Source organism: Mytilus californianus, unplaced genomic scaffold (assembly GCF_021869535.1).
Source record: "Mytilus californianus isolate M0D057914Y unplaced genomic scaffold, xbMytCali1.0.p SCAF_10, whole genome shotgun sequence".
Classification (NCBI taxonomy): Eukaryota; Metazoa; Mollusca; class Bivalvia; order Mytilida; family Mytilidae; genus Mytilus; species Mytilus californianus.
In genome coordinates, this window is record NW_026262582.1 from 35,592,430 (window position 1) to 35,721,878 (window position 129,449).

Below are 129,449 nucleotides of genomic sequence, written 5' to 3' on the forward strand. Positions count from 1 at the left end.
GAAGTACTTACAGTTGAAAAAATACGCGAGCATTTGCGTTTCATTTAAATTCACGGATACTCTGATATTTCAGAATTAATTTATGAAATTTAAATTAAAAGCTACTACAGTGCATTTTTTTGTAACGTTCGAGCCACTTTTCTTCCATGTACAGGTAGAATTAGAGAAACCGTGGCCTATTCATGATGTTTACCAAGCTGTTTAAATATTCGTTTGCTCCATTCATATGAATCCCTTGCATGATTGTCACATGTTTTGATACTAGATATTCAGATTCGGTTTATAATACAGTTTTCAGTAACATACCTTTGCAAACAGAGAGCTCCAGAAACGGTAAATATTTGACAACGTAGCATTTGATTGCTGGTTTTCCGAACGTAGTTATTGTTAATGCCAATAATTGACAAAGTTCACGGCAAATCATCTCTAAAAAATATGTCTGCGATAATATTTGAATGATGGCGGATAAATAAACCTTTTATAGTGTTATAATTAATATATTATAAAAAAGAAACTCATCATAGATACCAGTATTAAAAATGTGTACGCAAGACGCGTGTTTCGTCTACTAAAGACTCATCAGTGCCGCTCGAATCAAACAAAGTATGATGTTGAAAAGCATTAAGGACTCAAAATTCCGAAAGGTGTGTCAAACACAGCTAAGGTTATCTATTCCTGGGGTAGAAAATCCTTAGTATTTCGAAAAATTTATAGTTTTATAAACAGTTAGTTTATAAATATGACCATATCAATGATAATTCATGTCAACACAGAAGTGCTGACTACTGCACAGTTTATATAGCACCGATTGTGTTCTAGGAAGTCAATGTAGTTTTTGCGAGTCAAACCAAAAACCCATAGCGAAAAGTCGCTGAAAACTTTTATCGTCAATTCGTAATTAACAGTCTGATAGACATACATCTAGGTATGCAGCACATAAAGTTATATCAATTGTTACATTATTTATTTTTACCTGATTGAAATGAATAAGTTGAAAGTTACCTCCACATCGATAATCATTTCAAAAACGTAAAAAACAACAGTGATACAGATATCGTTAATGTATATCAAATTATCGCAATTCCTACAACTTACATAAAACCACAGACACTTGTCTCTGTTAAATTTTTTTTTATCAATATACCTTTAGTTAATACAAGGTACTCATCCTATTTTTGAGAAATGATATTCGGTCGCGAACTTTCGCTTTTGTCGATTCAGCATGTCTATTCCGCTGAATGTTTAACATCGTTTATCTACATAAATGTATCTGTAGAATTGTGTATTAAATATTGAAATTCCTACCTTCATCGAAGGAGGCCTTCAAAGTTGATCATCCATTAGCCATTTCCTCATCTCACAGTTGATTGGTAATTTCGGAACGCAGTGAAAGAATATTCTAAAAAAAAGTATTTCCTAATAACCTATCGTTTTTCCCCTAAATAGAACAGTTCACCTATATAGTAAATATATAAAAGTTATTGCAATAAAAAAAAATCTTTAGCGATATCTTATGTTTCTAATTTGTACAGGGCTATAAATTGACCAAATTTTCAAACATTTATTTTTAGCCAGAAAACTGCCCATTAAGAATCCTCTATCCATCATTGCCCATTTACTGTCAAATCACGGCATAGAGTTTGCTTGACTTTCTTTAAAGTCTTCCTCCGAATGAATTCCGACATATACAATAGGCGAGTCATACACCATTGTGTAAATAAATGTATATTTAGACAAACAACGTCAAACGCTTAAACAAAGAAAAGCGAAAGTTTGCGACCAATTGTCAATTCCTTAAAATGAAAGATGAATAACTTGTGTTAAGTTAAGGTGTGATACTTAATTTTTTTTAACATGGACAAGTATCTGTGCGTAAAACAAAGGAAACTGTCCTTACTTAATACTCAAAAAAGAAATTAACCAAATACAGCAAACAAAATACAACAAAGAACAAACAAAAAAACAAAAAACACAAAACAAAACCCCCAAGAACCCCAAAAACAGACAACTTGTAAAGCAATCCATATGTGATAAGGGAAACCTTAATTATTCAAATAAAAATTGAAATCAAAGTGTACATTTTCAAGGGCATATGTAGTATAAGATTTATGGTAAAATTTTTGTAAAATACAGTCATATCTTAACCACGATCTTGTAATTGGAGTACATGTTAATTTGAACAAACAGACATAGTTATCGTTTCAATGGGCCAGGCGGAGATGTATTATAATTAGATTAAAAAATATGTCGTTTTTTTTATCTGATATGGTTGTTTCTCTTTAACTTATATATTATATAAATTTTTCCTAATTTTCTGACGTGTGGAAATAATTACTTAGCGGTCGTCATGGCTAATTCATTCTGATTTTGTCCAACTGTTACAAAACATGATCCATTCTATGACATTTGTGAATTCAAAGAATCGATTGAAGTGACACCTGTGCTTTATCTATAAATCATGATTTCCAGTTTACAACATTTCTTGGAACTACGAAATAAAAAAAATTATTATGTAGAATTCCTAAACCTGCATTCTTATATGATGGGGAAAACTGTCATTTGATTAACATAGTTTATCATTTGATTAACATAAATTATCATTTGATTAACATAGTTTATCATTTGATTAACATAGTTTATCATTAGATTTACATATTTTATTATTTGATTAACAAAGTTTATCATTTGATTAACATAGTTTATCATTTGATTATCATAGTTTATCATTTGATTAACATAGTTTATCATTAGATTTACATATTTTATTATTTGATTAACAAAGTTTATCATTTGATTAACATAGTTTATCATTTGATTATCATAGTTTATCATCTGATTAACATAGTGTATCATTTGATTAACATAGTTTATCATTTGATTAACATATTTTATTATTTGATTAACATATCTTATCATTTAATTAACATAGCCTATCATTTGATTAACATAGTTTATCATTTGATTAACATAGTTTATCATTTGATTAACATACTTTATCATTTGATTCACATAGTTTATCATTTGATTCACATATCTTATCATTTGATTAACATAGTTTATCATTTGATTAACATTTTGTATCATTTATCTTTGGCTGTCAGGGATTTTCGAAATTAAAACAAAATATGTTGGAAAAACAGTTATTTTCCTTCACGATATAAAATAGAATTATTAATCAAACATATACAGCAGATATTGTCAATAATTGAATAATAACACTGATGGTTAATTTATGGGATAATTATAGCTTACAATAATACGATAGAGAAAACTCCCTGTGGTTTTGGGGTTTTCGGTATTGTTTAACTTTGATATTTTCGGATTTCCGATATTAAATTGACCATTGACTAGAAATCATTTTTCAAAATGTCGAACCAATCATCTCCCATTCTGCCTTATTTTGAATTCTGAATTAGAAAGTGAGCGTTGAACAGACAACCGAGGAAATCTCGTTTAACAGTGCTTTATCAATGCGGCCAGTGTTTATTGGTGAAAGAAGCAGGAGTACCCAGAGAAAACCAACGATCTTCCACATTTAAACGAACTATTCAAGTCAATATAGATTGGAGTAAATTGCAACTTGCTTTGAGCGGGGTTCCAACTCACAACACACTACAAAAACAAAAGTCATTCACACACAAATTCAAATTTCAGATTCCACCAAATTGTATACAAAAAATAATTCAATGCATTTTGTTAGCTCGATTTTATCAATTCCTGCCTCCATACAAGACTAATTGCCAAATATTCAAGTTTTGTTTATACATTTAAAACTTTCCGAGCATATGTTACAGGATAATATAAATTAATTGAAATGTGCACCTATATAATTGATCGACGCTGACATAATATTATGAATTTGAAATTGATACCTTTTGGAATGGACAATAACCTTGGCTGATTCCAGATACAAAACGTGTTTTCCCTACCTAGAACAGTAATGCACATTGCTATATAAAATGCATTTACGCTTCATATCAGTTCAGTGTTCATTAAGTTTGATATCAGCTAACTGAAAGTCACTGTAAGTATTACATAAAGTACATTTAAAAATATTTGCGTCAATTTCTCTTGTATGTGTTTTACTAACAGGGTTTAATTTAAAAAAGTAGTTGACACATAATTAAACTTGAATATCTATTAACTTAAAGATAAATAATATACTAACAACAACTTCTTTCCGATTTTGACAATGTTAACATTTACCCTGAACCGTTCTTTGCACACAACATTAGCAGGTATATTTTCGCACATCAACACACTACTTTTGCATCAAAAACTTTCAGAGAGAAAGAAGAATATGTGAACAAAGTAATATACAAGATCTTGGGGATAAATTTTAACATTATGTAATGAAATTTTAATTACGGCTGTATGTGCATGTCTCAAGTCGAGAGGATGTAGTTCAGTAGTTGTCGTTGGTGGATGTCTGATATATTTGTTTTTCGGAAATACTTTTGTTGTTAATCATGCCGTTAGTTTTCTCGTTTGAATTGTTTTACATTGTTCATTACGGGCTTTTTAAATTGAACTCTGATGGATAGTTGTCTTATTGACAATCCCTCATCATCTTATACTTATATGGAAAGCCAAGTACAAAATTAAAAATTATGAACCTTACAAATATTTTTTTTCAGGAAGCTTAACATGTCGATTTTTCCATTGTTATGTCTTGTTTTGATTGCTTGTGTCTACGCACAGAGTCCTGACAACGTAGACGATGAAACAAATGATCTGGTCAAAAGGCACAGTAAGTTGAAGCTACAGATCAGATATATCGCTTTCGAAATATCAAACATTACTTGTGAAGCTCTTTGCAGAGTTACAGTAATTATTGTTAAACTCATATACGTTTTCACTATTCATGCTATTTATACAAATATATTATTTCGACTCAAATGATTTGAATTCCATGGAAAACAGTTGTCACTGTAATAAAATGGCCTTCATTTACTTTACGGGACCCTGTACCCCTGGGTTAGGGTTCAGTTTAAATGTAGATTTTGGGTAAGTTGTGTGTTTGTTTTCGATACGGGTAAGGGTGAAGTACAATGTCAGGTATAGGTTAATTTTAGGATAAGAGTAATTTAGTATAGCCCTTTAGAATTGGGTATTCTTAAGCACATGAGGGTTAATTAAAAATAGTTTTTACATTGACGTATCTCTGTTTACAAACGAAACTACATATAAAACTAAAAAAACTAGGAATACACTTTTTATTCTTAATCGCCAAAATTATGTTTGATGTCGTGTGTAAATTGAAGTAATTTAAGTGTCATTACGATACTGTACATGTGGTTGCTTTTTTTTTTACAAGACTTGATTCTTGCGGTAGTGAATGCGTATTTTCATGTTTATCTCTAACGTACAACAGACTACTCCTTATATAATGATATTTATTTTAAATTCAAACAAACAGACCAACATCAACAGACGGAAATATAGCAAGTTCCTGTTGTCTATGATTGGTTTAACTTATATGGGGCACGTGAAACCTAGTTTGCAAGAACAACTAAGAAAAATAGACACTATATCTAGCTTAAATAGATACCAAGTGACAAACAAAAACCACAATTCTACGTTTCAGAAACCTATGGGTATGGATAGATTCATTGGTCGTACCCTTAAAGTTAATAACGTCACACCACTGTCTGACTTTCTATTGATGGGAACACTTTAACCAATCAAAACGATTCGGAAACATTACACCGCTTTAGATTCTTAAACGGCGAACTACACATACTGATATGTCATGAGATAATAAACTTTCAATGCTATTTTATATAACGATTCGTTAAGTTTAAGTCGGTTTAATAGCATTTAGATTGAAAAAAGTAACAATTCTAAATGGTATTGGTTTGTCTTCATACTTAATGTTGCTTCTCCTATAGACAAGATACATCCGGTTTGGACATTAACAGTGATTAAATTGAGCTTTCAGAAAGCAGAAAGTAACATCTTAATAAAACAGCGTTCATTTTGCAAACGTTCAGATAACCAGCAATTATGATATTAACTTCCATTTTTTTCCTGTGATGAGGAGTTTACGGCGATTTAAGAGTTTTTATAATTTCTTATTTTTTCCTCACAAGGGATTCAAGTTAGCGGTCATTATCAGTCTAGAAACGGATGGCGTATTGGTGGCCATTTTCATCATGGATGGGGAGCACACCGTGGAACAGGAGGTAAGATAAACATTTTTCAGCTAAAAACAACAGGCGCTTTGGGGTATTGGCCTTATTATTTCTTATCTTTATTTAAGTTAAGACGTTTTGTAAGTGTCCCTTTGATATTTCAACTTTTTTTCTTTATTTCATGTGTTCTTGGTTTTATTCTCGTACAATCGTACAATAACTGTAACTAAAGAAAGCGTGAAGAAACTGCCCTTATAAGAAAGATTTGTGGTAAGATCATTATATGGACTAAAACTATAACACTTGTTTGAGAAAATAAGTTCCAGTATTAAAGTAATTGTAATAAAAAATCTGAGACAGCAAAAAATAAAAGAAAGAAAATTAGAATAAAGAAGTTAAGAATAAAAGAAAAACACTGGAAAATAATTTGTGAGTCCTCGCCACAAACGCTTTTGCTTAAATTATCATTGAAGACTTTTCTGTTTTATTGAATGAGATTTATATCTCATTTGAATTCGTCCATTTACTTTTCTTTCTTCCTAATTAGTCTTTTGAGAGGATCAATAATGTCGCAATCTTGTTTTCCGAGAAAGAAAAAAACGACTGTTAAGAATCCCATGTTCCGTGTTTTAGATCTTGTATTTTTTTGTATACGATTTCCGTTTTGTTTTCATTTCACTTCATTGTAGACGAATGAAATACGAGAAGATACAAACGGACAATAAAAATCATTAGTCGAATGCTAAAAGAAAAACGACGAAAATGCGACAACATTTTACAAAACTACACACAGAAAACAAACGATTAACCAATACGAACCACATCAAAAACAACGACACTACGCTTTTGATAATAAAAGTTGAAGCTGTCTTGTATTACAAACACACTGAATCGGTCGTAAAATAAACAAATCGAAACGGTTTTATAATGATCACACTGAAATGGTCGTTGAATAACCATACTTAAATGGTCTTATTCTAAACACACTGAAATAGTCGAATAATTAACACACTAAAATGGTTACATAATAACCACGTGCAGACTGAAACAGTCCTATAATAAAATTATCACCAGTTTAAAGAAAAGAGAGAGCTTATATACGTATTTTTTAAACTAACAATTACCCTATGTTGAAGGTGGCATTTCAATCTCTAAGTCCTGGGGCAAAAAGAGAGCATCAACTGTCTGCATGTCAAGATGTGCATATGCCTGCAGAAATTCTACAGTTAGATGTATGAAGAGCTGTCTTATGAATATGTGCTGATATGTTCTCTAATGTTTTGTTGTGAAATAAAGAATTACTGAATCTTGAATATTTATTGCCTGTATGTATATAAATAACAAACCAGCCCTAATGTTTGTTCACCTTAATAGCAGCAACTGAACATTCAGTAAATTCAATATGACGCTTTGCCAATCTGGTGGTTTCCAAAGTGCTTATTTGCCTTTAAAAAGATGGGCTAAATTTATCTATGATCAACTATGCCAAAGGGTGTTGAAACTTTATTTTTTTTTATATTATCTTCCTGTATCAACTGAAGTCAGTCCGTGTTTAATGCTAAGCAAAAACAGGTGGATCGATATTCTAAAGTTCAACATGTAATTCGGCATTTATAAAGATAAGAAAAAAATCCTATCGAAATAATTTTCCTTTAGTCAAACTTCACCAAAGGAGTAGGGCCATAAATGGTTAAAAACGGCCCTGTCTACGAAATTGACGAAATTACTACAGAAGGATCACTAACTAGTGTATTTCATAAAATGATAATCATTAGACTTGTAACTGTGTTTGTATAATTTTCCAGAGCGTCAGAAAAGACAAAGGTACATTTGTATCTTAGCCATTTGCGCGTAACGTTAACATTTTGTTCATTAACGTTCTCGTAACTTTATATTCATTTTACCACAAGAATTTACAAACATATTTCTTGAATCTTGTCCATATACTAGTATCGTGTTTTTTAACTATATTAAAAGAAGCTTACTAATATTGAGGTTTAAGCTGCACATAAGCTCTTCAATTAAATTTTGTATCAGTGGCCCGAATACTCGTTTTCTGCATTGATATTCACGAAATAGAAATTGCAGAGACCATGTTAACAAACATAAATCTATAGCATAGATTAAATTAAAAGTCCTAAAGGATTTTAAAACATAAGCAATGAATGTCTTCTACTGGGAAGACGGAATTTAGATTGAAAGCTGTAAAATATCATGGTGAGCGAAGTACTGTCGTAAAAAATGTACGATGATAGTTGATTACACCACATCATCTTATTTGTATATGGAAAGAAAACCCGTGATTCACTTAAACACAGAAAATTTTATTTTCTACTAAAGAAGTAAAAGATGAAAACACAGATAAAGATAAACAATGTGTATAGACAGTGCATAGCATTACATGTACTTCAATAATCATATAATTCATTACAATTGTACAAAAGTCATCAGACACTAGAACTAGACGTGCACTCATAAAAACGATTTTGTTTACAGATATGCAATTCAAAACTGACTATTATTTCAAAAGCAAATTTATTTATAACATTTTTGATTTTGAAGCTATGTATTTGATTTTTTAGACTGTACAACGTTTTATCAAATCTAAAAGCTATGAGATTTTGATCATTCATTTTTTAACAGCATAGTTTAAAAAACTGAGACTTTATGCTTATGCATACATGTAGCATTAAACTGATTTTAGAAGGAATTTCAACTACATGTTTTGATATGATTTCATTGCTACAAATGGATCCTCAATACTTTTTATTTTTATTCCTTTTTACAAATTCTTATTTTCACTTAGACTCATAAATGTTTTTAAACGATTATATGTATCTCAAATATTGTGACACTGATCTTATTAAACTATATGTGGAATAATTATTTGATTCTTTTATGTTGACAATGCACATTTTCGTAGTATTTTTCAAAAGTAAATATTAAAATTAAAGAATCATAAGATCAATAAAATTATACAACACCATGAACATATAGAGGCGACAAAAAGAAAAACAGCAATAACATAATACAAAAACAGATTACTATAGATAAAACACGATCCTCGGACCACAACAATGACCGAAATAAATCAAAAATATAAAGATATCTCATAGATATTTCATTCATAGTAAGCAGCCATTTTTTGTTGGTCTCTTGTAGCATAGTCTCATCCAAATTTAAAAGAGACCACCAAAAAAGGACCAAATAAAAAATGCATTCCGACAAATTATGCACGCTATCCCGCGTGAATATCAGATATTTATTTGAAGATACCCAAGCTTTATCATTGTGTCGGATAGTTTTGTTTCATCTTTATTTCAGTTTTCATTGCAAACAAATATTTGTTCTGGTTGAATGTCACGAACAGTATACACCATGCCTTTTCATGGCGTCGTAATCTTTATTTTAATTAAAAAAATATTGACAAGCGAATTTAACCACTGTTCAATATGATATCAAAATTCTCACGTGGTTACTTCTTATATCCTACAATTTTCAATGCATCTGTAGTAATTATTTAAAATGTTAACTTGGCATGCCATACTTGATAGAAAATGTGAACGTGAAAGAAAACACATCATCAAAGCGTCAACATGAGATTACATTCCACGGAGGTTACATTTCGACGATATCGTCTTTATAAACGATATCGTCTTTATAAACGATATCATCTTTATAAAACAAAATATGTGTATCTAAAAGGAATTTGGTATTATTAATAAATTTTAGTGTTGACACTCATATCGATCTGCTGGATGTAGAATTTTACGGAAAAAACTACGGCTCAATTTAAAGCTGTCCTATTTTTGTTTGCATAGCACAGACCGGTCTAATTATTAGGTGACACGGTAGTATTTCCCTGCCATAGGCGACAATAGTAACATATAAAAAAATTTCATTACTTTCTAACACTCCCCAAGACCCAAAACCTACTGTAAATTGAAGTACTTTCATTCAGATATTCAGAAATAAATGAGAAACATCATCATGACCGTTTACTTTTTTAGCTATTGTCACCAGTCTAAGGGAACCAGTCATTTACATCATATTTGGCCGCAGTAAATGCATTATTTCAAAAAAATTGTCAAAAATTTATTTCTATAGTTGGATTTAAAAATAGGTATTTTTTATACTCATTAGTGGTTAAGATACTTGAAAAAAAATGTTTCTGGTTGATAATCCATTTCAATGTCCAATCACAATGTTCACCTAAGTAGGGTACACAAAGGAGCAATCTAAAACGTGGGAAGCAAATACTACCGTGCCAACATGACAACATAACGTGGGAATGAACTTAAAAATAATTTGCAAATTCACAAATATTCATTTCCACCAATTTGTCTTGTTTTCTAATAAAAACAGTTTTGGGGACGTATCTATTCGTGTTTAAAAACTTCGCTGGGTCGGCAGTTAACGTAGTTTCGCTAAAAATAAAGACATGTTATTCAATTTTCTTCTTTTATGTTTGTTAAAAGTAAAAAAAAAATAACTATAGAATTTATTTCTATTTATAGCAAGTTCTTGGTACAGTTATTTCATCACATAATCTATCATACCTCGGAAATGTTGCGTTGATAGATATAAGAAGATGTGGTATGAGTGCCAATGAGACAACTCTCCATCCAAGTCAAAATTAATAAAAGTAAACCATTATAGGTCAAAGTAGGGTCTTCAACACGGAGCCTTGGCTCACACCGAACAGCAAGCTATAAAGGGCCCCAAAAATTACTAGTGTAAAAACATTCAAAATTCATTGAATCAGGATTTGCTTGTTAGAAAAAGTTAAATTTTCGATGTGGTCACAGACCGCGACCACGCTTAATATTGTTGCAAACTGAGTCAAAGTATCAAACAATCAGAATAAGAGTAAAATTACTTTGGTCGAGGCATGTGGCCAATGCGAAATTTAACCATGAAGTGTGAAATTCTTTCAGAATTTGAACATTTTGAGCGTTCCGGTTTGAATCCGGATATTACGTCACATTAATGACGTCACAAAAATTTGATTTTATACTATAATAGCAAATAACGTTATACGTATAACAGTACCCAAATTGCACCGATATTATGTACGTCTTTCAACATAGCTAAATATATCTAAATATTCACAAAACGTTCACAGTATATATAAACAGACGAAGTGCTTACCGGAAAAAGTAAAATCTACGAAAACGTCGATATGCGACGTCCACAAAAATGATCAATTAAAATATGTTACAGAAATCCATTTCTTAAAAAATGAATAGTAAGCATGGACTATTGTCAAATTGTTCTGGATATTTGGAGAAATAAAACAAACATCAGTTATTCGATTTTAACGTATGTGAATTTAAGCATTGGTGCAATTTGGATACTCCTTATTATAGAGTCATGGATCGTTTGGAGGTCGGTTCAACCCCATTTTTCTATGATTCAATATGGATTTAAAATTAAATTGGTGAAACCATATAGTAATTTAGGATACATCTACAAAATAAACACAGAATGGAAACTTTTGCCCGGGTCATAAATAAACGTAGGTGAAAAAACTGTTAAAATAGGTGTAATTTAGGTACCCTCACGTTATATGTTTAAGCTATAAAGGATCCACCTTATTTCTCTTTTATTTTTTGTCACCTCACAGGGCCAATATCGACACTTCGTAGCCATACTCCTTTTAGTTGACCAACCATTTAAAAAAAAAAAATCGGCAAACACCAATGAGCCAATTTGTCAGTTTGATTGCAATCATCTTTAGACGAGAAAAAGTGTCAGGGATATACTAGTATATGAGTAAGGCGGGCTGCAATAAACAAAAATGTAAAGAAAATTCTGCGTCCTGTAAAATATATACTTATAACAATGAAAATATTATTTTACTTTGATGAAAAATAGATAACTGAATGAAATAAGGTAATATCATAAAAAAAAAGCATTTGGGAATGGATACATACAGAGGAAAAACATCTCTCGAGCCAGCTGGGATGCCCAACATAAGGTAAATTGTTTTCAAATTTTGTCCTAAAGAGTAAAAGCTGATGATAAGATACTATAAGTATTCAGGTATCGGCAGAGTAATAGCAATTTTAGCAATGAAAAAAATCTGGTAGCAACACATAAAGTGACACGCAGGATTTTCAAAAAAGGCTTAAACTGGATACACCACAATTGCCAATTCAAAATGCAACTCATCAAAGTTTTTTTTAATGAAAACAAAATATTGCATTTTCTAACAACATAACAACTTTAAAAACAAACTTAACTTTCGAAATGTTGTCACATTGTTTTTGAACAGTTCACGTAATCATTGAAATTGTAGATCAGAAAACAATATAATGTATTTTACACTATCTATGCTTTAAATTCTTTTTTTGAACACTCTCAAAATACGAGTGTGAGTTTTTTGGCTCTGGAAGTTGAAATTTTCCATTTTCCTATATATTGACACTCGTTTTGCTGTTGTTCGTGTTGCTTTTTCAATTATATTCTATAGACCTTAAAACTATCATTTCACATTGATACAAATCAATTAGTTTCATCAATCAGTTGTCAAATGTAGGAAAAAATTCAGATGTAAATAAGACAAAATTGCACCCAAAGAGAGGATTTAGAGAACAAATCACACGACTAAAATATTGTGTAGTCTAAATAAATTTTAAGTCCCATTTTATGCAGGTAACGTTTCAATAAAATATACTTAGAATGTGAATCGAAAGTCGAATAACCGATTTAAATTTACTTACAGGAGCACCTGAGATCATCCTCGTTTGTGGGGTTTGTGTTGCTCAATCTTCTTTTCGTTTATTTGCTATGGCATTATCAGTTTCTTTTCGACTTATGAGTTTGACTGTTCTTTTTATTCTTCCAACTTTCTTTTACAATCTCTTTGAAAGCAATCACATATCAGCAAAGATGATGTGTTCAATTAATACAACATTTTACTATTTTCGCTGTATGAGGTTTTGAAAGAAGACATTCCTTGTCTCAACAAGCAGACACGTTTCCTGCTTAATACACACCTCCCTATATACACACATCGACCTGTTGTGTTTGTGTTCATCAATAAAAATAATAAAAATTATCAGAATAATTTACGTTATAATATAAAAAATGGAACCTATGTAAGAAGTCCTGTACAATAAATATAAAAAAGGAGATGTTGAATTAATGTCAATAAAACAACTATTCACCATTTTTCAAGGCTTTTTTGCCTTGCATCGACTAGATGGCAGGGGCTAGCTATATACCGGTGTCACACTGTTATTTCCATCGGCTGCATAAACATTTTATTAAGGAAGTTTCCTCCGTTTAGCTAGCCCAAAACGTGGGTGCAGCTATCATCTGTCCTTTCTGTGTATCCCTCTGCTAACAGCCTACTAAACGCTACATAACAAGACACAGGCTAAGCAACACGAACCTCATAAAAAAACTGCGAATATGTCAGGTGCTCTAGTAGGGTAAGTAAATATTGCTCAACATGTCGCATCCATCGTTTTTCTCATGTTGAGTCTCATTAGATGATGTCACAATCGAGTAAAGAAACATGTGAATATGGATACGACAATTGGAACATATCTTATGTCACAGATATTCCATAACGGTCAACCCATCATGGTGTCCGGAAAAAAATCGAAAATTGACTTCAACTTTACCACTGGAAACCCTTGATTTCATAGCATCTGTGTAAGCAGCATCCCTCTATCAATGAAAGCATGAAATGCTTGATAACTGTGAGATATATACGCCATATGCCTGCACTCCTGAAATGTTACATAGAAGTGGAAAGTTTGCAATTTGAAAGATAAAATGATCTCTTATGTCATTTTATTTTGATCAAATTACCCTCGTTGTCAATTTCTAGATGTAAAACAAAATATGAAGCACACATTTGAACTACTAGTTCATTTTTAGCCGGATAACTGCCCTTTTGGAATCATCTATCAATCATTACCTATTTACTGTCAAATGAGAGTATAGAGTTGGTTACATTTCTTGGAAGTCCTCCTCCAAATGAATTTCTACAACTAAAATAGGCGTGTCCTACACCATTTTATAGATGAATTGGACTTCGAGAAAACAAGTTTTATAAGGACAGACAAACGCTGAAACAAAGAAAAAAGCAAAAGTTTGCGACTGAATGTCAATTCCCAGAAAATGAAAGAAGAGTACGTTGTGTTAAGAAAGTTATGATTCGTATTTTTTTCAACCTGGAAAAGTACATTGTGTGTAACAACATAGGGAAAACTTTCAAAGTATTCAAATAGAAAAATAACTGCCATAAATACATGTACAACAAACAATTTCAGTCAAGAACACAAAAAAAACCCCAAGTAACCCGAAAATAAAAAAACCAATCCAAAACAAATTGAAAAAAAAAGAAACACTAATACAAAATGAAAAAAAAAAAAAATGAAATTTGAACAAATAAGATAATTCTCACACATATATACATGGCTCATATGTATAGACGCCAAAGTACATAGATACATGTAAAGCAGTTCATATTTGATAAGATAAACAATAATCAAAATAAAAAAAATAAATAAAAGTGTACATTTTAAGGTAATAGAAGATTTATGGTAAAAGTTTCAGTCACTTCTTTACAACGATCGTGCAGTTTGAATAACATGTTAATTTGAACGAACGGACACACCACTCATCCTTTCACTGGGCCGAGTGAGGATGTATTACAATTAGTTTGAAACATAAGTCGTTTTGTTTATCTAACATGATTGAGTCTCTTTATTATATGATTTTTTCAAAATAATTTTCGTGATGGCCAATCCATTCTGATTTTGTCCAGCTGTTACAAAACATGATCCATTCTATGACATTTGTTAATTCAAAGAATCGATTGAAGTGACACCTGTGCTTTATCTATAAAACATGATTTCCTGAAATCGAAGCAAAATATATTCGAAGAACTGTTATTTTCTCTTACGGTATTATATTTAATTATCAATCGAATATATACACCAGATACTATTGATAATTGAATTACATGTATAACACTGATTATTGGTTCATGGTATAATAATAAACTGACAATAACTCGAAACCCTCTGTGGTGTTAATTTAGAGTTGTTGTTATTGTTAAACTATGAAATACATGTATTCAGATTTTCGACATTAACCATTGACGAGAATTTGTTTTGTCAAAATGCCCAACCAATCAGCCCTAGTTCCCCTTAATTTTGTATTATGAATAAGAATCAAAGTGAGCATTGAACAAACCAGCGAGATAAAACATCTTTTAATTAGTTGTTTGCTCTTTGTACATGTTGAACATCTTTCAATATGTGTAATGGTCTTCGAACATGTCGAACACCATTAAACATGTTCAAGAACTAGATGTGAATTTAATTAAGGCTTAAAGTACTACATGATTGATTGACAGTGTTCAACGCCACTTTAGCACTCTAGACTTTATCACTGGGACAAGTTTTTTTTGCTGAAAGAAGCCGATGTACCCGGAGAGAACCAACGGCCTTACACAGGAAAAATGACTATTCAAGACAATATTTATTCGAGTCAAATGTACCCTACTTTGAGCGCGGTTCTAACTCACAACGTATTACAAATAAAAACAAAAGTCATTCACACACAAATTCACATTACAAATTCCACCAAATTGTGTATAAAAATGAATGTTATGCATTTTGTAAGCACGATTTAATCAATACCTGTCTTGATACATTACTAACTGCCAAACATTCAAGTTTTTCCTATACACTTAAAACTCATCGAGCTTTTGTTACAGGGCAACATACAATAATTGAAATATGCACCGATATAATTGATCGGCGATGATATATTATTATGATTTTGAAATTGATACCTCTTGGAATAAACAATAACCTTGGCTGATTCCAGATACAGCATGTGTTTTTGCTACCTAGAACAACAATGCACATTTCTATATAAATGTCGCTGCATAACAGTTAAGTGTTCACTTGAGAAAGACATCACCGAACTGTAAGCTGTAAGTATTACATAAACTATAATTAAATATTTTTGCGTAAAATATGTATAGTCAACATCCACTGTATGTCGTATCACAGGGTCAAATTCTAAAAAAAGTATTTAATTGGATTCTAATATTAATTAAGATATATAACATACTGAAAACATTTTAAAAATGTCTCTTCGATTTTGACAATGTTAACATTCTCCCCGAACTGTTCTTTGTAAAAACACTCAAAAAGAAATAGGTTGATAAACAGTAGATTACTTTTATGAATAAACCCAAAATATACTTGAATTTAAAGAAGTTTTAAGGAAAATTATAAGAATTAACGGAAGTGTGTACCTTTATACTTATAGGTGTATTCTCCTGATTGAATCTTTAAAATTATATTTGTAAAACAATTATATACTTTATTTTCTTTTATTACTTATATCTGTACTATTTATTTCTTTCGAATAACTGTTTTGGATTATATTGACAAATATTTATCAGAATAAAAATATAAAAAAGGAATGTGGAGTTGGTATACAAAACAAAATATGCAGCAATTATCCACAGTGATTTCTCCAACATATGTAATACATACAATGTCTTATCCATGAATGAAGGTATTAATTTGAATATTTTAACATTAAAATCTTATAAAGTAGGTTATTCTCAAATGTTTCAAAACAGAAGTTTAGCAGTACTACAAGGTTACATAACCAACAAGCAAAGTCACGTGAAAAATTATGAATTTTATAAATGTTTTTATTATTTTAAGGAAACTAATCATGTCGATAATTCCATTGTTATTTCTTGTATTGGTTGCTTGTGTTTACGCACAGAGCCTTGACAACGTCGACGAAGAAACAAATGATCTAGTCAAAAGGCACAGTAAGTTGACACTTCAGATGAGATGTCTTACAGCTCTAGAACTATTTAATGTTACGTGTTAAAAACTATTTGCACTTGTACAGTAATTATTGTTGAATTTTTATACTTTCTGCCGATTTATAGAAATATATGATAACGGTTTCAGTGATATGAGTTCCATAGGAAAGAGCTACCATTCTTATAAAATGACCTTCATTTCTATTTAGTGACCCTGTCCTTCAGGGCTAGGGTTTGGTGTAGGATATGGGTTAGAGTAAGGGTTAAGTGAGTTTTTATTTTAGATGGGGATTGGGATTAGAGACTTTGGTTAGGTATAAGTAAAGGTTACTTTTAGGATTAGTTATCTAATGTAGCCCTATATGGTTAGGTCCCCTTAAGAACAAGAAAGTTAATAAAATAATAGTTCATACTTTGGTGTATCTTGTTAGATCTTAGGTGACGGGCGGAAATAAAAAGAATACACTTTTTATTCGTAATCGCGAAAATAACGTTTGATGTTGTATGTAAATTATGGTAATTTTATGTGTCATTTCTATCCTGTACATGGCTGCGGCAATTATTTTTACCTGCGTCGCCGAAGGCTAAAGCAGGTTTAGTAACCGCGGTAACCCGTCCATTCGTCAATCCATCCAAATGATCAAGGGTAGCTTTTCTGCCAATTTTTTCTGGGCATCTATAAAAGGGAAAAATTTGATATTTGGTCTGAAACTTGATAATGTTGTGTTGTAGCGAGTGAGCAATTTAATATCCGCCATGCAGCCACGTCTTGTTTGCCGATCGTTTGAAATTTCACAACACACATTGTACAAGGAAAATATTCGTTTAATTTGTCTTGGCTTTTAGTTAGGGGAACGATTTAATATTTGGTCTGCAGCTTGATAACATTGAGTTGTAGCGAGTAAGCAATTTTCATATAAGCCGTGCATGTATTTCCTCTTTGTCGGTATTTTGAAATTTTACAACACTCATTTTACTAGGAAAATTTCGTAAAACTTCTCATGACTCCTTTTGAAGGGAATGATTTAGTATTTGGTCTGCAGCTTCAAACTGTTGATTTTTAGCGAGCAAATAATATTTACATCCACCGTCCAGCCACTTGCTGCTTAACGACGGTTTGAAATTTTACAGCAATCATTGTACAAGGAAAAACTTAAAAAGGTTAAACTTCATTTGAGTCGTAACAAAGGGGCTAATTTTATTTTCCCTCTGCAGCTTAATTATGTTCAGTTGTAAATAGTAATCAAATTTTACATCCGCAATGCATCCACTTCCTCTATATTTTGAAATTTTACAACACCAATTGTACAAGGATAATTTTCGTCGCATGTGTTTGTCTTTAATGAAAGGAAATGTCAGTTATGCTTCATTATACATGTCCCCTCAATCAATTGGATGCAGCAACGCATGTTCAGACCTTGTATTGGTCTAGTTACAAGTCTTGATTTATTCATAAGAGTATGCATATTTTCATCGTTTAACGCTCAAACAACTTTAGTTTAATTTCCATTGCTGAGAATATTTTAACCAACCATAACGATTTTGAAATATTACACAGTATCCATTATAATCTGAAACGGCGAATTACGCATTCTGAGATAAAATTATTTTTAATACTATTCTATATAACAATTCGTTCAGTTCAGTTTCTTAAAAGCATTTAGACGAAAATAATTATGTCAGAATACTAAATGGTAATGATTTGTTCTCATGCTTATTGTTGCTTCTGATATAGACAAGATAGTTTTGGCATTAGATTAAGCTTTCCGATAGCAGAAAGATTTTCGGGATACAACAGCGTTCTTTTTCTTACGTTCAGATAATCAGCAATAATGATATTAATTTTCCGTTATTTTTCTGTGATGAGGAGTTTACGGCGATTTGAGAGTTTTAATTTCTCATTTTTCCTCACAAGGGATTCAAGTAGGCGGTCATGTTCAGTTTAGAAACGGATGGCGTGTTGGTGGCCATTTTCATCATGGATGGGGATCTCATCGCGGAACAGGAGGTAGGATAAACAGATTGCCACTAAATACACAACCATTTTTGGAGATGGACCCTCTTTTTTCTCTCCTTTTTTATGTTAAAAAAATATTGTTAAATTTTCTTAAATACTAAAATTTGTACTTTGTTCCTTTATTTCATGTATTATTGTATTCATTACTATTAATCTTACGCGCGTCTTGCGTATTAAACTATAAACCTGGTACCTTTTGATAGCTATTTTTTGTGTGTGTCTCTGTCCTGTATGTTCTCCCATTTATTTGAATTGTAGTCCTGTCATGTAATCTTGTCATTTTAATGTTATATTTAACATTGCCATAAAAGCGGGAGGTTTGGTTAGCCACAAAACCAGGTTCAACCCACCATTTTTTCTTAAAATGTCCTGTACCAAGTCAGGAAAATGGCCATTGTTATATTATAGTTCGTTTCTGTGTGTGTTGCATTTTAGTGTTGTGTTTCTGTTGTGTCGTTGTTCTCCTTTTATATTTGATGTGTTTCCTTCAGTTTTAGTTTGTAACCCGGATTTGGTTTTTTCTATCGATTTATGAATTTCGAATAGCGGTAAACTACTGTTGCCTTTATTTACAATACAAGTAGTGTTTCTTATCTAAAATTAGAGTAGAGGGACAGGCCGTAAAAACTAGATATTTTTGTAAATGATATGGAGAAGAGATATATTGATAACACTGAAAAGGTCGTGAAGTAACCACAATGAATCAGTCGTATAATGAACACATCGAAACGGCCGTAAAATAAACACACGGAAACGGTCGTATAATAAACATACGCAAATAATAACCATATGCACACTTTCACGGTGGTATAAAAATCACACTAAATTATTACCAGTTTTAAAGAAAAGAATTAGTTTTTTAGTTTCACCACTGTCCTAGATTGGGGAGGGCTTGGCGACAACAAACTAGTTTAACACCGCAACATTCTGTATGTGCCCGTCACAAGTCAGGAGCCTGTAGTTCAGTGGTTGTTGTTTGTTGCTGTTTATCATATTTCTTTTTAGTTCATTGTTTTGTTCATTAATCAGGTCGTTAATTATCACGTTTGAATTGTTTTACATTATTTTGTCATTTATGTGCCTTTTATAGCTGACTGTGAGGAATGGGATTTGCTCATTGTTGAAGGTCGTACGGAGACCTATAGTTGTTAAAGAGACGCGAAAGATACAAAAGGGACATTCAAACTCAGTCAAAAATAAATTGACAACGCCATGGCTAAAAAAGAAAAAGATCAACTAAAATGTTATTTGGTGTCTGGTGGAGAGTTGAATCATTGACAATCATACCACATCTGATTTTTATATTAGATATTTATTTTTTAAACTAACAATAACACTATGTTGAAGGTGGCATTTCAATCTCGAAGTCCTGGGGCAAAAAGAGAGCATCAACTGTCTGCATGTCAAGATGTGCATATGCCTGCAGAAATTCTACAGTTAAATGTATGAAGAGCTGTCTTATGAATATGTGCTGATATGATCTCTGATGTTTTGTTTTGAAATAAAGAGTAATCATATGTTGAATATCTTTTGCTTGTATGTATAAAACTAAAACAGTCTACATGTTTGTTCCCCATAAGAGCAGCAACTGAACAATCGAATGCATAGAAAGTCTGTCTTGAATTTTGCTTTTACTTTTTTGCCGAGTGTGCGTTTTACGACTGAAAATAAATGCCCAGCTAAAATGTTAAACTGACTAGCTGCAATTTAAAAAAAAAATTTCTTATTGCAGTATTATTCTACTGATTGTTTTCATCTTTCAATATGTCCCTCCAGCACTCAACCCCTAGTTTGGAAACCATCACTGTTTTAATATTATGCGAAGGCGGAAATCTATTGACGTCATCTGAAAATTTGATATAACGATTTGCCAATCTGGTGGTGTCCAAAGCCGTTTTCTGGATTTAACAACCTGTAACACAAACTTCAAACTGATGCAGGATTGAAGAACAGACATACTAACGGTCGGTTGCACAAACAGGAAAACGTAGTGTCCCTTTTTATCGCTAGGCATAAATGGTGGATCATTTCAAACTTGCAATGCCTTTCTTGCTCTTTTTAATCACTTTCAAATACCGAGTGTGAGTTCATGTGCTCCGGAAGTTTAAACTGTCCATTTTCCTATAGTGACACACGTAATGATGTTGTTGGTGGTTGTTTAAAAATTCTGTTTTATAAATTCAAATCACCATTATTTCACATAGATACAAATCAAGTTGTTTTATCGATCATTTATCAAATGTAGGAAAACTTATGTATTGTAAATAAGACAAAATTGTACCCCTAAAAAAGAGGATGTAGATAACTGTTTCACACACGACTAAAATATTTTTTAGTCTGAATTAATCTTCAGTCCCATTTCATGCAGGTACTACAGAGGTTCAATAAAATATGCTCAGAAGGCGGACCGAAAGTCGAATATCCGGTTTAAATTTGCTGAGGGTAACACCTGAGTTAATCCTCGGTTTTTGTGTGGGTTTGTGTTGCTCAGTCTTTGGTTTTCTTTGTTGTGTTCTGTAGACTGTTGTTTGTCTTTGTGCCGTTTTTTATTTTTTTGCTATGGTATTGTCGGTTCCGTCTTATGAAGTCGACTATTCCTTTTAATTTTTCCGCCTCTCTTTTACAATCTTTTCGAAACAATCACATAACAGCAAAGCTGACATGTTCAGTGAATTTAACATTTTACTAATCTATTATCGCTGTATTAGGCATTGAAAAAGGACATTCCATGTCTCAATCAGAAAATATTATGTACCCTGTTTTTAGAATGAAATCCTAAGTCCCCTAAAAAAGAAATAAACAGTAAGGAGATGTTGGATGATTATCAATAATACAACTATACAAAAAAATTTGAATGCGTTTTTGCCTCGCCTCGCCCAAATACCGAACTCCAAGTTAAATTAAAATCGGAAAGTCCGTTATCAAATGGCAAAATCAAAAGCTCAAACACATCAAACGAATGGAAAAAAAACTGTCATATTCCTGACTTGGTACATGCATTTCCTTATGTAGAAAATGGTAGATTTATCTCGGTTTTATAGCTAGCTAAACCTCTCACTTGTATGACAGTCGCATAACATTCCATTATATTGACAACGATGTGTGAAAAAAACCAAAACAGACATAATAGGTAAAAATGTCAAAAATAGGGGTATAGCAGTCAACCTTGTGTTATAATCTTAATCACTATAAAAATAAACAAATATGGCAACATAGAAAAACAAAATGGCATATAGACAAAGCACATACGCAAAATGAAAGACAAGAATACATTAAATGACCATAGCACAACAACACATAGGCGGGATGCATAAGTACCGAGCCATGCCAAATGAATATTACCAAAAATGGACTAAACAGTAAAGGTTATTAATTTACAAAGACAAATAAAAGAACACTATAACACGTAATTAACATGATAAACAACGTCAGTACCTAGAATCTATACTTCAAGACCATCATGTATTATTTGTGAAATTGATACGGAATATTTATCAACAATGTCTTGGTATCTTCCGATAAACTTTTCTTTAGAAAAAGGACGAGACGTTCTTTGACATAACACTGGTTCATCAACTTTCTTCTCAGACACCGGTGACGTTTTACAAAGTCTGAATAGCAGCTGCAAGCTCTTGAATACCGAATGAGTTGGGAAATGTATATCCCATATGCAGGTGAAGTTGGTATATTGCTACTAAGGTGGGGGAAATGGATAATTTGAAAATTAAAATCGTCTCGTTTGCCATAGATTCTGGTACTGAGATGACCGAATATGTCAAATTCGAGGTATAAGTCTAAAAATGAGGCAGAGAAAGCTGTGTCTGTTGTTTCTTTAATTTCTAATTTTGGAGGGTATATTAATGGAACCAAATAAGAAAAAAATGGATTGTTAATGGAGAGAATATCATCAATATATCTGAATGTGAAATTAAATGATCTGGCTTCTTTGATCTTCTTGTTTTTGACAAATGTCTGAAGGAACTTCGACTCATATGAAAATAAGAAGAGGTCGGTAAGGAGAGCCGCACAGTTCGTTCCCATTGGAATGCCGAAAATTTGTAGAAAAAATCTACCTCCAAATTCAAATAAGAAACTCCAGCATACTTTGATTTATTAAAGCAGTGTCTTATGTGTAGCTAGCCCAAAATAGAGGGTGCAGCTGCAATCTGACATTTCTGTTTATCTCTATGCCAACAATCCACAAAACACTACTTAAAAAATCAAAGGCTGAGCAGCACGAACCATATAAACAACTTGGAGTGATGTTAGGTGCTCCGGAAGGATCAGTAGATCAACACTTTGCACCCGTCATGTTGCTCATGGCTAGTACAAATGCGGTGGTGAATCTCATTCCATGATGTCACAATCAAGTAAAAAAATACGGGAATATGGATTCGACAATTGAAACCTATTCGTTCTATAAATGACAACCAACTCATGATGGCGACCGGAAAACTTTCAAAGGGATGACTTCAACTTTACCACTAGGAACCCTTTGTTTCATAGCTTCCTTCTAAGCAGCATTCCTTAATCAAATGAAGCATGAAAGGAAAGTTGTGATAATTGTGAGATATATAAATGCAATGCTGGAATGTTGTGAATATAAATTAGCAATTGGAATGATGACATGATCACTTTTGTCGATAACATGTTGTTCATAAATAGTCCTGATTGTCAATTTCTAGATGTTAGTCAAAATATAAAGCAGACTTAAAAGGTATATGTGGTAACCCTTTAATTCAATTTAGATAGGATAGAAACACCTTCCTCAAGCAATGTCCGAATTGTTATTGCAAAAGCAGACCCATCTACAGAGGAAATCAATTACTTAAAAGTTGAACTGCACTGTACATATCTCAGATACAAACTGTTGTAAGAGTGCAATTACAATGTTATAGGTGTCATGCGACAGGTCAAAGTATTGAATCATTGAATTAAACCACATAAAGCTTCGCTCTGTATGAAGCATCCTCTAGTTTTATATGTATGTTTGCAATAATATTCTAATATTTATCTTCAGATTTAAGTGGTGCCCCCTACAAAGATAAGGTAGTTCCATGAAACAAAGAAATTGTAAAACATATAATTTATAAACGACGGAAATTGAAATCTAAATATTGTTGATATTGTGACGACTTCTAAGAGGAGGGCCATTGGATTTAAGGTAAGTTGAGAAAAAAATCAATCCTGGTAATAATTATGATGTAAATAAATAATTTGATCTAAAAGAGATTTAGTATGATTGTCAATGCGTCAACCAGTCACCATAGACCAAAAGACGATATTTGTCCATTGTTTTTAAATAAAAAGTTTTGTTAAGGTTGATAAATAAACGCTACAGAATATGAAATGGAAAGAGTTTTGTGAACTTTCCTCATGAAACGTTGCCTTTAACACCCGAAATAGGCCAACAACAGAGATGTTGATGATATATGACATGTATATGTTATCTGTTATAACAAAGTTTAAAATAAAGTTTCTAAAATGAAAAAAAATAACATGTTTCTATCAAGTCATTGTGTCATCTATGATTCGTTGTGCTAATAGTAATTAGACACTAATTTGAATGTTTGGCTAAAATAGAAACCATGTTTTGGTCATATATATTATTCCAGTTTAAGCTGACAATATTGTTCTCATACTTTCAAGAGGGATCAAACCAACACATGTGATGCCTACATGTAGCAGCAATGTATACAACATTAGTGAATTGAACGACTATTTAAAATGTATTTGTATGAGCTTAAGAGACACAAGCGAAGCTCGCAATCTTTTATCTGTCTTGTAGCGAGTGCAAATATGAATTACCTTTTCCTCAGAACATGTATTCTATACAAATGTTCCAGTCAATGAACCATGACTATGAGAGTATGGGCATATCATCACCATAGAAATAAGATATACCGCCAAATTTAATACCACTGCATACCAATCTTATCGTTAATGATTCCCTTTAAACTGACCTGATAAAAATATGTAAAATTTACCGTCAATAGACCCTTACTGAGGGAGTGGGGCCATTTAATCTCCATGAAAATAAGATGTACAAATTGTAATACAACTGCAGATCAAATATTATAATTCTATCTTAAACTAGCATAAACACAAACTAAAACAAATTAATGACGTCGCCGCCGCCGACCATGACACAAGAAACAGCATGCCAGAGTCCGATCTACGCGACTTCTTCAAATAAGAATTAACGAAATTATTACCTCGATTTAAAATGCATCTATTGATTGATTGAAGCCCAGTTCCAAATATTTTATGCCTATTCAAGACGAGAACAAATTAAGACTTAGCTTTCATAAATATTTTGAAATGGAAGCGTTTGAATACCACATGCAGCTCGTTGAAATTTAAACTGTTGCATTTTGATTTAATTCGTGCAACGAAAATGTTTGGTATAAATGTTTGTTGTGGGTATACATGAGAAAACAATATCATAAATACTTTTTTGACAATACTATTGTGTTAATAACAAATAGATTTAAAATCTTTAATGGAATTTTGGTTTAATTTTCGGATTGTAATAAATATAATACGGCAGGGAATATACTTCTTAAGGAGGGTGAGGTTTTAAACGAAGCAACTTAATAAAAATGGCCAGGTCGATATTACATGAAGGAAACGCATTAAATAATCGATGCCATTGACTATTAACTGTAAAATGGCAAATATTACAGTTATATCGGCTATGTTTAGTATCATATTTATTCATCATAAAGCATTGTTGATACGTGTTTTATGTATCAAAAGGAAAGTCTTTCTATACCAATGCAAATTTGCCTTTTATTTAACAAATACTCCCGGCTCACAATTTCGTACGCCAGAAGCGCGTTTCAACAAAAGGTTTATCAGTGACGCTTTAATAAAAACACCAAAAAGGCACAATAAAGTACGAAAATACAGACCCCAAATTTCGAAGGTTTTACAAATACAGTTAATGTAATAGTTTCCTGTGGTAGACAAACCTCAGTATTTCAAACAGTTCAAAGTTTTTTTTTAAACAGCTTATTTTATAAATTTGACCAGTTCAATAATGATCCAAATCAACACAGAAGTGATACTGATAAAAAAAGTCTGGATGAACTTTATTCGAGATCCTTAAATGATACATTTAAGACTGTTCAGAAATTCTCCGTTAAAAGAGTAAATGGTCAGCTTGATCTTATCATACAATCCCCGGATTAGTGGGGAGAATGTTGCGAAAATGAAGCAAGCCAATAACAAAATTAAATAAAAGAAATTAAAATTATAGACTGAAAATTCATTTTAAATATTTAAGGTGTGATTAGAGGGTACAACTTTATGAAAATGAAAGCAAACCAATAACAAAATTAAATTCTTTAAGGTTAATTTTAAGTTATCAACTATTACAATAAATGTTAACATGTTTGTGACATCAAGGAATCGATAATGGCGGCATTTGTGTTAAATTCATTATACAATGATTTTATGTTGCCAACAATTCTTTGAACTAGAAATTAAAAAATCGATTATGTGAAGTTCGATGACCTTAACTCTTGTTTTATAAAAATAAAAATGTCATAATTAAATATTGATAATAACTACAAGTAAAACATTATTGTATGTATATTGACATATAACATTTCAACATCTAATTAACATATGTTACGTCAAAATCCTTTGTTGTCGAAAATTTTCCAATCGAAAACAAAAAGATTCAATTCACAGTTTTGTTAACCTTATACTATATAACTATATGTTCAACATATAGTATAGTTACTGTAAATAATTTATCTAAAAGACTGATTTTTTTTTGTTCATGTGATATTTACCACTGAGTAAAAACCTTCAATACCCTTTTCACAAGTTAACTTGTTTAAGAACTAACTTCGATTGCCGCAAAACCAACTTGATTACGTCGGTAACTAAAAAAAGGACATGTTCATACAAATCATATTACAAATTCGTCAAAAGAAACATCAAATTTTATAAACGTTTGCATCGGATAGATATTTGAAGGACCATGTTATCAAAAGATCATATCTCGACACTGATGCATATTCAATTAGTTTTAGTTTTTTCCTTAATAAACTGTCAGCTTTTTGTGATAACGTGAATTAATTGACTCGACACATGTAATTGATCGACGACGAAATAATATGAACTCGAAATAGATACTACTTGGAATGGGCAATAACCGAAGCTAATTCCAAATACAGAACGTGTTTTTCTCTACCGAGAACATTCATGCGCATCCCTATATAAATGTACTTCCACAGTATATCAGTAAAGTGTTCATTTTGTATCGTTGAACTGTAAGTCGCTGTAAGTATGTACATAAACTATAATTTAAAGTAGATTTTTTAAATGCTAAATGTTTTCAACTGTGTACTTTTTTAAAAGTGTTTCGTTTTTCAAGGGGTTACGTTTCCTTCAAAGTGGTAAAGAAAACTTCCCCTGTATTTCACATCGAAATTTAGCATGCAGTTGAAATATATTGAAATTTGAATATTAAACAGACTAATTAATATTTGTACTACAGTAAATGTTTCAATTATCTCTAGGAGACCATTGGTGGTCTACACATTACTGGACTTACAATACATGCATTTCATGCATGAATGAATGTCATAATTTTATCATCTCTTACCAGATAGGTACAAGCAAAGTCAAGCAACAAACTATGAATTTTAAATACGTTTTGTTTATATTAATATTTTCAGGAAATTATGTCGATTATTCCATTGTTATGTCTTGTATTGGTTGCTTGTGCTTCCGCGCAAAATCATGACAACTTCGACGATGAAACAAATGATCTGGTCAAGAGAGGAAGATGTAAGTTTGATAACTATGAAGCTATATCATATTGCTTTTGAAATATTTGAAGTAACTTGTGGAACTCATTCTCTTGTACAGTACAATTGTTGAATTTTTATACTTTCTAACGATTTTTATTGTTTTTTTAAACTAATTATAGATATAAGGATTAAAAGTGTGGACGCCAGACGTGTGTTTCGTCTACAAAAGATTTACTTATTTGAATGTATTATACCGATTTAGTGATAGGATTTTACTTTTTGATTATGGTTTCTTCAATGGAATCTTTAAAAGTATCGTTAGTGGTATCTCTAAGCGCGATATATTTCAAATTTGCGTTATATCATTGACCGTAAAGCTTAAAAAATAAAATAAATAGAACTCATGAACATGGTCCTGCATGATATATAAGGTATTCTGATAAAACGTAACATGTCAGTATTTTCATTCAGAGTGTTCGCGAATCTAGAAGTTTTATAGGATTGTCATAATACAATAATTACTTTTCTTGTGAAGCAGAATTGCAAAACTAAATTTGGTCACTGATTTGCAGTATGGTGTTGCTCTGACGTTTTGAAATCATTGGTTTCTTCGTTTTTCCTTTGAAGCTGTGCATGAATCGTCACAGTCAACAACGACTTAGTATATTCGTTTATTTTTTTTTATGGTGGTTTTGATTCAAAATGTGAATGCTCTATCATCACATAACACCGTATTTCTATGCTCATTTGGTATTGTTATATCACATTTTTCAAATTTATTGCAGATAATGATACACTTTATTTCATTTTTACCATTTTACATATGTTTTTAATACTATTGATTTCATGTATAATGCTGTATTTTATTTTACTATTTATCCAAATAAATATTTATTTAGACTGTCTAACAACTGTTGATAAATGATAAACCTTGCCGAGTGTCAATTTGACATATGATATATTTTACATGTTTTAGGGACGCCAACTTTTCAGCACACAGGAGGTTTATCTGGAAACGTTGGAGCAAATTACAAATCTAATAAAGGTCATAATATCGGTGGATACGTTCATGGTAACTTAAACGGCCGAGGCCGGGTAATAGACGGTATGTACGAGTGGTATGCAATACATTTACCTAAATCACTGACGTAAAAACATAAAGTCTTCTCGTTTCAATCCATATACAATATCTGTGAAAGCAAAGAAAGTTGAAACATTTGTAAGAAATGAATTGTATTCAGTTTTATATTGATGATCATTGTTTATTATCGGGTCGTTCCCTTCTACTGTTTATACATGAGCTTTGTCGGATGGAAATCGACCTTATGCAAATGAATATAAATACATACGTTAGCTTATTTCGAGTTGAACAAATCTCTATGTTAATTATGTAACTGTTTGAAAATTGAGTTGATGTAAGAACCCTACAAAACAGACCAAACTTTATCTTTTATTTCGTATTTGAATGTTCCAAAATCAACATGTAAATGTATACATGCTCTTGCAAAAGGTCGATTTCCGTCCGACACAGCTCACATATACAGTGGATTTATCATTTTTCGTGGGGTACCAATTTTTGTGGGTTTCGTTGGTGTTGGTGAATTACGTAATTAATGTTCTACAAAGTACAGATTTTCTACAAGCTAGTTTTCAAACTTTGGAAAATCCACGAAATCAAATATCCATGAACATACAATTTTTCCTCAATCCACGAAAATGGGTACCTACGAAAATAGGGAATCCCCAGTAGATGAAAAAAGTATGCAAAACACTTAATGGAAATATTTTGTTCTCATTTTATTTTTTCTGAGTTTTGCTTTCAAGGCGCTGGTCTTCGCGGTAGTTATAATCTTGGAAACGGAATGCGTATTGGTGGACATATTCATCATAATTTTGGGGGAGGAACAGGAGGTAAGATTGTTAGAAATTACATCTAAATACACATGAGAATGAAGTGGGAATTCATTCAAAACAATGCAGCTCGTTACTACACTCTTTAAAAGTCTTTGACACTGAAGACAGTGTACTCTTCTGCTGCATAAATACTTACATGTATACTGACTCTCAAGTAATATTTTAAGTTTTTAAGCATTTTTGTTATTCATTTTGTTATTATGTAATATTGCAACGGAGTATAAGAGTGCATTTTTATAAAAAATATTATCGAAGAAGGTGCTGTTTTTATTGAGATGGTCATAAATGAGTTTATCCCATTTCCCTTTAATTCTCATCACTGACGCTCGAATCAAAACATTTAAAAAAGACTAAATAAAGTTCGAAGTTGAAGAGCATTGAGGATTTAAAATTCCGATAGGTTTTGTCAAATATAGCTTATGTAATATATTCCTATAATGAACTGCACCAAAATTTTAGACACAGAAAAAGAGAAGAAAGCCAAAGGATTCGGCTCTTATAATATATGATTATAAGCCTATTATCATACTAACAAATGACCTGGTCGTATTATAATCACACTGAAGCGGTCATATAATAAACACACGGAGACGGTCGTATAATAAACACATTGAAATGATCGTACAATAACCACACTGAAACCGTCTTATAATAAACACAAACTTAAACGGTCATTTGATAAACACACTGAAACAGTCTTATACTGAAAACAACAGAATTACAATCAGTTTGAAAGTATAAAGTGTATTCAAATAAATATATTGTAAACTAAACTAACAATTACACTTTGTTCAAAGGTGGAATTTCATTCTCGAAGTCCTGGGGTAAAAAGAGATCCTCAACTGTCTGCATGTCAAGATGTGCCTATGCTTGCAGAAATTCAACGGTTAGATGTATGAAGAACTGTCTTGTGAATATGTGCTGATATGATCTCTAGTGCTGTGTTATGAAATAAAGAGTAACTGTATCCATCATCATGTCTTTGTCTGTATGCATGAAAATAAAAAAAAAAGTTCAACACGATTTTTACCCCAATAGAGTAGCAACTTACCACTTATACTTATAGTTTGTTATTAAATGCAGAGTAATTTCTTTATTGTATTTGGTCTTTGCATGACAACAACCAAAAGAGTAGCAACTGTTTACCCAAATAGTAATTTCTATCTTGTATTAAGTCTTTGCATATCTGTATGGAAATTAAAAAAGTCCAAAACGAGTAGTAACTGAATAACCAAAGAGTTCGAAACGTACCAACATGAATCTCGCAAGTTCCAAATACAATCGTTTATCAAGATTGCATATAATTTGACCAAACATTTCAACAATAGAAAACTGTGTTCTGTATAAATTTCTCTCATATGACAATCATATATAACTATAAGGAGATGTAGCATCATCGTTAATGAGTCCAAAATACGTGAATGTTAGCAACTGCAGGTCACCGTACGGCATCCTGACATGAGCAAAACCCATAAGATAAGCTATAGAAGGTCCCGACATGACAAATGTAAAACAAGGCCTATTATATGTACAAAACAATAAACGAAAACAAAAAATACGATAGACAGCGACTTTCGACTAACACTGAATGAATGTCTTCTAGCTTGGGACAGACACATACATGATGAGGCAATGTTATAACTTAATATAAGAATAAGGAGATGTGGTATGATTGCCAATGAAACAACTATCCAACAAAAGTTGAAATGAAGTGGATTTTGATATTCAACCGTACGACCTTCAACAATGAGAAAAAAAATTACCGTAAAGTCGGATATAAAAGGCCCTGATATGAAAAATATGACACAATTTGATAGAGAAAATTATTAAAGATAGTTTCTAGTGCTCAAACTCTCCCTAACTTGGGAAATTGTTATTACAGCACAACATAATAACAAACTGTTAAAATCAGTCGGAAACGTCTGTTTGGCCATGTGATGCATGATATATATAGATAATGTCATTGTGTGTTTGTCTTTGAAATACACCCAGCATATTGATTTATTCACTTCTATGTCTTCATTCTCCCATGTTTTGTTTGCTAACATCGAACATGTTTTCGAAGACTGTCACACATTGTATTATTTTTGAAAGTCTTTCTTACTTCAATTTTTCGCGTTATGAACTTTCCATTTCTATGTAACTATTGAAATTATAGTTTTACGTATCTCCCAGTTGATACAATACTTTTTTATCATGATTTCAATAATAGAGAGCTGCTGTCTATATATATGTATATATAAAAAAGAAGATGTGGTGTGATTGCCAATGAGACAACTCTCCACAAGAGACCAAATGACACAGAAATTAACAACTAGTCACCGTACGGCCTTCAACAATGAGCAAAGCCCATACCGCACAATCAGCTATAAAAGGCCTCGAAATGACAATGTAAAACAATTCAAACGAGAAAACTAACGGCCTAATGTATGTACAAAAAATGAACGAAAAACAAATATGTAACACATAAACAAACGACAACCTCTGAATTACAGGCTCCTGACTTGGGACAGGCACATACATACAGAATGTGGCGGGGTTAATCATGTTATGTCCATTTAGGGTGGATAGACGTTCAATTGTTCTCTGTCCAATTGGTTTTAAAAACATTTTCTTCCGCCTAATGTTTTTCTCGAGCTGTTTTGTTTTTTTTCAAATTAGGTCGTTTATATATTTGATTATGATATTGAACAGTTATGGAGCTTTTCAAACTGACAACGCTAAACCGAACACATTTCCTTGTAGGACCTATCTCCTCAAACACTGTTTTTTTTCTTTTTATGACTACTTTCTCCCAACAGTAAAAGAAACGGATACATTTGTTTTTCCAAATTGCTCGTTATATCCTCAGAGTTTTACGTATAATAATGACCGAAGCTTTCCCGGGACTCCATATGAGAGTAAATTCCCCTTTTTTATTTGAAATAAGTGAAATGTAATTGTAACTGGTAAACCAAAAGTTATAGAGATCTAGGGTCGTTTGATTTGATGTCCCTGGTCCACCAAAAAAAAGTCAAAGGTCAAGGTCAAGTTCTAATTTTTGATTTTGGATAATTATTGCTTCTCTTCACAAACCGTACAAAATATCGACCAAATATTTTTTACTAAACGGTGAGTTGCAACATTTCGTTACGTTTTGGTATAAAAGGTGCGTTGACATTTAATGAGAGTTTCGTCCCCTGTAATCTTTTAATTGAGCTGTATTGTGAAAAAAAAAACCTCATCAACCATGTATAGTAAAGACATCGGGTCTCTTGATTCGAGGTCCTTGCTCTATGACCTTGCAATTGAGGTAAAGGACAAAAGTAAATTTGATGTTCTAGATTTTGACGAATGATATAAATTTATATTGATATATGATAAAACCATAAGGTCTTTTGTATTTGGTAGGAAAACATATGACCTTGAAAAAGTCTACCAGAAATGACCGTAAAAACTGGAAGTAGCAATTTTTTGGCATGAATTAAATGTATAAGTATCTTGAACCATATATTGTTGGGATCAATGTCAAGTCACCTATTATATGATACCGGTAGTGATATTTTCCAACTTGAAGTATAAATTATCTCCCTTATTTTAAGCAAAGAAGTAAAGACACCATAGTTTATTTTAGAATCATCTTTCAGTAAGCTATCATCTGATACCAGAAATGACATTTTCAACACTAAGCAATATCTTCATATCAAAATATGTCCATTTGAGGTGGGAAGACCTTCAATTGTTGTAAGATCTTGAAAAAGTCCACCAGAATAGACAGTAAAAAAACGAGAGTAGCAATTTGTTTGCATAAATTAAATGTATAAGTATCTAGAACCATATATTGAGGTCATTGGTCCACCAAAATAAAAGTGAGGTCAAGGTCAAAGGTCATGTTTTAAATTTTGATTTTATTGTTTCTTCTAAGAAACTATACAAGATAGCGACAAAATATTTTAGATAAACCGTTAGCTGTTACATGTCTTAACATATATATTTTGGTTAAAAGGTTTCGTCGAAATTTAATAGGAGTTTCCTCCCTTCTTTTGTTTGAAATTAGCAATATTGAAACTCATTAACTATATACAGAAGGGACTAAGAGTCATTTGATTTGAGGTTCTTACTTTTGAAATTTAGGTCAAGGTCAAAAACAAATTTGACATTTTGTTTTGAGCTTTGCAATAAATTCACATTAATAGGTGATAAATCTATGGGGTCTTTTGCATAAGGTTGGTAGACACATTACGTTGAAAAGGTCAGCCGAAAGTGATAAGATATCGACAAAATATTTTTACTAAATGTTTAGTTACGATATGTTGCAACACATGTACTTTGGTTGAAAGGGTACGTTGACACTTTCTCCCCTCTTATATTTTGATTAGCTGTATGGTGAGAGCGAAGCTCGAATCCTCATATGGAATTTACTGACCCCATATATATCGTATTAGGTCACTAGCACACCGTGTAACGAATTCATCTTATCGACTATCTTCCCATGTGGTATTAAGACTAGCAGCCTATCAAAGTGATTTAAAAGACTTCAATACTTAATTTTAACATGTTTAAGAACCTACTTCCATTTATCTGTACAAAAAACAAATGCCAACAATAACAACGTGTTAGCTTTAAATTTGTTTTATGAATGTATTTCAATCGTTTATTACCAGTTTCTTCGTCTGTTTATTAATAAACCTTTCAGATGTCATTTTTGTTTTAAAAGGGAAATAACCCCTTACTAACCCCATATGGTTGCTAACCGTATATGGTAACTTACCATGTATTTTTTAGGACACCCTATATGAAATATATATATGGTCACCACGTGTAGTCGATTAACCAATCATATCCCCATAAATCTATAGAAGGTAATATTAATGGGGTCAGTAAATTCCATATGGGTATTCGAGCTTTGCTCTCACCCCATTTGGAATTTACAGACCCCATATATATCGTATTAGGTCACTAGCACACTATGTAACGAATTTATCTTACCGACTATCTTAACATGTGATATTTAGACAAGTGGCCTATCAAAGTGATCAAATCTTCAATACCGTTAGTATTAAGAACCTACTTCCATTGTTCTATACAAAAACAAATACCAATAATAACAACTTATTAGCTTTAAACGTGTTTTATGAATTTATTTCAATCGTTTATCATCAATTTCTTCGTTTGTTGAAACCTTTCAGATTTTTCCTCCACACCGTGTTGATTTTGTAAAGGGACGTTACACCACTACTAACCGTGTATTGAAATAAACCCCGCCTACTAACCTAATATGGAACCCTACTACCTAATATGGAATATACATGGTCTCCACGCGGTTGCATTTAACCAATTATATTCCTAGAAATATACAAGAGGCAAGATAAGTCGCAATACATACAATTTGTTTGAAAGGTAACGTATCCCCTCTTATATTTGACATTACAAAATGTAGCTGCATGGTGATATAACTCATTGACAATATAAAGGAGAGACCTATGGTATTTTCATTTTAGGTTCTTATTGTATGGCCTTGAAATTTAGGTCAATGTCAAAGTTTAATTGGACGTTCTAGATTTTGACCTTTGAGATAAATTCATATTTATACATGATAAAGCTATGGCGTCTACTGCATTAGGTTGTTAGATCACCTTGAAATGTTAAGTCGGAATGATCTTTTGTAAAACGGAGGCTGCAATGTATCTCCCTTATTTCAAGCAAAGTATAGAAACCATATATTTTTGAATCAGTATGACAGGAGCTATCATATGAAACCGGGAAGGACATATTTTAAACAGGAAGCATCAAATGATATCCCTTATTTCAGACATTGATGACACATGTACTTATGTTGCTATTCTATGGAACGAAACTTGTTCTTATATCTTGAAATCTTTATTTTAGGGCAGATAACTTTTGAACACACTGGAGGAGCATCAGGCAAATTTGCAGCTAATCGTCATTTTGAAAATGGCTCTATTAGTATATTGGTGATAGTATCTATAACTTGTTAGGGGGTAACCACTTCATCATTTTTAGGCAGATAAAATACTGCAGAAACCGTGTAAACACTTTCACATGTCCTTTTTAAATGAGACGTCAGGTCACATGGTCGCCCGCCAAACTCCCAAGATTGCAAGTTTGATTTAACCTAGTCCAAATAATTATGACGTTTTGAAAGGCTATCTTAATTTTTTTCTGTGACGCCTTCCTGCGTCATAGAAAAAAAAATTAAAATAGCCTTTCAAGACGTCAAAATAATTTTGACTAGATTTTACCATGTTGTAGCCCTTTCAAAAAAGAGCAAGCAATGAAACATGTAAGGTATTAACCTATAGTGTTCACATGTCTATAAAATAGGTCAGATTTGTGTTAGTTCCGAAACAAGATAATGTGCGAACCAATAGACAACTTTCGAGTTCGTTGCATTTTGCGTCAAAAACTTTGGTTTTAGTGAATATCATTCGTGCGTTAAGGGGCGTCGGCACTTCCGTTCTCATGTTTAGCGAGTGGTTGGAAAAATATGATGCTATATTGCAAAAATTATTCGACAAATGAAATTCTTATCATTGACAATCAGCACTGCTGGCATTAGGGAATTGTGATTAAGTACCTACGGAACAAACATTATTTCTAGTGTATCCTGCACAATGATAAACGTTAATAGTGCAAGGATACAGGCGATACCCTCTATCTGGTAAATGACGTCACAAAGGCGCGCATAATTAACGATTTTTTTTCCCGGTAAAGGACATAACTCGAAAGTAGTCTATTCAATGACGAATACAAACTAAAACAAACTTACAGCTATCATGTCAGATATTGCGAGTCAAAGACTTTTCAAATCGATTCGCATTGGAAAAGATGAAATCAGAAAAGATCCTTTTGAAAAGATTTTCATGCCAACAAATGTCCCGATGCTATCAATTTGGGCAATATCCTTCAACAAAAATCAGTTCACTCGAAAATACTCTCCTACTTTAAATATCAGTTTGCATCTATCATCTTTTGCACCTATACCAAACTAGATGTGACTAAAATTTTCAATTACAAACAACGTGCTGTAGGGAACTCAATATTGACGACTTTCTAAATTTCCTGATTGCACCTGTGCTGGGTCCCCATTCGTATATAATCCGGCTGGCAACATTATTACTGGCGATCTGAATATTGTCATTAACAATTTTTAACGAAAAGTGCTATCCAAAGGCCCGTAATGACGAATGGATTTTTTTACTAATTGAAGAAACACCGATCAAACCGCAAAGGTCATAGATAACTTTTAATTCTTTTCCATCACTTGTTTTTTTTATGAGAAAAAAAGTCAAGAAATTACATATTGCATTTTGTAATCTTGAATTTCGCATTTTTTTTATTGTAGATAAATGAATATTTCTATTTGCAGGTATTGGCATCCAAGGAGAGGTAAATTTAAGAAAAAGGATGGAAAGTTGGTGGCGAAATCAACCAAACTTTAGGGCCAAATCCTGGGACTGAAGGTAAGAAATAATCGTATTCTTATATTAGTTTAAGAGAGGTCTTTTTTTCATTCTTATTTATCAAAATATTATTTTGTCAGTTAACTATACCTTGGGCTTTGCGGGAAATCTAAACAATTATTATAGAAAAATCAGTGCGTAACAAGCAAAGGCAATCATAAATATAAACAAAAACATATTAAAAATTTGATTTTTGCATGCTTAAAATCAAACGGAAAATATTTCATGTATATTCAGAGGATGAACCAACAAAAAATGCTACAATAGGTTAGTTTTTATGGTTGGTCGATCGTGATGAAGGGTAGAGAATTTGGACTGCCATTTGAAAACGAAAGTATTTTGTATAGAGGCAGATATTTTGCAGTGCAACAGGCTATCTATGAATTCCTCATAGAGTTATTGCAAAATAATTTCGGTGCGTAGAGCGTAAAACTCCCCGTTTACGATTCATCGCTAATGTATAGTAGCTATTCAGACCAGACATTCCCATAGTAAAACAAATGACCAACTTTAGTAAGGGTTTTAGTGTCGTTTGGGAATAGTTCAGAGATTGTCCCCTATTTATATACGTAAGTCAACCATGAGATCGTTCAAAGCTTGAAGTAGTGTAAAATACAACATTTAAATTTATAAATTATATAATTATATGAGATAAAAATATTTCAACATGATAAATAAAAACTTCCTTCTAGAAGATCTAGAGGAGAGTTGATTATTTTCTAAGAACACAATTAAAATATAAACATTTTTCTTTAAATTTTTGTAATATGTAATTTGTCTAATTTCAGTTAAAATAAAGATCAAGAAGAGAATTGTCAAAGGTGGTTGAGCAATAGAATGCATGTCGAGTTGTGACTTTGCTTGTCGGTGCTCTACACAAATGTGTATGATTAAGAACTTATCACGAATATGTATCATCTTTAAATTTGTATCAAGAAAATAATAGAATATAATATAAAAACTGGTGGTACTAATATTTACTAACAAAAACCTAAATAATGATGGTATAACTCAGTTGAATAAACTTATGGTTTAGTCACGAATCTCCAACATTTGAAAAATCCAACTCACGTTTGTCCAACAAGTTTCAAACAATAGATGGGCTTGGTGTTTATATAAAAATAAAAATTGTTATTTAAGGAAGGTATAGTGAAACGGTTCATTCCTCCTATTCCCACCTTTTTTTAAAGCTGGTAAATATGACCAGGTTTATACAGTTAGCAGTAAACATTTTCCTTTTATTTCAATGTATTCATTATATGAATCGATCATTTATCTTTTGGGGGCGTACGCTTATTCTAAATACATGTGAAATGTTTTATATCTTAAAAAAACCCATTTGTTTCAGATGGGAAGTGAAAAATTACAAGTCTATTAAGATTAGAGTCGAGTGCACCCGCACGAGCGGGGTTCGTCAATTTGTTGAAGAAATAAATCAATTATGATAATAAAGATATTTATGAATTAAGATTATTGTATAATAATTAAACATGACGCTTAATCAATACTATATTAAAACAATAATTATAATATTATTATTTCAATTCCGCCAAACGAGCATTCGCCAACATCACACTGAGAGGCTGCTTTAATTAACACTTAACTCAACGCATATGGAGGAAAACTCAGAATCTTGAACTCGCCACCGCTTACAAAGAAGAAGAAGACCTACGAATACTAGTAAGACGTGCAGCAGTGTTATCCCTTGTCCCACTAGAGCTAGTTGAAGATGTGTGGTTAACAGCACTAAAAGACGCCGAAGAGATCACCATCGACACAAACACTTTCGCCGAGTTTGTCACAGAGTACTGGGTAGAAGGAAACAACCGCCAACACTGGAAACATTTCAACAACGAGGGACCACGCATCAACAACCACTTAGATGGATTGAACAGCAAACTCAAGAAGTACGTCAACGATGCGCACCCAAACATCTACATCCTGATGGAATTCCTTAAAAAGACACAAGCCAACACAGAAGCCAACCAGATTCAAGTAACAGCAGGCGGGATCCAGCGACCAAGATTTTTGAAATACAGAAACATCAACAGCAGACTATCAACACTGAAAGAACGCTTTTTTTCAATGTGAACTTACCGTCCAGGAGGACTACGCTTACCAAGCAATCTTCCTCCTCCACATGGAAATTTGACAGTAGTGTGAAGTGTATTGTACTGACAATTTGTTAAAAGACTCAATATGTTTAGAAAGTACATGCATAATAACATTCATGTCGTTTATGAATTGTTCATTGGTGCTTATATTGTTTATCAATGATTCTGTTTTTGTATGATATTAGTGCTCTTTGGTACAATAAATATATATACTTTTCTAATTTTGACCTTCATTCGGTATTATTATTATTTTATTAAATAGTTCATTTGGTTGAATTATGCTATTAATTTTCCCTCAATTTAGAGTGTTTCAAGATTTTCTAAAGTATTTTTCTATTAGTGCTTATATTGTTTATAAAAAAAAATATTCTGTTGTTTGTATGATATTAATGCTCTTAAATACAATAAACATATATATTTTTATAATTTTGACTTTTTTCATTTAGTATTATTAATGTATTATTAAAAAGTTCATTTCAGCGGGATTTACTGTAACTCAACAAGAAATTCTTTACCTGTACATGTATATAAAAATATAAAATGTTGGAGAAACGTGATCACATCAAACTTATTTGTGTGATTCTAATTAATCTATTTACTATCTATTTGGCTTTATATAGGTCCATTTTATCATAACGCTACTAAATTTAAAAAAAAAATTTTTACATCCCTGGTTTTCAAATATTTATATTTGAGCGTTCCTAATGAAATTTTTTTAGGAAAAACACTTTTGACGCACAAAATTTATAAAGTGTTATTTCATTTACTAGCAATTGGTCGATACCTCTGCTGGTGGACTGAAAGTCCCCGAGGGTATTATCAGCTCAGATTTTTCTAAAAGTCTTTGTTGACAGGTGAAGAAAATATTTAGAAACTAAGACTCCAACTCCCTCTGTCAAAAATACCTTTACGTGAATATTTCTATTCTTAGAGCTTCTATTTTTATGTTTTTCATGTCATATGTTTCACCTCCTAACGTTTCTGTGTATTTATACATCCCTGGCTTTCAAATGACATCTCTACCTTTTATGTCTCTTGGGTTTCCTCACATAGTGTTGTCAATACAATGGAATTCTATGCGACTGTCATACAAGTAAGAGGTTTAGCTAGCTATGAAACCAGGTTTCATCCACCATTTTCTACATAAGCAAATCCTTGTACCAAGTAATGAATATGACAGTTGTTTTCCATACGTTTGATGTATTGACTTTTGATTTTGCTATTTGATAAGGGACTTTCCGTTTTGAATTTCCATGCAGCTCGGTATTTTTGTTATCTTACTAGTTTCAAATGGTGAGGTTTGATCGTTCCTGATGAAGGTGGACAATTTTTCAGTTCGGCATCGATCTTGGCTTTACAGCGATAAGACTTCCTATGATGGCCATATGATGATTGATTGATTGTTGGTGTTTAACTCTACGTTCTTGACTATATCGTGGTGGCCAGTTTTTATTGGAGGAGGAAGACGGAGAAAACCACCGATTGTCGAAAGGAAAACTTGCAATTTATCGTCAATTAAGATATAGAAGTCAGACGCACTTGCTCCGAGAAGGGTTCTAACTCACAACATCAGTGTTGACCGGCTATGGATTATTGAAGATAAACAGCGTAGACCACATGGACACCACAAAGGACCCGTTGATGGTCATGAAGAGATGAAATAATTGTTTATAATTATCTCTCGTCACGTTTCGATGGCTCGTTATTTATAGAGTGATTGGAACCTCCCTTTTACACAAATCATTGCAAAATATGACCAGGTTTATAAAGTTAGCAGTAAACATTTTCCTTTTATTTCAATGTATTCATTATATAAACCGATTTATCTTTAGTGGGCGTATACTTATTCTTAATACATGTAAAATGTTTTATATCTTAAAAAACTCATTTGTTTCAGATGGGAAGTGAAAAATTAGTGCGTTTCAATTTAAAATTAGGGGGAAAATACAATTCATATTGATTTCCAAAAAAAATCTTGTTCTTGTATGATATTGAAAGTAATGGTTTTTTTTTAAATTGATACAAATTGTTTGTTCCAGAGAAAAAACCCTTATGCCACACCTGATGGGATTCATCTTAAGATTTCGATTTTTAAAGAAGAATATGAACCTATTTTTTTAATCGCAAGTTTATTCAAAAAGACGGTGATCAATGCATGGGTGCTATTATTACATCCTTGCTTACTTGTTCGCACCTCTTCCCGTCTAAATCAGATTTTATGCAAAACTTCTATTATACAAGAGTTAAACATTTCAGCTGCGTCGGATAGAAATCGACGTTCTGGAAGTGCACTTCTACATGCACCTGTATAAGACTTTGACTGATTTTTGAACATTCAAATACGAAATAAAAGATGAATTTTTGTCTGTTTGGTAGGGTTCTTATATCAACTAAATTTTCAAACAGTTGTATCCGTTGTATAGAGATTTTTTCAACGCAAAAATAGGTAAACAGATGTATCGATATTCATTTGCATAAGGTCGATTTCTATCAAACGCAGCTCATTTATTGTTTTTTTCTGGACACATAAATGTACTTTCAATTAGTAATCCTTACTTCATTTTGTACTTTATTTCGTATATCCCGAAGTTTTGAACATAAGAAGATGTGGTGTGTATAACTGTTACACAGAAACCAATCGCAGCATGAAACCAAATGACAAATTAAATTGTATACTACCTAAAAAGTGTAAAGTCAGCTTTACAAAGAACATAAAAACTAATTTCGTGCCATTTGTTTCAACACTAAATATCAAAATAAGATCTGGCATATTATTTTTGGATGTTACTTTGCTTAATTTAACATGTCTAAAAATGGCAGCGAAAGGGGTTTTATAGTTAACTTAATTATGTAAGCAGCGGAAAGGCGAATGCGACATCGATGCTCCATTTTCAAAGAGGAAAAGGTCGGGTACTAATGCAAAAATAATTATCTCAAGTATAAAAGAAAGGTTTTGATGCTATGAAAAATGCTTTGAGTGCTCACCAGCATCACAAAGTTTCCTTTTTTTATGTTACTTTGCTTAATTTAACATGTCTAACATGGCAGCGAAATTTATACATTTCTGGCTTTCAAACGTTTGTGTTTTAGCGTTTCTGATGAAGGTTGTTCTAGAAAAAAAGCGCTTCAGGTGCACGAAATTCAGAGTTTTATTTTCATGTAACGTCCGATCAGAGTCGATCTCTCGTGTGAAGAGAATGCTCTGCTCTTTGAACGTTAAGAACCCGCTTGCATAAACTCATTGAATGGTCCGTAGGTGGCCTAGTTGTTGCAAGGCATCATTTCTGTCTCCATCCAATATTCCCTCATTTTCCAGCGGCAATGAATTTTTTTCCCGCCAATCATTCCGGAAGGCCTCTGTTACAGGACATACCTTTCGTATTTAATGTTATTTTTTCTCGTCCTGAACATGTATGAAATATTTGCCACTCTATGTTAAGCAACCAAAATTCTATCAATCTCCATTCAGGTGATCGGAAATAAAATAATACTTGTGTTTCCGAAAAAAACAATTGCTGTGTTTGCCAATCACGGCATCCAAAATGAGCAGAACGATTACAATCATAGTTTTCAAGCATAATATAAAAATAAATTAAAGATAGATTTGACAAAGTATAACATGATAAGTTTTTATTTGATTTATTAACATCTAATATTAAAGTAAATGAAATAAGTAGTGTATATACTTCTATGTTTAATAATCAACTGTTAGTAATGTATATGCATACATTATCATATATCTGTCAAAGGCGGAATTAGGGGAGGGCGGCAGGGAACTTCATATATAATAAATGCATAGACTTTGAACAAGCATTACTCCAGACCATCAATTTAGCTTGCTAGGAATCTCCCTTTTTTAAATCCTTGATCCGCACATGCCTAAAACTATATATACAAACATGATAAAAGATAATCTAATTTGAGATATTATTTATATTTTTTATTTAAACTATAATAATCGAAACGTTTTGAGAAAAAAAAATTAGAGTTCTTTAAGTTGGTAGGTAAATTGATTTAATTTTGAAAAGTTTTGACAGGTTCTATCAGGGAACACAGTCTGGCTTTAGTGGTTCTTGATCAAGAATGACAAAAAAATCTTTACAGTTACTGTAGGCACTCAAAATTTTATAGATTTTTTTTATATATTTTTTATAAATTATTATTTATAAAGGTGTAAAAAAATTAGGAAAAAAAATAGTAGAAAACTTAAAAACACAATCTATAAACCAAAGGCCGAGTTCACTCAATTTCTTTTTATAAATAAGGATAGGCCCAGTTTGTTATAGTCCGATTTTGTTACAGTCCGAGAATGATATAGGCCGACTTAACCAGCACTCATTTTAACGCGGACCTCGTTGAAAACACCTAGCATGTGCGAGTCCGGTCTAATTCTAACTTTTAGTTTGGATTGTTTACTTCCGTTACCAGTGACAATACCCGGGTCTTTAACCATTACCATCTGGTTTGTTGACAAACTAAACTTATTTACCTTTCTGCTCATAAGAGCTTCTTGACATAACTGTCTATTGTATTGCAATACTATTTCATATAAATATTGTTTTATAATCCACAAAATAATGCACATAGATGATGCGTCAACGTATTTGACACAAGGTCGATCTTAATTATTCAGACAAGTTTAAGATATTCCAACTAAGTTTTCAAAAGTTCGAAAAGGAAGAGGAAAATTGTGTAAGATAATAACTATCTGCATCATTAAAAGGGGAAAAATACTGTTCAAATCGTATTATTCTATTATTGTGAAAATACATCGATGATACCAGTGCCAGTGGGATTTGAACCCTCAATCTTGTCTACATGTACCTTTATATCTACTAGTACTAGCTGTTATACAACATTTTCCACTTTTCTTTTCTTTTTTGTGCAACGTACCAAACATCCTTGCAGCTGGCAAAACCACTACTGTACAACCCCTAGTCTTTCACTCCAAAACAAACTTGCCAGTTCCATGATCCTTTGATTATCCCTAATGACCCCATGATCATATCCGAGGGCTTAATCAAATTAACTGCAAGACACTCAACAATATTGGTGATGTGAGCAACTACTACTGTAGCCATGGTAGCTGCGGAACTGTAACTCTTAGGGTCCTTATCATATTTTATGATTTTTGCGGACCATTATAGATATGGTCCGCAAATTGTCAAAAATTACCAAAAGGACCTAAAAGCTACATTTCCGCAGCTAAATCTACTGGTACGTACTACTCATACATACAAGTAGTAGTTGCTGGCAACACCAATTTTGTGGGGAAAAAAATAATTATAACAACAGGATTTGAACCCTAATATAATTAAAGGCAGTGCTCCAACTGATTGAGCAAAAGTAGATCTGCCTAAACTGAAGAAGCAATACTACCTTTATGTCTTCAGTTAAACAAAAATTCTTTTCTTCTACTGAGATTTTGAATATCCTAAAGACTTCCACTTTTTAAAAAAATTTCATATTGTTTACCAGTAACAAATTGTAGTAATATACAGTATTATACATGTTATATGTTTGCAGTGATTTTGCCAACACTCATCAATTTCATATTATATCAATTTTCAGAATGACAAAAGTTTTTCACATCAATTTTGTCATTAAAATTTATAAAATTAAAAATTGGCCACCAGATTGAGTCAATTGTGAAATGCATGGAACATTTTGCTAATGAAAACACTAAATCAGTATGAAGAAAAAATTAACTAAATGTTTCTAAACTCAGTGAGATCTTTTAGATAAACATGTAGGCTTACTCCTATGTCTGCTATGAGTTATGGGTATTGATCATTGTTGAAGGATATACAGTAAGTACCCTTTAGTTGCTGACTTTTACATCATTTGGTCTCTGGCTTACTGTTTTCTCATCGGCAATCATACATCTTCTATATTATATAATATTTATATATTACCTTAATGATGCCTGCATTCATTTCCTGTATTTTCATTTTACTTTACAGATTTCCATTAACTGATTTATTTCATACTAAATCAAGATGCCTAAGAAAAAAGGAGGAAAGAAGTCTGGTGGAAAGCTGTCTAAAATGACAGAAGAGGAAAGATTGGCCTATGAAGAACAGAAAAGACTGCAAGAAGAGGAAATGAAAAAGAAGAAAGAAGATATGTTAACCCAGTTCTTAAAGGTATTTGCTAGAAATTACAAATAAGATAAAATAACGTTTAAAGCACTAACACACTAACAATATGACAACAAACTACAAAAACATATATGCAATGACTCAAGAGACTGATTAAAGTACAGATCTCATATCCATGATACACTTACATGCAAAGCACCAACACAGGGAAGAAGTTACCTATAATGCTCTGGTTGCTGTGTGTCATATTTGTTTCACATTCTGCAATACCAAAGTCCCTTATACAATGTATATATTTTGCCATACCAAAGTCCCTTATACAATGCATATTTTGCCATACCAAAGTCCCTTATACAATGTAGCTTACTATACAGTATGGGTATTGTTCATTGTAGGAATTCTTTACATGGTTTATATATATAGTCTTCTAACTCAAATGACTGATTAAAATACAGATCCAATGTCCATGTTGCACTAACATGCAAAGCACAGACACTGGAACTGTATTTTAATCAGATTGACACTAATACAAAAAATGTACTGAAAGTAAGCACCACATCTTTTTTTATTATTGATGACAAAATTTCTTCTTGCAATATTATAGCAGACACTTTAAACCTTAATAAGTCGTGTAAGTTTTAACCTAAATAGAAATACTAAAACAATATTAAAAACACATCTAGTTCACAGTAAAATTGATTAATAAAAATCATTCTATATTACAGGACAAACTATCGAAAGAAGAACGAGCAACCAAATACAATCTAAACAAACTGAATCATCAATGGAGAAACATAATGAGAGAGGCTAAATCTAAAGAACTACGCAAAGAAATAGAAATTCTCAGTCAGACATTTGAAAGAATCGTTGACAGGAAAGATGCAACTATCAAGTCCCTTGCCAAAGATTTACAGGAAGCTGAGGAACAATATGCTATGGCTCTCCGTAGCCATCTACAGGCTGTGGATAGTTTGTTTGGTAATTATCATGAAAGGATAGATATAAGAAGATGTGGTATGAGTGCCAATAAGACAGCTCTCCATCCAAGTCACAATTTGTAAAAGTAAACCATTATAGGTCAAAGTATGGTCTTCAACACAGAGTCTTGGCTCACACCAAACAGCAGGCTATAAAGAGCCCAAAAAATGACTAGTGTAAAACCATTCAAACGGGAAAACCAACGGTCTAATCTATATAAAAATGAGAAATGAGAAACACTTATGAACCACATCAACAAACGACAACCACTGAACAACAGGTTCCTGACTTAGAACAGGTGCAAACAAATGCAGCGGGGTTAAACGTTTTAACAGGCACAAACCTTCACCCTAACCTGAAAAAATAGTGTAACATCACAACATATAAAGACAAACTATAAAATTATCAATTGAAATGGCTTAACTCAATTGAAAGACATATTTGTAGTATGTTCTATAAGGCTATATTATATGGCCCCTATTTCTAGCTTAATTTTCAAATTAGGATTCAATGGTCGTTATCACATTGTATCATAGCTTCAACTTTGACAGACTAGACAGGTGTAAGGAAATTATATACTTTTGTTAAAAAATTTATGTACATGTATCAGCGTTCTATTTATAACATCATAATTAGCATCTGCATTTTCCAACAAATTCAATGAAAATATGCTTATTTCATTAGGTTTGGGGAAGTGAAACAATTGTGTATGCATTGAAAAAAAATTTCTTCACAATATCATATATATGTTGTAACAAAGGAACTATGTATTTGACTTTAATATCTAGTTTATTATAAAACCCTTTTTGGATTAAAGTGATGTTATCTCATTTTCTGTTTTCCAATAAATTTAAATGTACGTGTAACTAGTTTTTTTTTCTTACATCAAATAAGACTGATTTCTGAAATTGTATATCAGTTGGGTTTTTAGAACATTTTTTATATTTTATTTTATAGACATACAAGAAGAAAGGTTAAACAAATTACAGATATATTATGAGGATGAGTTAGCCCTTATCCAGGAAGAATTTGACACGGAAAGAGCCTTAATGATAGAACAGCATGGTGTTGAAATGAACGATATAGCTGACATTCTGTTTGCAATGGATCAAAACTTCCAAGATCGTGAAAATGAGGCTCGAGCTGAATTTGAAAGTTTATGTGATGAAATTAAAAACAAGGTACCTGTATAAAATGACTATTAATGTTTTAAAGGACCAAATACAGTTTCTACTTTATACACACATGAAAATCAGATACTTCGGATTCATTATTATTCGTGGGATACCAACTTTCGGGGATTTCCTGGGTAAAAGTCAACCACAAATTTGAATGTTCAAGGAACTGCATATTTTTTAAAGGCTTGTATTCAGACTTAAACAAAACCATGCATGAAATAAAATATCTACAAAAATATAATTTTTCCTCAATCCATGAAAATTTGTTCCCAAAAATAAATCCACTACTATTATTTCATACGGTGAGCTACTTAATGAATAAGTTGAATGTTACTAAGGTAACAAATAGAACTCCGTGTTTTAATGAATTTAAGATACCTGTTTAAACTGTTTTTATCCACTTGTTCATTTGAGTTGGGTAAGGGTATATTAAGGTCTCTTAAAATTATATTTTAAAATGAATAAAAGGAGCTGTAGAAAATATGTCAATTATTTTATAACTATCCAACAAATTAAAGTCCAAACCTATCGATGGAACCATTAATCTTCGATGATTTTTAATAGTTATAAGCCAATGTTTGGAGTGATACTTGTAAAAAGTCTTTGCATTTATAATATATGTTGTTACAAAAGGGGGCCCAGGCCTCCAGGCACCCTGCCCCCTAGATCTGTGCATCAAATAATAATTTATCATGTACATGCTTTTTCAGGATACAGAAGAGAAACATGGATTAAAGGTCCTCCTGTTTGAAAAACAAAAAGAATTAATGAGACAGTTTGAACAGGCACTGGATGCTTATATTAATTCAACAAAAAGTAGGAAGAATGAATTTGAGGATTATAAACGCAAAGACGACCATGCTGCACAGGAAATAGATTCACAGATGAGAAGAATCAATAAATTATCAGTAAGATTTCATTATTTGTCAACAGTATCTTTAAATTCTGACTATTTTGATAAATAAAAAAAATTAATTGACTTTTTTCATTTATTAATAGATAATTTAAAAAAGCAGCTGGTTTTTGTACTATAGGAAATTTGTTGGTTTTGAAGGCAGGGATATAGTATGTCCTATCTTGGTGCTGTTTCCCTATAAAAAAAATCAAAAAATAGGAATAGTCATTTATTGTAAAATGGACTATTGCAAAAATGAAATTGGGAAAGGGAACAAACTTAACATTATTTTAGTGTTTAACATTTTTCAGACATTTTCCCCATGATCATGACTCTACCAAAGGTCTTAATAAAGGTGAAAGAGAGGCGAAAGATACAGATGGGATATTTGAACTCATAAATCGAAAAAATAAAATGACCATGTCATGGCAAAAAACTAAAAATACAAAAAGACAAACAACGGTATACAAAACACAACATTGAAAACTAAAGACTCTGCAACAAGAACCCCACCAAAAAACCAGGGGTGACCTCATGTCCTCCAGAAGAGTTAGCATATTCTATCAAAATGATTTTTTGAAAAGTGACTTATTTACCATTTACTGTGGATTCATTTATTTTCGTGGGTACCAATTTTCGTGGATTGATAAAAACCTGCATTTTCGTGGATATTTAATTTCGTGGTTTTGCCAAAATCTGCCTACAACCCTATAGAAAATTTGCAGTTCGTTGAACATTTGAATTCGTGGTTCATCTGTATCCACGAAATCCACGAAAATTGGTATCCAACGAATAATAATGAATCCACAGTAGTTAAGACAAAAAAACAGAAACTGTAGAAGATTGATGGTTCAAACTGTAAAAAATCGTTTAGTCACTACAGTAATATAATGGAATAAGTTTAAATGTTTTTTTTAGGACAATATTTCACAATTGAAAAATAAAATGATGGCCAATGCAAAAGAATGTGAAGAAAGAAATAAACAACTGAAAGAGGTAAGTACAATGTATATGTATGTTCAAGGGGGAATAACTCATTTCATACTCAATTAGTCTTGTTCATATATCTTTTTCAAGCTTCATATAAAGTGTCTAGGTCTATTATACCTTTAAAATGTGTTGGATTTTATAAACGATAGGGACATCAATATTATTAATGAATGCATATGTACTTATATTTCTATTGTACAATTAGATTTTTATAGGTATATTGTAGAAATTGATTTTTTTTCATCATGCATTTTTGTGTATAACATATATGCAACTATTCAGATAATCTCATTGGTTTTATTATGTGGACCAATGAAAGTACAGTATAGTCAAATTTTACTATTCAAGTCTGATGTCTTTTATATTGGACAGTATATATGCTTACTATTTTCATTTATGATATGAAGAATTTGATTACTATATCATTTCTTACTTATATATATATATAGACTTGACATATTCACATATTACATAGGAACTACATACTTCTATTAATTAATTAATAGTTGTAATAATCATTGAGTGGTTTTAATGAAATGGTCATTTTTACCCTTGGAACAATTTTTGGCGAAGTTGATTAAATGAAAATTTGATGAAAGAGATGTCTCATTGAGGTATAGCTCATTCTGTAAAGATTACACAAGCCTTTTATTATTATAGATAGTGTTCGTCAATCTGATCTGATCAAGTGATAAATGGCAAGGCACAATTGAACCTCCAGTTTGTAATGGAATTTTTCAATACTAAAAAAAAACATTCTGTAGATTGAACCTTTTCTGCATCAATGAACATGATTGTAAAATGATTGTATAAGTTCATAGAAAAGGGTGTTAAATAATATTACTGGTAACAAAGAAACCTATTTTACAGGAAAGAGAAAAGATGTTAGCACACTTTCAAGACTTGAAAGCACAGATGAATAAGTTACGAGAACGAGAGAGGGACAAGCTAACAAAAATGACATTAGAAAGTAATTCTGCTATGAAAGAATTGAAAAGACAAAATGAAAAGGTATGTTATCAGCTGAATAAGACAAAAGGATGTAAGAAGTAGAAAACAATGTTAAATAATATGTAATGCCAGCAATATTTTCCATGAGTGTGCAAAATTACATTTTTTCTAAAAATCTGTTATTGATTGTTTTACAATACACACAAGGTTTTCCAGTTAGAAATGATTTATGCTGGAAATTCACCACCACCAGACCTTCAACTTCAACTAATCAACACTGAGGTTGTGAGTTAGGATCCCACATGTGGCAGCTGCACTTGACTCCAATCTTTATAGACTAGGATTGTCAGTTTTCCTACCGAAGGTCCTGGTTCTCTCTAGGCACTCCGGCTTCCTCCACCAATAAAAACTGATTTCCACGAAATAGCTCAATGTGTTGAAAGTGGCATTAAACACCAATCAATTAATCAATCAACTTTAACTAGTGTATACCTGAACTTTAACCCTTTGATGTAACATTTTCAATGTTTTATAGCATATGCAGTATTTATCTTTACTCTTTATGTGCAAAGAATCAATGTTTTAACAAACTGCATTTTCTAACTTCATATCTGTCATTATGCTTTGTACTGTCATTTTTTTGAATTTGAAGAATAATAGAATATATATGTTATAATTAGCATTCAAGTGCCGGTAGTTAAAGTTTGTAATTATTCTTTAGTTTGATTGAAAAACTTTCTATGTCATATTCTAACGAGGGATACATGTGTCCCTAGCACGGTTTGCTGACATGTCCCCAGTGTGGCCAAAAAGGGTTAAGTTTTACAAGTCAATCTGTAATGTATAACTAGGAATTAAAGGAGATATGGAGCATACATCAATGAGCAAACACCCTCCCCAACCAACAGAAAAAATGTAAAAAGACAGTCAGTGAGGCAGTTAGTGAATAAATATGTAATCAGAAAAGAAGAAAGAGCGTACCAAGGGGCTACAAGTCAATAAATGGATGCAATAATGATTCTGTAGGGTTCTCACTAAGGATTTTTGAAGGCAAGTCCAGGGACTAGTCTTTTTTTATCCATGGCATGTCTAACCTTGAAAGAAGAAATTTTAATGCTACATAATTTATTTTTTCAGTCTCCATGACAAGATAGAGCAAGGAAATGACCTTAAATTTAGATTATTTTAAAACTTTTGCTGTAATATGTTATGATATGACAGTATTCTTGATGCATCTTTGGACTCCAGTTTTGAAAATGATGAGTCCAGACAGATTTTTGTGAGTCCAGGACTGATGGACTTGTCTTAGTGAGAACCCTGCAGTCATTCAGTCAGATTTATATTTTCAGGTCACAGTTATATTGAAACTAGCAGAAATGTGTCGTAAGTTAGAAACAGAAGAGGAGAAGGTGCTACCATTCTATGCCTCCTCCTTGACTCAGGAGGAACAAGATGATGTCCAGACAGCCATGTTAGAACGAGGATATGAACCACTGGCTCAGGTAAGAAACTTTTAATAAAAAGAAGGCTGAATAATGATTTTAAAAGTAATGTAAAGGCTTTCCTCTTCAATATTTACAAAATCTGTATTTTCATTTATTATATGGTCATAAATTAATTGTGCTGTATGTTATTCAAATTTTGTCCTGTCAGGGCCTTTTTAGTATTATACTGTAGATGACTATGTGGTATAGGTTTTGCCCATTGTTGAAGGTCATAAGGTGAACTATAATTGCTTACATCCCCATTATTTGGGCTTTGGTGGATACTTGTCAATCATGCTACATATTCTTTTAAACAATTTTATTGATATTGGTATTAAGTTTATATGTTGTTTAGAATTCTAAATGAATTCTTAATTTCTTTGAATAAAACATTTATATATTTTTTTTATGATGTTAACTATCTCAAAATTCAGACTGACTGTGTACATACATATAGAAAAGGCAATCAACCTCTTCCTAACATTAAGTAGATGTTGTGTGCATACCTTGAACGATAGCGCTAGTTGTACAATTGTTTTACAATATGTAAATAATTATTTTTAATTGATTGACAGTCTTATGTAATCAGCTTATAGAAGGTGTGTCATGTACACAGAAGAAAAAACCCTACATTGAAAGTCATGGTCAAAAATTTAGTTGAAATTAAACACATTTGTGAATATATGAGGAATAACCCTAATTGCATCACACATTATTTATGTACATGTTGCTAGTGGGGCTTACAAAACTATCTTCTAGTTCATTTCGTATTAATTATTGAATCCTTTATCAGATTTGACTCTCACATGTATTATCAACCAAATTTTTCTTTATTTTTAATAATTAATAAGAATGTCAAAAGGGGAATAACTCAATAAACAATCACAAAATTTGTAATTTGTCCTTTCAATTTTTTCAGATTATGCATGAATATTCTTCAATGGAGAATTTCTGGAAGAGATTCAACAAAGTATTCCTAGACAAGTTAGCTCTAGATAAAGAGAAGATGGGTCTTGTCCAAGAAAATCAACAGTTAAGAACCTTACTGAAACAGTATCTGGATGGAATCTCAGTCAATGATGAAATTATCAGCCAAGTCAATCCATTGTTTATTGTTAACAATAAAACAAATGTCAAGTAAGTAGAAACAATTTAGAGGATTATTTTGTCTTGTACTCTTGAGACAAAAAGTTGTGAAAACCAAAATAGAGGACCTAAAACACAATTGAACTACACAAAAAATAAACAAAAAAAACATACAAAATATGAAGAAGAAAATGCAGAATCTATTGATCTTAGCAGACAACAAAACGTACAGTGTGTAAAAATTGCCATTATAAATTAGGGTTATTCCATTAAAATGAATGTGGGAGGGTAGGAATGTAAGTTTTATTTTTGGACATAGGTCTTTGATCATTTATGTTTTTATGTTCATTTGATGTAGGCAAAATTACCAAAATAAAGTATGTTGGTTGAAGTCAATCTAATTAAAATTAAATCCTTTAATTGCTCCCATTCTGATATGTTGATGCACGACATATCAGAACGGGAGCAATTAAAGGATTTAATTTTAATCAGATTGGGTTGAAGGGGGATTTTGGAAAGCCCTTTCTACCCTCCCACATTCATTTTATTAGTCCCCTACCTACAAAGTCGAAGGAGACTTTAGGTTTGCACTCCGTCTGTCTGTCTGTCTGTCTCTCTGTCAGTCCCGCATATCAGTTTTCCACACTTTTTTCGTCATGCTTGAAGATATTGATTTGATAATGGTATATAGTTTTATCATGACAAGTTACAGACCAAGTTCAATTTTTCTTCTGGTCTGATGATTTTGTGTTATGGTCCTTGGACTTCACTCAAATAATCAGTTTTCCTCACTTTTTTTTGTCATGTTTGAATATATTGATTTGATAATTTGTATATAGTTTTGTCATGACAAGTTACAGATCAAGTTCGAATTTTGTTCCAGTCTGATGATTTTGTGCAGAGTTATGGTGTTTGGACTAAGGAAAATTCACTCAAATAATCAGTTTTCCTCACTTTTTTCATCACTTGAAGATAAGGATTTGATAATTGGTTTATATAGTTTTATCATGACAAGTTACAGATCAAGTTTGAATTTCCGTTCTGATGATATTGTGCAGAGCTATGGTCCTTGGACTTCACTTAAATAATAAGTTTTTCACACTTTTTTTTGTCATGCTTGAAGATATTGACTTGATATTTGTTATTTAGTTTGCATCATGACAAGTTATAGATAAAGTTAGCATATTGTTCCAGTATTACTGGTAGCAGACTATGTATTGCCATGCAATACTCTCAGAATGCTTGTTTGAATAGTCATTATATACTTTTAACTTTCCAGCTGAATACAATTGACAAAAGCCGTGTTTATCAAATAATGGCCATCCTGCATTTTAAATAAGATTTTAATATATACATAAGGTATATTTTTAAATAATTAAATGATGGAATTCAAAAGCTGAACTCAGAAATGATAATTAATTCCAAATGTAAAAAATTCTATCTGAAAATTGTAAATTTTTATTTGTTTCTGTCCAAACTGATTTCCTTTAATGAATTTTTAATAATTTTAAGTACACTTTCATGAAATTCAGAGGGCATATGTGTGTACTCTTGGGGTCTATGTCCGTATGTTTGTGAGTTGAAGATGAGGTGATAATCAAATTTGTTTAGCATATCTAGTATAATGTTCATATCAATAATAGGTCAACATGACCTTTATTTCATGATAGAGAGACTAATACTATATGTTATCTCAGGTTGATAAAATTTTGCCTTAAGTTTACTTGTTTAATATCAAAAATAGGTCAATATGACCTAAATTTCACGAGAGAGACTAATATTAATGTTATCTCAGGTCGATAAAATTTCACCTATAGTTTTCTTGTTTAAATTGTTTGTAGGATCCTTTAATAGCTGACTATACAATACTATGGGTTTTGCTCATTGTTGAATGCTAGACAGTGACCTTCAGTTGAAAATCCATGCCTTTCAACTCTGGTGGATAGTTGTCTCATTTGCAATCATACAACATCTCCTTATTTTAATATTTATAGGAATTTATTTGTTAAATGTCAGTGTATAGAAACTTCAAATTTTACTTTTTTCAGATTAAATGTTCCAGTGACAGATCCCCGTGTACAGAGACCAGTAGCACAAACAGTTGTAGAAGCAGCCCATGTGGTCAGACATGTTTTACCATCATAGTGAACTAAGACATCTGTCTACCTTTGTGTTTAGTCATTTTGAAATGAGAGCTTTATTTGACATCATAACATCATATCAAGAATCTTAAATAACCCATGAAACTAACCATTAAGTTTGTATGTTGTGTTGCTAACTAAACATAAATAATATATGTGTATTTTTTTGTCAATATATCTAAACATTTATTCTAAATTGTATGAAATGGAGTGAGTTATTTCCCCTGATTTTGTTGTTTTGTTGTACATTCTATGCAATTTAAATTTTTTACCTGTCCAAATTGACATAAAACATCCTTTTGTCTGTTACACATTTGGATTCCTTTGTACCATTAGAAAGATTTTTAAACTTCAGTCAGCAAAATAGTTTTCAATTTTTTTATTAGTTATAAACAAAAAATATGCATTTCCCCATGTGCAAAATCCATACTTATTCATCAATTAATAATTACAATGATTACTTATTTACAATAATTTTATTTTCATAATTCATGTTAACAAACTTACTGCATTTTAACCAATTTTTACATTTTTGTTGTTGTTCCTCTTTCGAATGCACATATTTGTAACATTAATTTTGATTGGATAAAATTTCATGTAGCAATTAAACCACTGATATCATTGATGAAAACTGCATTTAAATTCCGGTGAAATTATTTTTTTATAATTGTCTCTTTTTTCACAAATGCATCAGAATGCCAGCATCATTCTATGATTTGATAATTGCAAATTAAAGTTTACTAGCTCAGCTGACATATTGCTAGTAAACTCAGTTGGAAAACATCAAATAAAAATTGAATCTAAAAAAATTTTTTGTGATAAGCAATCTCATATTGATTTAATGTTACATGTACATGGTACTGTCAAATATTATTTTATTAATGTATGTCATAGAGATACCATGTGAGTTAAGTACATTCCACCCATTGAACCTCTAGTTGTACTGCAAATTCAGAAATTTTTTCAATGTTTTATTATTGAGAAAAATTGTGATATGATAGGTGTGGCAAAAATAAAAACTTGCATTTATTAAAATTTTATAGCATTGTTTTGTATGCAGCATTTATTGAAATCACAAAAATATGTATTACATGTTTGTCCATTGTCTAACAATCACAATAATAAAGGAACTCAAAAATATCTGAATTTACAGTATTCAGAATCTGATTTTATAGTATTCAGAATCTTCAGATTCTGAATACTGTAAATTCAGTTATTTTTGAGATGATGATGAACTGCAGTGACAGTCATTTTAACTTTATGCTTACATCTGTGATATTTTTTAAAGACAACTTTTATGCATTTTTATGCATTTTGTTTGTAAATATTGTATTGTTTATATATTATATGTAATATATTTTCTACGGTAAACATAGCTTTACAATTAGGTCATTGCATGAATTTTCAGACTTAGTAAATACTTTCATTGGTACAAGACATTCATATGAAATAGCCCATCTTATGGGTGACAGTTTTATACATCTAGCTAATAAATTGACAATAACTGCCATTACCAGGATGAAGTAAAGGGCTAACATGTATTTATCAGGTCTATTTATTCATGCATTGACCAGTAATTAATTCTGTGATAAAAGTTTATTGACTATAATCATTTTCATACAATGATTAAATGGACAATCATTATAGCAAAAAACATTAGTTTTTTACTAGGGATGTCAACTCGGTAAAGATTTACTAATCGAGTACTCGTTGGATTTACCGAGCGATACTCGAGTACTCGAGTACTCGTTGACATTCCTATTTTTTACTAATAAAATTATTTTTTAAATGTTATTTAGATTTAGATTTTGTTTTTTTTATTTATTTTTGCATTTAGTTTGATCAATAGTGTATGCTTTGATTGTTCTAAGCTACAATTATCCATTTTTAGAATAGTGTAATTGTATAAAATTAAAACACCATTCTCTAGACTTTTCCCTTTTGTAAGTGCATTTAAAGGAGACAATATTTAGTGACATTGCACAGATAGAAAACATGTTAGTAATCACTAAGGGACAACTACATATTGTCTTAAATTCATAAGAAAAATAGGTTACCATGGTATAAACTTGCACTCAGATACCATTTTCCCCCTCAAATAAATGATGTTTAGAGATTTAGTATTCATGAATTTTATTTTCTGCTATATATATTTTCTCTTACCCTTTAAAGACAAAGACTCCATATTTTCAAAATGTAGTATCTTGTTATGATTTAGTTGCTGTAGACTGAAATAGCAGCTAAGAATGTCGGTTGGATACAAACTGAAGTAGGATGCTCATTTATATATCATAGTCCAATTAGTGAGGAGCAGCTCCCCTCTGCTCTTATAGTTCTACCCTATTCTTTCTTTGGTTTCTGAAGGAAAATATAAACTTCTTATTGCATAAAAATCAATTTTGACTACTGCAAAAAGTGTTTTACAACCATAAATACCTTAAACCCGGCAAAAATACATTAATTTAATCAATTATTTCTTTCTTATTTATAAACATGATCTTGTTGTCCCTTTTCTGACAAAAACTTGTGCTAATGTGCCCCTTATTTGAAAGTTGTGGGCCCCTCTGCCCTAAAATTCATCTAGAACACTGATTAATTCACCCACATATACATCCATCCTATCTGCATTTATGAGGGTCTTGATTGGGTTTATAGAATAGAGAAAAATGTGCTGATTAATAAAGAATAGAGAAGAATAAGGTGCTAAAGAATGAAGAAACAAATGGCCTATACAAAAAAGAAGATCCCCATCCAGACCCTCTTATTTAGTGTTATCAATTTTTCAAAATTGGATGTGACATTTATGACAAGATATTTTTTTATAATTAAAATTTTAATGAAGTGCAGATGAGATTTTGATATCTGTTTTTGTAGACTTTTTATTTTGTTAAATATTTGTTGGTTTAAGCAAGTTAAGTGATATATTACAACTGATTTTTAATGATTTTTTTGCTATGCTTTTATTATTTTTGTTACTTGTCCCAGTGAATTAATAAATTACAAAGAATTTGCATTGTGTTATACTGTTAGCCTTTCTAAACAGAGCCTTGGGTAATCAGTTACAATCTGGCTGGGGGTCGTTTTAATATGAGTAATAGTCTCTAAACAGAACCTTGGGCAATAATTACTAATCTGGTGTAATTTTTTTTGTCAGAATAATAGTCTCTAAACAGAACCTTGGATAATGAATACTTATCTAGGTAGTTTCTATTTAGTCTGAATAATAGTCTCTAAACAGAACCTTGGGCAATCAATACTAATCTGGCGTATCTTTTTTGTCTGAATAATAGTCTCTAAACAGAACCTTGGATAATGAATACTTATCTGGGTAGTATCTTTTTAGTCTGAATAATAGTCTCTAAACATAACCTTTGACAATCAATACTAATCTCAGTGGTATCTTTTGAGTCTGAATAATAGTCTCTAAACAGAACCTTGGGTAATCAATATTAATCTGGGTGGTATCTTTTTAGTTCGGATAATTGTCTTTAAAAGTACAAGGATGGCCCTTAATTGCTTCATTTGTTTGAGCTTTTGATTTTGCTATTTGATAAAGGACTTTCTGTTTTGAATTTTCCTTGGAGTTCGGTATTTTTGCTATTTTACTTTTCATTGTTAGCGAAGTTCCTCAATGTAAATATACCAAACATTCACATCCAGAAATGTAAATTGAAGACTGCAAAACTGTACTGTACATTTCGCTTGATTCAGAACCAATGACTTGTCATTGCAACTGTTCACAAACAGTTCATTGTACCTACATGTTACTTGTTATATATGCAGGTGTATAGGATATGTCTGTCAATTGAAATTTCCTCGATTTTACCCCTTTAATTGCATAACTCATCACAATACTTATATCTTCAGACATCATTTATAAAATGCATGTGAAACTTTGTACCGTGTTGTGCGTGTAGACTGCGATAAGAAACTCTTTGCTGCCATTGGTGCATTTTGTTTGATTATTGGTATTCATTTGTCTACCCTTAATCTTTATTTCTTAATATTGTTTCGCATCTCCCATTTTGTTAAAGATATACATGTCACTAATTTCTCTAGCATTTCTGTGACAGCTGAGGTGTTTGGTGCCTGTTATCAGCGTATCTGGCTGCCCTACGCTGGCCGGAACTATCCCTATCCGATGTATATCCGCCATACAGGCATACCCCACAATTGTTCAAACAAGTGTAATTAGTGCTTCATATGCTCTTTCTTTTGGAATCCGAGTTTCTGATACCATTTAGCCCGATTTCTCTTTAAGAATTTTATTGTGGTGTTCGCCTTTTCCAGAATGATGCTTGTATTGTATCTAATCGGCCACTTCATATCCGATGTTTTTGAAACACATACTAGTAAATGAATATGATATCTTCAATATTCAGAGACAGCAAAACTGTCATAGGGAGGTTGACGATTGATTTTAAGCTCTATCAGAGGTGAGGAGGTGATTGTAGCTTTTGTAATGGCTTTTCTAGCTGATATTTGGCTGCTCTTACATGTTGTAGTTCATGTACAGCATGGAGTTCATACTTATTTTAATGTTATTCTCTCTTGCTTGTGATAAGCCCATCACAGTTTTCTGGATATCAATGTAATGAAACTCCTTTTTGTAGATTTGTTCCCAGAATGCCAGTTTATCAACGGTCGTCTTTAAGTTGAATATGCTGTCATTATATGTTATAATTATAGATATATATATATAATTTTGAGTTTATTGGAAGATAATATTACAATTGTATCATCCTTTCATAATCTAACAGTTGATCAAACAACATGACTCCAGAAATAATAATAATAATCCCTCTTAACCCTGTGTCTCGGGGGTGGGGTGGGGAAGGGGGATACAGTTACTGTGTGTTTGTGATTAGCCGGGGCTGGGAACAGTCAATATATATGTTCCTGGCCGGGGAGACAGTAACTGTGTGTTAGCATAGATATAATAGTATCTATGGCTATTATATCTATGGTGTAAGAGATAAGCCGTTGGAATCGGCCACTTTTTTTCTTAGCTTTATGGTGTTTGACACGGTCAAGAAATTAAGATGACATATATAACAAGGTTGCTGATGCTGATTGAATCATATATATCTGTAACTATTCTGATGTCGATTTTGTTTTACAGATTCATTAAAACTACAAATAATTGTCAAATCTTTTTACCTCTCCATGAAATAGCGTACGCATGATAGCTATTAGGTATATTTTCTGTCAAAAATATATGATAGGGTAAGCATTTTTCTTATTAAAAATACATGTATATGAAATGGTTGGGGTTCTCAGTTTCTCAACTGCTCACCCCTACCACAAAAAGGTCGAAGTGGCCCCGAGCAATGTATCGTTGATTCCTCTGTAAAGGATTTATACGTAAGTATGTTGAATATGTGCTTTGTTAAAGAACAATGCTCATTTTCGCTCTACCATTTGAATTTAGTTGTGCACATATATACTATCCAAACACAATTCATATAAAGTCCTAATGTATACAGCTAAGAATTTTTGGGTCATCAAATTGCTGTTATTAATCATATGCACATTTAACAGATAGAATTCAAAAAGTTCGAAAAAAAACACCGCTTGGCCACCAACACCTGAAGATATATAGACTTAATGTTCCCTGTTAACAAAAAGCCAGTTTTTCTAAATTATACAACTGCCATTTAAGCTACTGCAACTAGTAAGTGACACAATTTACTCTGACTTACAAAATCATATGTTTAGCCTGAGGTCGTGGCCCAATCTATAAAGCTTCTGTGTTTTCAGAATAGACAAATGCAGGTCCGTGTCTAATTTTGCAACGAGTGAGCAGTGAGCCTGGGTTTAATATACATTCATTTTTTCTCTTTTTCAAGTTATATATCTTATCAAAATACTAGTATCATGTAAAATCGTCATTGTGACATGGCACGTGGTACTAGTATATGTATCATGTTCAAAGTTAAGGCGCCATGTTATATCCAAAATAAGACTTGTATATTGCTTCACAGAAATAAAAAGTTCACAATGGGACAATTGTCATAATTTCTTTTGTCGTAGTTTATAATTAGGAACTGGTTATTTGTAACCTCTATGGGGACTGGGAGGAAATAAAGAGAGGGATTTTTAAAAACAATGGGAAGCTAAAAGGGATATTCATTTTGTCAATTCTTCGGATGGGGTATCGAAAAATCGAGAGATCACATATACAAAAATTAAGCAACAATCTGTAAATTCAAACATCAAACATCCAAAAACGATAACTTAAATATCTGTTTTTTTCTGCAGAAGTGTTTGCATCACTGGATTCAGATGCCATACCTATATCTATTGTGTCATCATGCAGTTGTCATCAAAAGTTATTTCAATGTTTGTCAGGAATTTCTTATGTTTGTTTGCTTGCTAGACATAAAAGCCACAATATCAATCATTTCTATTTTTATGATTCAGTTAAAAGTTTTGTACAATCAAGGATTTGTATAGTAAGATATATACAAATCCTTGGTACAATCAATACAATTATTACCCTAATGAACCATTATTGTCTTAATATTTCATTGTTGAGTTTGTTTATTATGTTATGAATTATTACATTTTAATGAATCTGCCCTTCAAATGGCACCTTGATTGGTCTTTAAATTTATCCTGATCTGTATCCGGAAATACTTTGATAAACAATTTCCATTGGCTGAATCTCTGGATCTCCTTCTGAGACAATGTTAACTTTGTAATAATTAGAAATTTATACATGCATGTATTTTTTGTAATCCTAAAAATCAAGGTATTGAGAAATGTTGGGGAGGCTGAATTCGTTATTTCCTTGGAAAAGGGGGGGGGGGGGGGGGTCTAGAATTTATTCTCTTTTTTTAATGGTGGGACTTGAAAAAATAAAATTGATTAAAATATTTGCTCCCAGTCCCTATTCTAACTGCTTTTTTTTTGTATCATTCTTTCAAATGGGTATTATTTATCATAATCTCTATGAGCGTAGAGAACGCACGTACGCCGCCCTTTGATCATTGGAAATATGTAATTTTTAGCATATAATCGTCATAAAAATTGGCTCGGCAGTTTACAGTCCATTTTCTGGAATTACCCCCCTTTAAACAGAATTCTGGATCCACCCGCCCCATATCTTGTTGAATGATCATGGAATGAAATATCTTCATCAGTATCGATAGACTAGCTATCAATCCACAGGTACAAGAAAAGATTAAACAAAATATAGTATAATATCTATATTTTTTAAAATCTCTTCTTGTATCTGCGTATCGATCAATTCATTTTATTACTAATTTGGCTTGACTGAAATACCAGAATTTGCATTTATTCTGTCTCAGTTTATAACAGTATACGATCAAAAAAGGAACTTATCATGGAAATTAACGCGAACATCACATAAAACGGTTCATTATTCTCATTAATTTTGTGTTCAGGTATTTAATAATTTAAAAATCAAAGATTCCAAAATTAAAACATCCCAACTATAAATCCGAAACTACGACAAATCTTCACCGGAACAGGTCCATTTTTTCACTTACTCTTGTAGTTCCGGTTTAAAAAAAAGTGTCGTTTGGTTTTGCTGCACTGCACATGTTCACGAATGTAAGCTGTTTTCCATGTGTGCATTTGCATTATGCATATTTATGCACTTTAAGCTTCATACGCAAAAAGTTTCATATTCTGTAAATACCATTATATGCATGCTAACTTGCATCGCATAGACAAGCTCAAAGGAACTTGTTTCTATCCATGGGAAGATCCACTATCATTGACATTGTATCAGATTCACCGTTTATTGACGTTGATAGTGGATCTTCCGATTGATATTAACAAGTGCCTTTGGATCAGCTACAAAAATGTATGTACCTGTGGCAGGTTTGCACATTAAAAGCACATATAGATTAGTTAGTTACTAAAATTAGAACAAAGCAGCAGAAGCACTATAGTAAAGTCTAAAGATAACAAAATATAACAAAAATTATCTCCTGTATGCCTGTGGTATATTTAATGATTTTGGATACATTCATGACATTAGTATATTGATTTTTCTACTGTTATTGAGGACTTTGTCTAAAGTCCTTATACTACAACTTTATTACGATTTCATGGGAGATTATTTTTTTCATGATAAATGTTATAAAATATTGCATAATTATTTTCAGCAGTAATTCCTAATTATTACATGTATGCCTGTAAAGTTAAAAATTTCCACCAAATTCATTTTGTAACAAGTGTCATTGAAAAATTACCAAGGGATATATTTTTTTTAACTGAATATTAAATGATGGAGTCTTCATAACAGTAGAAAAATAAATACTCATTGAATCCAAGATCGTTCAATTTAACATGTTTAAGACCTAAAAAAATATATGCTTGTTTCCTGCCTCCCAGCTGACCCTAAAATATTTTATTGCCTTTCCAAATAAATATTCAAGAAAAAGAATTGTGAGCCGTCTTTTTTTACTACAAATCCAATTTCCTATGGATTATTTACTCAAATTGTAACAGTCAGGGGACTTACTTAAATGAGTGATTTTCTAAATCACTGATTCAAGCATCTTCGCTAGCCAAGGGTTACGCGATCCACTTTCCTCCTCTTCACCCTTGGCAGATTGAGATAGAATTTCCGAGACACAAGGTAATGATTTTCATTGGTTGCATCCAATCAAAAAGCGCCTATAACATGATTACATGTAAATGTAGAAAGTGTATGTAAACAATTGCCATGTGCTTATTGTGCAACAAGTCTTTACATCCCTAAACATACGACTATATTTAGTGACAATTTGAATGTTTTTAATCAACTAATATAAATTCCTGTGTATGTTTCTTGCATGAATTTCAACGTATATTTTCGTTTCCTGCTTACCAAGTGTGTAGAATCTAGATGCTACCGTGTTTTTACCTCCAAATTGAAGAGTTCAAGTGCTACCATTGGTCAAGAATAATGTATTTCGGAATGGGCGTGACTTTAATCTACCGATAGATGGCGCAACATTGTTATCACAAATGTTGGCTTAATCTGCCAAGGGTGAAGAGGAGGGAAGTGGATCGTAACCCTTGGCTAGCGAAGATGTGATTCAAGTAACATTATGTCCATAAAGGTTGGAAGTAAGAGTTGTCTTTCTTTAATAATCACCTATTTAAGTAGTACAAATTAATCACTAGACTAAGTGATTTAATTTTATTGTAGCTTTAAATATAGAATACTAATGATCCAGGGACTAATTATGTACAGTAGCTAAAATTATCAGAACCAACATCTGTGTTGATAGGATGACCGGGTCATGTCAGGTGATGACCTTGTACTTAATCTAGGATAATGACATAAAAATCACTTCTTTAAGTATCATTATTTTAATAACCCCCAAAATTTCAACACCCCCGAATAGTGAAATTTTGATCGCGAACAGTAGAATTTTATTACATAATCTATAAGATGAAACCTTGAATTTTACAGGAAAAATACTCCCACTGCTGGGAAAAATCTGTTAAGAAAGTATCAGTTCATTATGTAATGATGTAATTTTATAGCATTTTTTCAACTAAAATAGAATTTGCAGCTAAATGATTACATCAAAGGTATAAACCTTGCTGCTTAAAAGAAGCAAAAAGTTCATTTTTTTCAATTTTACTAATGAAAAGATATTATTTAAACCTATGTGTTTAAAAATCACTTATTTCAATAAGTCCCCTGACTGTGTTACAAAATAGTCACATATCGAGTGTTGAACTTGTCAAACAATTGAAAATTATAAACATATCAACACGCATGTGCAAATTACCAGATGCATATAAGTGTATAACGGTATTAAACTCAGAGAAAACATGAAATATTTCCAAATTTTGATATTAATATGCAAAAAATCAAATGAAATGAGAAAAATAAAATAACTTCCTGAAATTAATGGCTGGAGGTATGAAACACATATTTTTTTGGCCTAAGTTTTCTGACTCTTATTTTAAGCAAAACCCATTCAGTTTTTCAATGTTCTTCAGATTTTTCTGAAAACAAAGAGCAATACGATTTATCCTGATTTTCTATCTGATTACATTATAAAGGAGCATACAATTTTCCGCAACTTTGTATCACTATATCTGATTTCAAATGACAAGTATAAATATAAGCATGATAAGAGCAGGTAAAAAGAAATATATTACCTGTGAAAAAGAACAAATATTTTTAATACTTTCTGTATGTTTACATAAATGAATCTTAACCCTTTGACCACAAAGTTTGTAGAATGAACGTTGTGTCGTACACTGCATTTTTCTTTAATGTTGTGCAAAGAATTTCAGAAAATGTCCATATACTGTATTTTTTACTCAGTTCTGTCATTATGATGTTATACCATTATTCATTTGAATTCCAAGAACTAAACTACAAGTATATGTTATAATGAGTATTCAAAATGTTCAAGTACATTCCTTAGTTTGTTTTTGAAAATTTACTTTATCATTGTTTATGAAGGGACACACCACCTGACCACAGTCCATTATTTGTCCCTTGAGTGGTCAAGGTTTAATGCTGATTCAACACACCAATTTATAAGTTTGTTTAATAGAAAATAAATGAAAAACTGAATTTTAAGGAAAACTCACCAATGACCTGATAAAGAATGGAGATTTTTTAAAACAAGCATTAAAACACTCTGATGTGCATGATGTGTCTCTTTTCTCTGATTTTGTGTCAAAATAATTATAATTTGAATTTCCTAAATTCAGAAATAATTGTGAAGTCTTTATTAATATGAATAATGCGACTTGGTGAATATCGAAATAAAAAGAATAATAAGAACTCTCTTTCTGATATCTGATGCATATATCTGTATACAGATTTTCCTAAAATCGCAAAAATTTTATATTGTCCATTTTTCAAAAATCACAATAATAAATGCACACAAAGATTTCTGAATTTACAGTAAACAATACTTTTATTAAAAACAGCATATATCAAACTTATTGCATTTGGTTGGAGAGCTCATATGATTTTGATGAGTCTCTTTGCATGGACTATTTATAGTATACAATCCCTTTTGTGATTCTGAATCTGAAGCTATTGTTTTTTATTTGGCAGAGGTCCTGAAAATGTGCCTGACCACCTAACATGTATAATGTAAGGCAGTTTTTTTTTTTCTGCAACCCAAGTTATAGCCAATTGCCTGACAAATTTTTCAATTTTTATACGCCCTTCAAATTTTTGACACGACGTATTATGGTATACAAATGTCCGGCGTCCGTCCGTCTGTCTGTTTGGAGTAAACATGTCGCACCGTAACTTGAGAATGACTTATCCAAATTTCATGATACTTAACATAGTTGTTTCTTATGATGGTCAAACGATCTGTATACTTTTTGGTGAAAATAAGATTAAAACTTTTTGAGTTACAGGACTTAGTAACTAAAACAGGTGTGTGTTTTTTTTCACATGTCGCGCCGTATCTTAAAAACAATTTATGATTATTGCTTAAAACTTTACACACTTCTTAGTTATATTAATCTTAAGATCTGTATACTTTTTGGTGATGATTCAAAATTTTATTTTAGAGATATTGAGTATTTTGTTAAAAAAGGGGGAGGTGTTTTTCACATGTTGTGCCATATCTCAAAAACAGTTTATGATTATTGCTTATAACTTTACACACGTCTTAGTTATATTAACCTTAAGATCTGTATACTTTTTCGTGATGATTCAAAATTTTATTTTTGAGTTATTGAGTATTTTGTAAAAAAAGGGGGAGGGGTTTTTCACATGTCGCGCCGTATCTCAAAAATGAATTATGATTATTGCTTAAAATTTTACACACTTCTTAGTTATATTAATCTAAAGATCTGTATACTTTTTGGTTTTGATTCAAAGTTTTATTTTTGAGATATTGATTTTTTTTTTTTAAAAGGGGGGGTTTTCACATGTCGTGCCGTATCTCAAAAACGATTTATGATTATTGCTTAAAATTTTACACACTTCTTAGTTATATTAATCTAAAGATCTGCATACTTTTTGGTTTTGATTCAAAATTTTATTTTAGAGATATTGAGTTTTTTGTAAAAAAAAATGGGGGTTTTCGCATGTCACGCCGTATGTCAGAAACTAATTATGCTTATTGCATAAAAATTCACACACAAGACGACGGGCGTATCATGTGCTCATGGCGCAGCTGTTTATTCTTTGTGATATTCATATTTGCCAGGCAAATGATCTTATGCTCTATTAAACCTATTTTTAGTTAAATTTTTACGAACTATGAGTCTATCACACCTCAAACCGATGCATTGTTGACAAAACAATAAGCCAGTTATATGCCAGTCAGGAAAATAACATTAACAGTAACAATTTTTCTACAACAGGAAATATACACATTGGCTTAGAATTAGAAAAATATAGATTTAAGAGTAGTTGCAAATAAAATTTTGTTTCAAACCAATTTTGGTGTATTACAGAGATTTCCCAAGAAGATAAGACAATGTACATGATGTATAAAGAAAATGGCAAACAGATAAGTTGAAAGGAAAATTGTTTTTAATTCAGGTAAATTTATATACAATCTCTAACTAGTCTTTTGGTGGATAAATTAACATATATACGACAGATGTACAGGTCTTATTACTATAATCAACCAATCGCAATAAAAACAGAATGGTGAATTAGAAATGGAAAAAAGTACATTAATAAACACATGAAATAAATAGAGTTGAACAGCTTTTTAGAAATATTTATGATTTCTTGACCTTCAATGTACATATACACATGTATCATGTACAGGGCTCACACTACTTCAGAATCATAAGGAGAAGTGACTTCTCTTTTTGAAATTGAGAGGGAGAAGTGGTGAGATTTGAAAGAGAAGTGCTTGTTTGCTCGCAGCGCGACAATGTTTGGTTTTTACTATAATACATTAAGGGCCATATGTGTCTTAATTTTTTTATATTGTTCAACATGTTCAATTTGTACCTGGGTATGCAATTAAAGTAACTTTTCAAATTTAAGTTGTTTAATTTTATCATATCTACATGATCTAGTTGCACAATCATATGAGTCCTCTTTTCAGAAAAAAACAATTAAATATCTGGCACTAATAATAAAGATTTTTTTTTACATCAAAAAGGAAAAGAAAGTTGTTATATCAATTAAAAAACTACTCTGTTATCATGTTCATGAAACTGAGTATTTCTCATTAAAAAGATATATAGATTTAACAGTTAAGCTTGGACATAATATAATTATATTAGTGTAATAGTCCCTGCAGAGTTGAGCAACTTTAACTTACAAATTGAAACAATGCATATACATGGAAATATATACATTAATCAAGAAAATCTAACCAAAAGTGTGTGGAATGCGTAATTTTTCCTTCTGGGATAAAATTTTGTCTGTCAGCAGTGCCATTCATGCATCCATAGTCATTATCGTAAAAATCAGGATTTCGGTCATGCAGTTCCGTTTCTGATGAAATCCGAACTCCGATCTGTAGTTGTACAATAATATGCCCAATAATACAAATGGCGGACGAAGAAAAATTTATAAAAAATAAACGATGTTTGACATGCTATTTGGAAAGGAATAGGACTTTTTAATGCAATACAAGGATAACAAATTTACTTCAGACAAATTTCATCAAGTTCTAATGAAGTAACAACTTATTTTGCCGAAAGATAGAATGATTTAATGTACGCTCTGAGTAACAAGTACCGGAAGTGATAAAAAAAATTGTTTTTATGAAATAAAATGCCACCAACTTTAAAATCAATGCTTTAACCTCTTTTCTGAAGAAAATGAATCGTTAATGCCTTGAATTTGTTTACTTTTAAATGAAAATTTGTGGTTTCATCGTCTTGGTAAAAATTGAATATAGCCGATGACGAAAGCGACTGAAAGCGAGTATCGTAAACCACAGGGTGACTTGTTTTCGCTTTTGAGGGTCGGGCAAAGCGAAGTGACTGACGGGAAAGTGACTTCTTTGCCCTAGTCGCCTGGTACCGTGAGCCCTGCATGTATATATTAAATATGATTGTTGACTGTTTAAGTTAAAACTTTTATCATAATCTAATTCTGAGATACATGTAGTATAATATACTTGATCTGAATCCCATGAACAGATTAAGGGGTTTGCAGATGCATCTTATGATCTAGGAAAAATAATGTCTGATAACTACATCTTATTATTCATTGTCTTGGATAACATAAAAATAAGACGTGGTATGATTGCCAATGAGAACTTTCCACCAGAGACCAAATGTCGTAAAAGTTAATTAGCAACTACATTTGTATCATGACTAAACAGCCTACAACAATGACACTTGTAAAAAAATTGAAGCTAGAAAACTAACAGCCTGATTGATGTACATTTTGTGTACAACACAAAAAATGAAAAGCAAATATAATATACATGTACAGCAACCACTAATATAAATACATAAAATACATGTACATGTAATATCCTCCCAACTTGTGACAGGCACATTCAGAATGCTGCAGGGTTACATTGTAATCATGTTTGCAGGCACCCAACCTTGCCATTACCTGGGACAGTGATGTAACAGTAGAACAACACGAGAACAAACTTTAAAAACCAGTTGAAAAAGACTAATTTTCAATATAAAAGTTAAAATAATAAAATCCGCATTGATTAAAAGAAAATAAGTTATTTCTGAGAAAAAAAACCCATGCTCCAATGAAAGATGAATGGTCAGTGTGAGACCAGAGGTACTTGTATGTGATTTGCCGCTCTATAATCAAGTTTTTTTGTCAGGTTAAATGAGAGGGTAATGCCACTGGAATGTCATTAGCATACCTGATATTTATTTTTCAGAGAAAAGCATAAATTAGAGAAAATGGCATCAAGTTTCAGTTCACAGGCGTCTTCAGAAGACACGCCTAGATTCATGTCAATTTTATCAGGAGAATGGATGGACCTTCCTGTAGATTCAAGACATGGAAAATGTCGTAGTGTAAGTGACTTTGAAAAACTGAGCCGAGTGGGAGAGGGAACATATGGAATAGTCTATAGAGCCAGAGACAGACGATCTAATTATATCGTTGCTTTGAAAAAAATGAGAATGGAGAAAGAAAAAAACGGGATTCCAATCAGTGGTCTTCGGGAAATTAACATTTTGCTTAATCTTCGACATACGAATATTGTGGAAATGTCTGAAGTTGTTGTAGGAAGGAGTCTTGAAAGCATTTTCCTAGTGATGGAATACTGTGAACAGGACCTTGCTTCTTTATTGGACAATATGTCTGCCCCATTCACAGAAGCTCAGGTAAAATGTATTATGATACAGCTATTAAAAGCATTGAGATATCTGCATGAAAATTTTATCCTTCACCGAGATCTAAAAGTATCAAACTTACTTATGACAGACAAAGGCTGTGTTAAAATAGCTGACTTTGGATTGGCCAGGAAGTATGCTTTCCCTGAACAACCAATGACACCAAGAGTAGTAACTCTTTGGTACAGGGCACCAGAACTATTATTGGGATCTAAGACACAGACAACAGCCTTAGATATGTGGTCTGCAGGCTGTATATTTGGTGAGTTGTTGGCTCATAAGCCTCTCTTACCAGGTCGTTCTGAAATTCATCAATTAGAAATGACCATAGAACTGTTTGGTACCCCAAGTGAGGCAATCTGGCCAGGATTCAATGACTTACCGGGAATGAAAGATATTACTTTGAAGAAACAACCATACAACAACGTCCGTCATACTTTCCCATGGTTGACAGATGCAGGAATCAGACTTCTGAATTATTTGTTTATGTACGATCCAGAAAAACGAGCTTCTGCTGAGGATGCTTTAGATAGCTCATATTTCAAAGAACAGCCTTACCCGTGTGAACCAGAGTTTATGCCATCATTTCCTCATCATCGGTTGAAACGCAAAGAAGAGTCAAGGGGACAATAATTTTGAAAGGACAAAAAAATAATTATGGCTAGAAATGTTGTAAAGTAAATGTTAAAGTGCAATCAAGGTAGAATGTTAATATAATAGATGAAAATTTATTGCAAAAAAGAAAAATGTATGAACATGTGATGAATGGAAATTGAGAATTTTAATATTGTTTCCATCTTTATAAGAATCAGTTGAAGTATAGTTTGAATAGAATGATTAAGAGGATTTAAAACAGTTGAAATGCAAATTATGTACATGTATGGTTATAAAACTGTAAACTAGTTGCAATCACTGAAAATCCAAAGATCCTAAACTAAACATGCAATGAAAAATTCATGATCATTGTTAGACATGTATTTAAAAGGAAAATAAAAGCATTTTAGAGTAATTTTGATGTGCTACTATTATCAGTTCCTTCATGTTATGGTGCGGTCTTCAATGATGAGCAAAACCCATACTGTACTGTAAGCTATATAAGGCATCTGAAAGGCAAGTAATGAAACAATTTAAAAACTAACAAATGAAATAAACACTTTAAAAATTTCATGGGTCCTATTCAGGGCTTCCAAAATTTCCTGACGACAGCCGGACATTTTTCAAAGAAATATTTTTGACGGTCAATGATCAGCTGGATACTTAAATGTAACTGAGAGGATGCATAAATTGATATATGTGTCTAAATAATTAGTAGTGTTATATGCAATAAAATTATTTATAACTGTTTTGTTTTCTTCATTCTAAAAATAAATAAAATATTATCCTCGGTATTGTGTCATTTTTCTGTGTATCGTAATACAGTAACCATCATTGCATCAATCAGCTTCAGTACCTGACTGTTCTCATGTTTTTGTTTCTGTTTATATAATCTATCTTCTCTCTGTGAGTACTTAACACTTTGTAAATTAATTAAGGCCATCTTATTTGAAACTGTTGATTTATGGCTTTAATTGCAGTACAACTTGATCATCAATACACGTGATACTTTTCTTTTTGTGTATTGATTACCTGACCACGTGACTTTTACAACTGATGCGGTATTTATAGATAACATTGAGGAGGCCCAATGAAGGATATTGTTTTAAACCGTGTAAAATCTACTGAACAGTGATAACATTTTTCTTTGTACAATTTCCCAACCTGATTTAGAAAATAAGGAATAAATAAAAACATACTCAGTTGATAAATAATGCCGAATATTTTAGACAAGTCTACACCAAATGACTTTAAATAGGCAATTATATGTGCAGTAATTGACACGGCGGTACCAGAAGACAAGTTCAAAAGTTTTGTAAAACTAATTTTCAGTTCACCAGCTTTGAGGTATGATAAGTACAAAATTAAATGTTTTTGCGTAGCCAGATCAGTTGACTCGTCGATCATAATTCCCACGGCGGGACCTAACTTTACGTCGGACATCACCTCTTTCTCTATAACATCGGAAATTATCTGAATAAATTCGGAGCAGGCATTGTTCTCTTGATATAATTTAGAAGTGATCACGGCACCATTTAACTTAGTTAAATCATTTATTGACTGAAATTTGTCCTTTGGCAAGTTTTCTTTAGCAATAAAGTAAGCATTACGGAACAAGGTGCACATTGCGTTGTCAGTCTTTTCATGAACTTCCTCAAATACTGATACAATTGGATTACTTTTGGAAGCTGTCTCTAATTTAAGAGCTTGAATGTGGTCATCTGCTATTAGCATGCTCTACAACGGCTGACTTTCGAAAATTTGTCGAACCAGGCTTTACAAAGTTATTTTTAAGTTTATGTTTTTGACAAATGTCACAAAACATGGCATTTAGCATACTGTCAAATCTTAACCATAAAAACAGTTGTAACCATTAATGAATAAAGCTTCTAGCATTTTTAGCAGATTTCGAATTTTGATCGGAATCGTCACGTTTACGTTTGTCCATGATGGCAGATTTGTTAAGTTCAATTTGAGACAAAGTCTTTATAACAGTCGGAGATTGTCATGATTGGATATTATTCTTTATGATTTTAATTATAAAAACAGTTTTTAATATGAAAACAAGAATAGAGAACGCCCCCCTTATTTATTGGACAACTCAGCGAAGCTATTCTCGGTGTTTTTCCTATATATTTTAGTAAATTTTCCCCTTGAGAGTACCCCAGTATTTAACACGATGTACAGTGTTAAATAAAATAATATATATCATACTTATTCATTTATAAATATCCTTATTTGAAGAATAACTTTTAAATATCAGGATACTTTTTTAAACTGAATGCTCATTTAAAATAATATCTATAAAGCGTAATTAAATAGGATGTTGTTCCATACACGCTTACATGTTTGACCTCGTTTACCTGATTACCTTTATGTACATTGTTATGCATCATTAATTCTATTGATAAAGACAAGCTAAGGACACCTCATCAAAGGTAACAAACCTGTAATCAGTGAATGATTTATGGCTTCAATATAACTTATTGAAGGGATAATTGTTTGACAGCTTGTTGTTATTTAAATAAAAGAAAACGTGTTTTTCTACTTTTTATTGATGTACACAAGCTAAAGACCAAGCCGTACATTTATGTACCCAGACGATTAGACTAACTGAGACACTTCAAAGTATCTGAAATATGCTGCTTCTGTTTTATTAAACCCAATTATGACCGAAATATCTTTGTGAAATAGATTGCCACAATTATAAACTAAAATGCCCAAACGGACATGCCCAAAGCCCCAAACGGACATTTTTATCGATCGATAGTTGGTAAAAATTGAAATGACCGTTTCATGAAAATGCCTTGAATAACAAAATGTGGCACACCAATTCTATTTGACCGTTTGAGGCTGAGAGCAGCCGGTCTTTTTATGAAAGTTTCGGTCAAGTCCGGAATATATGACCGTTTTGGAAGGCCAGGACTCCTATTTTCCTTGTACCAACTGACAGGCTGATTTAAGTACATGTACTGTAAATTCAGAAATTATTGTGATGTTTTTATTATTGCGAAAAATGCGACAGGGTTATACATGTATAATCACATAATCATTAATTATATTTTTAAACAAGATAATCAAATAATCAAAATACAGTCCTAGATTATCAAATAATCAAATAATCATGAAATATTTGTCTGGTAATCAAATAATCACTATAGAAACAGGCAAGAATCACATAATCAAAAACCCCATGAGGAGGCTAAACAATAGCTATTGTATCTATTAGATGGGACAAAAGAACTTACAAAAGTTTAAATCGACAGGTAACCTTCAAGTGAATCTGGAAAAGTATCATTTCTTTCACAATACCAGGACAGTGGATAGGAAAGACTATTCTTGATAGTGACATCATTCAATAATGAAATGTCACAAATTACAAAACAAAAAACTAAATAGAAATCAACATGAAGCAATCTAAAAGAAAACTTATTATTGACAAAGATATTCCATAATGCTCCACCAAATGACGATGACAACTATAAAACTTTCAAAAATAAAGATTTACCATAAAAAACCCTTGGTTCAGTAGCTTCAGGGAATCTGAAGCCCTCGAATATTGTATCAACTAAGGGATATAAGTACTGCATATGGAGGAGATGCTGGAATTTTGCAAGACACAAATGGAAAGTTCACAATGATTAAATTGAAATCATCTTATTTGTTGTAAATTTTAGTTTTTAACTGACCATGAATGTCAATTTCTAGATGTTAGTAAATATATGAGGCAGACAACTGGATTTGTGGTATCCTTTATTTCAAGTGCAGTGAACATAGTCATTAAACTCAGTGAAAGGACATCGTCTTCATAGCGGACTGTGAAGCTAAAGGACAAAACCAGGTTCTTTTTTTTTCCTTGAGGAACTCCTATATTTAAAGTTGCCTCAGGAATAAAGGAACAAATCGGCAAGCTGAGGGGCACAGTTGGTTTCTACATGAATTTCGATTGTCTGTTGAAAAAGCCTTCTCCAAATGTTGCAACTATGTTGTAAAAAAAAATAAAAAAATTCAAGCATTTTGATGTCAGTTTCAGTGAACTGTTTAGTCAGAGAGTGGTCAGAATTTATCTCAATACCAGTACCTATAAAGATATAGAGATATAGACATTGAGAGCATACACTTCAAGCATTGGAAAACTTTCTACGGTCACCACATAGAGAAACTAATTTCTTGTTTAATAAGAAAAAAAACATTTAGACAGTCACTGGACCATCAAGATATTTGTTAGATAGTTTTACTGAAAGAGAAATGACGTCCATTTACAACAAACTTCTATCAATTGGAATGATAGTTTTATACTTTTGAATTGAATTAAGCCTTATTGCACTAGAATCAGTGTAATTATATAAAATACACAAATGCTGTAATATGAATTATTTAAAATTTAAAAAAAATAGTTCACTGTTAAAATATCCAGGTATGAACAAACACAGGCATTGGATTGACAACAATAGGTATCGCATCAAATTTAAACGAAATGCGCCAACATGTAAAAAATTTCCTGCAGTATTATCAGTCCTGAGAGTTCTCTAATGTCTAACGGCTTTTTCTAGAACTATCCGAACCTGTTGGGATGTGAGAGGTCATCTGTTTACATAGGAAATATATGGTACTTTGCCGACTCTTATTCTAAGTTTCTGTCTGGAGGTCGTAACAGATCCATTGTCAAGCAGATACACCATGTATCATTTGATTCATCATTTATTTGCCAATTGAACCATTCCAAAGCCCGGGACATACATACACACCTTACACACGATTTTCTGGAACAAATATAGCCCATCTTGTTAATACTAAGGATTTTCTACCCAAGGAATAGATTACCTTAGCTGTATTTGGCAAAATCTTTCTGAATATAGGGTTATCGATGTTCTTTAATTTCGTACTTTATTTGTCCTTTTTTTTTACTTTTTTGATTCGAGCGTCACTGATGAGTCTTTTGTAGACGAAACGCGAGTTTGGTGTACAAAATTTTAAGTCTGGTTTGCATGATGACTTTTTTACTAATTCTTCAGGGAAAATTGTCCTATTTACAAAAAAATAATGTTACATTTATTTTGAGTCATTGAACAGTCACAAACAATTGATTAACAGAAATACCACACGAAAGAGTAACCCCATAAGCAATAGCAGGGTTAGCACACCCATATCTCGTACTTTGAAATTTTCGTCGCAGACAAATTAAAGCACATCGGAATTTATCACAATATGCATTCTTGAATAGTCGTTTTTACCATTCTAAATATGATAGTAATTCAACTGGTACTTTTAGCAATAATGACATCTAACTAGTACAGAAGGATGAGGGGAACATTTTCGTTTTGTTTATAACGATTAGGAGACATCGTAAACAAAGGCCGATCCTTGATTATTTGCAACTAACAAAATATTGTGTTTCTTTTCGAAATAAATTGCACGGGGATTTAATATTCCATGGCTCGAGTCTAACAGCTGCTTAGCATTCAGCCCATCTGACGATATCAATACTATATTGTTTGATGCAGAACCGGCAACATAGATGTTGGAATCAGAATCTAAGGTGATACCGCATGGTTTTCTAAGATTAGAGTCTTGGTATGACCATGATGACCATAGTAATTCACCCTTGAAGTTAAAAGATTTAATGCCACCAGAAAGGAAGTCTGAATGAACGATAAAATCATTGCATGTTGCAATATAAGAATCACTTCCATCAATCCCTGAAAGACTCATTACATTGTTTACGCTTTCTTGTGGTGTACTTAGGATTTTAATTCCTTTATTGGTACAAACTATGTATGATTCATTTTGGAAACTAACGCCGAAAGACCAATCGCTCATTTCGACCTCCTTGATTATGTTTAATACCACTGTTGATATTAAGTAGGAATAGGTTTTGTTCCCACCCACCAGCTGAAATAACAACTGTGGTTTCATCCACAAACGCAAGACTGAATGCATGAGAAGATTGGAAATTTATCCTAGTCTCGAAGCCTCCATTTTTATCATATTTTTACATGCTGTAGTTGTAATCAGTTGATAATATTTTCCCATTCGGCGATATTGCACATCCAGTGACTTGACCACGTGTATTAATACGATGCACAAGTTTGACCTGAATATCTTTAAATGGTCTTGGTTTTTGCCGCAGAGTATACAGCTGTGCCGTTTTATCGCTAGCCCAGGAAAAGGAGATTTGAGTTTCGGTGTTTTCACCTCTATCTTCCCAAGAGTTTTAATGTTGTCGATAAAGGTTTTTAGTTGATCATTGAATATACATTCTATAGTGACGTTGTTTAAACTTCCACTACAGTATAATGATTTGATGTGCTTTTCTTCGGATGATACATGTTCTGTGACTTCTCTCACTCCCATGAAAATCTGAAGGTTTGATGTGCATTCTTTGATAAGTGCAATATCGCTTTGAAGTTGTATAATTTTGCTACTTCGTTCTTCGAGCTCGTTTATAACCATCTCTATTTTTTGCTCACTTTCCTTTTCTACTTCCGACAATTGTTGAAGCAATGATTTTTCCAATAGATCCAGCAAGTTGTTAATTTCTTCTCTTTTATCGTTTAACGTTTTTAATAAATTGTCTTTCTGTTGTCGTATTTCGTAAAGATTTCTTTTTCTGTCATCTATGGCGGTATGAATGTTTGTACTAATACATTTAAGTATTTGGTCAATATCATCTAACGCTGCTGTTTTATGGAATGTAGACAGTGACAGCAGATCTTCAATGAGTGTTGTCTCATTGCAGTCCTTGTGACTTGATATCTAACATCGTTTGCAACACAAAATGCCGTGGGTTTTGCAATAAAATTCAAGGATGTTTTCATGATCCTCACATTTAATGCTCATATTCTTTATGAAAGTAGGCAATTTCTTATATTCAACAATGGATATTGTCTGATGTGAGTTTAATAACTTTGCTACTTTATGATGATTTTGACAGACCTTACACAGAAGATCTTCACATAGAGGACAAAATGCATCTGCTGGCTTTGAAATGTCCATGCGTTGACAAATGTCACAGAATTCACAAGATTTATTTGCCATGTTAATATTTTAAAACTTGTTATTGCAAAATTATCACTGACGTCAAATTGCTGTTAAATATTTCGTGTCGACAATCCAGTCTTCAATGATGTCTAAAAGAAAGTTACACTTGTTTTTAAAATCAAATCACATTTATGATAAATACATACAAAAGGATAACATAATAGACAAAATCACCACACAGTGCAGATGACAACATCAACCATCAACACCAGACCCCTCATTCCCCAATCCAAACACAGAAAACAGACAAACAACAACTAACAACCTTTGTTCCAGATAGTTTGACTTGGTAGGGGCACACAATTTGGTTTGGTTTAACCAGTTTTACGTGTGCACAAATTTGCCTCTTTGTCTATCTGGACCATGTGTCGTAAAACTAAACCACACAATGAAAGAAACTTGTACAATGGATCTACCAACTGCACGACCACTAATTTTAACAAGGAGTAAATAAATCAATAGCAAGGAAGAGATAGAAAGTGAGGTATCTTTCTATATCATTATAACATAGACAGTATCAATTTTACTGCGCTATATGCACATTGCTACAATGTATGTCTCTTCAGTGATGCTCGATGCTAAAATATTTGAAAATGCAAAACCTAATATGTTAACGTTGAAGAGTTAATGAAATAAAAAGGAATAAAAGTATAGCCGCCCCCGGACAAGGAATCATAGTTATGAAAGAGAGAGATGCAATCCTTCATTTAAAATGATTTCCAAAACTTCCTAATTACAGCAAACTTCAATGCTAATAAATAAAACAATTTCCATATGTTATGTCAGTATAATTACTAGAAATAATGTGATGAGGTAATATAAGCTATAAATTGACACCTGGAAACAGTTTTTTGACAGTAGATACATTTTATGCTTAAATAATCAGGAATATTTATTTTGATTTTTCGGTGGATATGTTCCAATTTGAAAACGATTTTTTTTAATAAGTTTAAATAATATAAAATAATATTTTACTACACAGAGACAACATTTCGTTTATATGTTATTATTCCTTTTTTGGACAGTTACGTTCCGTTAGGCCATCTAACGGTGTGTATTTTTCCAAACTCGTTCAGTATGCCCATGTATGTAATGCTAGTTTCCATAGACCTGTAAATCACTGATGAATTATTTAATGTTTTCATAGATATATACAGAGATTTGGTTTTGAATTTCTACTTTACCTTAAACCTTATGGCAATCGGATATCACATTAGTCCTTATGTTCGCGTTAAAATAGCATGAATATCCTACTGTAAATTCGTTCAACTTACCAGATATATAAACAATTAGGATCCCGTGATATTGTTATCTGCAGTGTACAATGTATAAATGAAGGTCATGTTTGATAGATCATATGATCACATTGAATGTAATAATCGTAGTCAGTTAGGAATAGGGCTAGTTTCTAGCTTCGGGAGAAATATAAAAATCTACAAAAAAATTTAAATCATTACAGTACACACATATCAATGCTGACTGTAAGCAGTTTTCTACGTTAGGACTGTAGACCTTGGTAGCATGTGTTTTGTCGCATATCTTAGTGCACAATTCTCGTATGAAGGAATTCAACATTGGAACACACACAGAAAGTATAATTGCAGTGTAAAAAAGATAAGAAATAAGTCAAAGGTCATGCCGGTATTACAAACAAGGAATACAGACACAATTAATTACATACAACGATGGAATAGAAACATTCTAATTTTACAGCATTACTTACACTAGATTAAACATGACAAATAACACTACTTAATAAACTTTTGATATACATGTACCTATATTAACTAAGTGTTAGTTGACTGATGACAAATGAATATACCACCAGTAACAACATATATCCCGCATGCGTACTGAATCACATGGGAAATAATTACCACAAGAGAAGAAGAATAGTTTTTTCTGTGGCTTTAATACTCCCACACATCAGCAGAAAAAAATGTGGCAAAAATAATTAAGAATCCATCCACATTATTTTGTTCCAAGGACAGGGTGTAAATATATGTATCACTATTCATCAATTACAAATTATAAAAAGTAAGTAGAAATATAGGATTGAGATCTCACAAAACATGCCTGTCCCAAGTTAGGAAACTCTTGCCTTTGTGAGTCTTGTATGTTTTTTTAATTTTGGTTCATTTATACGTTTTGGAGTTAAGTGTGACGTCTATTTACGCTGAACTAGTATACATTATTGTTAAGGGGCCAGCTGAAGGTCGTCTCCGGGTGCGGGATTTTCTCGCTGTGTTGAAGACCCATGTGTGGCCTTGGGCTGTTTTCTACTCTTTGGTGGGGTTGTTGTTTCTTTGACGCATTCCCCGTTACATTCTCAATTTCATCTTGTCTTGTCTATGGTCGCTGCGTTAAGCAATTGAGAAAAAAAACTCGAGTATTAGGAGTTATCAGAGGTTCAAAACCGATTTAGAATCGATTTTCGTTTTTTGTACATTTTTGCTTTGATAAGTACTCGCTGACAATGTTATTATCAGTGGACTATATGAAACAATTATCGGATCGGTTCATGATGGACATGCGGGATTATTTTTCCTTTCATTAAAGAAAACCACAAGTGATCTATTTCGAAGAATCTCACGAAGGTGTTTAATGACTTAAATGTTTGTCATTGTTTAAATAACATGTCTGTAGCCTTTCTAAATAATGTTATTGATTTTGTTGTGAATACTCCAGTCGAAAATGTACGGAAAAATCGATAAACCAGAAAATAGCAGGATAAATTATTTACGTTTGTTAGGTAAACCTCCTCTAAAACATTTAAGTATTTAAGTGCCCCTTCACCTGTCAAATCACAATGTTGATAAATAATTTGGACAGGAACGTGTGTAATTATTAAAAATAGATGTAGGATAGCCATCTAGAGTTCTTCAAGGTAATATATTTAACCCATCAAGTGAAAACTAGGCCAAAAAAACATGTTCTTTTTTATTTCTTTATATGGGAAAATAAGTATAACAAAAGACCGAACTCCAAGGCAAATGCAAAGACGGGAAGTCCATAAAAACTGACAAAATTAAACGCTATCAATCAACGTAACTAGTGAAAAATAACTGCCATACTCCTGACTTGGTACATGCATTTCCTGACGAAAATAGTGGGTTAAACCTGATTTTATAGCTACCTAAACCTCCCATCTGTATGACAGTTGTTTATATAGTTCCGTTATATTGACAAAATTGAATGAGCAAACCAAACAGAATATATATTCAGTCATAGAAATATATATTTTGGTCAAATTTTATCATACTTACATTGTCATGTAATCCATCCAAATCCATTAGAAAGCTTGCATTAAAAAACATAAATGATAGAAAATAACTTATGTGAAGCAGTAGAAAAATAACTCAGCATAAAACTGAGACAAATTTCAGCAAAACAATTAGAGGTGTATAATAGTAAGAACGTTATTCAGTATGCACTTTGTGGATGCAACTCTTCATGCAGATGAAAATAAAAAATTCAGAATAGGAAAATTTACCGCAATGATCTCTTTTGTATTTAAAAATTTACAAAACTGTCAATTTATAGTTAAAATATAGAAAATGGAGCGTATCTAACAGCATCTCTGATATCCTGTTTTTGAATTTCAATGTTATAGATGCTATGAATTAATCAATGAGAGAACATCCTCTATATAATGAAGTGTAAAGGACAGTTCTGTTTTCTTTTCCCTTTTTCTTTCGAAGTAACTGTACTAATAAAATTGAGAATGGAAATGGGGAATGTGTCAAAGAGACAACAACCCGACCATAGAACAGACAACAGCAGAAGGTCACCAACAGGTCTTCAATGCAGCGAGAAATTCCCGCACCCGGAGGCGTCCTTCAGCTGGCCCCTAAACAAATATATATACTAGTTAAGTGATAATGAACGCCATACTAAACTCCAAATTGTACACAAGAAACTAAAATTAAAAATAATACAAGACTAACAAAGGCTAGAGGCTCCTGACTTGGGACAGGCTCAAAAATGCGGCTACGTCTGTCTTTTCGAAAAATAAAACAATTTGAGGAATGGTAAGTTTCGATTTACGTGCAGACTGTCTTTGGAAATACACCGTCAATCAAAAGATAAATGACTGTAGGTCGTCAATAAAAATCTAGCATATTGAAATATTCCAGAAAACTGTTAGAAAAAAAAAAAAGGTTTGTGTCCCTCCTGCAACGATTTAGCTGAATGGGAGACAGGAGGGTGCTTATCCAACGACAACACTCGGTACCAATCCAGGGTATTCGCAGAGTCTGACAGTAAGTTCACAGCCAATTTCATCTAAGAAATAAACCATATTTTTCAGACTAAAATTTCATTACACATCCGATGGATTTAGTGTAAAGACGTCCTAAACAGTCGTTGAAAAGCATGTTCTTGTGCAATGACAATATATAATTATCGACAGGATGTAAGGCCATAAGTATTTATAACTGTATAGCCATATGTGTGATATGTTCTAATGCATAAAACAAGCCCAGTGATAGTACCTATGAAATTATAATTATAACCAAGATCTTACTACTATGTGAAATTGAAAACCTTTTAGAATTAATGAGTGTACATGGATCGTATCAAAATTTACGGATTCTTAAAGCAACATCACCTTTAAAATTATGATTTGATATCATGTTTTAGATTTTTACTAACAAGTTTAGGTCCAGTTCTGAGATTTTGTAAGCAATTAAGGTAAATTAAATTATATAGAATTATTGCAAGTTAAACATGTTGGTCTGGCAGGGTTCATCTGACCATGAACTTCTTTTTATGGTTCCTTGATCTAAGTTAGATTTTCGTGACTAGAACTGTTTCTCAGATACTGTAAGCAATAGGTAGTTGTACGATTGGTAAATTTGCCTGTCGTCTGGTAGGGTTCATCTGGCATTCACCCATTTTGCACGGATTGTCGATAGTGTTAAGTTTATGTTATGCTTGTAGTAAAAAAATATTTCAAAGACTTTCAACATACATTCTATCATGATCAGCAAAGCTGATATGATATTTGAGAGTGTAAACTGTTGTTTAAATTATTCTTTACAAATATGAGGATTTTCTTAGTTTGTGCGGTGTGTATACATACAAAACTTACACAGTGTAGAAATAATTGAAACAAAGTTTCCAATGTTTTTATTGATATAATAACTACTATGAGATACATAAGCAAATAAACAAAGCTTTTTGTCAAAATATTGAACAGAAATGTAAACGGGTAACATTATTGACTGTATAAAAAACAGATTCAACTGTTATCTTAAATTCTTGCTATAACAATACATATATTTTTATATCAAGCAATTGACACATGATTGACTTCTGGTACAACAAAATACAACTATCATTTTTTTTAACTTTCTCTAAATAATATTTGTTTTTAAAAACTAATGATAAAGCATTACAGAGAATATTTACATATGCATACCAATATTTAGTTTATGGAACAGTATAGTACAGTGTGTTGGTGATGGTAGTGCATCACAGGGTAATGATATGCGTCTAGTGTATGGGACTGTCCTATGGATGTCTTATGCCGCTGGCTAGCAATATTTTTTGCGAAAAGAAAGCCGAGTGAGTAAGTCTTTCCTGCCAGTACATAGCCTCTGCATTATCAAGACTTCAGCAGTAGCCTCCCCGCGGTAGCACACGGAAACTGATTGCATAGATCAGGCGAATCTGTTGGGGATCTCGGAGCAGCAAGGGCCCCACAAATGCAGTGTGTAGGCCCATTGGTATGTGGACATGCCCTAGCACTCATTAACCTTGCCCCAACTATGGGTAAAATAGTCGGCCAGGAGAGGGTCGCAGCCAGGTTACAGCAATTTTCCTAAGAGAAGAAAACTCTAAAATCAAAATCAACGGGTAGATCAGACTCGTAAGCCTAGGAAGGCATCTATCTATTGGATGGAAAACCATAAACAAATAACCCTGGTCCACCAGGTTGGAGGTTGAGCTAGGGGGTAATCTCCCCTACTCATAAAACGGCATCTGATTACGGAAACAAGGATAAGAAAAAATTTACCTCGTCTCGTAACATCAGAATACCAGCAGAATTCTGCGCATATGAATGGGACTAGTGAAAGCCAACAGGAAGCTAGTCACACGAAAAGTATCCTGAATGCGAGAACCAAACTTAAACTGGGCTTTTGGAATGTCCGTACCATGTACGAGACGGGAAAACAAGCTCAAGTGTTAAGAGAAATGAAGGAAAACAAGCTGCACATACTAGGTATAAGTGAATGCAGATGGACAGGGTTTGGAAAAAATCATATACTCTGGTAGAAAAGATGACAAACACCAGGGAGGAGTTGCCATCATCCTCAACAAATCAGCATCTAAATCACTCATTGAGTACAATCCAGTCAATGAAAGAATAATAACAGCAAGACTAAATACAAAACCTATAAAGACATCAATCATCCAAGTCTATTCCCCAACAAATGAAGCTGATAAAGAAATAAAGATGGAATTCTACGAAATGCTCCAAGCTGAGATAGAGAAAATCCCCAAAAAAGACCTAACAATCATCATGGGAGATTTTAATGCTAAAGTGGGACAAGATAACAGTGGTTTTGAGAGAATAATGGGGAAACATGGCTGTGGAATCATGAACGAAAACGGAGAACATCTAGTAGACTTCTGTGGACTGAACAATCTTGTAATAGGTGGAACATTGTTCCGACACAAGGAGGTCCATAAGCTGACTTGGGTATCACCTGGAGGCAGAGATAAAAATCAGATAGACCACATAGCAATTAACGGTAAATGGAGGAGATCCTTACAAGATGTGAGAGTAAGGCGAGGCGCTGATGTAGGAAGTGACCATCATCTTGTCACAGCAAACATCAAACTCAAACTTATGAGAGCATCAGAACCTTGCAGGGTACAGAGATTTGACACAGGAAAACTCAGACACATGAAAACCAACCATGACTTCAAATTAGAACTGAAGAACCGCTTTCAACTATTAGAACAACGTAAAAGTAACAACATGGAAGAAAGTGAAACAGTAGATGAGCAATGGCTAGAAGTTAAAGATCTGTTTAAAAAGACCAGCGAAAAAATCTTGGGTTTCAAACGCCAAAAACACAAGGAATGGATCAAACCAGAGACATGGAATCTGATTGACAACAGAAAAGAGCTAAAGAAAAAGATATGTAACACTCACTCTGATAGACTAAAAGATAGACTAATGGGTCAATACTCCAACTGCAATAAGGAAGTTAAGAAAGCCACTAGAAAAGATAAAAAAGAATTCATCGAAGGAATGGCTCTAGAGGCTGAAAAAGCTGCTTCAGAGCAAAGAATGGGCGACCTTTATCAAATTACAAAGAAACTTTGTGGCCACAAAAGAAACACCAACATGCCAGTAAAAGACAAACAGGGTAATCTAATAACATCTGAAAGAGAACAAGAGAGTAGATGGAATGAACATTTCAAAGAAGTACTAAATAGGCCAGAACCAGAAACAACAGCAAACATACCCATCGCAGAACACGACCTTGAAGTAAACATAGAAATTCTATCAATATCAGAGATTATCAGAGCAGTAAAGAGCCGTAAAAACAATAAAGCCCCCGGAAATGATAAGCTATCAGCAGAACTATTCAAGTCAGATCCAGCCTTAACAGCAAACATTCTGCACACACCATTCAAAAATATTTGGCAAAATACCAAAATACCTAAAAACTGGTCAGAAGGTAACATCATAAGACTGGCTAAGAAAGGCGATCTCACAAACTGTAATAACTGGAGAGGAATCACCTTATTACCAATCCCAAGTAAAATTTTCAGCAAAATATTAATAGATAGAATTAAAACAGCAATTGACAACAAACTCAGAAAAGAACAGGCAGGCTTTAGAAAAGGAAAGAGTTGTTGCGACCACATATTTGTGCTACGAAACATTATAGAACAGTGCACAGAATGGCAGAGGCAACTGATAATAAACTTTATAGACTTTGAAAAAGCCTTTGACAGCATACACAGAGAAAGCTTATGGAAGATCTTACGAAGCTATGGAATACCCGCTAAAATAGTACAACTTATCAAAATGTTTTATACAGAATTCAGATGCACTGTAGGAACTTCATCAGACATCAGTGTTCTAGTAAAATTGGGAGTTAGACAAGGCCGTGTTATGTCTTCCCTTCTATTCATAATAGTTGTCGATTGGGTAATGAAATCCACCATAAGCATTAACAACACAGGCATCAGGTGGACTCTCTTTAACTACCTAGAAGATCTGGACTATGCAGATGATCTGGCCTTACTGTCACATCTAGAAACACACATGCAAGACAAAACCACTAAGTTACAAAAGAATGCAAGTATGATTGGATTGCATATCAACATCAAGAAATCAGAAGTCATGCCTCTTAACATCTCAGAGCCTCCTGTAATAGATTTAAACGGGACACACCTGGATTGCACTTCATCTTTCACCTACTTGGGCAGCATAGTAACATCTGAAGGAGGAGCAGACAAAGACATCAGAGCCAGAATAGGAAAAGCAAGAACTGCATTTTTAAAACTAAGTCACATCTGGAAGTCAAGCAACATCAGTAAGAACACCAAAATTAGACTATATAACAGTTGTGTACTAGCAGTGCTGCTATATGGGGCTGAATGCTGGAGAATGACAGAAAAAGACATCAACAAGCTCTCCAGTTTTCACAACAGTTGCCTTAGAAAGATCTTAAGGATATTCTGGCCACGTAAGATCACCAACAAAGACCTCCATGAAACAACAGGATCCAACAGCATGGAGACCTTATTGACGCAAAAAAGATGGAGATGGATTGGCCATGTTCTTAGAAGACCAGCAGAGGACTTGACCAGAGTTGCCCTAAGATGGACACCTGAGGGGAAAAGAAAGAAAGGACGCCCCAAAACAACTTGGAGAAGAACAGTTGAAGCTGAAATGAAAGAACATGGAATTAGCTGGGGCGAAGTAGAAAAGAAAGCAAAGAACAGAGATGAGTGGAAAGATCTAGTCCTTGCCCTATGTGCCTCCGGGCATAATAAGGACTAGGTCAGGTCATAGTACAGTATAGTACAGGGGCGGATCCTGGATTTTAGGTTAGGGGGGGGGGGGGGGGCGCAAACTTATTTATTTTTAGGTAAAATTATCACCCGCCACGCCGCCGTCTGAATCCGACCCTGGTATAGTGCATGGTATAATATGTGATTAATATGCTAATGAATGTAAATTAGAATAGTTGTAAGAACAAAATGGCTATGTTGATCTTTCATTACCTCTCTTTTTGATAAGCTTACTTTTTGAGTTGTTCTCATTGAGAGATACCCACATCATATAAGGTTTAAAACAACCTTTTTTTGCGATTTTTAAATTAAACGGGTGCTCTACTTATACAGGTGAAAATATCAAAGAGTAGATATTCTGTTTTCTCGTTCTAAATGTTAAGGTTTGAACTGGGACAAGTTTCACTGTATCAGTCAAATATTCAAACACATTATCATATGTTGATTTCTATATGTCTTTTGGTTTATGTGTTCATGGGTTCCTGTCTCATTGACATGTACATCACATCTACTTTGTATGAATCCGTCATCCAATATGATGTAACCTGTTTAAATGTAAGCTCATATGTATTATCAGGTATAAATCTGACAGTGTAGTATGGCGTCCTTATTTCGCTTTGTAAACCAAACTATGTTCTAATTAACACAACATATGTTTGACACATGCTTTTAGTTTTCAAACTTATTAAATATGAAAATGTAATATACATAATTCATGGGCGGAAACGGGAACAGCCAACTACTAAGGTATTTTCGAACGCTTCGACCTATAAATATACCGTATTTGTCCTTCATGTATTTGTCCATAGTTTACACCTAGCTAACGCTTTGTGTCAAATATCGACAATTATAATGCCTGCCCATGTTAAAATGAGCATAGAAAATGACACGGAGGAATTATATCCTAATCATTAACTTAAAAGTTATAATAATAGTTAATAAACATGATTACAAATTCATTACAGAAAATTTTCAATTACATTCATTTGGCTTTTTTATCAAAAATATGAAGCATCTATTTATAGCTCTGAAGATCATTTTGCAGCTGGTATTATACCAGAAATCTATGAAAGAAGTAGATATTGCTTTGAGAACACTTCATCCGGTAAAGGTGTTACAGGAAATCAGAACAGTTGTGTTGGAACAATGAATTATGGGATAGAAGAAACAGATTGGTACGAGAAAGAATGGCAACAAGGAGGAATAAAAATACAGCTTCTTATCTAAGGGTTTGTGTAGTGTACACTATATCTAGGTTGAATGTCTTATTCAAAGAGAGGAGAAAGATACCAAAGGGATATCCAAACTCATAAGTCGAAAATAACCTGACAATGCCATGGCAAAAAACGAAAATCGACGAAATTACAAACAACAGTATACAAAACACAACATAGAAAACCAAAGACTGAGCTACGCCAACCCCACAAAAAATCGGTGGTGATCTCAGGTGATCCAGAAGGGTAAGCAGATCCTGCTCCACATGTGACACCCGTCGAGTTGCTCATATATTAACAAACCCGGCGGTTAGTGTAATTCGGTGGGTCACATTCGAGGAAAAGAGAACGGAATAAAAATTATTGTGGTTACAACAATTGGAACATATCCGCCGTCATCTGTGAAACATATGCTAGTATTCCATAACGGTCATCCAACTCATGATGGCATCCATAGAATTTTAAAGGGATGATTTCAACTTCACCACGTTGAACTCTTGGATTAGTTGTTATCTTAAATTCTTGCTATACCAATTCATAGGTTTTTTATTGGGTAATTCTGATACAACAACATACAACTCTCACGTTTACTTTTTCCAAAACATTTTTTTAAACTTATAATAAAACATATACAGACAATATTTACATATGTTTACCAATATTCAGTTATGGTTCAGTAGTACATAATATACTATTCGGTAAACATGCTTACAAATCTAGATAAAATAATTGAAAAAACAAAATAGGTATGTTGAACTTTTGTTACCTCTATTATGTGTGTGTGTGTGTGTGTGTGTGTACTTTTTGGGTTGTTGTATTATTGAAATATACCCCAAATCATATAATGTTTAACAACATATCTTTTTATAATTTTGTTAAGATTAAACAGATGATCTGCTTGTACAGGTGAGTATCAAAGAGTATTTATTCTATCTCCTCATACCAGGGGGTAAGGTTTAAACTGGATCAAATTTCACTTTATCAGTTAAAAATTCAAACACATCTCCATAATTGAGCTGCGTCGGATAGAAATCGGCCTTGTGCAAATGAATATCAAAACATTTTTAAATCTATTTCGGGTTGAAAAAATCTCTACGGAAAGCCTTAAACTGTTTGAAATTAAAATTGAGTTGTTATAAGAACCCTACATAACAGTCCAAAGTTCATCTTTTATGTCGTATATGAATGTTCCAAAATCAATCAAAGTCTTATACATGTACATGTATACGTACACCTGTAAGGTCGATTTCTATCCGTCATATCTTGTGATTTGTGTGATCATGGGTTCATGTCTCAATTACATAAACCTCACACCCCTTAGTAGAAAAGTAGAAATACTGAGTTTCATTTATTTATTAATTCATAGCTCTAGAGACCAGTTTGCAGAAGCTGTAATATTAGAAACCAATGAAGGAGGTGAATATTATTTTAAGTTCACTTCATCTGATAAGTGTGATACTGGAGTTGAGTTGGAACAATGGATTGTGGGATAAAAGATACAGATTGGGAAGAGATTAAAAAAAAAGGCAACAAGGAGGAAATGACATTACAGCTTCCCAAATGTAACAGTTTGTGAAGTTGACACTAAATTTGAATTTCTTGATATTTTATAGAATACAGGCTGGAATCTTAAAAAAAAATGTCGGTTTTAAATTTAAAAAACACAGAAGAAGCACTGAAGTCCATTTCAATAAAAGACTATTTACATATTATGTAAAATATAAAAATTAAGGACTTTTACACAGTCAATACGTTATATATGAACCGGTTATATATTGAACCTCGGACTTCGTCCTCGGTCACAATAATCTGAACAGGTCCATATATAACGTATTGACCTCGTCAAAAGTACAAAATTTATAAATAGTGGTATATGTATTCTGGTCGAAAGTTAAGAGATCTTACAATACATAGTTTAGATCTCTTTAAATATTTGAACAGCAACTCCTCTTGCAAACCTCTGTACATTATTAATCGTAACAAGTTTATTTTGCTTCCCATTGTAACTGATCAATACATTATCGTTCCCTAGACATAGACCTGTAACATTTTCATGTTGTTTCCCATCATATGAGACATGTTGCACTGATCCACCAATACACATCACATACATACTGCCAACTTGTAGTGTAGTCCTCCAACTTGGTTTTGATGGTAATGTCTTGGTGTGATGTCTGTCATCAGTATATATAGTTGTACCAGTACAGCTTGTTGTCGTTGTTGTTGCTAGAACAGTAGAATATTCTGTCACCAGATTTATATAACCTCGAAGGATAAAAGTCAGTCTGTGTTGTCCTTATCACTTCCCCTGTATGATGATCTGTGAACAGTAGTCTGTTGGCACCACATACAACCAACTTGTTGTTTATAGTTGTTATGCCTTTATAACACATTTCGTGTACTGATATTGATTTAAGTTTTAGTTTATTGTTTATGTCATACATCTCAATACAATTAATATACCCCATCGTAACAGCTACTGTAGTGATGTTGACTGCTGTAACACAACATGGATTACCCTGTAAACGTATACTGTCTATCTGTGACCCATCTGTATTACAGATTAGTAATCTGCATTGGAAAGATAAACATATTACCAGTCTAGCATCATCCATCATCACTAAATCTGATACTACTCTTCTGTTGTCATCACCAGCTACTGATGTCAGGTCTATCTGTTGATATAGTGTGAATTTACATTGTCCTAATTGATGAGATTTTCTTCTGACGAGAAGTCTGCTATCTGAAAAATAACGGAAGGGATATTCGTAAAAGTTATTCAAGAACAAAAGTAAAAAAAATCAAATGTTTATATACTGATGATAAAATGATAAAGAGGAAAAAAGTGAATAAATTTCATGAGCCATTGAACTGAGAGGACATCAGTGAAAGAGAAGTGGGGAAATTAATGTCATTATGTGGAGGTTTAGGTCAAAATTGGTCTTAATATCAGATTTAAATCAATTTCTACAATTAAGCAGATTGAATTTGAAATCCATTAGAGCATGTACTTTAAAAAAAAAACAATTTTTACAATTCATGAAGATTTGAAATGACAGTAAAGACAATGTACTTGTGAAGACTGTTAGACTCACAAATATTAAGACAAAATATGCAGCACAACCCTCAGTGTACGTTGTAATTCTGTACGTGTATATATATATACTCACCGTTATCTTGATGATATTTTTTCTTTAAATAATTAAGAATTCTCTAAATATGCTGCTGACATTTACCCAAAGGAACTTACTTTAAATAAATCAAATATTAACAGCAATAACTGTCCTTTCCTAGATTAAGATATCTCAGTATTACACCAGAAACACCACAGAAAAAAAACGACAAAAGGGATGATATTTCTTTCCCTATTGGTAATTTTCCCTTTTTGGACGATGATGTTCAATTTGCACCATATTTCGTTGTTTATATATCCCAACTCGTTCGCTATGCTCGTGTTTGTAGTGACGTTTTGGATTTCAATGAGCGTAATTCATTTATTACTAGTAAATTATTAAGTCAGGAATTTCGTTACCCCAAATTACTTAAAACCTTTACTAAATTCTTCCATCGATATAAAGATTTGAACCGCAAGTTTAGCTGTACCTGTAGAAAACTTATTTCAAACGGAATAGCACATCCTAAATTTTACGGTGATGTTATAAACCAAGCCCGGAAATTTAGATACGATCCGGGTAAACTTATCAATCTTTTAAATAAACTTATTCTGAAAGGTTACCTATTCAACACTGTAATTAAATCTTTGAATTTTGTTTTTTATTGGTATTAATATTGATTTTGTTATCAGTAAATTAAAACCATACTAAATATTACACATATGTATTTTCACGGTACTACGATCTGTCGATACCTATAGTTTGACATTGCACAAGGTCATGTTTTTCTCTGATTGTTAATGACGTCTTTACACTAAATACATTAGATGTTGAATACGTACTTATTGATATTTTAGTCTTAGATACATGTGTAGGACTCGGAGGTGCGATGGGGACGCTGAAGTGCGATGGTCATGATGAAGTGCAATGGTCCACGCCGAAGTGCGATGGTCCACGCCGAATGGTTTTTGCTATATCAAATTGATATAATGTTGTTTTATTCCCGAGATAAATCCGTTTTGTGAGAACACCGGCACTCTAGCATAATTTTATTGTGGTTACAGTGTTAATATTCTTCAACAAGTGTGGCCGAAATAAACCTGACTGGTTCCTACGTGTACTTCCAAATTTCTCCACCTCAGCGAGATGCAGCTAATTTTAAAGTTTTTGGTAGAATACGTGACACGTCACGCTATAAATCAAGCATAGATATAATTGGCTATTTCTTACTTCTTTGACACTGTTCCGACATCAAATAAATGGATGAATGATTGTTGGGAGAAATTTCTAAGTTTGTCATGACGTGAACAAATTATATTTTATAAAATGAGACGGACCCTTCTCAGTTCTATATATAGACACATAAGCTGGACCTTTTTCTATCGCCCATGAACACCCCATACAAAGACATTTTCTTCCACTCAAACCCATTATGCTTATTTGAACCATCCAATCTATTTTCTGACTCCATACTGGTAGGTGCTAATCGGAGAATTGCCACTGTAAAATTAGATATTAAAAAAGCTTTTTACTCAATGTCACAGGAAGACCATCGCATTCAGCGTAACCACCATCGCACTTCAGCGTAGCTATCAACAAGTTAACGTCACAATGTCACCATCGCACTTCAGCGTGGACCATCACGGTTCGGAGTACCATCGCGGTTCCGAGTCCAACACATGTTTTTTTTAATAGTTTATTGGCTTTGAACTAGCTGTCAGTTACTCTCAGATCTGTAATTAGTGTCTTTTTGTTGTGTGGATGTATAAGAACCCGTCCACGTCCACTCTTTGATTTTGTTAGATGTATTTCTATTTGTATCCATCTGATGAGTTAAGCCTTTTTCAACTGATTCTTTTAGTTTGTTCTTATGTTGTACTGTTACACCACTGTCCCAAGGTTAGTGGAGGGTTGAGCGCTCACCAACATGTTTAACCCCGCCACATTCTGTATGTGCCTGTCCCAAGTCAGGAGCCTGTAGTTCAGTGGTTGTCGTTGGTTCATGTCTGTCATATTTGTTTTTTCGTACATTGTTTTGTTATACATTAGGCCGTTAGTTTTCTCAATTGAATCGTTTCATATTTTTCATGTCGGGGCATTTTATAGCCGACCATACGGTATGGGTTTTTCTCATTGATGAAGGCCGTACGCTTGTCTATAATTGCTTTCATCCACTTTATTTGAACTTTGGTGGATAGTTGTCTCATTGGCAATCATACCACATATCCTTATTTTTATAAGACCCATTATTCTTTTTCTTTATTTTATTGGCCTTTTTTTACTATATTCTGTAATTTGTTTACCCATTTTTCATTAGAATGTGATCCATTATTCTCTATTCTGTAAGCCCCATCCAGACCCACATGCATATATCCATGTTTAGTTTTCAGATGATAGTTTAAGTACCGCTTGATCAAATCTTTTGAAATTCTAACACAATACCATGAACCATACACCAGGTCAGATCGAATTTGATGGGTTTGGCATAAGACATGGTTCCATCATTGGTCAACGTTAAGTCTTTGTAGTTAAGTTAGTATTAGGATACTATGAGCAATAGGTTATTAATATTTGATGCATGGAATGGAAGGGCTCATCTGAAATTTATTTTATTTTATAGATTCATCGATAATGTTTACTGTTTGTCATACGAATAGAAGTGAACTCTCTTTTTGAAAAAAAAAACATTCTACATTAATTCAATCATGACAAGAAAAGCAGACAAGGCCTTGTAGGGTTTTTACTATTTTTTTTATTAAAACACAAAGATGAACCAGGTTAGGCAGAGTATGGAAATCCTATGATTAAACATTTCTTTTAGAAATAAAGTTTTGAAGAAGATGTTTCACGTTTCAAAGGCACTTTCAATTGCCGAGGCACCTTGCTTACCTTTCGAGCTAGACAGGCTCTTTTGACCTTGTTTGTTTTATTGTTTTGTTGTAGGGAATATCAATTTCCTAATGATTAAAAAATATTTTTCCAAAAACAACTTAATTCTATTTTAACACTTTGACGGAACTCTCAATATCTATGTCAAAGTAATTCCCTATATATATGCAATAAAATTAAGTATTTGTTTTCTGTATATTGCTAAATTGAATTTTGAACCGCATTTCTCATGTCATCCATATTATGGAGGGTACCCTGTACTGAATTATTCATGGTCTTGATTGTATCGTCAATCTGTAAAGGAAACAAAACTTGAAATAATTACTTAAACCGCTTGTTTTTCTGCAAGTCGTATTTCTATAAATCACTCTGTTGGTCTGTTTGTCCAGGTCATTTCCGGTTGAGAACTGTAAATGACTTGACGGATATAAACGATTCTTGGTATTGTTGCACACTACACAACGGTGTGTCGAAAGAGAAGGTTAAAATAATTGTCTGCAAGGTCAAGGTAACAAAATTATCCTATATTCAAATATTCAATTATACAAATTTGTGCCATGAAGGATACTGATGAAAATTTGTCATTGTTTTACCTACCACTAGAAGGTTTGTTGCAGATCACGTTTGTATGTCTGTCTGCAATGTCAAGGTTTCAAAATTGACAAGGTCATGTTCTACTCAGATATATACAATGCTTGAAGGATATCAATGACGCTTAGTTTTAATTTTCCGAACACTACAGGATTTCCGTCCTTCCGTCCGTCCTACATATGATACATAATTTGCCAAGCTAACAACTCTTTCAGTTCTCAAACTGTAACTTTAAAATTATACATTTGCGAAAGAAGTGTAGTTTTCTAAAACTGTTCGTAAAAACCGTTCTCATGGACATAGAAAAAATCGCAATCAGAGGAAAGTTCGTACTAACAATACAAATATTTCGGACATAATTACTATTTCAAAACACAACGGCAGACATTATCTGTTAACCAAACTCTGGTCTTTATCTGTTAATAAATTACATCAAATTTTAGAGGATTGCAACACAATTACAAATTGCAGTCCAAAGTATGAAATCATCCAAATTATAATTTGCATATTGTTATTCTAAACTGTTTCCCAAAATTGATCGCCCTGAAGACCACAAAAAACATTTCATAAAAATCAAATATGTAAATAAAGGTTTTGATTTTGTCAAAAATGCCGGTATTTTTAATGATCATTCCGTAAAAGAACAGATTCCTGGTTATTTTGATAATACTGAGCTCCCTCTAATTTGTTATGTTTATAAAAAAATCTACCCGGAAATATGTGTTTAATTATAGCGAAGTGTGTAAAGATGTTAATATCAGTGATAATACACCTAATCCATGAAATTGCTGTAATTCCAAATACATTTATGGCCCCAGTTCCCATGTTATAACAGGAGACCTTAACATCGTCCAGGACCGAGAGTTGAAATGTTTCCTTAGTAAAGGACCTAAATATCGTCCCCCGTCAATTATTAATTCGAATGAGTGTCGTAACATCTTCCACGACTCACTCCGTTCTTACTGCACCAAATGGATAAAACGAGAAAATGCTGACAAAAAATACTTAGATTCTTTATTTGATTCAGTAATACACATAGTTAATATTCGTATTAAACATTTTAAAGAACATTTTACTCCTAGCAACAACCATAATAGCCCTATTTCTCGTATCAAACATAAACTAAAAGAACTCTCCAAGGAATTTGTTTTTGTTCAGGCTGATAAGGCTGCCAATAATATCATTATTGTTTGACGTAAATTTTACATTGAGGTTCTGCAAAAGGATATCACGAATTCACCAACATTCAAACTGATTCCATTTTTGGAAAATGACATCTGTAACAAACATAAACTTTTAGCTACCTCTTTACAAGCAGAACAAAATACAATGAAAGTTCCAACTATGTACTGGCCTCCGAAGCTGCACAAAACACCTTACAAATATAGATTTATTTCGTCTTCAAGCCATTGTTCCACTACTAAACTGTCTATTCTACTTACTAGTACACTTGGTACAATCAAAAACCTGGTAATAAATTGTTCAAATAAGGCCTTTGAAAATAGTGGAATTAATTACTTTTGGAGTGTCAAAAATTCGTTGGAAGTACTTACAACAAACAATGTCAATTTGACCTGCTTAAATACGATAACTGCACTTGAATTTTTACTAGAAAACATTTTTGTTCGCTATTGAGATTCCATATTTCGTCAAGTTATCGGAATTCCAATGGAGACTAACTGTGCACCACTTATTGCGGGCCTGTTTCTGTATTGTTATGAGTTACAATTTATGACTAAAATCAGCAAAGACCCATCGAAACAACATCTGATACAAAAATTTAATAACACTTTTAGATATTTGGATGATAAATTGGCTCTCAATAATAACGACTTCAGTATGTAAACTAAAGAGATTTATCCTGCTGAATTGACTTTAAATAAAGCTAATACTGACAATAAACACTGCCCTTTCCTGGATCTTGATATCTATATCTTTTACAGGAAGCTTAATACCAAAATTTATGATAAAAGAGACGATTTTTCATTTCCTATTGTTATTATACCATTTTAGATGGTGACGTTCCCTTAACTTGTCACCATCTTATGGTGTTTATATATCTCAACTTGTTCGATTCGCTCGTGTATGTAACAATGTATTTGATTTTAACGAAAGAAATCTCTGTATTACTGAAAAATTATTACACCAGGGTTTTCGATATCACAAACTAGTCAAAACATTTACTAAATTATATCATCGGTACAAGGACATCATTCGTAAATATAAATCAACATGCAGACATCTTATACGTTCAGGTATTTCACATCCAATTTTTTATGGTAATATTCTATACAAAGCACAAAAATGTCGTCATTCACCTCAAAAGCTAACCAAACCTTTTAACAGACTTATTCAGAAGGAATATAGTTACGATACTGTTGTCAGGTCATTAAAGATGGCATATTTTGAAATTAATATTGATTCACTCATAGGGTCTTTGCATCGGAAATAAACACATTTATTCTAAAACCAGTTGTTGGCAGGATACGGGTTATGTTCTTCTCATATATTTTATGATGGTATGATACTAAACCCTTAACGGGAGGGATTGTGCTTGATTTTCATATAATGAAGACATAATCTTCCAATCAGTTTAATTGAAGTCTGGAGCTGGCATATCAGTAACTGCTAGTAGTTCTTTGTTAATTTATGTAGCATTGTCATTTTGCTTAGTTTCTTCTTTTACCTTTTCTGACATCGGACTCAGACTTCTTTTAAACTGAGTTTTACTGTATGTATTGCTGTGTGTTTTTTTTATTCTACATTGGCTAGAGGTATATGGGGAGGGTTGAGATCTCACAAAACATGTTTGTTCGGTGTGAGCCAATGCTCCGTGTTGAAGAACGTACTGTGACCTATAATGGTTTACTTTTATAAATTTTGACTTGGATGGAGAGTTGTCTCATTGGCACTCATACCACATCTTCTTATATCTATTTACCCCGCTGCATTTTTGCGCCTTTGTCGGTCTTGTATGTTTTTTTTAGTTCTATTTTATGTTTCGGAGTTTAGTGTGACGTCCATTTTCACTGAACTACTACACACTTTTGTTTAGGGGCCAGCTGAAGCCCGCATCCGGGTGCGGGATTTTCTCGCTGTGTTGAAGACCCATTTGTGGCCTTGGGCTGTTTTCTGCTCTTTGGTCGGGTTGTTGTCGGGTTGTTGTGTCTTTGACACATTCCCCGTTTCCATTCTCAATTATATATATATACCAGCGACTCTTTTCACAAAAAATCCTAAGAGTGAAAATACTCGTAAGTCAAACACATTTCAGTATAACTTACGATCAATTTTAATCGTAAGATTGTTAGTGAAAAGGGTCGCTGGATTATAATTTTCTTTTAATTTTCCACAAATGACAGGATCTTGCTTCAGGAAGGGCCATGTAGCTTTTTCTATCATTTTGCATCCATCGTCTGTCAATCTGTCGTCCGTCTGTTCGTCCGCCCGTTTTCCGTAAACTTTTCTTTGAATGTCTTATCTCTTGAACTGCTGATTGAATTCAAATTTGAAGGATTATCTGCATCCTTTATAGGATTCTATTATGATGGTTTGAATGGACACTGTGACTTAAAATATAACACAGGGTTCAAAGTGCAATCTTTGGCTAGCATCTTAAAACTATAGCAACACTAAGATCGTAAATATGGTCAACACCACAATCTCTACCCGCCTTGGAAATTTTAAAAAGATCTGTTGACCAATAATTGAGTTATTAACCCAATAATGAACATTTTTTACTTTTTTAAGACTACTTATCTCGAAAGATATATTAGCTAGGTTAATAGTGGATACTTCAACAATGATCAACAGGAAAAGAACTATAGCAGTTAGGTTTACAAACTGTTTTAGGATTATTGTCCCATCTATTTTGATTTTTTCAGTTATCTTTTTTGGGTATGGGTTTTCTCTAAAATCATAGGAGCTACGTTAAGAGTGTAAATTGCAGACTATTTTAACAACTTGGCAAACATCATATGTGTGAGCAATCAAACATGTTAAAGGTCCTAGAAAGCTTTTCATCTGGTTAGCCTCTTTTTGGGTGAAATTAAGCATGGAGATCAAGTTAATTCTTCTTTCAGTTTTTAAGCTTGAACTTTTATATTATGCAAGTTGTTCATGTTGTTGAACCATATACTAAAGATGTTCAAATTATCAGGATTTTAATTTTCTTTATATTTTCAATAAAGGACAGGATTTTTATTATACTCGTTTTTCTGTAAAATTATGCATGTGGGTACATCGTTTGTTTGTCTAGCTCTTTCTTGTCATTTTAAGCTAGAACTTTGATATCATGCACGTTTCTAGAAAATAGACTAAGGATGTTTAAATTATGGATTTAGATTTTTTGAAATTTTCTATAATGATATGATATTTTTTTTTTATAATGAATTTTCTTTATTGTAACAAATAGACTAGCACAACATGTATGAACAAAAGGTATACAGAATGGCATATTTACACAAAGGAAGTATTAAATAATTAAACAACAATTGAATATATGATGGCGCAACAATAGGTTGAAAATAAATAATTTTCTTATAAAATTGGAATCTTATTTGTTCTTGCAATATTTGTTAGTGGTGTTTCAATCAAAATTCAACATTTATTATTTATTCTATAATAGGGGCCCAGGGACTCCAGTATTTGTTATATTCATCTACAGAGAGGTTTTTAATTGAAATGTATTTTTCTAAGTTCAAGTGTTCCTTTAAATAGTTTTTTAAAGCATTTAAATTTGGCAAAACTTCTTGTAATTTTGTTCGGTAAATATAGTATTTTGAAAGCAGAATAATCTTATTTTTAACAAAATTCAATTTAACATTTTCGTAGATACCAAATAGAATAATCATTATATTCAAAGGCAGTTCAATATTTGTCATTTCAAAAATCCAGATATTTAGTGCATGCCAGAGGGTGGCGACCATCGGACAACTCCAAAATAAATGTTCTATGGTCTCTTGTCCTTCTTTGCAAAATGTACATATGTTGCTACTATTTATTTTCATCTTGTAAAGTAGTGAATTAGTTCCTAAAATTCTATGTATAATTCTATATTGGAACCAGCAAAGCTTAGTGCTTCTAGTATATTTTGTACACGAAGTGTGTATATTTTTCCAGTTAATACCAGTCATATTAAGATGGTTCTCCCATTTTTCTTTTGCAGCAAAAGTAATATATTTCTCATTCAATACTTTGTACATGTCCTTTGAACCTTTTTTTGATTCAAAGAAGATACTTATGTTAAAAGGTAGTATTGCTTGAATTTTTTTCTCCTTTACTTCAATATTGATCGTGTTTAACCACTCATTAAGCGAGTGTGCTATTCCATAATAATGTAAAATATTTGGCCTAAATTGATATAATTGTTGGAAATTTTGAAATGACATAACTTTGCCCTGATAATCTAACAAGTCATGCACTGTCCAAATTCCAGCGTTTGCCCAGTTTTTATAGTAGACTCTTGAACCACCAATTTTAAAGTTTTCTACCTTCCATAAAGAATCAGATAGAATTTCATCAATACATCTTGGTTTTCTAATTTGATTAAGGGTTTTCCATGCATCAAAAACCTCTTGCCAAAATTTATTTGATGACCTTTTAATAGGCCCAATATAACTTAGTTCACTAAAATTTATTTGCTCCACAATAGAGACTAATCTCACCCACTTTGAATTCGAATTATACAGCCGTCTTACCCATGTAAGTTTCAGTCCCTGTATAAATGCTTTTAAATTTAGCATTTTTAAACCACCCATATACTAATCTTGACATAAAAGATCTCGCTTGACCTTATCAGGTTTATTATCCCAGATAAAAGCATACATTTTATTTGTTAAATTACATAACATGTTCTCATCTGGACTAGGGATAGATAGAAACAGATGATTTAATTTAGATATGACCAAAGTTTTTAAAATGGTAATCTTTCCAAAGGGGGTGAGATACTGTTTTGACCATTTTTTCAAAGTGTTGTCTATATTATCTAAAACTGGCCTATAATTTAAATTAATCATTCTATCTAGGTCGACTGAAAAAGTAATTCCAAGAAGCTTAAATGTACTGGAGCCCCATTTCAATCCCCACTTTACACAAATTTGATCCTGGCTATGTTTTTTGCTACCTATCCAAATAACACTTGTTTTTTCTATATTAATCTTAAGTCCCGAGATTTCAGCATACAATTGGAGAACACGAAGAGATGCATCGAGCGATTCTGGCGAGCCTTCTAATATCAATGATGTATCATCTGCATATTGAGAAAGTACAAATTCTGTATCATCTATAGTAATACCCTTTATCTCCTTACTATTTCTTACCAAAATGCCTAATATTTCTGCACATAGCAAGAAAATATAAGGAGATAAAGGATCTCCCTGTCTACAGCCTCTCTCTACAGTAAAGAATTCTGACAGAAAACAGTTTTGTGTCACTGCAGCTGTTATATTGTTATAGAAGGTTTTAACCCAGGATATAACTGATTCACCAAAATTAAAATATCTTAAAGAAAGGACCAAGAAATGGTATGATATGATATTGAATTGTCTTTGTTTGGGTTAAATTATGCATGTGGATACATGGTTTGTCTGGCTAACTGATCCGACAATTTCAACCTAGATTTTGTATACTATGCAGGATGTTAGAAAATTGAAAACAACACGTTTAATAATTTCATGCGTCCGAAGCGCTTTTCTGGATTTACCTTCATCAGGAACGCTCAAAGCCAAACATTTGAAATCCAAGGGATGTATAAGTACCGAAACAGTTGAAGAGCTATGTGACAAAAATACATAAAACAAATAGCCAAATTCATCTAAGGTCAACTTTGCCTGAGGGAGTTGAAACCTTAGTTTCTTTATAATTTCAAAATTTATAAATGGACAATTTTAGAAAGGTTTGTTATAAATCATGTCAGTACCGAAGTACTGACTACTGAGCTGATGATACCCTCGGGGACTGATAGTCCACCAGCAGAGGTATCGACCCAGTGATGTAAAAAATTGAAAACAACACGTTTAATAATTTCATGCGTCCGAAGCGCTTTTCTGGATTTACCTTCATCAGGAACGCTCAAAGCCAAACATTTGAAATCCAAGGGATGTATAAGTACCGAAACAGTTGAAGAGCTATATGACAAAAATACATAAAACAAATAGCCAAATTCATCTAAGGTCAACTTTGCCTGAGGGAGTTGAAACCTTAGTTTCTTTATAATTTCAAAATTTATAAACGGACAATTTTAGAAAGGTTTGTTATAACATTCAGAAATGTGTCCTCTCCCTCAATCATGGCCAATCTGCCGTAACATGTCCATGATGTATCCACCTTTATAAAAAAGTGATTCGTTATCACAAACATTGTTGAAAAAAGATGCAGTCGAAAATCATTTTCTGCATTTTTTTTAAAGATATTTAATGCAAAACAAAAATGACAAAGCATGTTTTCCTCCTGTAATAATTTGAAGACATACAACACTTTTATTGTAAAGTCACTCTTCATGAAACATATCTACAACCTATACTAACTTAAACCATAAAGGTATCAATGTTATTGTCTTTTGGCCAAATCTTTTTTAACAAAAGTGACTAATAGTCAAGCAGCTAAGTCCAATTTTTCATCAGAATTCTGCAAAATGTGGTAAAATCATCAAACTTGGTATATAAGCTCCTAACACCTTTCTAAGCAAAATAAGATATGGAGCCAACCTGAAAAAAATCAACTTCCGGTTTTTTCCAAGATGGCGGACAAAATTGCAAACATTCTTAGCTAAATATCAAACAAACCGTAAACAAGATGGTAAAACAATGAAACTGTGTATATTATCTCTTTAGACCCTTCTAAACAAATAAAGAAACCTGTACGAACTGTTACGCCTGTAAATGACACGGAAACCAGGCGTAGAAATTATACTTTATCCTGGCGTCATTGCAGTAATTAAGGAATGCATGTCCAGGCGTCAACCAGGCGGAAACCAAGCGTAACTGAGGCGGAAACCAGGCGTAAAATTAGGCGTAATATTTAAATGAGTACGCCTGGTTGACAGAACACCAGTCGTAATATGCAAATGAGTACGCCTGGTCAATAAATACACCAGGCGTAATGTCCTTACATAATACTACACTTAATTTAAATCAGTGTATTACCCTAGATGTGTACTTTGTGTACTTGACACAAACTTGTAATATTAACCATTGAAGAAGCTATATAGATAAATACATATTAGACAGATACTGGCTCAAATAAGTTTTAAGTTTAAAAAAGAATTATGACAATTAATTTTTCTTGAAATAAAACTAGCATTTTGACTATTAATGTCATTTAAACAAAAATAATCAATGATAATACTGTAATCTAACTTGTGAAAGATTTAAATGTTATTATCAAAGGATGAGGGTTTCCAGAATTTGAAATTAATGGTAAAAAATAAAAAAATAATACCTTAGTTACTCACATAATTATTATTTACCATGGCCACGTATACTACTTTCCTTTCATTTCACAATTTTCATTCATCAATTTGATTCCATAATTCCAATTTCAAATACTTTCAAAAAGATCAAAAAAGCTAATTTCCCCTGAATATATCAAGCTACCATATGTCCAACTCTTGCAAGCTAATACCAGATAGCCAAATTTTGAAGAAAAATCACATGATCCTTTACACAAAGCATTATGGGTATTACGATTTATGCCCTTCCAACAGGTTTATGCCCGTAGGAAAATTTACGCCTGGCTTATTTCAATTAACGCCAGGTTTACCACTTTTTTCTACGCCCGTAAATGCTACAAATTTACGTTTCCTGCTCCATTACGCCTAGATCCGGACACGTAACTACCACTTACGCCTGGTTAACGCCAGATTTCCAGGCGTAATACGCCTTATAATTTCGTACGGGTATGAAACCAATATGAACAACTATCAACTTTCGTTTTTTTCCAAGATGGCGGCCGAAATAACAATATGTTAAAACAAGTCAAATGGAAGTTGCAATATATACTACAAAATTATATCAGATGAGTACAATTGAAAGTAATATATATACAGTAGCTGTTATATGCAATAATACGTTCATTCATCTTGTTTGTGTCGGTAAACCCTATACTCGCTGCAGTCCATCAGGCACAATCTCCACCATACTTACCTATAGCTGTATTCGGAAGGGCGGATTTGAAACCCTTGCATTGTCCTCGACAACCTTTCTTGTATCCAGAGTGAACAAGCTCCTGTAGTGAAGGGGTTGCCTCTGCCAATACTGTCCAGAACGGGTTCTTACATGCCGTTGTCTTGCTTTTTCTAACCATACAAGTTTTGGGATGGAAGAACAGGCTGTAAAAGCAAACACTGTATCCAAATCAATCCAGCTTGGTACACAGAACGTTTGGCATGTTGGTAAAGTGCCTCTCGTTTTGGTGGTACAGACTCGATTGAGCTACCTTTATGTACAAAGAGTACTTTTCTAGCTTCATTTACACTGTTTGATTCACTTATCCGATGGTACAAAAGAACAACATATCGCTCCAGCAATGGTAGAATTGAATCACGGCATATTGTCCTTGGTTGGTCTGCCATCTGTCTAAAAGCAGCTGATATCTCGGGGAAAATATTCCATGTATCCCATGCTGTTTCTTTCCTCGTCCTGCAAATGAAGATACAATGTCGCAACCTGTAAAGGCGTGGAATATTGGTAAAAGCCTATATTTAAGAGAATCCAAAGATTGTGCAATATCATGAATAGGAATGTAACGGAAATGTTTCCCGGTTGCAAATGCTATCCATATCTCATCAGCTTCTGTGTCCTTAAATACAGATATAGCGATCACAATTTCCTCAGTATCCACAGTTTTAATGCTGATCTTTTTAAAACCATCCCTAAATGTATCTGCAACGCGAAGCATAACTCTCGTAACAGTTTCTTTGTGTTTGCACGGTTTTAGTTTTGACTTTTCTATGTGTGCCTGGTTTGAAACCACATTCTCTCTAACTGTACACTCAGATAACTTTCTTTTCAGTATTTGCTGCTTCTGCCAACCTTTTTCGATAGAAACTGAAACAGCTCACTTTTATTCTCATCAACCCGTAGAAAGCCATGCCAGTTCTTAGGGATATTTGTTTGATCTTGAACTCGCCTTCGAATTCCCTTCGCTCTTTTTTCTCTGGTTGCACTTTTGAGGCTGTTTTCTGCATATGTGTCCCATACTACATCAACGCGTCCAACATCGCTATTTTGGTTTACTATGTAGTGAAGAACACTTTTACCGCATAGTCATGAAATGATATGCTGCACCAGGCTTGAGCATATTGACTACTGCTGCACCGTCAATTATTGTTGCATTCACTTGAGGGTTAACTATTGTTTTAGATATTAACGGCTCAAGACATTTTCTTGATAGATCTGACTTATCACACTGACGTATGGTTCCATTTTGACTCATGATGGCGGATTCTTCTGGTTACGGCGAAGATAAACTCTTCATGTTGTTTGGAGGTCTTCATATCGAGATGGTCATTTTAAAAAAACTATTGGCGATAGGCTGGAAGCGTCAGGTTGGACCAATGCTATTTCTTTTATGCGGTAAAAGTGTTTGTTCCCTACATAGTAAACCGAAATAGCGATGTTGGACGCGTTGATGTAGTATGGGACACATATCCTCAAAAGTGCAACCAGAGAAAAGAGAGGGAAGGGAATTCGAAGACGAGTTCAAGCTCTAACAAATATCCCTTAGAATTGGCATGACTTTCTACGGGTTGATGAGAATAAAAGGGAGCTGTTTCAGTTTCTATCGGAAAAGTTGGCAGAAGTAGCAAATACTGAAAAGAACGTTATCTGTACAGTAATCTGGCTCACATAGATAAGTCAATACCGGATACCGTGCAAACACGAAGAAGCAGATACAATAGTTATGATTCACGTTGCAGATGCAGTCAGGGATGGTTTTAAAAAGATCAGCATTAAAACTGTGGATACAGACGTAATTGTGATCGCTTTATCTGTATTTAAGGACACAGAAGCTGATGAGATATGGATAGCATTTGCAACTGGGAAACATTTCCGTTACATTCCTATTCATGATATTGCACAATCTTTGGGTCCTCTTGAATCCATGCTTTTACCAATATTCCACGCCTTTACAGGTTGTGACACTATATCTTCATTTGCAGGACGAGGAAAGAAAACAGCATGGGATACATGGAATACTTTCCGCGAGGTATCAGCTGCTTTTAGACAGATGACAGACCAACCAAGTACAATTTGCCGTGATTTAATTCTACCATTGCTGGAGCGATATGTTGTTCTTTTGTACCATCGGATAAGTGAATCAAACAGTGTAAATGAAGCTAGAAAAGTACTCTTTGCACATAAAGGTAGATCAATCGAGTCTGTACCACCAAAACGAGAGGCACTTTACCAACATGCCAAATATCTGTGTACCAAGCTGGATTGATTTGGATACAGTGTTTGCTTTTACAGCCTGTTTTTCCATCACCAGACTTGTATGATTGGAAGAAGCAAAACAACGGCATGTAAGAACTCGTTCTGGACAATATTGACAGAGGCAACCTCTTCACTACAGGTACTTGTTCACTGTGGATGCAAGAAAGGTTGTCGAGGACAATGCAAGGGTTTCAAATCCGCCCTTCCGAATACAGCTATAGGCAAGTGTGGTGGAGATTGTGCCTAATGGACTGCAGAGTATAGGGTTTAACGACACAAACAAGATGAATGAACGTGTTATTGCATATAACAGCTACTGTATATATATTACTTTCAATTGCACTCATCTGATATATTTTTTTTGTAAATATTGAAACGTCCTATTGACTTGTTTTATTTTTTTTGTTATTTCAGCCGCCATCTTGGAAAAAACCGGAAGTTGATAATTTTTAATATTGGTTTCATATCTTTATTTGTTAAGAAAGGTCTAAAGAGATATTATATAAAGTTTCATTATTTTACCACCCTGTGTACTGTTTGTTTGATATTTATCTTAGAATTTTTGCAATTTTGTCCGCCATCTTGGAAAAAAACGGAAGTTGATTTTTTTTTAGGTTGGCTCCATATCTTATTTTGCTTAGAATGGTATTAGGAGCTTATATACCAAGTTTCATGCTTTTACCACATTGTGCAGGGTTTTTCTGATATTTCCTGGACTATAAGTTCCTGTTAATGAAGGGGGTTAATGCCTCCTAAAAGGAAGATAAAACACTAACAACATACAATTACTGTGTAAAACGTTAAACACTACTACTGGTGTATCAGATGCCCATTTCTATTATGAATGTTACGTTAGTGACGACCAAAGCCAAAACATTTGAAAATAAAAAAATTAAAACATACTAGGAAGAATGGTTAAAACAGTATTATGTGAAACCACTTCTGAAGGGACCGGTCGTGTGATACCCTCATGGATATTCAAGATAGTCGATGAATATTTTTCACAAGTACTAAGATCTAGTATACTTATGCCAACAATATTTTTCAATTTTTAATTTATATGTTCGCCATGAATATGCATGAAGTTTTTGCAACTGTGAACAACATTAGATTTTTACAGTATACATGTCTAGATTTCTTGTAAAATGATACTATTGCATATTCATTTTTTATGGTCAATTATACGCCCCTCTCAGAACCATCTCTGCAATTGTACGAGGTCCCTATTTGGTTTTTTTTCTTTTCTTTTAATTCGTGAACTGCTTTAATCTCAGGAAAATGTGTCAAACTTTCACTTCGTTGATGTCATTGGATAGCGTGTTTTTCTTCTTTTGATGTAGACGAGGTTGCTCCATCGAAAACCTGATGTCTTCATTATTGAATTTGCCGTAGACATTACCAACGTCACATATGGAACATTTTAGCGCTTCTGGCGTCTTATCGTGGACACGTTTCGGGTGGTATACATTGCTGGATACATTCGGACACGTTTTGAGCGGAGAAAATAGATGGACACATTTGGGGGAAGTGAAATTTGACACGTTTGGGTGATTTGGAAAATATAACACACTTAACGTTAAACCCTTCTTTTTTTCAGACAAAGTCAAAAAATCCTTTCTTCAAAATATCTGGAATTTTGTCATTTCACATAAATATATGTTGTTCACCAACGAATACTGATTTAATTGTTTAGCGTTTTTTCACAGAAAACATTATAAAGAACCAACCTTGTGCAGAAGTTTCATGGCTTGTTCTAACATAATTTTGCGATCCTCATGTTGGTCTGATATAACATTCAAAACTGGGCTTTGCAAAAACTAATTCTACATGTCTTAAGTTTGCCATGCTATGGTTGAGGTGGGTTCATCTCGTTCCATGATCATCTCTCTCTAAATAACTATCAGGTAGGAAATAGTGTAGCTCCCTTTAGGTGTAAAACCACCAAATCATAGAACGTCACATCCTGTTTCATACGAAAAAGGGTCGAAAAAAAATATTCCAATGATTTTGACAATTGTAGGAAATTAACCCTGCATTTCATTGAAGAAAAAAAAATCTGAGTCATAAACATATAACTTGGTTGTTTAAAAGCACCATTCTTTTTTTATTTACTGTTTCTTTAAAATATTTTGGAAATTTCAGATGACATGGTTACTGAAGCTTGTTAACAGAAAAAAAGGGGTGAAAATTTCATTGGTTTACTTCCGGTGATGGTTATTATCTTATCTTATATTCAATGAAATGTTATGTGAAATTTTCACTGTAGTACTGGACAGGATAAAACTTTACTCATGCCAAGTATTTCTTTATTTGAAACAAAGATGAGGTCTGTGCATTTTTTTGAAAAGTGCCAATTTAACAAAGACTAATTAGGGAAAATCAATATTGGAATTACTCCTTTAGATGATACTTATTTGATGATATATTTTCACAGTGTGTATGAGTGACTTACCTCGTCAAGTCTTTTGTGGAGGTCAAGGAGACTTAAACAATATCTTCTGCATAAAGCTTCATCCAGTGGTCTTGCTTCTATTATGGTCATGTCATCTTGCTTACTCGAGTCAAGTTGTAAGATAAAGTTTGTCAGATCTGCCCACAATGTTTTGTACTCTCTTTTGATTATTGCTCCTTTTATATTATGACTCAGGTAGTCATTCTTGTATTGTCGTAACTTTTTGATGGCAACTTTTTCATCAGGTGTAAGGTTGCAACAGTTAAGTAGAATCAGGCTACCTAATGTGATATCGAGATTATCTAGTTGAACAGGATTGGCGGAAAACTTACAGTGACAGCCGTGTGGATTGATACCAGGATTAATTTCTGTATATAACAGATCCCATTGGCAGTAATTGAGTGGAAGTGCTCCATTATTGGAACAGTTTGTCTTGTCTTTACAGCACCAGGTATTTCTGTGTCGAAGGTGGAAGAGGATGTGAATTGTTGATTGTTTATTTAAAAAATCTTGCAGGGATGCTAATCCAGAATTTGTATAATCATTTTCAATCTTCTTCCAGAACAGTGGAGTGACTATCTCCAGTATGACAGATCCTACTATAAAGTAGCGACGACGGTCTTCTCTGTCCATGCTATAGAATACAAAAGAGAAACCTAAATCTAGCACAATTTAAAACTGATTGAGGTTAATGTCACGAAATGTGTAAAAATTCTTGACATCAAGAAATCAAGGCATTGCGGTCATAAAAATTTTGAGTACGATTATCGTACTCAGTTTCAGAAATCAACCAATCAAAATACTGGATTTGGTGTTTCGAGTTCAGTTTTGTACTCCGAGTACTGGGTAAAGTTTTATAACCCAGTACCCAGGACTTCACCTTATAATTCTCAATTGGATGAATGATAGAAAGATTCAACAGGACATTAGTAACAAGGCTTAGTACATATGTTAAAAAATCAAATTAGTTTTGTATTGAGATAAATGTATTTCTTTTGTGATGATGGCTTACAGGAAGTCTGAACATGAACATTTGACAGTCTCATGTTTGGTAGGGAAATCGCAACTCCGTTAGATATATTGTATGCCATGCCTCCATCTATTAAAGGTCTTCCACAACATAAATGGTCTTGGAAATAAAAAAAAAAGTTATATGATGCCCGTTCTTTGTTAGACAAAGAATGCCTGGAGCATCGAAAAGGAATATCAAGATCTCAAATTTTCATATGAAAGTTTTCAGTCGGGAAATCATGTATAGGTTTACTTTCCAGTAAGGAAAACTGGTAATCTCTTAAACTGACTTGTTTTTGGTGAGGACCATTTATAATTTTAGAGAAATTGCCGTATTGTTAATAGACAGCTTAAATGCAAGCATTAACTTTGACGAGCCGTTTTAGATGTAGTTATAGAATGATGTACTTTTTAGTATTTTTGAGTATTTTGGTTGCTGTCTCTGTGACAGATACCCCACATCTACGTTTATTTCTAACTCAAGGGAGCACCAAAAAAGAGGGATGGGTCTACCTTAAAAAAAATCCCTGAGTCTATCAAATTAGAAACTGAAATGATAAAATATTTTGTTATAGTTATATTACGTAATGTTAAAGAAAAGGTAATTTGATATGATATAAAATATCCACTTTCGTTTTCAGTAAATGACTTCGTATGTATCTATTTTAGTCATATTGTCTATTTTACTTCTTATTTATCGTAATAATTATTACCTTTCTGTTATATTTTTCTCGGTCCTTTTAGAACGTTTTAATGATATGTAGAGTAATTTTCCTTTTATTCATCTTTCTTTGGAGATCAATAAAGTGGAAATACCCGGTACTTAAATAGATAACAATCACATGGCGAGAAATATGATATAATATTACACTATGTGCACAATAAGGCTAATATTACTTCTGAATATAAATCCAGGTGTAGGGACCATTGAAAGTGTATATCAATATGTTGAAAAAGTAGCTGTATGCTGTGAATGAAAAAAAAAAAGAATTATCAAATTGAAGGCCATATTGTGCCTAATAATGGATTTTATCCTGATTTAGAGTAATTTCTCGCAATTTGATTGGTTGATATTGTTCTAATAAATTTCAATGCAATTTTTTATTAAGTCAATTCGAATTATCTCCCTTATGCAATTGACTTAAAAAAAAATTAAATCAATTCAAATTTTTTCCCTTATACCATTGACTAAATAAAAAAAAAATAAAGTCAATTCGAATTATCTCCCTCATACCATTGACTTAATAAAGAAAAATAAGTGGTGTGATAACAAAATCAGGTTAAATTCTTTACACAGTGTACAATTATCCTAATACGGAATTAATCAAGTCACTAAAATTCATATCGGGTTTAGCTTCGCCTAACCCGATATGAATTTTATTGACCCGATAAATTCCCGTATTAGGACAACTGCACACTGTGTAACTAATAAAATCCATGTTATTTGGACGCTGATGGATAGTTGGAAATCATACCACATTTCATCATTTTATATCAAAGTATAAACAGGAGCAGTTATTTGATTTTTTAACAAAGGGGTGGAGATTGAAAGAAATAATAGAGGAATAACTATTAATGTTTTTATGGGGTGAAAAACAAAGACAATATGTAGTAAATAAGTTTTATTGGACACTATATGAAAGTTCATGTATATAAACTGTAAATCCCCCCTCATATCCACCCCCACCCCCCCCCCCCCCCCCCCAAACAACAAAAAAAAAAACGTTATTTAGTAAATGGTACATGCAAATGTATTTTGTAATTTATTTGCTTGGATCTTAGAACAACACTTTTAAAAAATAACAAAAAGAAGACCATTTTAAATGAAACAACAATTACAATGATTTCTACAAAAAAAGTGTTTCAAAACAATTGAAAGATTTAGTCTTTTTTTTTTAATATTTGGTTGGAATATTTTTTTTCACCTCGAATGGCCTTTGGATTTTAGATTAAGGGCTGTAATGGTCCGCTGACACTGAAGGGGCAACATGTTCTCTAGTCTATGCGTCCATCGTTTGGTTCGTTCTTCTATTCCATATCAGTGTAAGGATTCTGTATACGGTGGCTAACTATGACGTTGTTGTCACAAAGCAATTTTTAATTACATTCCAATATGACATGTATGAATCCAGTCCTTAGCAAGGAAGAAAAAAGCTTGAAACTTAATATAAAGGTTCATTATGATGCAAAATATATGCAAAAATAAGGGGTTGGATCCTAATTTGAAGTTAATTGAACTTGGAAATTTGAAAGCGTGATGGCATGATTGCCTATGGACACATATATTTAATATTTATGTGCATATGAAAGAATATTTGCAATATAATTACATGTACTAGTTACACCTATGAGGGCGTTAGACGTATTTAGTGCATCTAATTTATACCAATATGTTATTATCAATGCAGTTTTCAATAATTTAAGAGGGGTCTTTCAACGAGTTGAACATATGTAATTGAAAAGCATGATAAATGCAGGGTATCCAATTTCATTTAACGACATCTTGGTGTAAATGTAGAAGCAACAGACAGTAATGTATAATTTCAAAATTTTGTTTTGGTTTGCTTGGTACTTACTTTTGACCTAATCAAAGTTCTGGGATATATGCAATTTTGATGAACGTTAATAGCTAAGAAATTAAACTAGAGGCTCTGAAGAGCCTGTGTCGCTCACCTGATTCTAATTTGGTTTTGGAAATCATGTAAAAATAAATTAAAATCATAACAGATACCCTAATAATGATTGAGGCCAAATTTGGTCTAATATTGGCCCCGTAATTTAATAAAAAATCCTGATGGTATGTCTTTCCCGTAGGGTCTTATGTTAAACTAAGTCCCCTGCTGGCAGCCATCTTGGATGATAGTTTGGCTACAAAGTAACAACACTTAGTCAGCACCTCATTAGGACCATTCATGCCATGTTTGGTTTCATTCTATTCAGTGGTTCTCTAGAAGAAAAAAATTGTATTTATTTCCCATAGTGTCCTATGTTAAACTTACTCCCCCTGCTGGCAGCCATCTTGGATGACAAATCGGCTACAAAGTAACAACACTTGGTCAGCACCTCTAAAGAAACATTCATACCATACTTGATTTCAATCCATTAAGCGGTTTTCTAGAAGAAGCCATTTGTATATATTTCCCATAGGGTCCTTTGTTAAACTAAGTCCCCAGCAGCCATCTTGGTTGATGAATTTGCTATAAAGTAACAACACTTGGTCAGCACCTCATAAGGAACATTCATGCCATGTTTGGTTTCATTCCATTCAGTAGTTCTTCAAAAGAAAACTTTCGTTTGTATTTCACGTAGGGTCCTTTGTGAAACTAAGTTCCTCGCTGGCAGCCATCTTGGATGATTGATTGGCTACAAAGTAACAACACTTGGTCAGCACCTCATAAGGAACATTCATGCTATCATTCCATGTTTGGTTTCATTCCATTCAGTGGTTCTCTAAAAGAAAACATTTGTATGTATTTCACATAGGGTTCCTATGTTAAACTAAGTCCCCGCTGGCGGCCATCTTGGATGATTGATCGCCTACAAAGTTTCAACACTTGGTCAGCACCTCATAAGAAACATTCATGCCATGTTTTATTTCATTCCATTTTGTGGTTCTCTAAAAGAAGACATTTGTATGTATTTCCCATAGGGTCCTATGTTAAACATAGCCTTTCTCTGGCGGCCATCTTGGATGATGGTTTGCCTACAAAGTTACAACACTTGGTCAGCTCCTCATAAGGAACATTCATACCATGTTTAATTTCATTCCATTTAGTGGTTCTCTAAAAGAAGACATTTGTATGTATTTCCCATTGGTCCTATGTTAAACAAGTCCCTCTCTGGTGGCCATCTTGGATAATGGATCGGCTTCAAAGTAACAATACTTGGTTAACACCTCATAAGGAACATTCATGCTATGTTTGGTTTCATTCCATTCAGTGGTTCTCTAAAAGAAGACATTTGTATGTATTGTCCATAGGGTCCTATGTTAAACGAAGTCCCCCACTGGCGGCCATCTTGGATGATGGATCGGCTACAAAGTAACAACACTTGGTCAGCACCTCATAAGGAACATTCATGCCATGTTTGGTTTCATTCCATTAAAAAGGACGTAAATGGACAAAATTAACGACGACGACGGACGACGACGACGACGGACGACAGACGCCAAGTGATGAGAAAAGCTCCCTTGGCCCTTCGGGCCAGGTGAGCAAAAAAGTAACAATTCTTTGAATAAAAATCAGCGCTATTAATTTGAAGCAACTAGGTCAGAGATCAAGGTCACAACTGCAATTGATTGGCCGAAAATTTGTAAACATTTAACAGATGTTATCATATTTTCAACTTTCACCAAATGTAACATGAAAATTCCCTTTGAAAGGCCAAGATCACAGTACCTAGACCGAAATCATGGAAATGTATTGATACGGTGCAATGTATTCATGGTCATACAAAATCTAATTTCTGCCTTGATTTTAGGTCACTTTTGTAAAAGTCAAAGTCACAGCCCACTCGAGGAAAGTCTGCTCGTCCATCCGTTTATCATAAAATATTTGATCAGCCAGCAACTTGACAGTGATGAGTTGTAACGTTTGGGAACTTTTTGGATTTGTCAGATACCTACTTCCTGTTTGCCGATACTTCTTCAATAACATAACAAATTTTCTTTACACATTTCTCCAATACTACTGAATAGAATGACTTCATATTTGAAGAGCAGCTTAACAGCGCTTGTCAGACATCTACCTCCTTTTTCTGATAAGTTGAATAACAAGTGCATTCTTGTTGGTTTTCTATCCTTTAACATTAACTACAGTCAGCAGTTTTCACACATCTCCGTTGCAAATTGAAACTCATATTTAGTAGGATTGTTTATCATCATGCGGAGTTAACCGTAGTTTACCATTGTTTTTACATAAAAAGTGGTGTAGGAGTTATTTATGACTTTATTCTTAATAAATAAATGCAGTTTGATTGCCAATAAGACAACTATCTACTAAAATTCAAATGAAGTAGTTATCAGCAATCGTACGGCCTTCAACAATGAGAAAACCCCATAATGTATAGTCGGCTATGAAATCCACCGTCATGAAAAATATGAAACAATTCAATTGAGAAACGGCATAAATGTTAACAAAACAATTTATGAAAAAACAAATATAACAGACATGAATCAACAACAACCACTAAACTACAGGCTCCTGACTTGGGACAGGCACATAAAAAACATGACGGGTTAAACATGCGGTGACCGCTAAATCCTCACATAACCTGGGACAGTAGTATTACAGCACATTATAAAAACAAACAGATAAAATGAGTTGCAAGTTGCTGAACTCAAAAGATCTGTACGAGGCACAAAAGCAACATAAAATCAATAGACATGAAGCGCCGATATAAGAGTACTCGCAAGTACTGAAAGCTATGCCAAATTGCAACACCTGACTCCGGTAAAAAAGATAAATGTATTGCTGTTCAACATTCAATAGCAGATAATATAGAAAGGAATATAAATCCGGCTTTGAACTTAACCGACACGACGAGTCGGATTTTTAACTTTTACTTCCAATGGTAACAACCAGCAGGCAGACATGTCACCCTACACATTATTCTGACTCCGTACCGATTAGTCTTTGCTTTGATACCTAAATACCACGTGATTAGCAGAGAAGCTGCAATAACCAATTTTTAAATCTGTGGTCTGATACACTGGTGATGGAACACTCAACCTCTAGCATCTGAGACTAGGAAGCTACCTCGAAACCACCGAGGACGTAGAAAAAATAAACGTACAGAAAAAAAACCCCAACCAATTACATTAACTAAATTTTGATCAAACAAATGCTTTCGTCAAAAAAAAGAACTCAAGGCGCTGAATTTGTTTTCAATGAAAATTAGTTTATTTCCAATTTTAAACTTCTTGATGATAATTGTTCTTTGCTGTCTCCCTAGCCTTAATCATCGCCTTTTCTTTGGAGTTATCAGTCATCACCTAAAATTGAAATGGTCTATGTAATCGACATTATACTTAAATAACTAGATCTGTAGATCACTGTTGGCCTTCTTTTCAGCATTAATTGTTTTAACACTTCAAGTTTCATATTTATTTTCAGATGTCATCAATGACATTTGACTTAAGATGGTTTCGGATAAAGATGATAATTTTCATGTTTTTTTTTGTTTGTTTGCTTTTGTTGTTGTTGAGAAATAACTAATATTAATTGCTAGTTTGCATTGGTATCAAACATCCTTTGACAATTTTAAGAAAAACAATCTCCATTGTTTTCCACTATTTAGAGTTTACACAATAATTACACGCTACAAAATTAATTCGTATAATATAACTATAATTGACATATAAAATATATATTAGTACAGAAATGAACATAAAAACGATGCAATCTGTTATATTTTATAGAACATATGCAATCGATAGTTTTATATGGTTGATTGGTCACAAAAACATGTGCAGTTTTGATATGTGACATTGATATATCATATGCACATGACAAAATCCACACCAATGACATAATCTTTATCAATAGACATGATGTTCTAAGTCATCTGGTCTCTAGTGGAGAGTTGTCTCATTGCCATATACCAAATCTTCTTATTTTTATATTATTTTATTCAGAATGTATTTACATACCTACCTACATTCATCAGTCATATTCACGTTGCCGACAAAGAAATCAGCTCTACACGTTCCACACACATAGTTACTGTTCAAAATCAATAATATGATAATAAGAAGAAAGCGATTGTATTGCACATATAGCAAAACTAAGGCAACAGTAGTTACCGATGTTCAAATCTCGTGAATACATTAAGAAGAGACCAATCAAGGTTAAAAAAAAAAGAGAATCGCAAGAACACCAAATGGAACAGGCCGGATATCAACTGTCAACATTAATTCAGTAAATAACATTTTTTAAGACAAATTTTTACAATGATTTTAAATTAAATAGAATTGTTGCAACGAAAAAGCTGAACTTCATATATGGATACCCGTTTTCATGATTTGTGAATAATTATAAAGGTATGGTGGAGGAATTTTAGTTTTCTATCTGAGATCTTGAGTAAGGTAACACAGATCTTAATGTATAAAACCGAGATCGCAAGTAAATCAACTGATATCACTGAACGTTTGCATTAGTTTTCGATTCGGAAAACCGAGATTATTGATGTTTGACCGCAATTCCAATTTGTTTGTCCGAATGTTTGTTGGCAATGTATTAAAACCTTATATGTAGCAACTCATAGAGTTCTAAATTTAAATATATTTATCAAAAATATTTTGACATTCTTGTCATTTTTACAACATTTTTCTTACAGCTCAATGCTAACTTTTTCTAATACATTTTACACTCCAGATTTGTGTACTTATATGCTGTAATTGGTCTTACCTCCATGCTATGCATACATTGTGTTAAAATCAGATATATTGCTCTTTTATATAACAGGTAAAACGAAATAGATACAATAATAAAGTAAAAACCGGTGACAGATAAAAAAGAAAAAACATCACATGTTTTCGTCTATTCTGTTACTTTTACAGAAAACAAAAATGTTTAGACATATTTGATAATTCTCCGTAACGGTTATAGAATCTAATGCATTCTAGGTAGTTGTTCAAAAGCGTACACCAAAGTCTTGTTATTGGCTAACATCGTCTTAAACCATGGAAATTCAACCAATGACGTCACCATATTTTCATTTTGGAATACGAACAATTCAATTACCAAAAGTCCTATAGATTCTGTTCTGAATCTACGACATGTAAAGTTAGAAAACACATCTTCAAAATAAAAGAAGATAAGTTTAAATACGATATAATCCACCAGGGGTAGAATATAAATGAGTAAAATTGTGGAAAATAAGGGACTGAATTTGTATACAAACTACCGCTATTGTTACGTCATATGAACAATAACACATTAGATAAGTCAAAATAAGCTAAATTAACAAAGATTATTCACTAAAAATGTTAGAAAAAAAATAAAAAAGGGGGTTCCATTCCCCAAGCACCTTCGATCGCAATCCATATTAACACAGTCACAAAATATAAAACAAAACAAATAAGTATATGCAAATATAGTTTTAACCCCTTCCACACAATCACATATCTGAAAACATACTTACTAGCATTCTGCTCTGGGGTACTTTGCGCACTTCTTTGTTTGGCAGGGCAAAGGACTCTCGCATGGGTATATTGGATTGTCAGCAGTGCACACGTGTTTTAGCCCGCCTACAATATACCAGCGTTTAAAAAAATGTACCATAACCACAAAAACATTTGTTATACTAAATACTAAACATTTCATAATCGTTTCAGCAGGTTTCAATTGAACATTTTTTCTCAAAGAGAAAAAAGAAATATGTTAATGGTGATATTCTGCGAACACAGATATATTATAAAATAATTTTGGTAAAATTAACATATAAAGTGTTTATGTTATTTGATTCTTTGGACTACTCTCTCATTAAAGTATATCCCAAGTGTATTTTTTTAACATTTATAGATACAATTAAGACCAAAATATTGGTGGATAAAATCATCAACATTTAACAAAGCCTCATATCGACGATTGCCAGAAATTGTGGACTTCCTTTGCGTGATGTAGTTATATCTTTAGTATACGCAACTAATAGTTTGCTGAAGACAAAAGCAACTTAAAGGTTTTAATTTCAATACGTTATAAATGGAATAAATATACCATTGGTATCCCTCATTAAGGAAAGTTGTTCTACGTTGTTCTAAAAAAAGAGAAATAACAGATAAAGAACAGAAAATAATGGTGTCCTAAAATAAATATAGAATAATGAGCAAAATAAAGAAAAGAGGAAAATAACATCATGAAAAAAAAATAACCCCGCTTCCAAAGCCGAGATCTTTAGATAGTGTGCTTCAGTTCAAATCTAGAAAGTCAATGTACAGTATCACAGAGACAAACATGGGTATAAAATACACGGAATCACATGATCTAAAAAGAGTATAAAACAAGGTGCCTCAAAATTTCCAGCAATTCAAGCAATACCAATCCTACGATTCAAAAGTCACATAGTCATTCTAGTGGTATCGGATATAAAAACATTAGAAGGTCGTAGGGATAAAAATTGAACAGTTAACGACAAAATGCAAATATAAAAACACACCCACGATAATATGGTATTGGTGATATTAAATTGTTAGTTTACATAATATTATGAAATGCTTACTTTCTCTCTGACTTTAAAATGTTGAAAGTAATACTCTATAGTTTTTATGTATGTTGGCGTTTGTTTTTGTTGCAGTTCAGTGTTTCTGTTGTTCCTCTTATAGTTGTGTGTTTCCCTCGGTTTTAGTTTGTAACCCGGATTTTTTTTCTCTGAATCGATTTATGACTTTTAAACAGCGGTATACTACTGTTGCCTTTATTTATAGATTTGGTGCGTTAGAAGAGCTTCATTTGATTTATCTTCACCTGGAGCGCCCAGGTCAAACATTTGCCAATAATGTATATAACATTAAATACTTGAGGAGCTAAATGACCAAACAGGACCTTAAAGGAAAAGCTGAATCAACCCGTAAACTGTTGGAATCTTAGTTTTCTGAAAAACAGACATTTATAAACTGACTTTCCTCTCTCCAAAATTATTCTTAGATTCATAAGTATGAATTGCATAATACAAAATTAAATAATGTTTTGTATTGAAAAGATCGATCGATTTACGTAGATATCGATAGGCAAACCAGTCTGTAGTCAAAGGAAACTTGAAGATATTTTGTTTAAATAAGGAATATGTAGTTATCATTGACACATCGACGCATTTGAAACAACATCTGGAATATATATTCTTTGTTTATTATTTCACTTTTGTTGAAAACTGTTCGAAGTTCCCAATTGATTTTAAATAGCATAGTAGATATTCGCTCATCCTGTCGGTTTGTTTCGGTATGTATAATCTATATCAGCTATACACGGAGAGACATTGTCCATTTAACTCCAACTACTTTTTTTGTCATTGCGTTGTCAGTTTTTCTTCTACTTATGAGGTTTGAAGGTCTCTTTGGTATCTTCCTGTCTTCTATTTAAACCAAACTTTGGTCTATCGATGGGGATAAAAAAGTTTTGATTTGCCTTATTTCTCATACGTTTGATCTACAGAGTACTTCCATGAAGGAGGCTATTAAAAGAGGGGCGAAAGAAACCAGAGGGACATTCAAACTCATAAGTCGAAAATAAACTGACAACGCCATGACTAAAAAAGAAAAAGACCAACAGAAAAACAATAGTACACAAAACACAACATAGAAAATTAAAGACTGAGCAACACAAACCCCACCAAAAACTGGTGGTGATCTCAGGTGCTCCGGAATGGTAAGCAGATCCTACTCCACATGTGGCACCTGTCGTGTTGCTCATGTTATTACAAACCCGGTAATAAGTCTAATTCAGTAGGTCATTGCGGAAAAAGGGGACGCGATAGTAGTTACGACATTAGGAACATATCCGCTATCATCTGTGAAACGGATATCCCATAACGGTCAACCAACTCGTGATGGCGTCCGTAAAATACACAAGGGGATGATTTCAACTTCACCACTTGCAACTCTTGGTTTAATAGCTTCCTTGTGAGCAGCAACACTCTATCAAGGAAATCATGATAGGAAATACAAGCCCTGGAATATCGTTTCAACCTGAAGATTATATAGTCCGTATGTAGGCGCTGCTGGAATGTTCCTACATAGAAATGGAAAGTTCACAAATGGGAAGCTGAAATCATCTCTTTTGTCGTAAAGTTTTGTTTTCAACCGACCCACATTGTCAATTTCTAGATGAAAGTCAAGATATGAGGCAGACTTAACTGTGTTCTTAATCTCAAGTTCGATGGGATAAAAGCGTTCAACAAAGTCACCAAATTTTGAATTATTTAGTGAGAGAACATCATCTATATAGCGGAAAGTAAGTTTAAGGATACTGCTAACTTTTTTTCTTTCTTCCTAAGAAGTTCCTGTATGGATCAGCCTCATATGAATAAAGGAAAAGTCGGCAAGAAGGGAGGCACAGTTTGTTTCCATGAGAATGCCGATTGTTTGTTGAAAAACACGTCCTCTAAACGTAACAAATATGTAGTCAATCAAGAAATCAATCATCTTGATAATGTCAGTTTCAGAATATTTTTTGTTTGAATCAGAGTGATTTTTTTACAACGTACGATTTATCTCTCCCTAAAAAAAGATACTTGTATCTACGTTGGCCATTCTTTTTTATGAAACAAAGCAGGACAAAATCTTTCAATTTGTCTTTTAGTTTGGAATGGTGAATACTTGTGTTAAGTGTAGAAAAGTCAAATGTTTTAATACTATTGCAAGATGAAAGAGTCTTAGATTGTATGTACTCTAAAAGATCTTTGTAATTTTTTAGTATCCACATCTGATTCACGCCACCTCTAGAATAGGTAGTTTCAAAATAACTTTAAAGCCCGGCTTTGATTGCTGATAAAATTAATGTTAATAATTTAGAAAGAGGTTTCGTGGGGCACTTGGAAGATTAAAATACGTGGTGTGCGTAGTAAAAAAAATCAATAGATTTTCAACTGTCGTAAACTTACATAAAATCATATCTATTTTCTTTCCGTCTACTTCAAAATAGCACTTGCACTTTCCGTCTACATCGTGGGCTCTAAGAACAAAATAAATTAAATGATTACTAATAAAAAAAAACCATATAAATATACATCGTTATCACTGAAGTTGTAAGGGCCTCGGTGTCCGAGTGATCTAACATTTTCATCTACAGTGATCACTAGCCTGCCAATACTGAGGTTGTGAGTTCGAACCCAACTGGAAGTGTCAACGTATTTTTGTTCCGCCCAACAGAATAAAAAAATAAGGAGATGTGGTATGATTGCCAATGAGACAACTATCCACCAAAGTTCAAATGGAGTGGATGTAAGCAATTATAGGCAACGGTACGGTCTTCAACAATGAGAAAACCCCATACCGTATAGTCGGAAGTTCCTTTGAAAACTATAATATTGATTCCTCTTGGAAAATAAAAAAAATAAATAGAAAAAACGACAAAAAGACATACAACATTATTCAAAACACAACATAGAAAACCAAAGACTGAGCGACACGAACCGCATATGAAAACCGGAAGTGATCGCAAGTGCTCCGAAAGAAAGCAAAGAATACTAAAAGGATTATATTTGTTTGAACTACGACAAGACCTTGCTATATATGTGCTACTTTCATACGCGTTAAGCTAAAATACCGTGAAATTGATTTCAAATTGCAAGACGTTTTGAAAACGCCTATAGTGGAAAAGAAATCCGGAAGAATTTCATACCGAGTCTCATATGAATCTTATGTTCTACGAAGAATATTATTGTACTTTAAAGAAAACAGCACCAGAAAAGCAAATAAAAGTTAGAGATAAAAAGGATTGGAATCTTTTATAAATGGTGAACATAGAAAACAGATGGACGATGCTTTTTCTGTTGACAGTTACTCACTTTTCGGTTGTTATAAGTGTTTCCCGTCCAGTTTCAATATAATATATTTCAAAAGACTCCTGTATATCTATTCTTTCGTTACAGTCCAGTTGCTTTTATATGTTGTTTCAAAAAAGACCTTTATCTATGTTTTTCTTTATTAATTAATGATTTTATAGAAATATTACAGAAAGCACGTAGAACGTAGAAAATTCAGTATTCATTACTTGGAACAAATTAATTTCGACAATGTAGTTGATGTTTATGTGGTTTCTCGAATATGATGTAAATAGAGAAATACAGAGGGAAACAAGGAAGCGAAACAGACAACAGAAACCGGAGTTATGTTTTTAAATTAACTGTTTGTCCTACATTTTTTTAAATTTAATATTAATTTGTTTCAAAAGAGAAGTGAAAAAAATAATTTTTTGTCGAATAAAAATTAGAGGGAAAAATAGATAGAACATTTAGCTTAAAACAATTCTGTCTCCAGTATGCATTTAAAAAAAAAAATTTTTTAAAAAGATGAATTGTCGGTGCCTTGCTAGCTTTGGAAACAGGACTACACGAAGACTCCCTAAAAAACCAAACATGACATAAATAAAAAAATGAATATTCATAGAATGATAAATCCAAATTCCCAAATATATAAAAAAAAAAAAAAACTTAAAAATCAAATTCAACGAATGATCGCAATGCATATTTTGTAATACTTACTTGGGTACGGCGTTCGGAAAGTTTTTACAATTTTCTGTTACACATATTTCTGAAAAATAACAATCAATACACTTAGAGCTAAAACAATGAAGTACTTTTACATTAGAATGGGGGACATATGAAATGATTGCACAATTACGTGCAAACTAATTGTTATAATCGGCGAATATTTTCGTTAATCCTTCTATAATTCTACAAAATAATTAATACACACAAACCTATTAACATTGTTGAACTGCTTGGTATAACTCAACTCAAAATTGACAACAAATTAATCAAGGTCTGGAATGGCATGGATTATTAACTTGGTATTAGGAAAATAGATAAGAAATGCTAGATAAAATATTAATGGCAATTGATTGGTTGAATAAATGTTCTTAACTATACGAAATAATTAAAATTAGTCGACTATATATTTAGATTATAAATAAAATTAAAGTGTACATGTATGATAATCGGTAAAATAGAAGGTGACATTGAACATATTTATGTTATGATATTTTACTCAGTTCCTTCTTTTGAAATTTTAAAGACGTGAAAACATGTAATACTATAAGCATTTACTTGTTTTGTTGTCTTTTTACAATTTTTTTTGAGTGATGGATTGCAACGTAATAACAATTTTCCATTGAACAGAAAATAATGCATGTGCTCAACTGGAAGGTAAGTAGAGAAGTTTTATCCCAAATCCACTTTATAAAACAAGAAAAAACTTTTTGGACAAATTTAGAGCTGAAACATACGGGAAGATTTCTACAATTACTATTCTTATTTATATAGAACACAGAATACATCCAAGATACAAGGCTTATAATTTTGTACGCCAGATGCGCGTTTCGTCTACAAAATACTCAACAGTGAAGCTCGAACCAAAAAAGTTTAAAGGCCAAAATCAAGCAGGAAGTTTGAAAAGCATTGAGGACAAAAAATTTCAAAAGACATGCCAAAAACAGCTAGGGTAATATATTCCTGAGGTATAAAATCCTTAGTACTTCAAATACATTCAATATCACTTACCGTCTGGACAATCTAGAAGAAACAAAACTATTCTATAGTCGTCATATAGATATTTAGTTACAAAATAATTTACAAATAAGAATGCAAACATTAAACAAATGACATGCTAGTATTCTACTGATGATAAAGTAAAGGTGTAAATTGCGAGGTAAATTACTAAATACATTTCAATACAATTCGATCTATTTTACAATTCACGAAACATAAGCATCATCTTCATACGATGAGATAACCGCCTCATGGGTCTCATGGTAGTGTGTTCTCCTCGAGGCGAGAGGTCCTGGATTCACCAAAGACTTTAGAATTGGTATTTGATAATTATCTACCTATCACACGGCATTAAGGATGACAAGCAAACACTGGTCGGCTCGGAGTCAGAATAATACATTTGGGTAGGTAGACATGTCCTCCTGCGGGTTGTTACCTTATGAAATAGCAAGTCAAAAATCCGGATCAGTGTGTTGGTCTAGTACAAAGCAGGATGAATATTTATATCGCATTAAAATGGTCTCGTCCTAAATATGCATTTTGATTTGTCCCTGGAATTCTTCGACCCTATCAGTAGAAACTACATTTTTCAGCAAAAATACAAAATGTTTATACTGACCAATTGCATGGATCACTTTAAAAAAGCAAATCAAACCGAGAACTATTCTCAACATTTCTTCAGTTAAGTGAAATGTCTAGTGTTTGCATGAAATATCTACAAATACTGTTTTCAAATGTCTGTGTAACAGCTTTGTCTTTTTGATAGCCCACGTATTGATCAATATGAAACGTTAATTTTGGTTTTATGTTATCCATAAACATTAAAATAGAAAGAAATTACATCTTAAATACCTATAACAATAGTTTTTTCATTATATTTTCTATCAAAGAAAAAATGATGAAAGTAATTTTGATATTATGACAAATCAGATGTTTACACGTGCAATAATTTTTTTACCATTAACGTCGGATATTTTCGCCTTTGAAATACTTCAGCGTTGAGCAATTCACAATGATATATTCCTTTTTGTCTTTTCTTTTATTTTGTTGTCTTTTGGTTGTTCAATCTCAAATTCATGTTTACGAGATATGAACAACGGTCAACTACTGTCGCCTTACTTTGCCACTAATTTCTGTTTACTCATAACCAGTGTATATATTAGTAATTATATATGCTATACTGGGTTAAAATGTCCCATGTAATCCTGCAATTTGATTGGTTACGTTGACAGTTTGTTTTAGCAAATATACCTAAAAAAACAAAAACACGAAGACCAGAATGATGATTTATGTTGAAGTTAAGGACATTGTAGTATTATATACATGTTATTCGGGCTTCATAGGTGATGTTGACTCATATTCCATGTCAAATTTCCTATTAAATCAAAATTATAATGTTCCGTACAAAACTCATTAATTGGTAAACCGTTGTTAAATATCTGTGTCACAGGTAACAGCTGGTAATTTCCTCTATTCTTAGCCACACTGGCATCCTCATTTTGACGATTATGAACTGTCAACTTGAAGGATGGTATCCTTGGTGGACTGATAAACAACTAGCTAGCAGCAGTAACGACCAAGTGGTAGTTGAACACACGATATGAGTTTTATGTGAACAAACAGGTATTTCTGAAAATAACTTTGATCAGGTACATTTTGCGGTAGACACAGAAAATTTGGTAAATATAAAACGTTAAAGAGCATAAAAATCAAACGGGCCTGAAATGAACTATACTGGTCTCCTGTCCATTATCTGTTTGGTTCCAACACGCACATACCAGTATGTTTGTTGCAATAGAGAGAATCAGACTAGATATCAACAGCCATCACCGTCTTATATCAACTTTGTATTTGGGAGTTTGAACTTTTGCGTTAGTACAAATACTAGGGATGTCAACGAGTACTCGAGTATCGCTCGGTAGTACCGAGTATCGAATACCAAAATGATACTCGACTAATCGGTTTCCTGTAAGAATGTTGTTGCCTTCTTAAAGAAATAATATTTTTATTAAGAGCACCTCCCGGGAAATTTAATATTATCATAATTAATCAAAATTACGTTTCGAATGTTTGCGTTTGTCATTTAAAATTCCTCCAAACATAGGTGGACTATGAACAAGAGCACCTTTCCAAGACTTACACTTTTAGCGTAGCGTGTCTGAGTCATTAAACTAACCCTGTACCGTCAGAGCAAATATTTTCATCAGCAGGACTTTTAATCACGTAACAAAGTTGAGAATCGACTCGTCACAGAAAAAGCTGACAAGATAATATTACTTAATAAGAACAATTTTGTTGCACCCTGTGTCGACCCTCAGAAAATGGTTTATTTCATTGTTCATCAAATACATTGGATAAGTCCTCGAGCTTATTATCAGCTCAGTCGTCAGATCTTCGGTATTGACATATTTATAAAAAACCTTTCTAAATAATTTTACCTGCAAGGGGGACGTGGGAAAAGAAATATGGTCACTTAGGACTTCTTCCGACTGGCAGTAAATAAAAGCAACATTAGTATACCGCTGTTCAATAGTCGTGATCAAGTGAAAAAAAAAATCATGGTTACAAACTAAAATCGAGGGAAACATATCAACTATAAGACTGAACTGAACTGCAACAAAAACAAACGCCAACATACATAGAGATGGACTATTTGATAACAACTGTCATATTCCCGACATTTTAAGAAAAACTCTTGCCAAACTGGGGCATACTTTTGACTGTGGGGGATTAACAAGTACACAGCCACGTCTGGCCAGAAGGGGGCGTGTAGAGGAATGCCAAGCTCTTTTCAAGTTAAGATTCCTTGCAACAACTCTTTTATGGATCCGCATGTGAACTGTTACAATTGAACATTTTTGCCCCTTTCCGATATACCCTCATTTTCCAGTGGCAGCATAAATTTTCCCCGACTTTTATCCCGATCGGCCTCCAATACAGGACCCACCTATTGTATTTATTGTTCTCATCCTGAACATGCATAAAATATTTATCACTGGACGAACAGCAAACAACAACTAATCATCTAAAAATGTCCGTTTATAAATTTAAAAATTATAAAGAAACTATGGTTTTAAACTCCCTCAGACAAAGTTGAACCGTAGATGGATTTGACTATTCTATGTCCTTTTTGATGATAAAGCTCTTCAGTTGTTTCGGTTCTTATACATCCCTGGCTTTCAGATATTCAGCTGAAGGAAAATCCAGAAAAGTGTTTTGGACGCTGGAAAATTTTACAGTTATGTTATCTTTTTTTTACTAAATATTCCTTTCAATTTAAATGTTATTGTCAATAGGATATAGAACATGGGCGGATTAAGTGTGTGATTTTGTTTTTGTTATGGAATCATTTTTAAAAGGAGGCATCTTTTAGTAGAATATATGTGTTTATTGAATTTTTCCAATTTTTTTGCTGCTATTCCTTAGTTTTCGTACCCCTATTGTTAATACTCAAGGATTCGCTACTGTAATATATATCAATCGTAAAATATTATTAACGGTCAACACAAAGGTTGCATGACATGAAATTGAAAAGATTATGAGTCCCCGGTACTCCATTCTAAATACCGTTTTAAATAGGACCCAAATGACTCCTTATATACAATGATACTGCAAGGTTATTGTAAAATGTTTTATAAACAGAAAATTAGCATTAAATCGAGGATTGTTAAACTTGGACAACATTGTAGTAAGCGTTTGTGACTTATTGGGGAAATATAACATTGTTCGTCACTAAATTACAGTTATAAACTAAAAAAAGTAATCTATTTAGAGCCAACAAGTATTATAATTGAAATAGAGACGCAGTAATTTCACATAATAATATACATTACTATTACTACAAATTAAATGCATATTCAGTACGAGAACATTTTAAAGCAATAAAAGTACAAAACCGGCTTTATACAAGAACGACGCCCTGAGCCTAATTTTTAACATAGTTCACAAAGTTACAGTTTACAGGAAGAATTGTCATCCTACCCAGACAATTTCTATATATTATAGTTTCGGTAATAACAAAGCGCAAAATTGGCAAACGCTGCCTTTAAAGGACAATAGCAATTGACAATTTCGGCCATGTTGACTTAGTTGTAGATCTTAATGTTCTGAACATTTTGCTATTTACAATTTCTCAGTTTCTATTGAATATTCTGCAAAAAGCGTAAACAGGGGTAAAAATCTTCGTACAAGGGCAACAACTCCTATTAGTAAAATTTGTTAAACAAATGACATTTCAGGGGCAATAACTCCAACATGGGTTGTCAGATTTTTCAGAATGTTTCGTATTTATACGAGTTTTGTTGCTTATTTTTTGTTAAATTATACGTCAAAAACAATGTTTAAACCATTTTTATATTTTTAGTAACAGTGAAATGCACGGCCATGTTTGTTGATTTATCATATCCCAAGATTCAATATTTTTAACAAGATTCGCAAAGGAATATTCAGGTAAAGTTAGGTAACATTTGGTCCAGTAGTTCCAGAGACAATGTTTGTAAAATTAAATACAGTCTCAATGTGGTTGCAATAGATCACCTGGTCTTCAAACAAAGTGAAGGGGCCTCGGTGGCCTATGGTGTCTAACAAGTCGAGATACTGTATCACTAGTCTGTCAACATTGAGGTTGTGAGTTCGAATCCCGCATGTGGGAGGTGCGTTTAATTGACTCCAATCTTTATTGACTAGGATTGTCAGTTTTCCAACCAAGGTTGGTGGTTCTTTCTGGGCGGTCTGACTTCCTCCATCAATATAAACTAACAGCCACGAAATAGCACAATACTGTTTAAAGTGGCATTAAACACCAATTAATCAATCATTCAATCAAACAAGGGGAGATAAAAGACAGAAGTTAACTAAAATTATAAATTGGTCTATTACTCAATCTGATTCATAGCAACATTATCTTCTTTAGTATTCTTTATTTTATTTTCACATAATTGTATCTAAGATGGTAATCCTTTTTGTTTTTATCTATAACATATACCAACCTTTAAAAAATGATAAATGGATTCAGCCACAAATACTTAGACTAAGTATGATTAAGCTAAAACATTATGCATGTTATCAGAATTGGTTTTTTTTCTTTTGCACAAAGTTTTGTAGGTCTCTCTACCATTCTTTGCTTAGACCCATATTTTTGATGTTCCTCTTTTAATTATTTAACATTCTGTCAATGTTTAAAACCTACTTATGTAAACCTGCTATGTATTTTTTTTTCTTTTCAATCCTTAACCTTGTATTCTTTATAGTTGTGACATATAAATTTTATGAAGTATGAAATATTTGAGAAATGACTATGTCCACAGAGGCGAAAGTAGGAGGGGTCAATAAAACTTATTCTTAACTTAATAAACTGTTGACAACAGGATATGACTTGTTTTTTGTTATTTTTATAGTAAAATACAAATTTAAAAATTAAATATGTAAACTACATTATGCATGTGCCTGTCTCAATTCAGGAACCTGTAATTCAGTGGTTGTCATTTGTTGCTGTGTAACATATTTGTTTTACGTTCATTATTTTGTACATAAATTAGGCCATTAGTTTTCTCGTTTAAATTGTTTTACATTTTTCATTTCGAG

The 129,449-nt window shown here is 32.8% G+C and overlaps 3 protein-coding genes and 5 long non-coding RNA genes across 9 annotated transcripts; 6 read left to right on the forward strand and 2 right to left on the reverse strand.

Annotated features, from left to right (window-relative positions):
• The first annotated feature begins 3,913 nt into the window (after nt 1-3,913).
• On the forward strand, nt 3,914-7,447 carry LOC127718021 (uncharacterized). The gene is made up of 4 exons (XR_007989531.1): nt 3,914-4,024; nt 4,638-4,750; nt 6,093-6,185; nt 7,271-7,447. It is a non-coding gene; the product is annotated as an uncharacterized LOC127718021 (long non-coding RNA).
• An 8,550-nt stretch (nt 7,448-15,997) lies between these two features.
• LOC127718023 (uncharacterized) lies at nt 15,998-20,497 on the forward strand. The gene is made up of 4 exons (XR_007989532.1): nt 15,998-16,098; nt 16,847-16,959; nt 18,872-18,964; nt 20,321-20,497. It is a non-coding gene; the product is annotated as an uncharacterized LOC127718023 (long non-coding RNA).
• A 6,668-nt stretch (nt 20,498-27,165) lies between these two features.
• On the forward strand, nt 27,166-30,629 carry LOC127719076 (uncharacterized). Its single transcript, XR_007990152.1, has 5 exons — nt 27,166-27,268; nt 27,667-27,778; nt 28,718-28,846; nt 29,566-29,652; nt 30,453-30,629. It is a non-coding gene; the product is annotated as an uncharacterized LOC127719076 (long non-coding RNA).
• Nucleotides 30,630-43,642: 13,013 nt separating this feature from the next.
• On the forward strand, nt 43,643-58,047 carry LOC127718024 (dynein regulatory complex subunit 2-like). The gene is made up of 10 exons (XM_052223916.1): nt 43,643-43,694; nt 45,196-45,378; nt 46,059-46,311; nt 47,269-47,492; nt 48,200-48,397; nt 49,303-49,380; nt 50,245-50,385; nt 51,675-51,827; nt 52,729-52,946; nt 54,944-58,047. The coding sequence occupies exons 2-10, from the start codon at nt 45,232-45,234 to the stop codon at nt 55,038-55,040; spliced, it is 1,509 nt and encodes a 502-aa protein (XP_052079876.1). The 5' UTR covers nt 43,643-43,694; nt 45,196-45,231; the 3' UTR covers nt 55,041-58,047.
• Nucleotides 58,048-62,597: 4,550 nt separating this feature from the next.
• Nucleotides 62,598-71,291, forward strand: LOC127718025 (cyclin-dependent kinase 10-like). Its single transcript, XM_052223917.1, has 3 exons — nt 62,598-62,614; nt 67,454-67,541; nt 69,823-71,291. Exon 3 carries the CDS (start codon nt 69,845-69,847, stop codon nt 70,913-70,915), a length of 1,071 nt encoding a protein of 356 aa, XP_052079877.1. The 5' UTR covers nt 62,598-62,614; nt 67,454-67,541; nt 69,823-69,844; the 3' UTR covers nt 70,916-71,291.
• A 13,152-nt stretch (nt 71,292-84,443) lies between these two features.
• LOC127718727 (uncharacterized) lies at nt 84,444-89,666 on the forward strand. Its single transcript, XM_052224784.1, has 2 exons — nt 84,444-85,525; nt 89,540-89,666. Exons 1-2 carry the CDS (start codon nt 84,444-84,446, stop codon nt 89,664-89,666), a joined length of 1,209 nt encoding a protein of 402 aa, XP_052080744.1.
• A 4,745-nt stretch (nt 89,667-94,411) lies between these two features.
• Nucleotides 94,412-110,471, reverse strand: LOC127718026 (uncharacterized). The gene is made up of 3 exons (XR_007989533.1): nt 110,378-110,471; nt 108,654-109,287; nt 94,412-94,469 (listed from the first exon to the last, which is right to left on the reverse strand). It is a non-coding gene; the product is annotated as an uncharacterized LOC127718026 (long non-coding RNA).
• A 5,084-nt stretch (nt 110,472-115,555) lies between these two features.
• Nucleotides 115,556-122,944, reverse strand: LOC127719077 (uncharacterized). 2 transcript variants are annotated; one of them, XR_007990153.1, is made up of 5 exons: nt 122,862-122,944; nt 121,260-121,330; nt 117,807-117,912; nt 116,318-116,386; nt 115,556-115,656 (listed from the first exon to the last, which is right to left on the reverse strand). It is a non-coding gene; the product is annotated as an uncharacterized LOC127719077 (long non-coding RNA). The 2 variants fall into 2 exon arrangements; XR_007990154.1 differs by having other exon boundaries at nt 115,579-115,656; nt 116,314-116,386.
• Nucleotides 122,945-129,449: the final 6,505 nt, after the last annotated feature.

Excerpts from the sequence above, each read along its gene's own strand:
- LOC127718024 (XM_052223916.1), top strand. The coding sequence starts at position 45,232 with ATGCCTAAGAAAAAAGGAGGAAAGAAGTCTGGTGGAAAGCTGTCTAAA. Across the intron at positions 45,379-46,058 it reads TGTTAACCCAGTTCTTAAAG|GACAAACTATCGAAAGAAGA; the intron begins GTATTTGCTAGA and ends TCTATATTACAG. Across the intron at positions 47,493-48,199 it reads GTGATGAAATTAAAAACAAG|GATACAGAAGAGAAACATGG; the intron begins GTACCTGTATAA and ends ATGCTTTTTCAG.
- LOC127718025 (XM_052223917.1), top strand. The coding sequence starts at position 69,845 with ATGGCATCAAGTTTCAGTTCACAGGCGTCTTCAGAAGACACGCCTAGA.
- LOC127718727 (XM_052224784.1), top strand. The coding sequence starts at position 84,444 with ATGGGAGATTTTAATGCTAAAGTGGGACAAGATAACAGTGGTTTTGAG. Across the intron at positions 85,526-89,539 it reads CTATCAGCAGAACTATTCAA|CTCTAGAGACCAGTTTGCAG; the intron begins GTCAGATCCAGC and ends ATTAATTCATAG.